This window comes from Diabrotica virgifera, chromosome 5, assembly GCF_917563875.1.
Source record: "Diabrotica virgifera virgifera chromosome 5, PGI_DIABVI_V3a".
Lineage (NCBI taxonomy): Eukaryota > Metazoa > Arthropoda > Insecta > Coleoptera > Chrysomelidae > Diabrotica > Diabrotica virgifera.
Genome location: NC_065447.1, coordinates 89,756,107 through 89,900,285, shown reverse-complemented (window position 1 = coordinate 89,900,285; position 144,179 = coordinate 89,756,107). Strand labels below are relative to the sequence as shown.

General features: G+C 32.3%; 2 protein-coding genes across 3 annotated transcripts; both read left to right on the top strand.

The window, feature by feature from the left end:
- Positions 1-10,247: 10,247 nt before the first annotated feature.
- LOC114340567 (GRIP and coiled-coil domain-containing protein 2-like) lies at positions 10,248-35,056 on the top strand. The gene is made up of 3 exons (XM_028291329.2): positions 10,248-10,340; positions 17,881-18,204; positions 29,987-35,056. The coding sequence occupies exons 2-3, from the start codon at positions 17,882-17,884 to the stop codon at positions 34,032-34,034; spliced, it is 4,371 nt and encodes a 1,456-aa protein (XP_028147130.1). The 5' UTR covers positions 10,248-10,340; position 17,881; the 3' UTR covers positions 34,035-35,056.
- Positions 35,057-69,373: 34,317 nt separating this feature from the next.
- LOC114340838 (uncharacterized) lies at positions 69,374-126,057 on the top strand. 2 transcript variants are annotated; one of them, XM_050650220.1, is made up of 3 exons: positions 69,374-69,456; positions 106,709-107,032; positions 124,383-126,057. In XM_050650220.1, exons 2-3 carry the CDS (start codon positions 106,710-106,712, stop codon positions 126,049-126,051), a joined length of 1,992 nt encoding a protein of 663 aa, XP_050506177.1. In that variant the 5' UTR covers positions 69,374-69,456; position 106,709; the 3' UTR covers positions 126,052-126,057. The 2 variants fall into 2 exon arrangements, with proteins under 2 accessions (XP_050506177.1, XP_050506178.1); XM_050650221.1 differs by having other exon boundaries at positions 69,439-69,534.
- Positions 126,058-144,179: the final 18,122 nt, after the last annotated feature.

Below are 144,179 nucleotides of genomic sequence, written 5' to 3'. Positions count from 1 at the left end.
TTCATATCAATCCAAACGGTTCTTTAAAATTTAGAGATTTTGCAATATTTTACCGTTAAAGAACGGACTAATACAGTATGTCCCTGTAAGTTGTATCCATATGGAAAACTTTTTTATGATTAATTTTACGAAAAAAAGTTATTCTTCATAAACAGCTCTGCATGGTACAAAACCTAAGATTTAACCATCAAATATAAATTTTTTTGAATATTATACGCGGTATGTCAAAAAGTTTTAATTTCACTATAGTGTAAGACACTTGTAGTGTAACTTCACTCAAGAGTAAAGTAGCTTTATTTTTCACAATATTGAAAATTGCTATTATGAAAAGTTGTTTAGAATTAAAAACTATATTCTAGTATGCAATTACATCCTTCTAATTGAAATTTTTTTTTGAAAAATTATGGATAACTAACATTATTTTCAGTTATTTCAATTCTGATTCAAACTCTTTTATTATTAATTTTACGAAAAAAGTGATTTTTAATAAAAAGTTTTGCATGGTTTAAAACCTAAAATACAACCATCTTATGTCAAATTTTATTAGGTAATTTTATACGAGGTAGGTATGTCAAAATATATGAATTTCGCTCAAGAGTAAAATACGTTTATTTTTCACAATATCGAAAACTGTTATTATGAAAAGTTATTTAGATTTAAAAACTGTGTTTCAGTATGTAATTACATCCTTCTAATTAAAATATTCTGAACTATAAAGGTACTTTACTTTTAATCTAAATTTATCTTTTTTGACATACCTCGTATAAAATTGATAACATTTGATATAAGATGGTTGTATTTTAGATTTTAGAGCATCCAGAACTTTTTATGAAGAATCACCTTTTTTCGTAAAATTAATAATAAAATCAGAATTGAAATAATTGAAAATAATGTTAGTTATCCATAATTTTCCAAAAAAAAATTTTTCAATTATAACGATGTAATTGCATATTAGAATATAGTTTTTAATTCCAAACAACTTTTCATAATAGCAATTTTTATTATTGTGAAAAATAAAGCTACTTTACTCCTGGATGAAATTCAATCTTTTTGACATACCTCGTATAACGTTCATAAAATTTGACATCTGATCGTTGAATCTTGGGCTTTGGACCATGCAGAACTTTTTATAAAGAATAGCTTTTTTTCGTAAAATTAATAATAAAAAAGTTTTCCATATGGATACAACTTACAGGGACATACTGTATAATTAAATTGAAAAATACAAATAATCTATATAAAATCTTTATATTATGTCTAACGTACTATGTACTAAGAATATAGTATAAGTCATAAAATGGACCTTTCGGGATTCTTCTATATTTTGAATTTTGAATGTTTATTAATCATTTCTGTACTAAGAGTATCAATCAATAGCCTGTTTTTCATGTACAGTCGAACCCGCTTATTAGAATCCCTGTTATAGGAATATCCCGGTTTATGTAATATAAATTCAAGTTCCCGAAACATTTCCATTTACTCCTTAATAAATTTATCTGTTTATTGGAATAGGATCTAACTAGATAATACCGCTTATTAGCATATTTTGCAGGTCAAAGAATATTTTTTTTACAATTTACTAAAAATTTAAATTATGTTTGGTATTATGGTTTGTCGTCAACGGCCTGTAGTGCTGGATTAGATATTATTAGGGTAATAAATATTTATTACTTTGTTACGAATACCAATTCGATCTTTAGCATGGCCGACAAATGCATGGGTCATAAAATAATTTTTATTTGTCTACACAAAGGCACTGTTGCCTGTTATAAAATTGTTAGAAGAAGTTTATTTAGAATTCACTCAGAGAGTACTTACTTGTTTGCAAGATGTGAATTATGGCTTTGTTAAATTCGAAAAGAAGGGAAAAGAACAAGAATGTAACAATCCATTTCTTGACGCCAATAAAACTTCTATTCAACCAATGGATTAAGGATTAAGAATGACCACACGGATTAACAACGAAAAAGCTATAATTACCAATAATTTCTCAAGAAAAAAAAAGTAATTTTGTTTTATATGCATTTTAATAAGAAAATATTTACATATCTACATATTGCATACATTTCATATTAATTACCTAATGTATTCATTCACATACATGTAATGTAATTTGGTATTTAACACATACATAGGTAAGTACTAGTTACACTACTGTATTATTGACGTAAAAAGACCTAAAACCATTTACATACACTGATTATGTAGGTACATATATGATATACATATTGGCATAGTATGTAATAAAACTACATATTGGCATAGTATGTAAAACTACACATTGGCATAGTATGTAAATAATATTATTACGTATATTCGGTAACACTTATTTCGACTAGCCACCAATGATCGGTTATTAGAATATCCCGGTTATAAGAATATTTTTGCCTTGCACAAAGGCTATTCCAATAAGCGGGTTCGACTGTATAAATATTGATTTTATTCCAACAGTGCAACTTTTAATTTCAAAAGTCTGCTTTGTAAGGTACAGGTCAACTTATACTGTTAGTACCTTCTGCTTTCTGACTTAACTTTTAGTACACACCACATCTTAGGAGATTCTGGAGGGTTTCTATTGAAAAAATGTAGATAATCCAAATTTGACCATAAAATTTCAAGGAATTAATATGCTTAAAAAGGGGTTGGTACGAAAACAGATTTTTGAGGTTCTTTGTTTTCTTCCTTTTTAACTTTCCTAAACCTTTTTTTATGACTTTCGTTCTGTCGTTGAAGACGGTGCCGGTGTTTATTGTTATCGGTTATAAAAGCAGAAAATTATAAAAATAGCTAGATCCCATTTAAACCAAAAACTGTTCATTTAGTATTTTTTTATTTAATTTTGTTGTGCGTGCTAAAAAATAGTTCACTGTGAAAGTGTCAGTGTTCTATTGTAGATGATTTTTAAAAATGAGTAGAGGGAAACAAATACTAAAATTATTGGAACAAAAGGATGATTTATATGGCACTCAGTGTATTATTAAATTTCTTATCTTAATTGGCAACTGACATGTCTATCTCAACAAAAAAGTATATAAAAAATTTAAAAAAAAATAAAATACAGGATCCTTTGTAAAAGATATATTTAAAAGACCCTAATAATGGTTACATCACAAAACAAAACGTTTTCGGATTAACAAGTAATCCATCATCAGTGTTAAGCCAATAACATGCATGCGTGAGCCACAAAAAAGTTATGGGTAAAAACCCTTTAAATGATATAGTTAACACTCAATTTTCAATATGTGAGGTTCATCCTCTCATATCACATCCACGTGGGTTAGAGTCCTGAGATAATATAAGATCTTATACATTTTAAAGAGTTTTTACCCATAACTTTTTGGTGGTTCACGCATGCATGTTATTGGCTTAACACTGATGATGGATTACTTGTTAATCCGAAAACGTTTTGTTTTGTGATGCAACCCTTATTAGGGTCTTTTAAATATACCTTTTACGAAGGATCCTCTATTTTTTGTGATTTATGGTATACACTATACAGCCAGCTATAGGAATTTTATTTTCCTCGTGGATTGTTAAAAAAGTATATCTACGAAATAAATTCTTTTTCAAACTCTTTCAAACTAGTTTGACAAACAGTTTGAATTTTCAAACCTGTACGATTGACCAGTTTGACTTGACTTGAATTATTTGTCAGAAGGATTGACTTGAGTTTGACTTGAAATTAAGTCAAACTCAAGTCAAGTTCAAACATTCAAGTCAAACTTGTGCAACTCTAGGTGTTTAGCCACTATGTATGTATGTATACAACTGTACGTAATTTAGATGAATTGTGCATATGTATTTCTTGTTTTTGCAATTATAATGTGTATTTGTTTATTATTTATATATGTTTTATTAATTTTTACTATATTCTCCGGCTAATCCGGATTTTCGATAACCCGGATCGGCCGCAGTCCCGATTAATCCGACTTATCGCGGTTCCACTACTATAAAGTTAATAAATACAGGGTTGGGATAGGGTATGGAACAAACTACAGTGGAACCCCGGTAAGTCGGCCCCCGATAACCCGAAAGTCCGGCTAACCCGGACCGATTTTCATCAGACAAACATTTCAACAATAAAAATGTACTCTCCGTTGCAACATAATTCGGATGAAATTCTCCAGATTATTTTGTGCTTGATATTGGCCCAGTCTCTTAATCTGGGGAATTCAATCCGAATTATCTTGCAAGGAATAACTAGTATGTAATATAATATTTAATATTATAAGGCGGCATTAGGGTGAGATCAAGTAAATCAGGGAGAAAACAGGTAAATCGCTACGTCGACGTTGGCAAACCGCCCTATACGAACAAGGCCTTACGGCTTGTCCATATACGGGTTGTTTGATATCGTCGACTGCGCGGTTTACCTGTTTTACTTGATCTCACCCTAATGCCGCCTTTGAAGTTTCACCCTAATACCAAAAAATAGGGGTAAAACAGGTAAACAGCGCAGTCGACGTTGGCAAACCACCCGCATATGGACAAGCCCCAAGCGTTAGTATCTTTGTATTCGATCTTGTATTCGATCGGATTATTAGCATCTAAAGCCAATCTTTGTCCACGCGAGGATAATTATCGTCCTCATCTTTTCTTTTTAGCGTTTATGACTTTTCTGCAATTCTAAATAATTCTGCAATTCTCTTGCCAAGATAAATATCTAAATCCTAATAAACCTACAAATAAAATTATGGTTTCCGTTCCTGCTTTGTTTATACTGTCTATTACGAATAGTCAAATATATTCATAATACTAATAATCCCAATCTAACCCCTGTTTAACTATGAAAACTTCCTAGACGTTACGTTTAATAAATGCCCACTTTAACAAGGTTAGGTCTACGTGAAATTAAAATATACACGATTCCTGACTGGCACATGGGACCCTACCCTTTTGCATGCAAATGTGTGGTGAAAAGAGGCTCGAGGGAATCCTTATTATTCGGTTTCGCCCCATTTTCCATTCATCTCTCTCCCATTTTGCGTTTTCCTTATAACAAATCCAGAATTACGCTGTTTGAAAACATCGTTTACACCAATTATTCGATCCTAATGGCTGGTTACGACAAATTTGTGCAGTGATAAGGGCACATAAACTTTTATTGCCAATATTCAGGTATTTAAAGTATTAAGCTCTATTATTAGGAGTATTAGAAAAAGGATTCACTGCAGTACTAGTCCTGTCGACAGTGGCGGTACAACGGCCTCCTTAATTCAGATGGACTTACTTAAGTTTTTTTTTTGTGTATTTTGACCCGTAGAACACGAATTATTTGGTAACAGTCGATCCGAATGTCGATAAGATTGTTATAAACAAAGAACTTGAGGAATCACATAACAGCGATTTTTCGCAAAACAAAACGTTTTTTGTATTTTTGAGTCATTCTAAGCAAAACATGTTTTTACAAGTTTTTTTCGTAAGATGCATAGTTTTCGACATAAACGCGGTTGAACTTTCAAAAAATCGAAAAATTGCAATTTTTGAATCCGAATAACTTTTGATTGAAAAATAAAATAGCAATTCTGCTTACCGCATTTGAAAGTTCAAGTCAAATTCTATCGGTTTTGATTACTTTCATTGCTAAAAATTAATTTTTTTATTGTTAAAAAATCTATAAACACATGGTGATTAAATGATGTTTTCAATGCATTTCTCATTTGAAGTCGAACGAGTAGGCGCGCATACAGACAATTTTTACGTAGATTACGTACATTAAAACGCATGCATTGGGCATGAGAAACACTATTGTGTTTATGGCTTTGTTTAACAAATAAAAACTTAATTTTTAGCAATGCAAATAATCAAAACGGATAGAATTTGACTTGAACTTTCAAATGCAGTAAGCAGAATTGCTATTTTATTTTTTAATCAAAAGTTATTCGGGTTCAAAAATTGCACTTTTTCGATTTTTTTAAAGTTTAACGTAATTTATCTCGAAAACTATGCATCTTACGAAAAAACTTGTAAGACTATTTTTTGCTGAGAATCACCCACAAAATACAAAAAAATGTTTTGTTTTGCGAAAAATCGCTGTTATGTAATTCCTCAAGTTCTTTGTTTATAACAATCTTATCGACATCCGGATCAACTGTTACTCAATTAATTCGTATTCTACGGGTCAAAATACATAAAAAAAAACTTGGGTAAGTCCATCTGAATTAAGGAGGCCGTTGTACCCCCTGGCGACAGGACTATACCACATAATCGACAAATAATGTCAAATTAAAGCAAATAAATAAACTGGGAATTAGTAATAATAGTAACTGATAAAAAAATACATAGATATAAGAAACAACATTAATAAATGAAGGTTTAGTCCTGGATTCCACGTACCAAAAAAAAAACGTTTATAATAGCGAGCTGAAAATTTGTTAATAGCTTAATGGTGTCTAGTCGGACAAACTTTGATGTTAAGGAACACTGGAACAGGGGAAGTTTATTTGTGGAACATAATTTTAATTGTGGAACGTGTCATCCTGACAAGTTTATGATTGTGAAAACTAGCAGGTTGTTTTTTAAGTTTATTCAATAGCAAACTTTATGTAGTAAATGAAAAAATGTTGGTCATTTTAATAAGTCCGACACGTAAAACATGTCAAATAGCAGGAATTATGTTGGTGGTAAATAGGAATAGGAAGATTTTGAAACTTTTTGAACAGGAAGTTTTATGGTGGATACTCACAGGCCCGGCCCCAGGGGTGGGCGAACTGGGCGGCTGCCCAGTGCGGCAAATTTTAGAAGACTTTTTGAAATCAGCAAAGTATTATAGCATAATTTTAGATTGTACACCTGATATTTCTGGGGTAAACCAAATGACTATTGTTGTACGTTTTGTCGATTTAGGTTCCTGTTCACAAAGTGTTAAAATTGCAGAACATTTTCTTGGATTTGTGCCTGTACTGGAACCACTGGCTTAGGACTTACAGCAGTTATTTTGCACAAACTGAATGAACTGGGAATACGTTTGGAAGATATGACAGGACAAGGGTATTATAATGGGGAAACATGAAAGGGAAGAACTTGGGAGTTAAAAAGCAGAATTTTGAAAATGAATCCTAGATCAGTTTTGTCCCATATTCTAGTGATTCACTCAACTTAGTCGTGAAGGATGCTGCTAAAGCCTCACAGTATGCAGCTTCTTTCTTTTCCCTAGTGACAAAAATTTACGACTTTTTCTCAGCATATATTCATCGTTGGGCTATAGTGAAAAATAATATTTCTGGCCTAACATTGAAACCTTTGCCCTAAACTAGATGGGAAAGTAGAATTGGTGAAATTACTCCCATCAGATACCAAATTGAAGAAATCTACGATACTCTTGTAGAAATTACTGTCAATAAAAACAACGATAAAATCGTTGCTCATGGTCATGAGGCAAGCTGTTTGGCAAATCAATGCCGTGATTTCACTTCACATCAATGAAGTCAATAAATCACTGCATATAATAGTATTAATATGGGGTGTATCAAGCTGAGATTTTATGAGAAAAAACCGAAATCCATTTTAAGTCTCTCAGAAGTGATTTAAAATTCCAGGGCTATTGAACAGACGCAAAAGAAAACCATCAAGAAAACCATCAAAATTAGAAATTGAGAACCCGAAAATCGGGGGCACGGTAACAGCAATAAAGAGGAAAGGTTAAAGACAATTTGGCTATGAGGCTGAAGATGTAAATATGGACGTATTAATTATTATATTAACGCTATATTTAAACATTATAGACACAACCGTTAATACGTTAAATGATAGATTTTAGCAAATTAAGAGACAGGGTAAAATTTTTGAGCTTTTGTACGACATAAGCCAAATTAAGGATATGACTGCTAGTGATTTATCAGATAGATGTTTTAGGCTATGTGTTGCTTTAACTTTTGATGAGTCAAAAGATTTAAATTATGCTGATCTAAAACATGAACTCAAAGTATGTACTTTCCACGATTGTGAAGCCCAAGAGTACACCTGTAAAAACCCTGAAAATGATTAGAGAGTGTGATTTTGATTTCGTACTCAATCTTAGTGTTGCTTTGAGGATTTTATTAGCCCTACCAGTGACAGTGGTTTCTGAAGGAAGAAGCTTTTTAAAGCTAAATGTAATAAAAAATTACTTAAGATCAACTCAGGAACTTTTGAGTGCTCTAGCGACAATCTCTATTGAACACGAAATAGCTGAGTCACTGGTTGCGTTCGGACGACCACAGCGACTGACTGTCAGCAGAAATCGGCTGAGTGGTTGTATCCAGCCGTGATAGGGAAAGCTTAGTAAATCTCTCAGCGGCTGGCTTCCAGCTTCCAGCAGTGTCGTCTAAACGCCACCACCTCTGACTCAGTTGTCCAGCCGCTGTGGTCGTCCGAATGCACCCACTGGATCTTGGAGAATTATTATTAAAAGACTTTTTCCGTGCCAAGGCAAGACGAGTGCTACTTACTTAGCATTTAATTTAATTTAGCACAAAGCACATATGAATAAAAATACAATTTTGATTAAAGTTGGCGATTGCTGAAAGAAGGTGGTAAATCAAGGGGGCGGCGATCGCCAAGCTTGCCCAGGGCGGCAAAACCCCTAGGGCCGGGCCTGGATGCTTAATAGCGCTTTTCAAACTCTATACGAAAAACCGCATACAAAAGGAGTCTACGATGGGTAATTGAAGATTGTCACAGATATGCATGATGGAGTAACAACTAGTATTAAGACAGAATGATGTAAGAGAGACTGATAAATTGAGAGACTGTTCAAATCTTATAATTTTTCATTTTTTGTAAATTATGATCCTAAAGTTAGGTTGTAGTGAATGGCATCTAAATAGAATAAATTAATTTAAGGACAGTATATTTTATAAACAAGTTTTATGATTTTCATTTTCTTGCGACAGGAAGAGAATATTTGTTATATAATCAACTACTCCTGTTTGTGGTCTTTTGCAAACCACAATATTTTTTTATTTAAAAATATTCCCATAAAAATTTTCACCAATTTACTGTTATCGTCTCAGTTAAGATATATTTAATTTATTCAGTTAAGATACATTAGGTCTGGATCCCGCGTATGAAACAAAATTTGATTAATAGCAAGCTGAAAATTTGTTAATAGCTTAAGGTGATACAGTAGCCATCAATAGGTAGCCAAAACTCGTTCCAAGATTGCGGCTGTAATTTTGAATATTTTTTCGAGATATTTGGCACACGTATTCGTAATATAATAAAGAATGGCGGTACAGAGCCCAATTTGAAAAATATAATGATATGTGGAAATTACTCTGTAATTAAATACAATATTAAAAAAAGGAGCTTGTACCGCCATTAAGAAAAACAAAAAAATACACTTTCTTCAAATAAACTTTTTTATCCGATGCCTAGATTTTGTCTCATTTTGGAACTACTAATGAAATAAAAATTTTTAGTAGTTCCAAAATGACACAAAATCTAGGCATCGGATAAAAAAGTTTATTTGAAGAAAGTGTATTTTTTTGTTCTTCTTAATGGCGGTACATTCTCGTTTTTTTAATATTGTATTTAATTACAGAGTAATTTCCACATATTAATATATTTTTCAAATTGGGCTCTGTACCGCCATTCTTTATTATATTACGAATAAGTGTGCCAAATATCTCGAAAAAATATTGAAAATTACAGCCACAATCTTGGAAGGCGTTTTCGCTACCTGTTGATCGCTACTGTTTCCTCTTAAGAGTGTCTAGTCGGATAAACTTTAATATATGGGAACATTGGAACAGTGGCAGTTTTTATTGTGGAACAGGTTAAAAATTTGGAACGGTCAGACCACGAAAACGGCACATTTATTTTGTCCGACAGAATAGACTTAAACTCTCCGAACAGAGATTAAACTCTCATGCAAAAATCAGACTGCTATTTATCACCTGTCATAATTCCTGTCATTTGACATATTCTACATTTTCCACTCATTAAAACGCCCATTTGGTGGTAAATAGCAGTCTGATTTTTTGCATGAGAGTTTAATCTCTGTTCAGAGAGTTTAAGTCTGTTCTGTCGGACAAAATACATGTGCCGTTTTCGTGGTCTGACCGTTCCAAATTTTTAATCTGTTCCACAATTAAAACTTCCCCTGTTCCAGTGTTCCCATATATCAAAGTTTGTCCGACTAGACACCCTTAAGCTATTAACAAATTTTCAGCTTGCTATTAATCAACTTTTTTTTTCATACGCGGGATCCAGACCTATATTTAACCACCGGAATTACAGAAAACCAAATATGATAAAAGGACTATTTATTAAATTGGGAGGTGATTATCCAAACCAAAATATATGCAATATTTAGTTCAAAAATTTAGTTAATGTGCTAAGGAAAGAAGACAAGCAAGGTAAGCAATATGTGCCGTAAAAATTCTCCTAAATAAATTATTTATCCAGATGGGCGATTATTATGATGTAATTTGCTCCATTTTATGCTTCATTTAACACCTCGAATTTAATTACAAAATGCAGTGATTTTTTTTGTTTTGAAAAAATGATTTCATTTTGATTTTTGATTGATTTTTTCAAATAATATTATTTCGTTGTTTTTAATTATGTAAAATTATAACTTCATACATCTGTAATTGTAACATTATTTTTTAAGTGCCGTCTCTCAATTAGAGGTTGGATATCATCATCACTATCTTTACTCTATCTACCACTGCTCTAAAGAGTTCTATAGAATTGCATTTAAGCCAGTTGCTTAAATTCTTCAACCATGACACTTTCCTTCTTCCTATACTCCTTCCACCTCTTATCTTCCCTGTATTATCAGTCTTAGCATTTCATATCGCGTATCCCAGATATTGTATGTATTAACTTTCTTATTTTGATTGGGTTTATTATTTCATAATCTTTGCTCATTTCTCGCAATACTTCCCTGGAGGATCCGAGATATTTGTATTTATCAACCCTTTCTATCGATACATTTTCCAAATAAATGCTTTTTTGTATATTTTTCTTAGTTATTATCCTGTATTAGGTCTTTTATATATATAGTTTTAGTCCATATTCTTCACAGAAATTGTTTGTTTTGTTTAGCAATACTTGAAGTTGTTCAGCAGAGCTTGCAATAATCCCGGTATCATCTGTATGTCTTATGTTGTTAATAGATTTTCCGTTAAGAGCAAACAGTAGCGATCAACAGGTAGCAACAAACGCGTTCCAAGATTGCGGCTCTAATTTTGAATATTTTTTCGAGATATTTGGCACACATATTCGTAATATAATAAAGAATGGCGGTACAGAGCCCAATTTCAGAAATATGTAAGTATGTGGAAATTACTCTATAACTAAATAAAATATTGAAAAAAAGGAGACAGTACCGCCATTAAGAAAGACAAAATACACTTTCTTCAAATAAACTTTTTTATCCCGTGCCTAGATTTTGTGTCACATTGGAACTACTAAAAATCGATTTTATTGTAACAAGAAATCGAACGTCACTGACTTGGCAATATTTCGCGCCTATGTGTATAAAAATTATTGTTTTTGATAGTATAAATGTCACTGTCAGTGTCAAATTACCGACGCACTGTTGCCTCACTTTTGAAAGTTCGCAGAACTTTTGCAATCTTGGACCGCGTTTGTTTGCTACCTGTTAATCGCTACTGTGTGCTCTTAATTATTATTCCTTCACTCTGAGATAGTAATGCTTCCTCAAAGTGGTTTCACTATAATATACATTAAATAGTTATGGAGACATTATACATCGTTGCCTAACACTTCTGCTGATTGCTATTTCTGGACTGAGTTCGTTATCTATTACAATTTGTGCTCTTTGATTCCAAGTAAATGTTTGCTATTATTCGTAGGTCCCTGTTGTCTATGTTTTTGTCTTTAGAATTTGGGCTAATTTTTCATGTCTTACTTTGTCAAATGCTTTTTCAAAATCAACGTAACAAACATAGACATCCACATTCATATCCATTCATCTTTGAGCTATCACATTAAAATCAAATTACGTCTCTCTCGTTCCTAGTGCGTTTCTTAACCCAAGCTGACTATCATATATTCCTTCTTCCAGTTTTTTATTTAAACAACCATGTATTATTTTTAAGAATAACTTGAAAACATGACTTATTAATGATATTGTCCTGTATTCACTGCAATTCTTAGCGTTTGTATGTTTAGGGATAGCACAAAAGGTGGAGAGTAACCATTGTCTCGGCTGGTTTCCTGTTTTGTACACACTGTGTTAAATAAGTCTACTATACTGTCTAAGGTTTCGTCATTTTTATGCATTGTTAGTGTAAGCTTTCTATTTTGGGATTTGGTCAGGACCTACTGCTTTACCATTTTTGCTGTTTTTGCCGTTTTAATTTCTTCTTTTAATACCTTTAAAACCATATAATCTTCTACTTCTACATCCATCTTCTCGGTCTTTGTATACTTCATTTACGTGTTCTGTTAATCCCTTTAATTTTTCGTTAGTATTTAACACATTAATATCAGGTTTAATTAATTAAAGTTGTCGGTCAAACGGCCCAGATGGCTAGGGCGCAGTCGATCGACAAGTTTAGTGGACTTACGATCGAGTTTCGAGCCCCAGCCCGGTCATTTGAAATTAGTAAAAAAGACCAAGCGTCGTAGTATAAAATTCAATAGAATCTACGACTTGGTCTGGAATAAACTAGTGTCTGATTGGCCTATGGAGGAGCGGTACGGCAAGGTATAAGAGCTTGCGGGTTGGTGATACTCCTCCATAGATCCCTACCGAAGGGCGTTGACGCCTAATAACGGTGTATATATAGGGTGAGGCAGATAAAGGGCCTATTAGAAATATCTCGAGAACTAAAGAGGTTTTAATGAAATGATTTAATGAAAATGTTTTCATCTATTTCCTACTTTCGGTAATACCAGAAGTTGCTTATAACTTCGTTTTATTTTTAATGGGACACCCTGTATATTTTTACATTTTTGTATTCTCCTCGATGTCTTTTTTCTTAAAATATGAGGTTTTGTAATGTTATATAGGGTGTTTTAAAAGATAAATCCGTTTTTTTATTAATTTCGTAGCAATTTTCACACCCTGTTGAATTGTAGAAGGGGGTGGGCAGTAAAAAAATGTCATGGCTCCTTAATGTCAAATAATGGACAGGACTAAGAAACATAGGAGACCTAAAACATACTGCAAGGGATAGAGAAAAATGGTCAAACGTGATCTCGAACATCCATTAGTGAATTGAATAGGAAGAAGAAGAAGTTAAATTGTAGTAGTTTGACATCAAGAACTCTATTTATGTTCAAATGATTTTTAATGTAGTCAACTATTGTTAAAAATTATTAGTGTAGCTAAATGTTGAATTTTAGTATACAGGGTTGGAATACAAATTTTCTGAATTTTCTTAAATGGAACACCCTGTATTTTAGTAGTGTAATGAAATGATATTTTATGGTACCTACTTTTTTATTTCTTGAGCATTCCCTATACCTAACTGCTTTAATTTGCGCTTAGTTGTTAATCGCACCAACAGTATTAACTACGAATTAACAATATTAACTACCTTAAAAATGGGACATTTTTGATGTCTCGTATTTCCTAAACCTGTTCTCCGATGTTAGTGATTTATTTAATATGTTATAGCTCAATTCTTCAAGAATATAGATGTATATATTGTTTCAAAAACAGGTAAGTGTCATTGTATACCGGGTGTAACAATGATAGTGTGTTTTTTCCTCAAAGTTTGGAACACCCTGTGTAATATTCTAGCGTATATAAAATATTGGAATTATAACTCAACTATAGCCTTAGGCTATCTTAACATTTTGCTTTTTGATTTATTCGCCTATGTTGGATAATAAAAAGTTAGGTACTTTAACAACTAGCAGCGTTCTTCACCAATACAGGGTATTTCTAAATAAGTGCGACAAACTTGAAGGGGTAATGTTTTCTTACAAACTGACGATTTATTTATTGCTCTAAAACCGCTTGAGATATGCAAATAAAATTTAGTAGGTTTTAACAGATAGTTATTGAGCATTTTTTGACATACAATAAAGAATTTTATATTCACCATTGTATGCCAAAAAATGCGCAATAACTACCTCTTAAAACCTACCAAATTTCATGTGCATATCTCAACCAGTTTTAGAGTAATAAATAAATCGTCAGTTTGTAAGAAAAAATTCAACATCCCGTATCTCGGAAACGAAGCATTTGCGGACATATGTTTATAAAGCAAAAGGTCATTATTTTTCATGCAGAGTTAGCCCTTAAATTTTGTCGCACTTATTTAGAAAGACCCTGTATTTGTATTGATGAAGAACGTTGCTAGTTGTTAAAATACCCAACTTTATTATTGTCCAACATAAGCGAATGAATCAAAAAGCAAAATATTAAGAAAGCCTAAGGCTACAGCTTAGTTATAATTTCAATATTTTATAAACGCTAGAATATTCGACAGGGTGTTTCAAACTTTGAATAAAAAACACACTATCATTGTTACATCCGGTATGCAATGACACTTATCTGTTTAGCAACAATATTATTACATCGATATTCTTGAATAATAAAGCTATAACATATTAAAAAAATCACTAAAATCTGACAAAAAGTTTAGGAAATCTCTCTCTTCAATCCTGACCCCCCGAAGGGCGTGTAGTGGTCGACGTGATGTCGTATATTGTCCGTCTCCAAAGATCTCTGTCTCTGATCATTTCTTTTAGCTCATGCATAGGTATTTTGCATATTCCTGTAATTTGATCGATCCATTTTGTTGGGGATCTTTCTCGTGATCTTCGGCCTTCCATCTTTCCTTGTATAATGAGTCTTTCAATGTTTTCTGTGTTTGCTCTCATAACATGTCCAAAGTATTTTAATTGTTGGAGATGGACTTTACTGGAGAGTCCTTGGTTAACTTTTAGCTCTCTTAAAATTGAATTATTTGTCCTATGGTCGGTCCAAGGAATTCGTAGAATTCGTCTCCAACAGAACATTTCACTTGCGTCTATCTTTCTTCTTTCCGATTTTCTCAGGGTCCAAGATTCACATCCGTAGTTCAGTGTTGGGAATATTAAGCAGTTGATCAACCTCATCTTTAACGCTTTTGAAATTTGACAGTCCTTCCATATTTTGGTCATTTTTGCTGTGGCGACTTTTGCTAGATCACATCTACGTTTTATTTCTTCCTGTAGTGACCCTGTGTTTGTGATTAATGATCCCAGGTATAAGTATGAGCTCACAACCTCAAACCGATCAATTGTGTTTATGTGTGGATTATTGTTATGTAGTCTATCCACTATTATGATCTTTGTCTTTGATACGTTTAATTGCAGACCAAATATTTGAGTTTCGTTTTTAACCAGTCGTATAAGATCAATCAGCTCTGCTTGACTATTTGCAAGAAGGTGTCATCTGTGTCATCTGCGAAACGTAGGTTGTTTATTTTATGACCATTTGTTGAGATGCCTTTTTCCCATCCTTCAAGTAATATGCTCCCAATAAATATTGAATAATTGTGGAGATAGTATACATCCCTGTCTGACACCCCGTTCTTGATGAATTCGTTTGAAAGTATGTCAAACACAACTGATCCAGTAGTTTGTTCGTATAGTTCAGTTATAAGCGAAATAAGGTGTTACGCCTACTTCTTTTAGTATTTGCCATAAGTGTCTCCACTTGACCCTGTCGAACGCCTTACGATAATCTATAAAGCATATTTATGTACAGAGGAATATTAAATTCCCTAGATTTTTCGATTATCTGTCTTATATTCAACAGGTGTTCTCGAGTACCTCTACCTTTGATAAATCCAGTTTGCTCTTGTGGAATTGCTCTTTGAAGGAATGATTTTAATCTCTCATTGATTATATATGTAGCATTATTTTACTGGCATGTGATATAAGAGACATAGTTCTATAATTGTGGCATTTATGGAAGCTGCCTTTTTTATGAATTGTCGTTATTGTGGATTTTGTCCAGTCTTCAGGCCATTGTTTAGAATGCCATATTTGGTTACAGAGTAAATGAAGTAATTTTACTCCAGTTTCTTCTGTGGCTTTGACCATTTCTGCTGTTATCATATCTGGACCTGGTGCTTTATTATATTTGAGCTTACTGATCGCCAGTCTTACTTCATTTTCAAGTATATCAGGTTCTTCTTCCACCTTGTCAGGGATTTGGTTAACAGGTTCTTGAAGTTGATCATCTTTATAAAGGTCTCTGCTATACGATCTTCATGTCTCTGCTATATCTTCTCTGTTTGTTCTCAGAGTTCCAGTGTTGTCTTCAATGGCCCAAGTTCTTGCTTTAAAGTGTCTTGCTAAGTAGTTTAGGAAATGCGAGACATCAAAATGTCCCATTTTTAAGGTGTGCGTTAATTTTGATGCATAGTGTATTCTGCTAACTCAACCATTATTGGTAATTTTAAGGATCAGTCTAGATTAATATGTATCAATTTATTTCCGAAAAATTATTTGTGATTGAATATTTTCACGACCAACCTAATAAAATTTCTGGTATTTTTTGTTGCAAGTAATGTTTGGTTTTTATCACCAAAAACTCACAAATTAAAGCAGTTAGGTATAGGGAATGCTTAAGAAATAAAAAAGTACCATAAAATATCCTTTCATTACAATACTAAAATACAGGGTGTTTCATTTAAGAAAACTGAGAAATGACTCATTCCGAGTTTCGACCAACCCTGTATACTAAAATTAAAAATTTAGTTATATTAACTATTTTTTACAATAGTAGACTATATTCAAATCATTTGAAAATAAATAGAGTTTTTGATGTCAAACTACTACAATTCTACAAGGTGTGAATATTGCTACAATATTAAGAATAAAAACGTAATTATCTTTTAAACTACCCTGTATAACATTACAAAATCTTCTATTTTAAGAATAAAGAATCGAGGAGAATCCAAAAATGGAAAAATATACAGGGTGTTCTATTAAAAAAAAATGTGTGTGTACTTTATACGCACGTAAGAAGTTATACTTCTATTATATAATTTCAACGAAATAAATATACTTAACAGTTACAATACAAAAAATTAACAATAATTACCAAAAATTTACCAAAAATTAACCAAAACTTAACAATGCCAAATATTAAAAAAAAAAAAGTATGAATCGTCCGGGATTTGACCCCGCAATCTCGCGATTTCTCGATCTCTGGTCCAATGCTCTACCAACCAGGCCATCAAGGCGCATGTTACTGACATTTCACATATACATAATTACACATCACGGTGACAAGTGAAATATAAAAATAGATGTTTTATTATTTTACGCCCAAGGAAGACAAATCCAAAGACACAAAATTATAATAAATTATACATTAACTAAAAAACACTAATATATTATTTTAATGGCTTATTTGCGCTGATACATAATTTGGAAGATTAGCAACTAAATGTCATACTGTCTGTGTGCGCATGCGCGCAGATTTATGAAAAATTTTACTCTCAATCGCGCCTAAAGAAGTATAACTTCAAAAACGAAGTTATAAGCAACTTCCGGTATAACCGGAAGTAGCAAATTGATGAAAATATCTTCATTAAATAGATCAAAACCCCTCCACTCCAATTTTCATGATTCTATTACCTTTAGTTCTCCAGATATTTCTAATGGGCCATTTATCTGTCTCACCCGGTAGGTATATATTAATTAATTAACACAGTTAGGTAAATCCCACGAAATCCTTGCATAATACTCCCGTGAAATAAGTACAATTGAACCGTAATCAGAGCATATCAATGGCCAGTTATTTGATGAGTTTTTCCGACAACAGATTCTTCTAATAAGCAAACGTATACGTTTTCTGCAGAATTTTCGCTACGTTTTTGCATTTTTGGTCGCAGAATATGTGATCTAATTTATGACCTGTTTTTACTACACCCTGTAGATAATAATAAACATTTAGTTCTTCTTTTCTAGAATGAAAATTTTACTGGTATTACTTTTGTTTACCTGCAACCTAATTGACATATCTGGCCAGCGATGTTCCAGACCAGAAGTGGTGAGACGCCGTGCAACCATTTACAAGGCACCTATGGTAAAAGTAGAAGTTTTAAGATGTCTCTTTAATGATACCAAAAAGGCTTATTCCGATATTACTACCAATTGTTTGACTGCACGAAAAAAGGGAATTTTTAAGGATAAGTACGATGATGTATTTAATCTTAAAAGTCCCAAAACGCCCATTGTGTTGGAAAGTTATGTAACTGACGCAGACCCGTTACAAAATAAATTAATTTTAAGGTAAATTTAATAGGTAGTCTATTTTATCTTACCATAGGTTTGTTCTAGCATCAGTTTCAAACGGTTTGAAGTTATCAGAAGCATGCGCATTTGTTTGATAGCGTTCAAGCACACAAATTACTAGTTTGAAACTACTAGCCCAGCGTTCTAACGAAAGTAAAGTTTGATTAGGAAACTGGCTGGAGACTAGGGATGGCGGTTGTTGACAAAACACCGGTTTTTGGTTATAACGGTTTTTGGTTATACCGATTTTTCTACCTACCTATTAACCTGGCGGTTATAACCGGTCAAAAAACCGGTTATTTCATAAACCGGTGTTCGTTTTTTTATTCAATACCAATATCCAATAGGTTAGGAACATTTACAGTACGCTTTAGTTTGCAATACTCCATTCGAATCGATATCAGTCTATATCAGTATAGAAATCAGTGTTGTGAAATCCGGTTTCAGTCTGCTGAAAATTTCTCATTTACGCGCGATGAGCGAAAATTTTTCCCATTTTTTCTCAAAATTCAGTATTTTTTTCACTTATTCGGTTTTTCACCGGTTATTACTTTAAAAAGAATAAACCGGTTATAACCGGGAGAAAAACAACCGGAAAACCCGATTATTGTTGAGGAAAAAACCGGTTGTAGGTTATAACCGGTAGGTTTCCCCCATCTCTACTCGAGACGGTCAAAAGAATTTGCGGGTTTTGTTCGCATTTGAAGGGTTTGTGACCTGCTCGCCAACGGAGCTAGGTTTATAAATTAAAAAAATATATATATTTTAATTATTACTTATCATTATTTAAATTTATAACATTCAATTTCAATATTTAGAATAAATCCTGAAAATGTAAATACCTACTAAGAAAAATGTATTTCTAATAATAACCTCAAAATTATAAACCAAAACAAACATGAACCAGTCACATTTAACGTTAGTATTTTCTCCGATAAAAAAAAGCGTTCTAGCAAAAAATAGTTTGCTACCAGTTTGGGGATTGAACATGCGCAGTAAATTAGTACAATATCTGGTGTCAAACCATAAAAAACTACATGCTAGAACAAACCTAATAATTATTAATAGCCCAGTCAATGAACGTAAAATGCGGCGATACCGTGTAATGTTCCTTGCCATCACCGAATTTCATAAAAATTTGTAGGTTCTACTTACCCTCCACTTCAAAGTTGGGCTTTGTGCTGTTGGTTGCTTTTACTTGGGGGTGAAATCTTCGCGCGGGGTAGACAAACATACATTGGTACATTTAAAATAAGTGCGGAAATGGATAAATTAACTAATTCCAAGATACTTTAATTCTACAAAATATTTTAACCAAGTCAATACTTTTAGAGTTATTTACAAGTGAAAATGTTAATTTTTCAACAAAAAACTACTTAAAAAATGAATAACCAATTTCAATTTCGTTGCAACACGAAACTACAGCCGCATCATTATTCCAGTTCAATCAGAGAGTGCAGCAAGTACCTCAACCGGTTTCGAAACTTATTAGTCTCTCATTAGGAGGCATATATGCTGCTCTCACTGACCCAACTAGGACAAACCCCGGCGTGGAGTCACGGATTGCAACTAACGAAATGGTAGGGATCCCTAGCGGCAACTGCTAGCAAAAAAAAACTAAGTTTTCAATCTAATAGCACATAAAATAACATCCAAAAATGTTACTCTACATTCTACCAGATTGAAAACAAAGGGAGCCAAACAAAGTAAGTTATTAATCGAAGTAGCACAGAAAACGACAATAAATATCGTCTCCATACCACCAGATTGACAACAGATGGACTGCTTTCTTTGGTTACACCTCCTGAGATTTTCAAAATTTATAAATCATACAGGATGCCGAGGAAATTAAGATGAGAGAATTTTAAATAATTCACAACTCATCTGCTCAGCGTGGTAAAAGCTCCAATAAGAAAGATTCCTTAATACTCAAACAAAAGAGTAAATGAATTAAAAAAATGTATAAACATTCTCAATTTCTTTGCAACACGAAAATGCAGCAGCTGCATAATACTATGTCAAATCTGAGAGTGCAGGAAGAGTCTATACCGGTTTCGGGGGTTGTTTCTCCCTCATCAGTAGTCCCATATTGTCTTCTCTCAGATTCTTCCACGTACCACACTTTGGGCCTTTCCGAATTGCAAAGAAAGAAATGCCACGGATGAACTAGGGCCACCTATCGAAGAACAAAGTAAGTTATCAATCGAAGTAGCACAGAAACGACAATAAATCTGGTGGTATGGAGACGATATTTATTGTCGTTTTCTGTGCTATTTCGATTGATAACTTACTTTGTTTTTCTGTAGATGGCCCTAGTTCATCCGTGACATTTCTTTCTTTGCAATTCGGAAAGGCCCAAAGTGTGGTACGTGGAAGAATCTGAGAGAAGAGGATATGGGACTACTGATGAGGGGGAAACAACCACCGAAACCGGTAAAGACTCTTCCTGCACTCTCAGATTTGACCATAGTATTATGCAGCTGCTGCATTTTCGTGTAGCAAAGAAATTGAGAATGTTTATACATTTTTAATTCATTTACTCTTTTGTTTGAGTATTAAGGAATCTTTCTTGTTGGAGCTTTTACCACGCTGAGGAGATGAGTTGTGAATTATTTAAAATTCTCTCATCTTAATTTCCTCGGCATCCTGTATGGTTTATAAATTTTGAAAATCTCAGGAGGTGTAACAAAAGAAAGTATTAAACCTGTTGTCAATCTGGTGGTATGGAAACGATATTTATTGTCATTTTCTGTGCTACTTTGATTGATAACTTACTTTGTTTTTCGGTAGATGGCCCTAGTTCATCCGTGACATTTCTTTCTTTGCAATTCGGAAAGGCCCAAAATGTGGTGCGTGAAAGAATCTGAGAGAAGAGGATATGGGACTACTGATGAGGGGGAAACAACCCTCGAAACCGGTATAGACTCTTCCTGCACTCTCAGATTTGACCATAGTATTATGCAGCTGCTGCATTTTCGTGTTGCAAAGAAATTGAGAATGTTTATACATTTTTACAATGGGAACCTTCTCTGGTAACATCTCCGAGGCTTCTACAATTTGCAAGCCATAACAATTGCTGAAACTAAGGAAGATGAGGAAATTTTACAATTTATAATTCACGTCCCATCTGCTCAGCGCGGTAAAGTTCCAACGAGAATGGTTCCCTTCGTACTACAATCAGAGTAAACATGTAAATAAAAAATGAATAACCATTTTAAATTTCGTTGCAACACGAAACTACAGCCGAATTATATTCTAATTCAATCAGAGAGTGCAGCAAGCACCTCTATCGGTTTCGAAACTTATTAGTCTCTCATCAAGAGGCACATATCGACCGTTAAGTACCAATACCTCCTATCTACATTTTTTTCAAAAATAAGTTTATCGCGCCATCTAACTGCAAAGCTTGTTACGCATCTTCTAACAAAATATCCTAACTGTATCTATTCTCAAAGTATTTAAAATAACATCATGGAAATATATCCTACCTTAATCAGCGTTTTTTATGCCGGAAATACCTTCTAACTGAATAGCAGAAATACCTTCTATCTACTCATTTGTGGTTGTTGTTTGTTAGTTGTACCGCCTATCAACAGTTTCCCGGTATTATTCGTTTTTTGTATCTTATTTAGTTCTTCTGCCGTACAATATTGTATTTACGTGTGTGTCTGGTGTTATCAAAAGGTAAGGAGTGTTTTACAACTAAAATTAACAGCCTAAGTAAGACTTTGTACAAAAAATAAATACCTAACCTCAATTTAACTCATGTTTTTGTGTGTTAAAGTTCTTATAAATTAATTTTAAGTTAAGATGATAGTTACATATTCAAGGCTTATAATACAGTTATAGTTAAAAATGTACACACAACCACCAAAGGGAGTTTTAGTAAATTGAAATGTAGATAGCAGATCTTTCCACAAAAATAATTAAAATTACTTAAGGTGTTCGTAGTACATAGGCGGCGCAAAAAACGGGCATATCGGATATTTTGTCATAATGAAAAGCTGTTTAAGAACAGAAAAATGCAGCTATTAATATTAAAGTACGTTTTAACTAACATTGGAAACAAAACATTTTGCTTTTATATGATAAATTATAATAAAGATTATTTTCGATCCCCTAATAGTTATATTTACGTAACAAGCAATGTTTAAAGCATTGAATTTTCAAGTAAAATCTCAAAGTAGTACCTAAATGCAAATTTTTTTACAGATGAATATCAATCAAGATCGACGTAGGAAAACACGGGCAGCTGAAATATTAGGATTGGCTTTGAAACTTGATGAAAACATTCCTTATGGCTGCACAAGTGAGTCTACTACTAGCGTTATTATTTCTGAAGGTTTAGAGCCCACAAGATCACAATCTAAAAATCTGAGCCAAGACGAACACTGTGTAAACTTAATTCATGAAACTACGACATTGATCCACAGTGTACTGTTACCAGATGGAAGTTCCTACATTCCGGAGACAAATGAAAATATTACTCCTCCTATTAGTACAAGCCAACAAGTTGGTAGTCTTGCCTTGTCTGACAATCAAGAAAGTAATCGTTCCTATCAAAATGTGTTTTCCTCCAACAATTTAGAAGACTCCCACTTCCAACAGTTAAACGAGGAACTTCATACTGAAAATGTAATTACAGAGAGAGCATCGACTCCAAGTACATCTTCAGCTCACGATTTTTCACCCAGTGAAAGTTCCTATAACCCAGAGTCTGATTCATCGGAGACTGAGAGCGAAGATAGGGTGTCTGAAGAAAATAGTGTGCCGGATTCTGAGCTGGTGCCAAGACAGGTTTATTTCGGAGAAATCAATGAAGAACGAAAAAGAAAAATTAAACCAGATAGTAAGACTTGGAAAAAAAATCGTAACAAAGAGTTAAGAATGCTTGGCAAAGATTACTTAGGTTATACAAATCCGAAAGAGGGAAAAATGTTACACAATACTCCCCGAAGCGCTCGCAAACTGGGTGAAGCATGCAAGTCTAAAAAATGTACAACAAGTAAAGTCAGGAATTGTGAAAAACTGACCGTGGAGATGCGACAAGATATATTTAATAATTTTTGGACAAACTTAAATTGGGAACAAAGGAAGATTTATATAAATGGATTAGTCTCCCGACAAACTACTGCTAGAAAAACTGTAGGGTGTGAGACAAGACGGGAAGGTACTTTCCAGTATTTTTTGCCTACAGCTGAGGGTAATTTGCGAGTTTGCAAGACATCCTTTTTAAATACATTTTCCCTAGGTTCTTTTACTGTACAATCTTGGGTCAAGAAGTCAGTTCATAAAACACTTCCATGTAATGAAGTCACCAATAGCAATCGAAAACGAGTTGTGCCAAGAGGAACGGCGACAAGAATCCAGATGCTACGTGAATTTTTTAAAAATATCCCAACACTTCCCTCTCATTATAATAGAAAAAATTCGAGAAAATTATTCATCGAGCCATATTACCGAAATAAAACAGAACTCTATAATTCCTATAAAATATGGTGCTCAAATAATAACGAAGAGAGTGCAAGCAGACATACTTTTGACAAGATATTTAAAGATTCAAATCTTTCTATTTATACCTTAAAAAAGGATATGTGTGACATCTGTGTCAGTTATAAAGAAGGAAATATTTCAGACGAAAAATATAAAGATCATATTCAACGTAAATCAAGAGCAAGAGCCGAGAAAGAACATGACAAGGAAAAAGCACAAGCTGGTGAATTTAATCTTCTTACAATGGATCTTGAAGCTGTCAAAGTGTGTCCTTATCTGACTGCAAGTGCCCTCTACTTCAAAACGAAGTTAAGTTGTCACAACTATACGGTCTACAATTTGGTCACTCATCATGCAACATGCTATTGGTTTGACGAAACTGCCAGTGACTTGACAGCAAGCACATTTGTTAACTTCCTTTTAGATTACTTGTCACAACACTGTCTCGCCAACAGGTTACCTATAGTAATATTTTCAGATGGCTGCACATACCAAAATCGGAATAACATTTTGTCTAACGCATTATCTGCCTTTTCTGTAAAATATCAGATAGTTATAACCCAAAAGTTTTTAGAACCGGGTCACACTCAAATGGAGTGTGACTCGGTCCACAGCGCTATCGAGACTAAATTGAAGCATCGTGAGATTCATCTTCCGAGCGATTATGCTTCTGCTACTAAGGAAGCAAGAAGTAAGCCATTTCCGTATGAAGTGAAATTGGTTGACTATCAATTTTTTAAAAATTACGCAAATGAGGACACATGGCGATACACTTCCATTAGGCCAGGTCGTAAAGTAGGAGATCCTGTTGTAACAGATCTGAGGGCTTTACTGTATACCATAGATGGAAAAATACAATATAAACTAAACTTTGATGATGAGTGGAGTGAGTTGCCCATAAGACCTAAAATTATTCCTGAACCGATTTATACTCCCTTGCATGACAAAGTGCTACCTATTAGTTCTACGAAGTACTCTCATTTACAACAATTGAAAACTGTGTTACCGCAAGACTGTCATACATTCTATGACTCGCTATCTCAGAAGTCTTAATGTGTTGATATCATTAATAATAATAATAAAGTTTTTTGAGTTTAATTCATTTTTTAATTACATTTAAGACCTCCTATCTTCCATTAAACACATATATTTCAAGTAACAGAGAAAAACAATACCTCCTAACTGACAAACTGTCTTTTTCAAAAGCTCTTTCAAAATCAAATATGTGAGGTACGATAATCTTATACATAAAAAAGTAGAAAGTCCATATATTAAATTATTCTGATTGGCAGAGCAAAATTAAATAAGTTTTTTGCTTCTCCTGTAAAATTTACTTGTCGTTAGATAGAAGGTATTGGTACTTAACGGTCGATATGCTGCTCTCTCTGACCCAACTAGGACAAACCCCGGCGTGCAGTTACGGATTGCAACGAACGAAATGGCAGGGATGCCCTAGCGGCAACTGCTAGCAAAAAAACTAAGTTTTCAATCTAATAGCACATAAAACAACATCCAAAAATGCTACTCTACATCCTACCAGATTGAAAACAATGGGAACCTTCTCTGGTAACACCTCCGAGGCTTCTACAATTTGCAAGCCATAACGGATGCTGCGACTAAGGAAAATGAGGGAAATTTACAATTTATAATTCACGTCCCATCTGCTCAGCGCGGTAAAGTTCCGACGAGAATGATTCCCTTCTCGTTAGTTTTTTTAACTACGTTTTCAGGCGGCTTTTTGCAAATAACTTAAAAAGTATTTTATCGAAAAAAGTACTCTTAGCAAAAATAGAGCTTATAAATGACGAACAAATTATTGTTATTCTGAAATTTATAGACCCAGTAAAAGCAAAGTTCTAGTTTATGAAAAATATCATCTTATTCGTCAAATTCCAAATCAAACATTTCAACATGAAATCACCAAAAAATAAAGCCCTTTTCGGGGAAAACTAATCAAAACTTTTTTAAGTGTTTAAAAAAAGCTTTATTTTTATTTTTTATGAAAGTTTGTAGCATCAAAACTACTAAGTGAGTTACGCTCAAAATAAAATTGGAGGCTTTTTTGAAAATCTCTCCCTATTTAGCACCCATGAAATTAATCATTAGTGCTTCACAATTTACTTTATTTATGTATTTTTTATTATGATCTGTAAGTTTCACCGGATATAGTGCTAATTTTTGAAGGGAATGTAGTTAAAACGTTTTGAACGAGTCACTAATCACTAGTGTTTGTAAATTTTGAACAGCCATATCTTAACCAATTTTCGTCTTGCATAAAAACAAAATAAAACCAAAATATTTATATAAGCAAAACCTACATTTTTTTACCCATTGAGATTTCTCGTATCACTAAAATTGTGATTTTGAAAAATGGGAATTTTTTCCAAGATTAAAAAAAAATTATTACTATAAAACCAATTTTTTTTAAATAAGGACTTGTTTTAACTATAAGATCAAATTAATAAACAATACATATACAATGTGGCAAGGCCAAGTGGAATAAATCCATTATTTCGTAAACCGGCGAATTTAAGGAAAAATCCCGAAATAATATTCCTATCAAAAACTTCAGTTTTCAGTTTATTGAATTTATTAATCTGTGTTCTTTTATGAAAACGTGTGTTATATACCTAATTCTTTGTCTGCGATTAAATTCATTGAAAGTGTGAAAATTAAAAACATTATAAGCTTTAGACCGTAATTCATTTAACTGTTTTTCAAAAAAGTAAATATCAGCAAAAGTGATTTTAATCTCCAAATTAATAATATTCTTTGAAAACCTGTTACATAATCTTTGGGCATCATGGTGAATATTCCCAATACGATGATGTAGGATGGAATTGACATTAACAAGGCTATCTGTAACGTGTCTAGGGAAACATCCATTGGATTTACATTTCAACAAAAAAATCCTTTGATTGTGTAAAGCAGCAATTTTGATGGTAATTCTGGTCCACTCCTTCAGAACTCTGACTGTAGATTGCCCATAATCGTTTCGGATGTCAGATGTCATCGAAAAAACCCATATTCTTTTACTCAAAGTAAATAAAAAGGAAGTATGCACTGTATTGATTTGTTTGAAAAAAACAATTTTAAGTTTCTGTGGATTGTAGTCAATAAAAGGCTGTTAAATGGCTATTTTATATCTCTCAAGTTTTCGAATGATAATTACATTATTTTTCAAGAGCTGCATTAGCTGCAATAATAGAGTGGAAACAAAAATGATGTCCAAAATATAACTCACCAAATAAATCTAGGTTGGTTATTTTATACCTACTAACCTAAGTAACATCAAATATAGATTGTTAGCAAAATGTATTAGTTTCCCAATCATATAATATCATATTATTTAATTCTGTTTAGCCATTCTTCTAAAACTACGACTGGTGTTAGCTGTGCTGTCACAACTAAACATGAACTTGTAAGATATTCTCGGTGACCCTCAAGATGTAGCGTTTACACAGGTGAACTGTATAGTATTTCAATGCATTAATGCATTCAATAGTATTCTGTTGGCATTTAAATGCATCTTCCATCAAAACAGACATATTGCCATTTGTACGGATTCCCCTTCATATATCCATTTAATCAATAAACTTTTCACTGACCACCCATTTGTTCGAAACATTTATGACATTTACCAAAATCTCTCTACTCAATATGCAACAGTCTCTCTCATATGGGTACTTTTTCATATTGGAATTACTGTTAATAAAACAGCAGATCATTTTGTCAAAGAAGCTACCAACCACAATACTGGAATAACCACAATTCAACTAGCTAGCGATCTCAAACTCGTTTCCAAAAAGGTTAGTAAATGATGCATGGCAAAACTTATGCCTACAGAATAAAACAACTCTACATGAACTCCAACCATTTATTGATCATTTCTCCCCGGTCTTTCTAACTAGAAGAGAAACATCGATTATTTTGATGGCCCCGAATTAATCACACTACTCTAACTCATAGTTTCTTGATGTCCTCAGAAACTCGTCCAACTTGCCTCCATTGCAATGTTTACCTGACTGAAACACATCCTCACCGACTGTATTTCATTCACTGACCTACATACTTCACTGGATATGAAACCTAATGTTAAGGAAATGCTCAACCACCCTACATACAGAGATCATGAAAACTATATTGTTTTTAAAAACCGCTGAGCTATACAACGAGATTTACTCTACTGGTATGGATATAAAAACATTACTTGACAATGTCATCATTAACTTTAAGGAGATTGCTTTTGAATGTTCTTGGATAACTGTTATTTGTATAATTGCTTAAATTATTAATTCAGTTAATTAATATGATAAATTTTTCACTAACTATGTATTCAGTGATTGTAATGATTTATATACTGTACAACAAAAACTAATACTCAATCGAGAAAAGAATAAAAGTGATTAAGTGATTTTTTAATAATATATTGTTACTATGGAACGCATAAAATTTTGAACATCTCTAACAACAAAATACATGGATCACAGAATATTTCCTGGTGAATTCTCTTCTTGGATCTTCCATAAATAATAAACAATAAATAACTTTTTAATAAGTTCGCGACTTAAATCAAATATTTATCAAATACACTATCAATATTACTTAATCAACAACTCAAAATATTCCCGATGCTATGTCAAATATTTAAAATTGTCACTGTCTGGTCACCATACTCTATTCGACTCAGTGCGTTGTATGACAAATATAGCGAATGTTCGATTTGGAAAATATCACAACGGACATGGTGTCCATTTTTTTCGAATGCTGAAAAAACTAATAAATATTTTTAACAAATTTAAACGCAGAATGAAAGACTAAATTATTATCGAGGGCCGAAAGTCCCTTAGAATAAATAAAACGTTTCTTTTGAATGAGATATTTAAAATTAAAAATTACACTACATTTTCTCTTAGTTTTTCACCCCTGTGACTCGTTAAAATAAACGTTTTACAAGTTTTCAGGGACTTTCGGCCCTCGGTAAGAACGTAATCTTTCATTCTGCATTTGAATTTTTAAAAATACTTATTAGTTTTCTCAGGATTCGAAAAAAATGAAACCCATTTAAATAGCATTGGAGCCGAAACTTTGTACCGATCCCCTTAAAACGTATTATTATCTTTCAAACAGTATATTCCTTTTTTGGTACAAGTAATTAGTTTCAGAAATAAATATAGTTTAAGCCTAAAGCTTAAAGTTGGCCGATTTCTATGCAGGCAAAGACGTCTATATATCAAAAGAATTTTTGCTTATACAGGGTCAGTCAGAATAACGGAATAAACCAAAGTTGTGTTTTTTTAATTGGAATTGCCTGTTTTTGTATCTAGTCATATTGAAGAAAATTTGTTATACTTTAATAAAATAAGGACCAACGGCCCATGATCCCAAACAAATGACTTATTTTCATTACAACTGTATCGAGTCATGTTTTTGTGCATGTTATTTTTGGTCCTTCACTGGCTTTATAAATTCTTGACTTCATCTTAGTGTTGATATGTCGGTTTCGTCATATAGTGTTATTAACTAATCCTGTCAGTCTATTTGCTTTTTGTACTTGATTTCTCACTTCTTCTGTTCATGTCTCCATAGCTGGACAATGTAATCCCAAGGCACTTTATTTCCACTACATGTTCGATACTGATGCCATAAATTTCTATTTTGCATCTGATTGGTTCTTTACTGATTACTATTGTTTTAGTTTTCTGATATGAAAACTTTAGCTCTTATGTTAAATCTATGGACTAACCTTTGCACACTATCTTCATCGTGGTCTATCAATATTCTGTCGTTTGTGTAACAGCGTATTTTTACTACTTTTTTCCCATCCTGTATCCTCCTCCTTTGTTGATGCTTTTGATGATTTCATCCATGATTAAATTGAAGAGCATATGGCTCAATGAGTCTCCTTGTCTTATTCTGCTGCATATGTATATAGGTTTTGTAAGTTGTCCATCTATTCTGCCTTCCATTTTGCTGTTTTTGTAAAAGTTTTTAATAGTTTTTATGATCTCTAGGGAAGCTTCTCTATTATACAGAAGATTTTTTTTAACTCCTTTATTCTGCAATCTATCAGTAATGAGAAGGAGCGTCTTTGTTGATAAATGATTATGACATGTACAGGATGCTTCATTAAGCAGCCTGTTTTATACAGAAGATGGATTACATCTTGGAGTCTGAATCTGTCAATTGCTTTGTTCAAGTTAATCAAACATAGAAATGCCTATCTATTAGACGCTAGTGATTTCTCTGTAATTTGCTTTTTTAAACTTGTTACGTTTATTTTTAGATCCAAGACAATATGTAACTACAACAGAGGGTTTTGTTTTGATCCGAAGGAAAGTCCAACGTATGCAGCTGTATGGAATGTGGTACCACCAATCAAAGAAAAATGTCCTGCAAAATTAGAACCAGTAATATCTGCTGCAGTGGATATTTGGAAATTTGTTCCAGAAAAACTACAGTACTTGTTTTATTACTCTCCAAAGTTAGACGAGGCATTTTCTCTCAGACTTACTACTACCTCGAAATGTAATAACAAACCTATTTGGTTCACAGAAGAAGTGCGATATATAGTCCAGGTAGAAAATATTAATATAAATCCTGCAATGCGAGACATTCTGTCTAAAATGACTTTACCATCAAAGAGTGTGGTCAGCGAAAAAATTTTAAAAGATTGTGATTTAAAGTCTCTTACTTTAGATTTTGATGCTCAATTTCTGTCAAATTATTTTGCTGACTCTGAGAATGTAAAGACAGTTTTTAGCGTATATCGGAATTATATAAATAAGAATAAACTGGCTATAGATGATGTGAAAATAAAAGTGTTAAACAATGATGCTTATTTAAAGAGACAGGCATCAGTGTTTGGAGCAGAATTTAGAAAGAACAATGTTACGATAAATTCTTTGATAGCAAATGTTGAAACTTTAAAAAACTCAAACAAAAATTTTGAAAAACTATCGCAGAGGATCAACTCTGAAATGATTTTTGTCAAAGTTGGAGGTGTGGAGAAAAATTTTAAAGACTTAGAAAACACAATCAAATCGATCGAGAATAACGTTGATAAACTTAATAAAATCTCTTTTTATTCAAGAAATGATGTAGACCAGAAATTTCTTAATTTTTATAAAAACGTTTCAAGCAATATTAAAACTCAAGTTATTAATGTAGGTACTGCAAACGTGGCTCTAGAGAAAAGTATTTTGAATAAGCTAAAACCGGTTATCGAATCTGCTAAGAAAAACTATGATACTTATGCAAATAAAGTGGAAGCACAGTTTAACAAATTTAAAAATGAATTTGATGCAAATAACATTGCATATGATACGAGAATTAAAAAAAGCATGTTAGAATCCAGCGCCGCTTGCCTCTTAAACATTAGTATCGTTGATACGAAGGTTAAAAAAATTGAAAATGATTTACAAAGCTACAAAAGTAGTAGCCATATTAAACATGAAAATCTCTATAATGCTTTAAATAAATTAAGACAGGATTTGAAAACAGAGATCAATAAAGCAGAACATATTAGCAACATAACTTTTAACCCTCTTATAAATGATTTAAAAAGTAAAACTGAAGCTTGTTTTACAAACATTAATACCTTAAAATCAAGCTCTACAGCTTTATTGGGAAGCCTACAAAGAGAAATCAAATCAAATTTATTATTACGTGATGATCATATTAAAGCGTCTGGAAAAGACCACGATAATTTCAATAAAAGGTTAGGATCGCTTGAAGAAAATATCAAACAGCTACAAGAAAATCACAATGTACGTAAAAATATCCATGATAAATTTTTTATTTCTACCAATAACACTTTTAAAGAACTTACTCTAAAACTCACAAATGTCAGTAAAATCATTAAAGATTCGCAACTGCAGAGTGACGCCAACATTTTCAAAAGACTTGATGGCTTATTTGTACCTGTAAATTCAAAGATCAAGACTTGTTTGGATGAAATACAAACTGTGAAGAAAAACGGAGAGAATTCTTACAACGATTTAAAAAAGACAATAAACCAAGAATTGGAAAAAAATTCTGTGGTACATAAAGCGGATATTAAGGATCTCGATACAAAGTTGAAACAATACAAAAACAACAGTGATAATAGTAACAAACGTGTGAAGGATGATATTAATAATCTCGAAAAAACACTTAAGTCTATGGACAAATCGCTAGATAACCGTCTGTTATCTTTAGAAACTGAAATTTCTGTCAAAATTAATCCTGACCTGAAATTGGCTGTAAACAAAATTGATAACTGCCAAAATGATGTAGACGAATTTAAACAAGATTATTCCAAACTATTGGATGATGTCAAGAAAACAACACTTAAAAATATAACCATTACATCTGAAAGGCTAGAAAAAAATATGAAATCTTTCGAAAACTCTTGGGTAAATCAACTAAAGATTTCTGAAAATAAAATGAAGGATATTCAAACGAATTTGGGGCTCTTTAATACAGTTTTTGAAAAAGCAACTCATACTAATAGTGAAGAAATAGTAAAATTAAAAAATAATTTAATCAGTGTTGATAACATGTGGCAAGATTTTTCACAAAATTTTAAAAAGAATGTTTTGAACGTCACAAATAAAACAGTTGAAAAACTGTATGCAAAGAACGCTGAATGTGAAAAAGATATCAACGATGCTGTCCAATCTTTAGGTCATTTAAAAAAGACAGTTGATGAGTATTTGCGAGAACACAAACTTTTAGAACACAACATATTAAGAATAAATACAACACTTTTGACTTCTAGTGATAATCTTAATAAAAGATTTGAATTTTTAAACCAAAGTAAACAAACGTCCGAAGAGGCTAAGAATTTATCTGAAAATCTTAATAGATACAAAAAAGAAAGTGAACAGTTTTACAGTAAAACAGGATCTCAATTAACAGAATTGTTTAAGAACATTACCAATCTTGATCAAGTTACAAAAGATATTACTAAAAATTTGGAAAAGGATTTTAATCCTGAGTTAAAGTTATTAAAGAACGAAAATAAAAATTACTTAAAACGATTCACAAATCTTGAAAAATACATAAATAACTCAGTCGATTATCTAAGAGACCTAATATCTAATGAAATTAATTCGAGCAACAATGCTTTCGCAGAAATTGAAAAATTTAAGAAAAATTTTGGAGAACAAGTAAATAATGTTATAACAGAAAACAAAAGATTTGAAAGAGAATTAAATAGTAGTCACTTACTTTTCACAGATACAACAAATCAAGTAAAAAACATTAAAGATACTATTAAAATTCTCTCCCAAAATATATATAACAATATGAATGCCAGCACAATAAGTATTAATAAACAGCTAAGTATCTTAAATGAATCAGTTTCCTTGGGAGCAAATTCTTCAAAAAAAATATTATTTCTCGAAAATACTCTTCAAGATATACAAAAATTAACTCTGGATAATATAACCACAGTTCAAAATGAACTGAAATTATTTAAAAATAATTTCATTAACAGTAAAGAAGTTATTAACAAAATTCAAAAAATATTCAAGAACGAAATGAATGTGGCGCTAGTACCATATTTGAAGGATATAAATAATTCTATTAGTGATAGCAATAAAGATATACAAAAAATAATTTTAAACTTAAAAACAAATTATTCTCTAAGTAACCAAAATATTTTGGAAAAGTTTAATAGTTTAAATGAAACCTGTACAACAGACATAGCAATCATTTTATCCAAAGCAAATGATTTAAATAAAAGAATCGATAAAATAAAGCAGAATCTTTCTGTAAAACTTGAATCTTATGTTCAAATAATAAATAATAACACAGACGATATTTTAAAACTTAAAAAATCTTTAAAAGATGTTTCTTCTAAATGTAGACAATCTTTAGAAGATCTAAGAACACACATAAAAGATGCGAATATAAAAATTGAGCTAAATAGGAATCAGACAGAAATTATCAAAAAAGACTTACACGAACTTACTGAAACTGCTAATAATACAACAAAAGATGTAAATAATCTACGTACGGAAATTGTAGCACTAAAACACAACTACAATGCTACACAAAGTAGATTGGATAAATGCGAAGCAACGATTAAAGACCTTATTGCAAATTTTACTGCGTGTAATTGTAATAGTCAAAATAAATCTGATAGTGAATTGGAAAAGTTGCTGGACAATAGAGACCGTCAAATAACTAAAAAGTTTGAAGATTTGCTAAAGCAGAAGGATGATGAGATAGCCAAACTTAAAGAAGAGTTTAATAACACTATTTCGGAGTTCGCAGGTGGACAACGAAAACTACAAAAACAGTATGACTCATGTTGTAACGCAATTCCGGATGGTCTAGTCGTGTGATGGGCAAAGTACGGCCCGCGGACCAACTCCGGCCAGCGAAAGCATTTAATCCGGCAATCCGAGTGTACCCGCTTTAAAACTGAATGCATTTTTTTCTGGCTCTCCTCTAGAATTTCTTAATCTATGTGGCCCCCCATTAAAAAAGTTTGCCAACCACTGATTCCAGCCTGTTGGGTATATCTTGTTTATGATCTAAAATTATTTTTATGATCCAAAACCGCAGGTTTTTAAAAAGCAATATCTAAGGTTTTATTGCTGAATATGACTAATGTCCAGTTGCACCAACAGATAACAAACGATTAATTTTTTATTTGGATTGCCCGTTTATTTTAAAATATAATAATTATCGAAAAACTATCAATTTAAAAAAGAAATTTTAACGATTCTCCCGAAAAATATTAAATTTTTTACTATCAAATATAATAACAGAACACTTCTCTTTTCTTTATTAGAAAAAGGTTAAAATTTAATATCTTTTAGAAGAATCGTTAAAATTTCTGTCTTTAATTTGACAGTTTTTTGACAACTATATTTTAGAATCAATGGACAATCCAAATAAATCGTTTATTTTTTTTTGCACCGGACATAAGACAATAATAAAGAAGCCGATATTTTATCCGTAAGATATCGCCGCGAGAGAGTAAAAATACATTAATTTGTGATTTGTCTATTTTTTCTGAAGCTATTTTCTTGCAGTCTTTTATAGTGCAATCACTGAAGGTTTTCATAGATTTTCATATAAATTGGTGTGAAGTTAGAAGATACCTCAAGAAACAAAAGTGACATGGTGCCTACCTACGCTTTTACCCTGGAGGTGGATGTCGCCACTTCTTGTAGGATGAAAATTATTTTGTTAAAAATAACCCCATAAATCTATAGAGGGACTAATTTTAAAGAAATTTTTTACATGAAGTTACCAAAATAAATACTTTTTGAGTTATTAAAGATCAAAGGTTTTAATTTCTCGTGGAAAAAATGCATGTTAAAGCTGTTTTTCATAAATAACTCAAAAGCTGTAATAAAAAAGTTGTATTTACCAAAATTAAAGCTAATAAAAAATCAAATAAATTTCTTAATTGAAAAACCTTTTAATATTAATTCAAAATGGGTTACAGTTAATTGGATTTATATTTTTTTGTGAATACGCAAATCTAAAAATATTAATAGGATAATAATAGGAATTATAAATATTAACAGAAATACCTATCAAATCAAAATGAAGCAAGTTATGATGAAAATAAGAGAACCCTTTCGAAAGTTTTAGGAAAAATTAAAAACAAAAACAACCTCATTTCCCCAAAAATTAAAATTTATAGTAATCCCTGTTAACAGTTTCTTGATTTTATTAAAAAATTTGACCAGTTTAGAAAGCATAGTTTCGAAATAAGAATATGAATAAAACAAATCAGAATTTTTCAAATTTTTGTAAATCTCATTTTCTTCTGACAATAACCCCAAAAATAGTCGATATACGTAAAAAATTATACCGAACAAAAATTTCTTTTTTTATTAGCAAAGATTTTACTTTGTGTATTATTTTTATTCTTCTTTTTCTTTTTGTATAGATATGACTGTGCCTGTTTTTTCAATGTGCCTCTAGTAAGTTGTCGTTCAATCGTTTCCGTGGTCTTCCCACTAATCGTCTTCCTATTGGGGAACCGCCTCTCGCTGTCCTTACTACTCTGTTTCTTATCATTCGGCTTATGTGGTGGTTCCATTCTATTCTTTTGTTTCTTGCATTATTAATGTTGTCCACCTTACATCTCCGTCGTATATCTGTACTTCTAGCTCTGTTCCATAGAGTCGTATCATCGATTTTTCGGAGGGTTTTCATCTCAGCTGTTTCGAGCAATCTTTTGTCCTCTTTGTATCTGGTCGGCACAAATCAAGCGAGGGAGGAATATGTCATTTTCTCATGTGTTGTACACTGTACTTTTTCTATGGATGCGGTTTTGTCAAGAGTTCAAATTTCAAAATTAAATAATTCAGGTGCTTTGAGGTATATTATATGCATAAATTGAAATAAAATAAATATACTTGTAGGTTTTTAATATTCTTAAAATCTATATAGGTACGTTATTTATTTAAAATTCTAATTAACCGTTATTTTTGAAAAGTTTTGAAAGGGTATTCCTGGTAAATTTTACTTCAACACATATTATTTGACATTAATTATTGTGTTTGTATTGTGCATGTTGCCATGGAAACGGCGATCATATGTATTGAAACCGGCGGAGAACCCGTGAGAAAAAATATTTCTCACTGCAATGGCCGACTTTTCTCACTGCCTGAGAAATTGTTCGTTTTGAATGTATGTAAGTAGTGAGAGAAGTTGCACATTGTACAGCATCTGTAGAAAAATGTATATTTGTGTTCATCTTTGTGGTCAAAAAATGTATTGTTTATTCTAAGTTCGTTATTCGTGCAGAAGTTTATCATCAGTTCTTTATTTTTATTTTCAATATTTTCATTATATTTTTGCTTAATTCCGGGTATTATTTGGTTACCTATGTGAGCGTTAAAATCCCTTAGTATTATCATCTTCCCTCTAACTTGATCTACTTCTTGTTGTAATTCGTCATAAAAGATTTCCCTTGTTGTTTGAGGCTTGTTATTTTCTGGGCCGTATACTCAGATGATATTTAGGTCTTCCTTTTCCATTCTAATTTTTGCTGTGACAATTCTTTCCCATATATTATTGACACTCTTTGATGTAATTTTGGTATTTTTGATGTACTAATAAAGCTACACCTTCTTTGGCCCTGTTTTCTTTTGCTACTCCACTGTAGATTGGTATATATTCACCTAATCTTGATTGTCCTTTTCCTTTCTTTTTTGTTTCCTGTAGAGGTAGAGTGCATATATTTATTTGTTTCTGTTTCTGTTTCTGTTGATCTCTAGTGTTGAGTGATCTGATGTTCCATGTGGTAATTCTCAATGTTTTTCTTTTGCCCTTATTTCTCACCATGGTCTTCTTCATATGATCAATCCGGTTCCGAGCTCCATTGTTTCTTTGAGGAGCAGTATTTGTTTTTCCGATTGGTAGGTTGCTAACCTTGCCAATCACCCTCCACATTTTATATCAAAAAATAAGGGATATAAGAGATGAAATTTATTAAGATTTTATAGACTCTGAAATTACCTTTAAAACCATGTTTAGATGAACCTGATATCATTAAAATTAAAGAAGGTATTTAAAAAAACAATAACATTTGTTTGGAAAAATTTTTGGAGCAAAAATTTTGTTGTTATCAACTTCTTGTGGAGCTCATTTAATAGGTATTTCTGAGTACTCAAACAAGTGTTTAGTAAGTACCTATATGTTATAGAATACATCGATGTTCCGTTATTTAAGCCTGAATAATAAAATTTTGAGACAATTTTGGGGAATCAATTTTGATGCTATTAACTTATTACTGTTATTTGAGGGGACAGGCGCAAAATGTCGCCTGTCAAAATTTTCAATGTATTTTAAACGTATTCATTTTTTTCGAATGCTTAGAAAACTAATAAGTATTTTTGAAAAATTTAAACGCAGAATGAAAGATTACGTTATTACCGAGGGCCGAAAGTTCGTTAGAGTGAATAGAAAGTTTATTTTGAATGAAATATTTGCCACTAAAAATCACACTAAATTTTCTCTTTTATTTTCACCCTGTAACTTACTAAAATAAGCATTATAGAAATTTTCAAGGACTTTCGGCCCTCAGAAATAACGTAATCTTTCATTCTGCATTTAAATTTTAAAAAAACACTTATTAGTTTTCTCAGTATTCGAAAAAAAAGAATCCATTTAAAACGTTAAAAAATGAATATACATTTAAATTTCATATCAAATATTTTCCATTAAATAGATGGATGCAGTTCGTCCCTATATCGGATCGTAGACTACAAAACCAGCCACTCACGGTACTGCGGAGTCTTTCAAATTTGTCGAAGTCGACTAAATGTCAAAAATTTTGATCGTTGTGCGACCGTGCATCCAACAAAATCGTACAATTTGACCACAGAGAGACTGGCCTGTCTGCTGCAGTACTGCAGAATTAATATCGTCGAGGATTTTGTCGAACAACACCGCAGTACCGTGAGTGGCCGGCTTTAGACGATACGTATATTTTCTTTTTTAATTAATACACCGTATTTCTCGCTTATAATATTTATTTCATACAATTTTGAAAACGACTTGCGGGTACATACGAGTATTCTATTTCTATACCAAACAAAACAATACCCCCCAGAAATATGGTATTATTTTGTTTTGTATCGCTCGATATAGTAGGCTTGTATTGTTGTTTCTTCCTTTTTCTTTCTTCATCAAGTTTTCTTCTCTTATTTCGAGGGTTTGGTATCAAACAACGTTAACTACAAAAACATAAAGTGGCAGAAAATGCGAAAAACTGTTTTGAAACGTAATATCGGCCAACAAATTTGTGATTACGGAGGCAAAATACATTACAATAGAAATCTGTAAATTTATATAGTATTATTAGACCAGGGCGCATCTGTAAAAATATTAGTACATTTGGACGTTGAGAGGTGACTCAAATTTTTTTGCATAAATTGCTTGAAAATAAATCAAATAATAATATTTGAGTTATCCTCCCTCTCAAAAAGGTCCGGAACATTGTTTAAATAATCAAAATGTCAAAAAATTAAGGAAAAATTCGATTTTTTTCTTGGTTTTTTGATTATAACTTTAAAAGTATTCATTTCCGAGAAAAGTTGTACTGACATAAAACTTGCGTAATTAAATTTCCTACAATATAGAATTGGTTAAAAATTTAAGAAATAGTCACCCTTGTTGCAAAATAGCAATAATTGTGAAAAAAACATACAAAAACAAGTATTCGCATTTTACGTTTTTCAACCATTTATGCTACACTTAGGACCTTCATATTTCACCCTGAAAAATTTTATAATACAGTAAAACAATACTGTAAATTTCATTAAGATCGGTTCAATAGATTTTGCAAAATAAATTTTGCAATCCAGCTTTCGTAAAAAAAATTCATTTTTTCAAAATGTTACAGGACTGAAAATAAAGCAGATAGCAAGTTGAAAATTTTTTTGCACATAGAAGTGTACTGTACCTTTCATTTGCAATTTTGCAAAATTAAAATCGCTTGACACCACGGCGTCAGGAATTTTTTTAAATAAACATTAATTATTGGTGCTACGCGCAGGACAGCGGATAGGTTGCTCTGATTGGGCATTCCAATGACCTTTGATAATGATTGATACACTTTAATTTTTATGACATTTCGATATAAATAAATAAATTTGTTTATTGCAAAATAAAAACACATACTCTATCCTTTGAAATAACACTTTTATTAGCAAAAATTTTCTTTGTTCATATATTTTAACTTAAATAATAAAAGTTTATTATTTTTAAACATATGCAATTGTTTAAACATTATTTCACAAACAATAATAAAATTAGTTTGATTTTTGTGGAATTAAAAAATTAAAATACAACAAAATATAGAGTAAGAAAATAATATATTAGATAAAGATTGGAAGAAATTTTGGTGGAAATCAACCTGTGTGAATCGAACACCGCTGTCCTGCGCGTAGCACCAAAAATTATGGTTTATTTCAAAAATTTTCTGACGCCGTGGTATTTAATTGATTTTAATTTTGAAAATTTGCAAATGAAAGGTACAGTACACTTCTATAAGCAAAAAAAATTCAACTTGCTATCTGCTTTATTTTCAGTCCTGTAACATTTTGAAAAAATTAATTTTTTTTGCGAAAGCTGTCTTGCAAAATTTATTTTGCAAAATCTGTTGAACCGATCTTAATGAAATTTACAGCATTGTTTTATTGTATCATAAAGTTTTTCTGGGTAAAATATGAAGGTCCTAAGTGTAGCATAAATGGTTGAAAAATGTAAAATGCGAATACTTGTTTTTGTATGGTTTTTTCGCAATTATTGCTATTTTGCAACTAGGGTGACTATTTTTTAAATTTTTAACCCATTTTATATTGTAGTAAATTGAATTATGCAAATTTTATGTTAGTACAACTTTTCTCGAAAATGAATACTTTTAAAGTTATAATCAAAAAACGAAGAAAAAAATCGAATTTTTCCTTCAATTCTTGACATTTTGATTATTTAAACAATGTTCCGGACCTTTTTGAGAGGGAGGATAACTCAAATATTATTATTTGATTTATTTTCAAGCAATTTCTGCAAAAAAATTTGAGTCACCTCTCAACGTCCATCTCAAAACAGATCCGCCCTGGACATATTATGGTTTCTTTGACATATGGTAAAAATTATTATAGGTTATTGTTATTCGACAGAGAAAAACATAGAATTTTTTCTAATAATGACCTGATAACGCTTTTTGATATTACCGATATATATTTTTTGTAACCGTTAACGTCACACCTGATAATAATAGTTTTACTACAGGGTTAGCACTGCTGGGTGAAAATGTAAAAATGTAATTTCCCTAAAATGTTGAGAAAATTTCACTGATATTTCCCCTTTTTTCAGGATATCCTTTAACTTAAATTCGTTGATATTTTCAAAATTTTCAGGATATCCAATGAAGTGTATTTAAATAAAAAACTTTGTTTTTCTAATAAAATACAAATATTAAATTTATGAGATGTCTAAATACTTATAGGTACCATCTTTAAACGTCTTCGTCTTCTGAAACATTTTCATTATGATCATTCCTTGAAGATTCTAGTAAAAGAAGTGATACTGGTGTTTAATTTTTGCTCACAGAGTTCTACTAAACCTTTTAACTTTTTATTATTAATCGTTAACGGTTTGTCATATTTTCTTCTTGGCACAAGTTTGTTAATTGAAAATGTTCGAAATTGCCTTCTCTGTATTTTTAATTTCGTAAAGTTGTCTGATTTAAAATTATATTTGAAATAACTGTGTGCAGTGAGTTACATGGTACGAAAGTCCGGACCTGGCAGAATCCCAACCAACACCTGCAGCTTACTCTGCAGTTTCCACCAGAAGTTTGTTAGATTGTTTCATTATATTTGCATTGTAAAATTCATTATTATTCTTGGTCTTGTCGAGTTCAGTCATATTTAAAATTGTAGTTTAGAAATAAAAATATTTTTTAAAAACCGATTTCATTTTTCGAAATCCAAAATTGGCGCAGTCAGTAGGATTTGTGCGAGTCGCGAAACTGTGAATTTCGTATTTATCGGAAAACAGAACTTTTCGGGACTTTGGCGTTTTAACACCTTAAGTGCAAATCCAAACGAACATTCCGTTTTGTGGAAAGCAGCCCCAGTGGAAAGCAGCCCTTCAGTGACAGCAGACCTTCATTTGGGTAGACGAATTTGGAGAAGTAGTTGGCAAAGACTATCGAGGTGAGTGCCAAGTTTCCTTCTTGCCTTCCTTATTTATTTTTCATAAATTCGGAAGATAGATTCCTTGGTAGAATCTCTTAAGAATTTAAAAGTAAGCTTTAAAAGTAAAAAGAGTAAAGATAAGAAAAATATTAAAATGGCAACTAGTCAAGCTGAACGTCGTCCTATTAATTGGGAATTATTTAAATCAAAAATTTCAAATATTAGACCTTATGATGGCGATACTAATACCTTAAACAAATTTATTTCTCTTTGCGATAATTTAGTTATTACATATAGAGCATATAATGACCAAGAATTAAATAATCACATTTTTGAATGTATTCAAAATAAACTTGTAGGAAAGGCTGAGCTTATGGTAGGAAATAGGGTAGAATTAAATGATTGGACACTTTTAAAAGCCGCGCTTATACAATGTTTTTCTGATAAACGTAACTTAGAATGTTTAACACAAGAACTGACTAGAACTAGGCCACAAAGAAATGAAAATTTAATAGAATTTGGAAATAGATTACAATTATTGAGAAGTAGTATAGTACAAAGAATTAGCAATGATACTAATCTTGATGCAAATCAAAAAGTTGTTTTCATACAATTTTGCGAAAATACAGCACTAAATACTTTTATTACGGGTTGTACCGGCACATTAAGAAATAATATGCATTTAAAAGCACCAGCTTCTTTAGAACACGCCATAGCTTATGTAAATGAATTCGAGAACTTCGAAAAACTCTATTCCGATATTATTGACAATAAATCACACCAAAATAGAAACAATTTCAGAAAGCAGAATTTCCCTAATCCAAACAGGCAATTTTATAATCCTATGAGCAATCAATATTTTCAACCAAACTCTTCTATTCCCCCAAATCCAAACTTTAATACAAATAATAATTATTTTCAAAATCCCCCATGGCCTCGCCAACCTATTAACGTACAGCCTCAACAGTTACCCCCTAAAAATCTCCCAACGAACTCAGAAGTCTTCGGACCTTCCCGAAATACGAATATTTTCAGACCAAATCAAATTCCCCAGCATCGCCTTCCGAAGCCGGAACCGATGAATATGTCTACAAATTCTAGATTCCCGTCAACGTTCAATAGAAGAACAAATAATTTTAGGAGAAACTATTTTCAAAATAATGGGCAAAAGCCAAATATAATAGCTGAAGAATTATATAATAATGATTACGATGGACAGGAATGCGAACAGACGCATAGCGACGTCGACGCAGATATCCATTCCAGTGAGCAAGTAGATTTAGATTATTTTTCTCAGAATTTTCAGGAAGCCGCCTCAGAAAACCAAATAACTTAATCGAATTGAATTTAACCTCTAATAACCCTTTACCTTATATTACTATTTCTAATCCTCCATTAAAATTATTGGTAGATACCGGTAGTACTAAGTCAATCTTAAAACCAAGTATTGCTGAACAATTTTATTCAGATTGTATATTTCATTCCAACGTTCCAATTTCCACGTCTCTCGGTACGAAAAATATCAAATACCAAGCTGCGATACCAGCGTTTCAAGAATTTAACCGCGACAATATCTTAAATTTCATATTATACGACTTCCACGAATTTTTCGACGGCGTGGTCGGTATAAATGACCTATTATCAATGAGGTTTAATATTGACCTTAATAATAAATGTCTTGTTAGCACTAACGCAATAATCCCTATTAAATTTAGAAAACCATCAGACATAAAGTTTGAAATATCTGTTGGCCCTTATGAAAAGATTTTAAAGGAAGTGCCTGTGACCGTACCAAACGGTGAAATATTAATTGATAAGATAATTTTAGGTGATATGTATGTACCAGAAATGCTAACTGTAGCAAATAATGGTTTAGCTTTAGTAGAATTTGTCAATGAAACAAATAAAAATTTATCTATAACTTTATTAAAACCCCTATACGCTTATCCATATAATTCTAATGTTTATCAATGTTATAAATTTGAATTTTCTAATAGACAAAATAAACATAAAATAGATAAAATGCAAATACAAAATCTTGTTAGAACGGATCATATGAACGCAGAAGAAAAATCCGAAATTATCAAATTATGCTCTCAATATAAAGATATATTTTTGAAACCCGGTGACCCACTTACATTTACGTCAAAAGTAAAACATGTTATTAAAACAACCGACGAAGAACCTGTACATGTAAAGTCGTACAGATATCCGTATGTCCACAAGGAAGAAATTAAAAAGCAAATTGACAAAATGTTAGACGACGGGATTATTAGACCCAGCAGCAGTCCTTGGGGATCGCCGCTTTGGATCGTAAAGAAGAAACTCGATTCTTCCAATCAACAAAAATTTCGTTGCGTTATAGATTATAGGAAACTTAACGATAAAACCATTAGTGATCGATATCCGATACCCAATATTACCGAAATATTGGACAAATTAGGACGAGCACAATATTTTACTACTCTTGATTTAGCTAGCGGTTTTCATCAAATCGAGATGAGCCCCTGCTCCATAGAAAAAACAGCATTCAGCGTTAATAATGGACACTACGAATTTTTAAGAATGCCTTTTGGCTTAAAAAACGCACCATCCACCTTCCAAAGGGTAATGGATGAAATATTAAAGGATTTACAAAATAAAATCTGTATGGTATATATGGACGATATAATTATTTTTAGCACAAGTCTCCAAGAGCACATTCAAAATTTAAAATTAGTGTTTGCAAAACTAAAAGATGCACAATTAAAAATACAAATTGATAAATGCGAATTCCTCAGAAAGGAAGTTGAATTTTTAGGGCATATAGTGACCCCAGACGGAGTTAAGCCTAATCCAAAAAAGATTAAAGCTATTAAAAATTTTCCTATCCCTCGTACACAGAAGGAAATAAAATCATTTTTAGGTTTGTTAGGATACTATAGAAAATTTATTAAAAACTTTGCAGCTATAACTAAACCTATGACCATGTGTTTGAAAAAGGATCAGAAAGTTATCCACAATAAAGAATTCTTAGACTGTTTTAATATTTGTAAAAATCTTTTAACTTCAGAACCTATTTTAGCTTATCCTGACTTTAATAAAACTTTTCAATTAATAACAGATGCCTCTAATTTCGCAATAGGCTCTGTTCTAATGCAAGATAACCATCCTATATGTTACGCCTCACGTACTTTGAATTCAGCCGAAATTAATTATTCAACCATAGAAAAAGAGTTATTAGCGATTGTATATGGTTGCAAATATTTTCGACCTTATCTCTTCGGTCGCAGATTCCAAATTTTAACTGATCATAAACCCCTTCAGTGGTTGTTCTCACTTAAAGAGCCAAACTCTCGCTTAGTAAGGTGGAGACTTAAGCTCGAAGAATTTGATTATAATATTCAATATTTAAAAGGAAAAAATAATAAAGTAGCCGACGCACTTTCTAGAATTAAAATAGATTCCGACTTGAATGCTATCGAGACAGAATCGATGGATGTTAATTTAGGCGACATAAATGAAATAATAGATAATGAACTAAGCAACTTAGACGATTTACCGCAACTTTCAGAAGGAGACCTTGACTCCTTACTAAATGATGGATCAACAAATAAAATAAATATTATTTCGGACATACAAGTTCGACCCCCTTTCGAAAATCCAGAAACAGAAGACTCAGATTTAGAAACGTGTCATACTTCTTTAGAAAATCCAATTCTAGGTATACCCATAACCGAAAGAGCTTTAAATACTTATAAAAATCAAATTATAATAATAGGTGGAGAAATAAATAAAATAAAATGCAAAAATGAAAAAATATTTGATAATAATAGATTTTATGTTACTTTACCCCAAAGAAATATTGAAGAAAGTATTTTTAAATTTGTAAAAGAATATATAGACCCCAAAAAGATTTATGCATTGTATTTTAGAGAAAATATTTTACCAGAAACATTTGTAGTAATAGTTCAGAATTATTTTAAAAATTCTGCTTTTAAATTTGTACATTCCACAAAATTTTTAACTGACATAATAAATACGCAGGAACAAAAAGAAAAATTAGAATATTATCATGTACACAAAAAAGGACATCGTGGTATAAACGAAGTAAAAATGTCTTTAGGATCACGTTACTATTGGCCAAAAATGGCAGAAGATATCGAACAATTTATAAATAATTGCGAAACCTGTCTTAAAAATAAATACGATAGAAATCCTCCAATTATAAAATTTAGTTTAACTCCCACTGCATCAAAACCCTTTGAACATATTCATGTAGATGTCTTTAAAATTTCTAATCAATCATATTTAACGATCATAGATTCATTTTCGAGATATGCCCAAGCATACCCTTTACCTAGTGTCAATGGCACCTCTGTAGTGGAAAATTTACTTCTCTTTGTAAGCCACCATGGTTTACCATATAAAATTACCGCCGATTGTGGCACAGAATTCAAAAATAATGACCTTAAAGATTTTTGTAAACTTCACCATATAGAACTACATTTCACAACTTCTAAAAATAGTAATTCCAACTCTCCCGTAGAAAGGTTTCATTCTACATTAATAGAATGCTTTCGCTGTCTTAGAGAGGAAAATAAAGAATTAACCCCTAATCAATTAATAAAACATGCTATTCTAAGTTATAATAATTCAATTCATTCCATCACTAAATTTACCCCATTTGAAATCATAAAAGGACATATTAATAGTCCAGATCCTTTTGACTTGGACGATAACCTTATATTATCTTACTATGTACAAAATCATAAAAAAGCAAGTAAACAGTTATATGAAATAATAAAAACTAGAAACGAAGAGACAAAAGAAAAAATAATTAATAAATTAAATGAAAATCGAAATGACCCTCCAGATTTTTCTAACCAAGACGTTGCATACGTCAAAACAAAATTGCGCGATAAAAAGGCACCCAAATTTAAAAAGACTGAAATTGTTCAAGATTCAGGTCTTATATTACAAACTAATAAAGGAAATTTCCATAAAAATATAATCAGAAAACCCAAAATAAAACCAAAAATATCTTTTCAGGAAAATGAAAATCCGGACAACGTGTTTGCTCCTGATATTCCTGGCACTTCAACATAGATGTGAAGGAGAAGATGTAAAAATTACTCCTATATCGAACCCTTTGTTACCCATATTGTTAGGACCCTGTAAAATTATTTACACTAAGCATACTTTTATACACTATCTAGATTTAAGAGAAGTAACTAAACAGATAACTAGTTTAACTAAACATTTTTATAGCCTTAAGAATAGTCTAATAGTAAGTAATGCTTCTAACCCTATATCTTTTCATAACTTAGCTGAACAAATGACAAAAAGAACCGAATTCTTAATAAAAATTCTTGAAAGAAAATTTGAAAATTTGAATCCACATATTCGCTCTAAAAGAGGTTTAATAGATGGAATAGGCAAAATTAATAAATGGGCTTTTGGAACTTTAGATGCCGACGATGGAGAACGATACGATAAAGCAATCAATATTTTACAATTAAATCAGAAAAATGTAATTCATGAACTTAACCTTCAGTCAACTTTGTACAAAAAGCTTGTTAATCATTATAATCAGTCTTTATCAACCTTGTGGCAAAATCAACAAAAATTGCAAGACAATATTGAAAAATTTAAATATTCATTAGAAACCAAAATAATTACTTTGGGTAACTACATAACTTATCAAAGTATCCTTTACCAAATTAATCTCGATTGCCAAAATTTAATAACATTTATTGACAATATTGAAAATTCGATCGTTTTCTCTAAATTAAATACTCTTCACAATTCAATAATATCTACCCAAGAAATCTCAGAAATGATGTCATATTTATCACATATATACAAAGAAGAACAAATCGCAAAATTTAACAATGTGCTAACATACTATCTCTTTCTCAGTACCCAAGTAACCTTTTATGAATCCAAGCTTATATTCGCTATCCATGTTCCTATATTCAAATCAGAAAATTACGACTTCTTCCATGTTTACCCCGTAATACAAAATCATCAAACATATATTCCTTTATATCCCTACTTGGCAAAAGGAGAAAAATCACTATCGATAAAAGAAGAATGTCCCATCCTCGAAACCAGATACTACTGTCAACAGGACTACACCCAAATAGATACCTGCACCTATAAATTGATTGATGGACGTAATCCAGAGAAATGCTACGCCACTGAAATAAATCTACAAGAACCCATTATTGAACACGTTATGGATAACCAAATCTTGATAATTCCGTCCAGTACTGTCAAATTCATCTCAAAATGTGTGTCCAATTCGTTTTTGGAAATAAAAGAACCTTCGTTAATAGAAATCCCACCAAAATGTGAAATAGAGGTTGGAACCTTAAAATTTTCAAACAACCCACGTATCCAATCTGGAAAAATCATTATATTACCAAAATTAGAACATTTTTCGACTGAAAAGGTAAATTATCAAGTAACCAATTTAAGCAAAATCGATGTGGAAGGACTATACGAAATTAACAGAATCACCAGAAATCTTTCACCTGTAGAAGAAATTGGCTTTCCTTCTACACCCATTATCAGCACTGGTTCAGTCATCCTAACTATATTAATACTAATCGTTACAATTTATGTCATTACTAGATGCCGAAAATATTACAAAAATAAGAAGGTTCCTGACGAAATCCCATTGGAAGAAAGATGTCCCCAAAATTTGGAATCCAAAAATACCTCCGTTATTTTTTCCTCTTAAGGACGGAGGAGTTACATGGTACGAAAGTCCGGACCTGGCAGAATCCCAACCAACACCTGCAGCTTACTCTGCAGTTTCCACCAGAAGTTTGTTAGATTGTTTCATTATATTTGCATTGTAAAATTCATTATTATTCTTAATCTTGTCGAGTTCAGTCATATTTAAAATTGTAGTTTAGAAATAAAAATATTTTTTAAAAACCGATTTCATTTTTCGAAATCCAAAATTAGTGTCTTCTTTTATATGTTCAACCATTTGACAACATTTCCTTCAATGTCAGTTTTTTTATTTTTAATCATTTGAATTTGAAGTTCTTTAAAATTAAAAATGTCTTCCTGATCTATTTCAGCTACTTCGTATTTTGATTTCTTTAAAGCCATTTTAATCACTGTACATATACCATCCCGATGGATCATAAATTTCCAAGCCTTTACTCACGTTTTCGATGTGGGCATGGACCATATCACGTTCCATTTGGGAATATCCGGGTTCAAAAAATAACTGGTCGATTTTTGAAATATTTAGTGTTTCAACAGCAAACAGAAACATTTTGGCCCGAACAACTTTCAGACATAAAAGCGAAGTCTTTCCCAGTAACTTCACTTTTCATTGTATTTGTAAGGCAAGAGGCTACCTCAGAAGATCCACGACCCGCTAGTGCTTCGTGTCATACAAAGTTTTGTGCTACGACTGGACATTTTTCTGTTAAACACTGACCAAATCAAAATATTAAATATTTACGACAAATATATACGTAACCGGCAATAAAAAAATAACATATATGTTTTCTTTTAACTTCCGAAAAACTAAAAAATGTAATGAGTAATCAGATTATTGTAATCATGTAATAATGTAATGAGTAATCAGGTGGTAGAATCGAACAATATCGAAAATAAACAAATGTATTTAGCTATCCAGTATCAAAATGACGTTGCTGTCTACAATTACAGCTTAAAATATTAGTGCCAATAAACGTTAACAGTCGATAACTGTTTTTGATGTATCACGAAACTCACTGTGAAATAACGTTATCACCTCTTAGATGTTTTTGACATGAACAATTTTTTCACAATTGGTAGTTAACGTTTAATATATTTTGTAATCTGCTGCAGATAGAGATTAGAGATACAGGTTTTTGTTACTAAATGAAGTCGAAAACGGTGAACTCGATTATAGATATATCTCAATTTCACAAAAAATGTAGATAACGTTGTTTGACACTAAACCCTCGATTTATATTAGGTTATTCAGCTACGGTCACTAAATAGTGTACACCTTTTTTAGATGATAACACTGTAAAATCGCAATGTCGTGCGGATTTGCTGAATGCCAAAGTGCTTTTCAAAAATTTCGCGTGTATTGAAAAGCAACATAAAAAGTTGTTAAACGCGTCCAAAATGCCTAGAATCCATTTGAGTGACACGCAAAAAACCAGAGCAGTTGCCAAACTCGAAGAAGGTTGGTCACTAAGGCAACTTGATGCAGATTTCAACGTGATCTATATGTGTATATGGAAAATCGAACAAAGATGGGATCATTTTCACTGTATAGCACGATTAGGTGGTATAAGAAGCCAGAAGATTTCCACAGATAAAACAAGATAAGGTGTTAGTAGATTATCTGAGATAAGCTTCTTTTGCCACAGCTCAAAAAAACTAGCGAAGAGACAGCTTTTCTGGGCCGCATTCGTACTGCCGTAGAAGGATTAAATCAAATGAACTGATAAATTGTGCAGCTGCAAGGAAACCTTTCTTCACTGAGGATCGCAAGAGGAGACGAGTTGCATTGTGTAATGAATTCATAAACAGTAAAAACAACTTGTTGTCTAACGTTGCATTTTCCGATGGAAAAGGGTTGATTGGAATATAATTATTATTAGAAGAAACTCATGTTAATAATTTTTCGTATCTTTCCCGGAGGCCAGAAATTGACTCCATCGAAAATTTGTAAACAGAGTTGATAAAGAAATTAAAAAGAAGAAACTTTAGGCCACGGAATAGGACTGTACTATAGGAGGCAATTGAGCAGGTATGGGAGGAGCTTGTTGTATAACATGGGGAGATTGGTGGATCTATGAACAGCATATTTCAAAGTTGCATTGACAATAATGGGGCTTTCACCAAATATTAATAGGGAACTTACATACAATTTTAAATTCGAAAAAAATGTTATAAATCACAACAGAACATAATTTAAAACATGTATCAAAGATGGAAAAGTTGTTTTTGTGTTCCGTTTGGTCCCTAAACACGATTCTAAATTCAAATTAATGTAGCTAGCCCAAAACGCGTCGTGACGTCATATGGTTAATGTTTAAATTCTGCACCAACAAAGTAAACAAAATTGTACGTAATTTTAAATAAGACATTATAAACGTCAGTAGAAAATACGTCAAAGTGTTTTTGATCGTTTGAACTATTCATAGAACACTGTACTTTTACAAAATGGTTTTATTTTCCATAGTAAACCTTCTTCTGCAATAATTGAGTGGTTAGAAAATTATTTAGAACATCGCAAACAGAAAGTACGTTTTAAAGACCAATTATCATCTGAAATGGATAGTAATTAATACAGGTATTCCTCAAGGCAGTGTATTAGGCCCTCTTTTATTTATTCTGTACATTAACAATATCGATATTTTTGTAAATTGTGAGTTTATTAACCTTTTTGCCGATGATACTCTAATCTGTTGTAGTGATGAAAATTTTGATATAGCCTTCAAAAAATTAATACTATTTTAGATATGGTTAACAAATACTTTATGATTAATATACCTAAGTTAAATGTTAACAAAAACAAATGCAATGGTTTTCACTACTAAACATAAATATAGCTTGCTCGATTCTGAGAACATAAATTTAAATATTAATAATGAAAAAATTGAAGTGGTTACAACAGCTAAATATTTGGGATTCCAACTTGACAATATTCTGAATTTTGACAGACAAAAAAACTAAACTTTCTGAGCAGAATATCTCAAAATTTGTCAATGGATTCAAAAATTACAGTATATAACAGAATTATTCAACCTCATTTTGACTATTGCTCATCAATCTTATATTTAAAAATCCACGAGGAAACATTTCCTGTAGTTGGCTGTATACCATTACAAAAACATAAAATCCTTTATAAAAGGTATATTTGTTAAAATCCCTATACAGGGCTACATCAAAGACAGAACTAGTTTTCGATCGGTTGACCGATCATCATCAGTGCAATCCTAAAATGTGTACAACCAGATAAAATGATGCAAAGTATTTAAAATGTTGACTAAGGTTATAAAAAGTTATAGGTTATACTCACTTAGAATCTACATGCAAGCCACCAAAGTAAAAATAACAGGGTAAAAACCCTTTACAATTGATCCGTCATCGGAACATATGACAAAGATGTGAATTATAACATGGATGATTAAGATATCCAATGTTTTTCGCCCGAGGTACCAATGAGCTCTATCTGACAAGTTCACATCATGACTGTGCGGAAGCAAGTGATTTTGATAACGGAACTTCTGAATGGTGACATGACAGGGATGACAGTTCCACAGGAAGTTATAATTTCCCTGTTGTTTTGTGGTATTTATTGTAAAATTTGTTAAATTAATAACAATAAAAACAGTTGTTCCCACTGTGGTAGATAGTCTGTAAAAATGGAAATAGACTTGATGTAAATGTTAAAATATTGTAATGGAGGAAGTAGGCAAACCACATTACACATAATACAGAAAACTTAATAAACATTATCAAACCCTTTATATGTGATATCTAGGGCTTAGAAAAGCAGTTGTGTGTTTATTTAAAAGTTATCAATTATATTAGAATAATTGGAAGTTGTTATAGTATGTGGAAGTACCATAAAAATCACTGTGTGGGTGACAAAGGTATAGAACTGTTTTCTGATCTGGGAGGGATATATAATACAAGCTAAGATACATGCCACCATTTCTCAAGATCCCTACATATCGCCTGGAACTCTAAGAGTTCGACAAAACAGACCAATATATGAGATAGCTAAAATAGGGGAGAGGGGTGGTGTTATAAATTTATGAGAATATAATTAAAATGTAATATGAACGAGACCCAGAAAGAGTAGTGAGACTATTAAATTTAGTTGCAGTATGATTATATGGGGTGGATATAATTAAATTATTGATGAAAATTTAGAGATGAAACGGTATGTATGTGGGTGATGATAGCAGCTATTGGATTGTGTGTGTATAATTGGATAGTGATAGTGGTTGATGGATAGAGATGAATAAGGAAAGAAAATCATTATGAATTGTGTCAAATCAACTGTAAATGTGACTATGTGAAAGCGATAGAGTAATAAAGAGGTGAAAATACTATTGTAATTAAAAAGAAGTTAAGAAAAAAGTTGTCGATGAAGTGGATGGAAGTCCCGGTTAAACGAAACATGACGGTTGACACAATTTGGGCTTTTCTGTTTTTCTCTGACTATTTCCAGGTCCTCGTACAAGTCCAACTTCAGAAAGTCTCTTTGGGGGATATTGTGTAGAAGAGAAACATCATCTGGGATGTTCAGAGTATGATTTTTCTCTTTGAGATGTTGTGAGAAGGTAGAGGTATTCTCTCTTCTGATGTGTTCAAGAGAGCGAGAAGCAAGTGATCTACAAGTTCTTCCTATGTAGGTGGCATCACAGTCAGAACATTGTAGTTTGTAAACACCACTACGATTCATATAGTTGATAATATCTTTGGTGTTAGATAGAGACTGTCCTATGTTGTTGGATACCTTAAAAGAAATTTGGACGTTATCTACTGATCCTTTTATGATATTTGAAATATCCCCAGATAGTCGATCTTCGTGAAAAGGTATGGAAGCATAAGTAGGTTTGGTTGTCAAACCCATAGGGAACGCGGCATGTCGTAAGACCCTGAGCTGTCTTTTATGTATGAGCTTGCTTATGATGTGTGGATCGTATCCGTTGTTAAAAGCAATTTGACGTATTATATTTACTTCTTTACTGTAGTTGGATTGTGATAAGGGGATGGTTTCAAGACGATGTATGTAACTATGAAAAGCAGCAAGTTTGTGTGACATTGGGTGGTTGGAAGATGCTGGGAAATCTTTCTGTCCCTTTAAATCAAAAAACTTCTATTAGAAACTCTTGTTTTAATACTATAAATAAATTCAAACATAAACACATATCTTCTACACTTTCTAATAATTCCATCACTACTTTATCTTCAAATACTTCAAACAATGCCTCTTCCATCAATGTACCTGCCTTTTCTCAGAACACACTTCTGAATTCCAGTTTTCCTCAATTTTCTGACAATAAACGTCAAAACCATCTTAAAACCCTATAATCTATTAAAAATAAAGTCAAATCTAATAATCTAATAATTAGCAAGGCAGACAAAGGCAATTGTCTGGTAATTCTAGACCAAACTATTTATAATGATAAAGTCACTACCTTTCTTTCTAATAATAATTTCTTGTCACTTCCAGAAGATCCTTCCAAAAAATTCATTAACAAACTCAAAGATAACCTTAAACCTTTTACAGAATTTTTTCTGAACAATTTGCACCTTACTACAAAATTCCCAGTAATCCTTTAACTCCCAGACTGTACGGTTTACCTAAGATACATAAAGAGGGAATTCCCATTCGTCCAGTTGTTAGCTTCATAAACACTCCTGTTTCCATTCTTTCAAAATTTATTCTTAATCTCATTAACAACATGACGAACTTCACCCCTCGATTCTCAGTCAAAAACACAAGTCACCTTGTCAACAATCTCCAACAAATTCAGCTTCGTCCAAACATTACCATGCTATCTTTTGATGTTAGCAATCTTTTTACTTCAGTCCCAAAACAAGAAACTATTAATCTGGTACATTCTCTTCTAAGAGCAAATTCCATTACCATGTCTACCACCAATTCAATTATTCAATTACTACAATTTTGTCTAGCTCAAAACTTCTTTGTATTCAACAATAAATATTACAGACAACCTGATGGCTTAGCCATGGGTAGTTGCCTATCTCCTCTCCTAGCTGACATTTTTATGGATCATTTAGAATCCGTACATATCATGAAAAATCCTGAAATTCTCCATTGGTTTCGCTATGTCGATGATTGTTTTCTGATCATCTCAGATAACTCAAATACAGCTGACTCATTACTTTCTAGAATCAACCAAATCCACCCCAACATTAAATTTACCATGGAATTAGAGTCTTCTCAATCAATCAATTTTCTCGACCTTACTATTACCAGATTAAATGACCACTTCGAATTCAGTATCTACAGGAAACCAACACAGACCGACCATGTTATCCCAGCATCTTCCAACCACCCAATGTCACACAAACTTGCTGCTTTTCATAGTTACATACATCGTCTTGAAACCATCCCCTTATCACAATCCAACTACAGTAAAGAATTAAATATAATACGTCAAATTGCTTTCAACAACGGATACGATCCACACATCATAATCAAGCTCACACATAAAAGACAGCTCAGGGTCTTACGACATGCCGCGTTCCCTATGGGTTTGACAACCAAACCTACTTATGCTTCCATACCTTTTCACGAAGATCGACTATCTGGGGATATTTCAAATATCATAAAAGGATCAGTAGATAACGTCCAAATTTCTTTTAAGGTAACCAACAACATAGGACAGTCTCTATCTAACACCAAAGATATTATCAACTATATGAATCGTAGTGGTGTTTACAAACTACAATGTTCTGACTGTGATGCCACCTACATAGGAAGAACTTGTAGATCACTTGCTTCTCGCTCTCTTGAACACATCAGAAGAGAGAATACCTCTACCTTCTCACAACATCTCAAAGAGAAAAATCATACTCTGAACATCCCAGATGATGTTTCTCTTCTACACAATATCCCCCAAAGAGACTTTCTGAAGTTGGACTTGTACGAGGACCTGGAAATAGTCAGAGAAAAACAAAAAAGCCCAAATTGTGTCAACCGCCATGTTTCGTTTAACCGGGACTTCCATCCACTTCATCGACAACTTTTTTCTTAACTTCTTTTTAATTACAATAGTATTTTCACCTCTTTATTACTCTATCGCTTTCACATAGCCACATTTACAGTTGATTTGACACAATTCATAATGATTTTCTTTCCTTATTCATCTCTATCCATCAACCACTATCACTATCCAATTATACACACACAAACCAATAGCTGCTATCATCACCCACCTACATACCGTTTCATCTCTAAATTTTCATCAATAATTTAATTATATCCACCCCATATAATCATACTGCAACTAAATTTAATAGTCTCACTACTCTTTCTGGGTCTCGTTCATGTTACATTTTAATTATATTCTCATAAATTTATAACACCACCCCTCTCCCCTATGTTAGCTATCTCATATATTGGTCTGTTTTGTCGAACCCTTAGAGTTCCAGGCGATATGTAGGGGTCTTGAGAAATGGTGGCATGTATCTTAGCTTGTATTATATATCCCTCCCAGATCAGAAAACAGTTCTACACCTTTGTCACCCACACAGTGATTTTTATGGTACTTCCACATACTATAACAACTTCCAATTATTCTAATATAATTGATAACTTTTAAATAAACACAAAACTGCTTTTCTAAGCCCTAGATATCACATATAAAGGGTTTGATAATGTTTATTTTTTTCTGTATTATGTGTAATGTGGTTTGCCTACTTCCTCCATTACAATATTTTAACATTTACATCAAGTCTATTTCCATTTTTACAGACTATCTACCACAGTGGGAACAACTGTTTTTATTGTTATTAATTTAACAAATTTTACAATAAATAACACAAAACAACAGGGAAATTATAACTTCCTGTGGAACTGTCATCCCTGTCATGTCACCATTCAGAAGTTCCGTTATCAAAATCACTTGCTTCCGCACAGTCATGATGTGAACTTGTCAGATAGAGCTCATTGGTACCTCGGGCGAAAAACATTGGATATCTTAATCATCCATGTTATAATTCACATCTTTGTCATATGTTCCGATGACGGATCAATTGTAAAGGGTTTTTACCCTGTTATTTTTACTTTGGTGGCTTGCATGTAGATTCTAAGTGAGTATAACCTATAACTTTGTATAACCTTAGTCAACATTTTAAATACTTTGCATCATTTTATCTGGTTGTACACATTTTAGGATTGCACTGATGATGATCGGTCAACCGATCGAAAACTAGTTCTGTCTTTGATGTAGCCCTGTATAGGGATTTTAACAAATATACCTTTTATAAAGGATTTTATGAATCTTATATTTATTTAATCTTAATAAACTTAACATGCTACAAAAATTACAAAACCTTGGAATGAGAATAATTCTTAAAACAAATCGTCGTACTCCAATTAGGACGATGTTAAATACTCTAAACTGGTTCTCTGTTGAAAATAGATTGTTTTATTTCACCATGATTTTGGTCTGCAAAATAGTAAATGGCTTATCACCTGAATATTTTCAAGAATTCATTTCTTTTAACAAAAATATTCATTCTTATAATACCAGAGGTTTAGATGACATATACATATACCTAGAACTATGTGTAAAAGTACGATGAATTCGCTCTTTTTTAAAAGCTTTCTTAAGTTTAATCAGTTACCTGCAGCTGTAAAAAAATGTACTAGTCTCAATAATTTCAAAATATTGCTTAAACAACATATCAAAAATTTATAGTGTACTTTCTTTTCTTTATATTGTATGTATATTAGGTTTTTTTCTATTTAAATAGAGATCTATCTATCTATATTTTCCTTTCCTTCAAAGACTCTATCAAACTCCAATCTCAACAAACTGGTATATTATTACAATGACATACGATAAATTTAATTAGAATATAAATATTTTTCCCTTATTCCGCTACGATGAGCTGTCCAAGTACCCAAGTAGGTGGAGGCCAATAAACTAAAGGACGAGAAGAAGAATATACCTAAATATAACCATAAACATAACTATATAATAAAACTATGTGACGTCACGGGTCGTTTGAACTATTTTATATTACAGAAGATATTAAATTTGTATTTCTAAGTTATTGAGTTTTTAAAGCGTGAAATTTTGGAAATCTCATTTTTAAACAAAATTGAACATTATTATGTAATGTAAAAAATGTGCAAATTCCCTATTGTGTTAATGTACAGGGTGTAACAAAAATACAGGTCATAAATTTAATCACATATTCGGGGACCAAAAATAGTTCGATTGAACCTAACTTACCTTAGTACAAATGTGCACGTAAAAAAAGTTACAGCCCTTTGAAGTTACAAAATGAAAATCTTTTTTTGCAATATATCAAAAACTATTAAAGATTTTTTATTGAAAATGGGCATGTTGCATTCTTATAGCAGTATTATTTAAAAAAAAAAATATACTGAAATTTGGACACCCCATAAAAATTTTATGGGGGTTTGGTTCCTTTAAACCCCCCAAACTTTTGTGTACGTTCCAATTTAATTATTATTGTAGTGCCATTAGTTAAGCACAATGTTTAAAATACTTTTTTATCTCTTAGTACTTTTTCGAAAAGTCAGTTTTTATCGAGATATTTTAAATATTTGTCAAATCCACCACATATTTGTATATGGTTAAGTACGATTATGGAGACTTTGTAATAATGTGACTATTTCACTCATCTTAAAATTTTCACATAATCTGACCAATCACAAACCAAAGACAGCATGTGTTATCGCGAAAACACCAACTGTCTTTCAATTCTGATTGGTCTATCAGCTTCGTGTTTTCAAAGACGTAACCATGGATACCGATCGCAAAGCAAAGTTTGACATTTGCCAAAAAAATTATTGTAGCTGTATACGTCAAAATGAGTCGTTTCGGTGGTACTTCAAACGAAGTTATAAACCAAAACATTGAAGAAAATATACCGAGTAACACAAGAAAATCTAAATCTTATATATGGAGACAATTTATGATGTTCTGTGTGGATCGCAACTACAAATTAGATGCAGAAAATAACAACGAAAGACTAGCATTCAGTCTAAAAGACTGGGCCTTCAACTATTTATTGTTATAGGTAAAAAATAATTATAACAAATTATTTATAGTTATAATAAATATTTCATGATTATGACTAATTGTGAATTATTCAAAAAATGGGTAGATTTGGGTTACCTAGATCAAATGTATTATTATTAAATTCCTTCCTCTCATTCTACTGAATTTTTGACCTATCACTTTGTTCGTGAAATAGTCTAATAAAATACCACTCGTGATTTAATTTATCTTATAAGTCTGTCTTTTATTTCTAAACTCAACTGAGTTGCTTAAAGAAAACACCACTCGTCCTACGGACTCGTGGTGTTTTCAAGTAACTCAGTTTCGTTTAGAAGTAAATCGACAGACTTATCGCGAAAATTGAATCACTAGTGGTATTACTATTGATAATTTATTTATGATTTACATTTTTAGGTATATTTTGAACCATATTAAAAATGAAGCCACATCTCAATAACAGGTGCCTTATCTAAAAAATACAAAGAGGCAGAAAAGTTTTAAAAACACTGTGTTTAACTAATGGTACCGCAGTAATAGTTTAATTGGAACGTACACAAACATTTGGGGGGTTTAAAGGAACCAAACCCTCATAAAATTTTTATGTAAACATAACATATTAAAAAAGAAGCTGCAACTCGTTAAAAACTGCCTTATCGAAAAAATAATAAGAGGCAAAAATGTTTTAAAAATATTGAATTTACCTAATGGTACCACAATAATAATTTATTTGGAACGTACAAAAAAGTTTGGGCGGGTTTAAGGGAACAAAACACCCATAAAATTTTTATGGGGTGTACAAATGTCACTATATTTTTTCTTTAAGATGGTCCCACCATAAGAAGGCCACATGTCCATTTTCAATAAAAAATCTCTAATAGTTTTCGATATATTGGAAAAAAACAATTTTCATTTTGTAACTTCAAAGGGCTGTAACTATTTTTATGTACACATTTGTACTAAAGTAAGTTAAGTTCAATCGAACTATTTTTGGTCCCAGAATATGTGATTTAATTTATGACCTGTATTTTTGCTACACCCTGTATATCATTAAATAATATTTTATTTTTAACCCAGACTTCCTTATTTCCGTTATTAAGGACATAATCCACTTTATTCAAAATATCTTCTTTCTATAATTTCCGCTTTGATACATTCTGTAAAATAGATTTATTTTATTTTTATTTTTAAATTTTAATTATTTTATTCTGGGTCTCCCACTGGTACTTTGATGTAAAAATATGCATTTAAAGGAGTAAAAATTCAAAAATCGGTTTCTATTTTTTATAGATATGTAAGGCAGTAATCTATTCAATGGCCGCAGCTGTATATGTTCATATTATGTTTTTCATTATCGTGGTTAATGTATTGTTTATTTTATTTAGAATATATATTAAATATAAGTAAAAATAAATGTTTCTATTTTTTTCTTTTTTTTTCATATCTAGTTGTTTTTAATTTAAAAAAATCTGACAAATGGCTGCCAATTGTTTATTTATTTTCTAATTCCTTTACAAGCTCACGCATAAAATAGTTATCACATCAGTAAAAAAACGATATATGACATAATATACTGCTCTAAGCAATGAAAGCATTGAAAAGCGTTGAAACTATGAATGTGCTCGAAACTTACGTTTTATGTTGTATTCGTATTTTACGTAAGTCGTGAGTTAAGTCCAAAAGTTAAAATATCTAGAACACATAATAAAAAAACGAAAACTTTACTTCGTTCATTACTTTAGCCAAGATAAGATCACTAACAAAAGATAACCGGGGATAGGCAGTATAAGAAGAAGATATCCCGATGAAGTGGATTATCAGTTACCTCGCTTTTAACCCCTTCGGTACGGTGATGCACCCGTGTGCATCATGCTCGACTGGCCGCTCAGTACGGTGATGCACACGGGTGCATCATGAGTTTTCGTTCGCCATAAGGCGGTGACACGATCTGCATCATATTTCAGGTATTTTTGTTCCGTCCGAATTACCTTATTCAAATCTAAAAGTGGGGAAACCACGCCCGAAAGTGGGTGATGTCCAGAAGGATATTAGATTTAGTTAATTTGATTGGTGATAAGGTTGTTTGGATGTTTGACTGATGGGATTGTGTGGGAGGTGAAGTTACTGTGCTGCTGCTTACAACTTACCTTACTATCCCTTGCAAGATAATTCGGATGAAATTTCCCAGATTAGGAGACTGGGACGATATCAAGCACAAAATAATCTGGGGAATTCGATCCGAATTATCTTGTTTTTTTTTTAATCATTTTTGTTTAAGGCTGTTTTATCAGTTGAAGCACATTGCAATGTTAAGTGGGCGTATCACTTACTTTCGTAGACTGGTTACGTCAGACACACGTGACTCCCTACTTGAAATTGATTGGAAGTAGGGAGTGCGACCGACAATTCGATCTTTACTCAGTGGCGCCGGCGGACAAGTATTTTAATGACAACAAAATGCATTATTCTCCATTCAAATTAGTTTTGTCGGGAATACCTTGTTAGATTGATTTTATCGTGGATAATATTTTAAAAAGAATTATCACATTTTTGTCACATAGTTTGGCCTAGGTCAAACTAGTTTATCCTGATATAATAAAGATTCACACTTCAGGATAAACTAGTACGGCCTTCTTCTTCTTCTTGTAGTGCCTATCCGTTTCGGATGTTGGCGGCCATCATGGCAATCTCTACTTTTCACACTGCTGCTCTGAAAAGATTTGTAGTGGTTGTGTTGAACCACGTACGTAGATTTTTCAGCCAGGAAATCCTTCGCCTAGTACGGCCTAGCCTACACTAATTTAGCCGGGTCGAAAGTAATTTGACGAACATGTAAGGACTTTTACATGCGGGGAATTCCCAAATTACGTCCTTTATAATCCAAGGATGGTACTAAAAGTGAGAAATTTGACCTAGACTGTCTGTCCGTCGGTCCGTCCGACCGCGAATATAACTGCTCCGTCACTATACTAGGTAGAATGACAAATAAGGTGTCAAATGAAAGCTTATAATCCAAGGATGGTACCAAAGGTGAGAAATTTGAGCTAGGCTGTCGGTCCGTCCGACCGCGAAAATAACTGCTCCGTCACTATACCAGGTAGAATGAAAAATGAGGTGTCAAATAAATGCTTTTAATCCGAAGATGTTATTAAAGGTGAGAAATCTTAGCGAGGCTGTCTGTCCGTCTTTCCGTCCGATCGCGAATGTAATTCTTCCGTCAATATACCAGATATAATGACAAATGAGGTGTCAAATGAAAGCTTAGAATCCAAGGCTGGTACTAAAGGTGAGAAAGGACCCCGCAGAAACCTTATGGGAAATGGCTCTCTGTCAAATGCTCTGATACTTTGGATTCTGGTAGTCCTTGATATGTAGAACAAAAGACTTCATGGGCGCGTAGCTCCAAAAAATTATAGTTCTGAGATATAAGCCTCTGAAGTTATAGGTACAGTGAGGACGTTTGAGTTGAAATAAATTCATTTTCTCGAGAATGGGAGACTCTGGAGATAAATTACGAATCAGCTTGATTTTTATTTTTAAATAATAATTTTCTGGCGTATATATCATACTAGTGACGTCATCTATCTGGGCGTGATGACGCAATCGGTGATTTTTTTAAATAGGAATAGGGGTCGTGTGATAGCTCATTTCAAAGGTAATTTAATTCTCTATTCACTAATGTAAACATTAACATAATTATTTATACAGGGTGGCCAAAACTTTTTTTTAATTAAATTAATTGAGACAAAAAGAAGAATGTATATAATTGATTTATTTCGAAATACATTTTACTGCTGTCAGAAAACAGAAAAAAATGTTAATTTGAAAAATAAACATTGCCTTTCGCTTAAATTAAATGTCCAAACTGCTAAGAGGTAGGTGGGTGGCAGCTTTAATATTGAATTTAAGCAAAAAACAATATTTATTTATCAAATAAACATTTTTTCTGTTTCCTGACAGCAGTAAAATGTATTTCGAATTAAATAAATTATATACATTCTTCTTTTTGTCTCAATTAATTTAATTTAAAAAAATTGGGCACCCTGTATAAATGATTATGTTGATGTTTATATTAGTGAATAGAGAATTAAATAGCCTTTCAAATGAACTATCACACGACCCCTATTCCTATTTAAAAATATCATCGATTGCGTGATCACGCCCAGATGGATGACGTCACTAGTATGATATATATGTCAAAAATTATAATTTAAAAATAAAAATTGACCTGATTCGTAATTCATCTCCAGAGTCGCCCATTCTCGAGAAAATGAATTTATTCCAACTCAAACGTCCTCTCTATACCTATATCTTCAGAGGCTTATATCTTAGAACTATGATTTTTTGGAGCTACGCGTCCATGGAGTCTTTTGTTCTACACATCAAAAATTACCACAATCCTAAGTTTCAGAGCATTTGACAGAGAGCCATTTCCCATAAAGTTTCTGCGGGGTCCTTTGTTCTAGGACTTCCGGTTCTAGACGCTCACTTCAGGCCAAACTAGTTTGGGCTTTAGTAACATTCTTGGATTATAAGCTTTTATTTGACACCTCATTTTTCATTCTACCTGGTATAGTGACAGAGCAGTTATATTCGCGGTCGGACGGACCGACAGACAGACAGCATAGGTCAATTTTGTCACTTTTAGTACCATCCTTGGATTATAAGCTTTCATTTGACACCTCATTTGTCATTCTACCTGGTATAGTGACGGAGCAGTTATATTCGCGGTCGGACAGACCGACAGACAGACAGCCTAGGTCAAATTCCTAACTTTTAGTACCATCCTTGGATTATAAGCTTTCATTTAACACCTTGCTGAAAAATCTACGTACGTGGTTCAACACAACCACTAAAAGTCTTTTCAGAGCAGCAGTGAGAAAAGTAGAGATTGCCATGATGATCGCCAATATCCGAAACGGATAGGCACTAGAAGAAGAATAAGAAGAAGACCGTACTAGTTTATCCTGAAGTGTGAATCTTTATTATATCAGGATAAACTAGTTTGGCCTAGGCTAAACTAGTTTGGCCTGAAGTGTGTTTATTTATATCAGGATAAACTAGTTTAGCCTACGCGTGATATGATAAACTAGTTTGACCTAGGTCATACTAGTTTATCCTAGGCGGTTAGGACAAAGTAGTTTGGCCTAGGCCAAACTAGTTTGTCCCGAAATCGGGTTTGGCCGGTAACATATACATTATTTTAATATATTTATAGGTTGCAGTTACATAAAAAAAGTATCCAATTGATGAATAAAACACAAATCGTGGATAGTAGTATAATTTTCTGTCTTATTTTAAAACACCCTGGGACTCATTTCTTATCTTGTCAACTTATATCCCTAAACTAATGTAATACTTAAAAATACGCGTAAACTAAAGAACTTGTAACTTATACCACTAAACTAATAATATATTATGTACTTAAATTACCCGTAAACTAAATAAGTTTAATGTTTTCAAAATAACTAAGAATACTGTAAACTGTAAACACTAAGCAAGTTGATGAAGACAATACAAGAATGAATAACTGGAAATGGATTCTAATAATTCAAGCGAACTGACCGTACGTTCATGAGATTTGTCGTCACGAAGGCGATAACGATGAAACTAAGCGCCAATGCTGCGTAACTCGTTTCATTATTAGATTTCAATATTTTTAGCAAATTTTCTTCAAAGTTGGAACACGCTTTTCTCGATTATTACTGGACACAGAAAGGTGAAAAAAAAATCAACGATTACAGAAAAAAAAACTCTTTCAAGTGATGGGAGTAAAAAGTTTGGTTATAATAGAACGTTAAACATTATAATCTAATTTTTCAACAGAATTTTCAAAAAAATAAAAAAAGTAAAACCATCATTTTAAAGGCAACATAATTTCGAACAACGTGTCCAAATTTCGAGACATTCTGTCGGTAAATAACAGAGAAAACACTGTCCCTAGGTTTTGGTGCACCGATAAAACAGCCTTAAAATGGTATTTTATGGATAAAATTTAATTTAACTCACATACTATGTAGAATAATAAATTTAATAAAAATAGTTTTATTTCTAAAATTAGTGTTATACTGTATTTTAACCGACCGCGCGAAGCCGCTCGGTATGCTCTCGAATCCGTATAATATAGGTATAGGAGCCGACTTACCGAATGACGGTCCGGCACGAAGGGATTAATGTCAAAAATCAACTATTGATAAAGAATTATTGTCAAAAAGGTGTATACTTACGTCGTGCTCACACTATGGGCTTAATAGGAATACAAACAAAACTTAAATTCCTGTATTTGCCAAAATGCCAATGAAAAGCCATGGTCACCTATGAATCCATTGAGCATGTTTACAGGATATTAGAGCGGCATTTATTTCTATTGTTTTGAGAGCTGTTAGACATACCTATTTGAGCAGGTATTTGAGGTAATCTTAAAATTTTTAGTTAACTTCTCCATGATAGCCTAATACCAAAATGCCGATCTGGCTGGAGGTTAGCCGACATTTTGCCCAAAAATGCCCCTTAAATTAAAAAAGTTCTTCTTTTTTTGTATAGACATGACGCTGTCTGTTTTTTCAATGTGCCTCTAGTAAGTTGTCGTTCAATCGTTTTCGTGGTCTTCCCACTGATCGTCTTCGTATTGGGGAACCGTCTCTCGCTGTCCTTACTACTCTATTTGTTTCTATTCGGATTGTGTGGTCATTCCATTCTATTCTTCTGTTTCTTACCCAGCTATTAATGCTGATGTCCACCTTGCATCTCCGTCGTATATCTGTACTCTAGCTCTGTCTCATCTCCGCTGTTTCGAGCAGTCATTTCGTCCTCGCTGTGTCAGGTCGCGTTTCTGCCGCGTATGTCATTCTTGGTCAGATGACTCTTTTGTAAATTGTGGCTTTCATTTTAATGATAGTGCATGTTCAAAATACAGGTAAAAATTGTTATTCCAAAAAATATCTTTGAGGTGGATTTAAAGTAAATTTAACTATTCAAATATACATAAATAAAATAAACAAGCCAGGTGATTTGCGAGGTTTTTTAACTCTGCAATATGCTGTCATGGGCACCCCCAAGATTATTTTCAGGAGTTGCATCTGAATTTAAACATACTATTAATCAATATAAAATATACAACTATAACATGTACAACTATGTACTTTCTTTCCTGACAGGGAGTGCAATTGCTATTTTGACAAGGTATTTTACAATATTAAAAATAGATATTCTAAAAAACAGTTTTTTGTGTTTTTTGTGTTTTTTGCATATGAATGACAAGCGCTATAGGTAAGTTGCATTGTGAAAAAGAGCGTATATCGATAGCTGTTTGAGTTCTTGATCGCAGCAATTCCATTCACTTGAGCAAAATTACTTGACCTGATGATACAATTTTTTAAAAAATGTTGAAAAGTCTGATCCAGTATATTATTTACTTCGTTTAATTGATAAAAAAATATCTAAGAAATCTAAAATATATACCTAATATATATCTATCTATCTATCAGCGAGGTTCCTACAGCCTCTGCCGCTTCTCGCATTTCGACCGCCATCGTTTTCTGTCCATCCATTCGTCTTCTTTGATGGCTCTATCTTTCATGATGTGCCGTACATTTTCTTCCCAGGCAACTGAAGGTCTTCCCCTTCTTCTTCTTTGGTGTGGTATGTAATTTAAAGCTTTCTTTGGCCATCTATCTTCATTCATTCGTTTCACGTGACCATACCACACTAGTTGTCTAGTTTCAATTTTATCTACACTGGAATATACAGTATGTGTCCTCCTTCTAATATCTTCATTCCTGATGTGATCTTTTTTAGATATACCACACGCTCTCCTTAGATAATCCATTTCTACTACTTCTATTCTTTTCCTATCTTTTTTTTGTCATATACCTAATTTTGTTATATACCTAATAACAACTCCAAAATTTTGAGGCACAACAACATGGATATCGTCAGGTCATGTGAATTTTGCTCAAGCGAATGGAATCGCTGCGATCGAGGAGTCAAACAGCCATGGATAGCCCTCTTTATCACATTGTAGCTTACCTATGTGGTGTTTAAGAAGGATGCTTAGAATAACATGGACACAGAAGAAAACGAACAGGGAAGTATTGCGAGAAATAGGTAAAAAATGCGAAATAATAAACACAATGAAAATAAGGAAGTTGACCTGATAACACAAAAGTTGAAAGACTGATAATAAAGGGAAAGATTAGAAGCGGAAAAAGTATAGGAAGAAGGAGAGTGTCATGGTTGAAGAATTTAAGGGACTGGTTTAAATGCAGTTCCATAGAACTCTTTAGAGCAGCGGTAGATAGGGTAAAGATAGTGACGATGATATCCAACCTCTGATTAGGAGACGGCACTTAAAGAAGAAGAAGCTTACCTATGGCGCTATGCATTCACATACACGCGTAATTTGTTTGATCACCTGTCAGGTAGTAAATCTCAACAAAAAACGTGTCTTTTTTAGAACAATTATTTTTAATATTAGCAAATACCCTGTCAAAATATCAATTGCATCCCCCCCGCCTATAATGAACGTACATAGATGCACATTTATAGCTTCAGCCAAACCACTGCAGTTCAGATGCAAATTCCCGCGAAAATCGCCTGGCTTGTTTATTTTCTGTACAGGGTGATTGATTAGTGGGGTAAAGCTCAATAGATCCGCTATAGTAATAGATAGCAATAAAAGTTAATAACCAAAATTGTAGCCAACTTTGAGCATCACATTACAAAATTAGTTAATTATTTATATGGGAAATAAGCCCCAATTAAAATGAAAAAAATAATTTTATTAACGTTTCGACGCCCAAATCGGGTGCCGTTGTCAAAATACAAAATATTACTAAATAAACAAAAATGTTGTTGCTAAGCAAAAAAATTCTTCTAATAATTTATTTAATCTGACTCATTTATATTGGCAATTTAGACATATATTATACATTTTAAAGTAGAAGACTTTAAAATGATATTGCCAATATTTATGAGTTGCGTTCCTGGGACGACTTACTGAAAGATAGTTCATTCGATTACATGAAATCAACCCCAACTCAAGAATATCCGTCACAAAAAAAATTATAGCATGTGATCTGTCTTTAAAAAGAACAAAATTTTCAGAACAACACAAAATTAGTTAGAATGTTACAGGTTGTTCGATAACAGTGGCAGACCAAACTTATGTATTTTCAAATGGAACACCCTATATTTTATTTTAAATTCGAAATCCTGCTAACTTCTCCATCACAAAAATATAAAGGTTTGTTATGTTATACAGGGTATTTACAAAGTTATAACCAATTTTATATGAAAATCGTAACAAGTTCAACTCCCTGTATAAATAAAAATAAGCACAACTGCAATGGTTTATTAATGCCATATTTTTCTATTTATTGTCAAAATTTTCAAGAATTATTGACATTGCTAATTTTCTTTATATCAAATACAGGGTGAGTCAAAACGCAAGTACATTATTTTCTCAGTAATGTTAAATGGAATACCCTGTATTTTATATCATTATTGAAAAGTAACATTACCGTTCTTTAATTTTTATATAACATTCCCTATGTCCAAATTGATTGGTTTTCGAGATATTTTTATTTTTCAGAGCAAATTATTTTAGGTGAGTAAATTTACCTAAATTTTAAGTAAGCCATGACTGAATTGACAATTGACGATTACTGATTATCAATCCGGTAATCAATGTAACAATGTAGCAAATAAATAAATAAAAATAATTTATTAGTAATACCTTTTACAAAAATAATCACAACCACAACATGCAACATTTTTGAAACAATTAAAAACTACTTTTTTATGTAAATGTAACAAATAAAGAAAGAAAATTAGTAATAAATTTTACAAAAAAATCACACAAACGCAAAATACAACATTTTGTGAAGACAATTAAACACTACTTTTGTATGTAAATGTAACAATGTAACAAATAAAGAACGAACAATAATTTATCAGTAATACATTTTGGCAAAAAAACATTAGAAGCTACTTTTAATAAAATATTTTTAATATTTAATTACATAAGGTGTTCAAAATTACCTCCTAACACATTTATGCACGTCTAAAAACGATCATTGAATGAACTACTTACTCTACGAAGCATTTGTAAAATTAACACATCGAAATACACTTTGTATTCTAATTTTCATATTATCTCTTGCTGGTATTTTATAAATTTCATTATTAACGTAATCCCAAAAAAATCAGTACAGTTTATTAAATTCTGGTGATTTGGGCCACACTACTGGTCCATTGAAAAATGAAAATATCTCGAAAAATAATAAATTTAGACATAGGGAATGTTATCTAAAAATTTAATTACGGTAATGGTACTTTTCAATAGTGATATAAAATACAGGGTGTTCCATTTAAAATTACTGAGAAAATAATGTACTTGCGTTTTGACTCACCCTGTATTTGATATAAAAAAAATTAACAATATCAATCATTCTTGAAAATTTTGACAATACGTAAAATAATATGGCATTAATAAACCATTGCTGTTTTGCTTATTTTTATTTATACAGGGAGTTGAACTTGTTACGATTTTAATATAAAATTGGTTATAACTTTGTGAATACCCTGTGTAACATAACAAACCTTTATATTTTTGTGATAAAGAAGTTAACAGGACTTCGAATTTAAAATAAAATATAGGGTGTTCCATTTAAACAAACATAAGTTTGGTCTGCCACTGTGTTATCGAACACCCTGTAACATTCTAACTAATTTTTTTAATGTGAAGCTTAAAGGTGGCTAAAATTTTTGTTATTAACTTTTATTGCTATCTATTACTATAGCGGATCTATTGAGCTTTACCCCACTAATGAATCACCCTGTATATATAACCTCAAAGATATATTTTATAAAAACAATTTTTACCTTTTTTTTAACTTTACGGGGCATTTTTGGTGAAAGATATATCTTATAAGAACAATTTTTACCGTTTTTTAACTTTACGGGGCATTTTTGGTGAAAATGGCCGCTACACTCTAGCCAGACCGGCATTTTTGTATTAGGCTATCATAGAAGAGTTACCTAAAAAAATTTCAGATTACCTCAAATACCTGTACAAAATGTCTAACAGCTCTCGGACCATATATTTTACTAGCAAGTTTCGCGACTTTCGTTTTTTTGCCACAGGAAGAGGTTTGTTATATAATCAACTACTTCTGTTTGTGGTTTTTTGCAAACCATAATATTTTTTTATTTAAAAATATTCCTGTGAAAATATTCAATAATTTACTGTTATCGTGTAGTTATGCAGTTGTGCAGATATATTTAACCACAGGAATTGCAGGAAACCAAGTATGATAAAAGGGCCATTTATTCAAAAGGTAGGTGATTATGCAAACAAAATATGCATTATTTAGTTCTAACATTTAGTTGAAGTGCATCATTGGAAGAAGACATAGGTAAGCAATAACTATGTGCTATAAACATTCTCCTAAATACTGAATGACAGGGAAAGAAGAGTACTTTTGAAGTGAGTAAAAAATTTTATTCCTAGCTGAGCGCTTTCGGCTTATAAAGCCATTTTCAGAGCTATGGTCAATAATAATTTCAAAATGCCACTATTAGTGCAGTCACTGAAGATGGATATGAGCTATTACCTCCGATTTCGTTGAACCTCCATCGATTTTCATGAAAATTGGTGAGTTGTTAGAGAATAAATCAAGGAACAAAGGTGACATGATGCCAACTTGCGCTTTTACCCTGAGGGTGGATGCCACCCCTTCTCGGGGGTGAAAATTATTTTATTAAAAATAATACCATAAATCGATAGAGGGACAAATTTTAAGTAAAATTTGTTATATAAAGTTATTAAAATAAATCAAAACTTTTTGAGTTATTAAACATCAAAAATTTTAATTTTTCATGAGAAAAATCCATGTTTTTAACCGATTTTTCATAAATAACTCAAAAACTATAAGTTTTTACAAAAAAGTTGTAATCATCAGAATTGAAGCTAATAAAAAATAATAAACTAAAAAGTGAGTTATAGGTAATTGAATGTATATTTTTTTCGGCGAGTACCCAAATCTAAATATTCAATCTTAAATAACAGGAGAATTATGCAATTTATAAAATAAAGTCTTAAACATTTGTCAAAGTACTTAAAAATATCTATCAAATGAGTCCCCGAACAGGTTGATAGCGTTAAAAGTTTATGCAATTATGCACCACAAATTTTTAAAAATTTATCGTTTAAAAATTTTTCCAAAAAATGGTGTGGTTTTTTTTTAATTACTCCGTTAATTTTGAGGATATCAGGTTGACCTAAAAACCATTGGAAAGCTAATTTCAAGGAATAATAAACCAAGTCAAATTTATCCTTTCATACCTCTTACTTTTTTAAAAATAAAAGTTAAAATAGTCCCGGTTACATGGTTGTCACAGCAAAATTTAAGTTTAAAACGTTTCTATCTCAGTTATTTTTCACCCTAGGGAAATAGTAAAACGGTAGAATATTTAGTACAGACAAAAATAAAATTTGGTTATATATCATTTTTTACGTATATTAAGTATTTTTGGAGTTATTATCAAAAGAAAATGAAAATTACAATAATTTTAAAAATTCTGATTTTCTTAAATTATATATTTTTTCCAAAAATATGCATTCTAAACCGGTCAAAATTATTGAAATCATTACTTATACTAATATAAGGAAATTCTGGTAAGGATTACTATAAATATTCATTTTTGTGGAAATAGCGTATGTTTTATTTTTCACTTTTTCCTAAAAAATTCGAAAGCGCTCTATTATTTTTATCATAACTTGCTTAATTTTCATGTTATTAACTTCTACTGGAGCTTATTTGATACGTATTCTAAAGTACTTTGATAAGTGCATTGCACGTATATTTTATAAAATGCATCGTTTTCCCGTTATTTAAGCTTGAATACTTAGATTTGAGTACTCGTCTAAAAAGTATACATTCAATTACCCCTAAGTCACTTTCAATTAACATTAGTTTAGTTTTTTAAGCGAGTAGTTTATTTCGTTTTTTATTAGCTTCAATTTTGGTAATTAGAACTTTTTTGTAAAAACTTATAGTTTTCTAGGTATTTATGAAAAATCGGTGAAAAACATGGATTTTTCTCACGAAAAATTAAAATCGTTGATGTTTAATAACTCAAAAAGTTTTGATTTGTTTTAATAACTTTATATAATAAATTTTGCTTAGAATTTGACCCTCTATCGATTTATGGTATTATTTTTAATAAAATAATTTTCACCCCCGAGAAGGGGTGGAATCGACCCCCAGGATAAAAGCGCAAGTTGGCATTATGTCGCCTTTGTTCCTTGAGGTATTCTCTAACTACTCACCAATTTTCATGAAAATCAATGGAGGTTCAACGAAATCGGAGGCGAAAACCTTCAGTGACTGTACTATATGAAGAGAGAGGGATCCCATGTAATATTGAAAAAACTTTGTTCGACGTTTGGAAAAAAAATATTGTCAATTATTGTGAAATTGTAGTTAGTACATTGAAAAGCATCTAATACAGGCACGAAGGACTCTCGCAAAAAACACATTACAAAAATTTGCTCATGGTAAGGTCAAAAAAACTTTACCATCAAAAGCGGACGTTGAGAATGTTTCTGATGAATGATTCTGCATGCTGCCAACGTCCATTTTAGGTGGTAAGGATTTTGTGACTTTATGTATATAGGGTGAGGCAGATAAAGGGCCTATTAGAAATATCTCGAGAACTAAACGTAAGAGAATAATGAAAATTGGAATGCGGGGGTTTTGAGGTATGAACTATTTAATGAAAATATTTTGGGCTCTTTCCTACTTTCGGTTATACCGGAAGTTGCTTGTAACTTCGTTTTTTCAAATGGGACACCCTGTATATTTTTATATTTTTGGATTCTGTCCGATGTCTTCTTTTCTTTCTTAAAATATGAGGTTTTGTAATATTATACAGAGTATTTTAAAAGATAATTACGGTTTTTTATAAATTTGTAGCAAACTTCACACCCTGTAGAATTGTACTGATTTGATATCAAAAACTCCATTTATGTGATTTTTATGTGATAAGTGATTTTTAATATAGTCTATTATTATTAAAAATTATTAATATAGCGAAATGTTTAATTTTAGTATACAGGGTTGGTCGAAACTCGGAATGAGTATTATCTGAGTTTTCTTAAATGGAACACCCTGTATTTTAGTATTGTAATGAAATGATATTTTATAGTACTTTTTTATTTCTTAAGCATTCCCTATACCTAACTGCTTTAATTTGTAAGGTACTTGTAGTTCTTTAAGCGAAACATTAATTTCAACAAAAAATACGTGAAACTTTATAGGTTTGCCGTGTAAATATTCAATCATAAATAATTTTTTGAAAATAAATACATGTTAATCTAGACTGATCCTTAATTTATAAATATTGGATGAGATACCAAAATGCCTACGTTGTTAAGATTGTTGGTGCATAAAATATTAATAAAAACAAACCATATTCTACCCAGTTGGCTATGGCTTTGACACTAAACTTGATTAAACATTAGACATTATATTATTTTTATAGTTCCAGTTGCTTTGTTACCATTACTAATACAAATTTTTGTAATGGGGAACTGATTAGTAAAGTTTTTGTTCTAGGAAAGTAAGTATAACAAAAATGTACTACTAGCAATAAGAATTTATCATCTGCAACTCCCTGATAGACGACAGCCAAGAAGAAAAACATTTCAAAGTTTAGAAGAGAAACTTTTCAAAGTTTACTAGAATAGTTTGTACGTATTAGACACTTAGATTACGAGAACGTTCATACTAATATGCAGATTCTCAGTGACACTAACATTTAATTCATTTTAATCATTTAAAATAATTTTTCTTCGATCAGATTTCTCGTAATCTAAATTTCCAGTTCGTTGAAACCGCTCTAGTAAATTTTGAAAAGTTTCTCTTTTTTTTGGTTGTCATCTATCATGGAATTGCTGATGATAAACTCTTATTGCTAGTAGCACATTTTTATTTGTTATGCTCTCCTAGAACAAAAAAACATCTAAATCAGTTCCTCATTAGAAAAATTCATATTAGCAATGGTAGCAAAGCAACTGGAACTTCAAAAATGGTAGAATGTTTAAGCAAAGCAAATGTTTAAGCATATTTTAGTGTCAGTCATAGCCAACTATACCTCGTCCAATTTACTTACCGTTGCACGTCATCCGCGCCATAGCCTGTGACACGATACCAACACGAAGTATCTAGGCGGTAGGTGTGTTCCCCTCCCCTTTAGAATCATTTTGATTCTAAAAAAGAACACACCCACCGCCTAAATATTTCGTGTTGGTATCGTGTCACAGGCTATGGCGCGGATGACGTGCAACGGTAAGTAAATTGGACGAGGTATAGATAGAATATTGTATGTTTTTATTAATATTAATATTAAACACACCAACAATCTTAACTACGTAGGTATTTTGATATATTAACCAGTATTAATAAATTAAGGGTCAGTCGAGATTAATATGTGTTTATTTTCGAAAAATTATTTGTGATTGAATATTTTCACGACAAACCTAATAAAATTTCACGTAATTTTTGTTGCAATTAATGTTAGGCTTAAAGAACTACGAATAACTTACAAATTAAAGCAGTTAGGTATAGGGAATGCTTAGGAAATAAAAAAGTACTGTAAAATATCATTTCATTGTAATACTAAAATACAGGGTGTTCCATTTAAGAAAACTCAGATAATACTCATTCCGACTTTCGACCAACCCTGTATACTAAAATGAAACATTTTGCTATATTAATCATTTTTAATAATAATTTTTAATAATAATTTAAAAATCATTTGAATATAAATGGAGTTTTTGATATGAAATGAGTACAATTCTACAGGATGTGAAGTTTGCTTCAAAATTTATAAAAAACCTTAATTATCTTTTAAACTACCCTGTATAATGTTACAAAACCTCATATTTTAAGAAAGAAGACATTGAGCAGAATCCAAAAATGTAAAAATATACAGGGTGTCCCATTTGAAAAAACGAAGTTACAATCAACTTCCAGTATAACCGGAAGTAGCAAAAAGACTAAAATATTTTCATTAAATAGTTCATACCTCAAAACCCCTGTATTCCAATTTTCATGATTCTCTTACCTTTAGTTCTCGAGATATTTCTAATAGGCCCTTTATCTGCCTCACCCTGTATATAGGTTGTCGGTTTATAACGTCCTACGACGTTGTTTGATGCCTAAGCGCCAGTTCCCTCGGTTGTTCCAGTCCTCATCGGATAATCCTCTATCGCTCATAGATCTTCGTATACCACCAATCCAAGATTTTTTCGGTCTTCCTCTTTTTCGTTTTTCTCTTGGTACCCATCTCATTGTCTTTCCTCGCTCATCCTTTGAGCGTGCCCGTACCAGGTTAATTGTTTTTTCTATAATATGTAGTCAGTAATTGATTTTGTTACGCACATGTTCTCTCTTATTATTTCATTTCAAATCCTCTCCAACTTTGATGTTCTGTTTGATCAACGTATTATAAATTGTTACTTTTCGTTGTTTTCCTATGTCTTTGCTCCGAAATATTCCATTTAACGATTTTATTATTCTTCTGGCTTTATTTATTCTGTTTGTAATGTCATCATCATCTGTTCCTTCTTTGTTAAACAGCACTCCTAGGTAATTATAACTTCCGCATATTTTTATTGTTTCAATTTTCTCAATAATCAAATCGGTTGTTTCTTCACCAATACATAAATATTGTGTTTTGTCCATATTCATGTGTAGACCCCATTTTTCATACTCATCTTTTAATTTGCGCTCCTTATATTCCAAGTCTTCCTTATCATTTCCACAAATTACTTGTTCATCCGCGAACTGAAGGGTATATAAGAAAGTATCTTCATCAATTTGTATACCCATTCCGTTGCATTTCCTTTTCCATTTCATCAGCGATTTTGCTACATACATTTTAAATAGTGTTGGGGAAATGCCACAACCCTAGCGTAAACCTTTGTTCACCTTGAATGGTTCTGACAGTTTATTTCCCATCTTTATGGCACATGTCATATTCTGGTAAGTATTTTGAACAGCCGTTATAGGCAGGCCCGCCGAGAGGACGGTACAGCCGGTACATTTTAACGGGGCCCGGAGATATAAGGGGCCCGGCGTCGAACAGACCAAAGACGTAATTTTTCCGTAAAATCAGAAATTCATGGTCTTCTATTGTTGAACTATCTAAATTAGTTGCCAGAATTTATGGACTAAATCCAGAATTACATCAAATAAAGGAAAGCGGCGCAAGAAGCCTCGAGATTTTTTGATGATTTGCTTGTACTCTGGGCTAATTAGCAAAATACAAGGAAAAGTTATTTACCAGCAATTAATAATATAGGTATGCAAAGTCCGAAGATAGTGTGCTACTTTTTTAATAAACAAAAGTTTTTTTCAATTTTTGCTCTATAACTCCAAATATTTTAACTTTACACCAAAAATACTCCAATAAAAATTTACCGTAATTAAATTGTGCATAGACACGTGTTTTCCTAATTTAATACGATAAAAATTTTCCCCGGAAAATGCGGGTTTTTCCAACAAAATCTTTAATTTTCAACTAAAATTTTAGATAAGTAATTGTTTATCCACAATTAAATAACTTGGTAATATAAATGATTTTTCCGTATAGATAACAATTCCAGAAGCCAATGGAAATTGAATGAACAGTTTAGCAACAATTGAATTGTTAATTCAAAATTTACGGTCGCTATAATAACCACAATAATTATAATACATAAGAATAACTATGATTTTTGTATAAAATGTATAAAAAGACACTGTACCTATCTAATTTACTTTACAGAATTAAAATTGGACTATTTAAGCGGCCTCGGAAATACTTTAAAATTATAAACAATGTTTTGCCTTATAAACAAATAGAATATCTCGCGAAATATTAAATTAAATGAAATCATGGAAACGGTATTGGAATAACAGCAGCAGGGCGCCTCTTTTATAGAAAAGACGTTTAATTGTGATGAGTGGTTCCTGAGATACAACCGGTCAAAATTGACCGGCATTTACGGCAAAGATATAAACAATTGGATCATAATTTTTGAACCATCACCTTTTAATTTTGGTCCTCTTTCTCCACACCAATTTTCATATCTTTAAAATACTCATAACATATATTATTATAATAAAAACTATCGATTTTACGAGTGAAAATTGCCAAAAATAGCAAAATTCCAATCAAAAATTAGGTTGGAGAAAATGTAATCTCAAAGTTCAAAATCGGTATACGTTAAAAAATGCATATTCTCGGCTTCCCATGGAGCAATTTTCTTCATTCTTTTTTTTTGTTCCCAAATAACTCGAGTAGAGCCATTTAACTAATGCATTATTAAATGTTAATGTTGTTCTGAAGCTATTTCCTTGTGGTATTTTTTATGATTAACTATTTATATGGGAAATAAACCACAATTAAATTGAAAAAAAATTATTAAAGTTTCGAAGCCCAAATCGGGTTTCCTTGTCAAAATACAAAATACTATTAAAATAAACAAAAATGTTGTTGTAAAAAAAAATTCTTCTAATAATTTATTTAATGTGACCCATTTATATTGGCAATTCGGACGTATATTATACATTTTAAAGTAGAAGACTTTAAAATGATATCGCCAATATTTATGAGTTGCGTTCCTGGGACGACTTTACTAAAAGATAGTTCATTCGATTACATGAAACCAATCCAAAATCAAGAATATCCGTCACAAAAAAATCATAGCATGTGATATGTCTTTAAAAATAAGTGAACATCAGTCTTATATTAAAAATAGAGAATTTGATAGATCTCAAATATGTCAACACGCATGGGATAATGAACATAGAGTTCAGTGGAGAGATTTAAGTATAGTCCTGAAAGAATCAGATAGTAAAAAGAGAAAAATCAAAGAAGCGGCTCTAATTATGCTAAATGAAACCAATTGTGTCGCAAATTCTTCGGTAGAATGCAGTAGGATGAGGTTACCCATACTGAAAGAGGAAGTCAATAGAAAGAAAATACCACGATTAGTATGTCAATAACATATCGAGTTAGTACAAATTTTATATTTTAGTAATACTTTTTGTATATCTATGTATTATTAATATTATTTATAATTTAAACATATTAAAATCAGAATTTGGTATTAGTTTTTTTTTTTAAAGTAAATTAAATTTAAGACCAAATACTTACGATGTCGGGATACTATCACGAGGTTTTTTCCTGGTCTTTTTATAGACAGATCACATGCTATGATTTTTTTGTGACGGATATTCTTGATTTTGGATTGACTTCATGTAATCGAATGAACTATCTTTTAGTAAAGTCGTCCCAGGAACGCAACTTATAAATATTGGCGATATCATTTTAAAGTCTTCTACTTTAAAATGTATAATATACGTCTGAATTGCCAATATAAATGAGTCAGATTAAATAAATTATTAGAAGAATTTTTTTGCTTAGCAACAACATTTTTGTTTATTTTAATAGTATTTTGTATTTTGACAACGAAACCCGATTTGGGCTTCGAAAGGTTAATAATTTTTTTTTTCAATTTATTTGTGGTTTATTTCCCATCTAAATAGTTAATCATTAAATGTTAAACTTGCTTTTATTTTTTTATAATATATTAATTTATTTATAAGAAAAGAAGACTACATATTTTTTCCAGTTGTAGACTTTCTTTAGATAAACTTACTACAAGTGTACCTTTTAACGTTAAAAATACAGATATTCCCATTTGAAAGCTATATAATTATTTAAACAATGTTTATTTAAACAAATTAAAAATTTTTGTTATAATAAATAAATTAATTTATTATAACAAAACAAAAGCAACTTTCACATTTAATAATACGCTAGTTAGATGGCTCTACTCGAATTACTTGGAAACAAAAAAAGAATGAAGAAAAGTGCTCCATGGGAAGCCAAGAAAATGTATTTTTTAACGTATACCGATTTTGAACTTTGAGATTACATTTTCTCCAACCTAATTTTTGATTGGAATTTTGCTATATTTGGCAATTTTCACTCGTAAAATCGATAGTTTTTATTATAATAATATATGTTATGAGTTTTTTAAAGATATGAAAATTGGTGTGGAGAAAGAGGACCAAAATAAAAGGTGATGGTTCGAAACTTATGATCCTATTGTTTATATCTTTGCCGTAAATGGCTAACTTTAACCGGATATATCTCAGGAACCACTCTTCACAATTATACGTTTTTACTTTTAAAAGAAGCGTCCTGCTGCTTTCATTCCAATACCGTTTCCATGATTTAATTTCATTTAATATTTCCCGAGATATTTTATTTGTTTATAAGGCAAAAAATTATTTATAATTTTAAAGTATTCCCGAGGCCGCTTAAATAGTCCAATTTCAATTCTGTATAGTACATTAGATAGGTACAGTGTCTTTTTATACAAAAATCATAGTTATTCTTATGTATCATAATTATTGTGGTTATTATAGCGACGGTAATTTTTTTTAACAATTCAATTGTTGCTAAACTTTTCATTTAATTTCCATCGGCTTCTCTAATTTTAATCTATAAGAAAAGAGCTTTTATATTACCAAGTTATTTGATTATTGATAAACAATTACTTATCTAAAATTTTATTTGAAAATTAAAGATTTTGTTGGAAAAGCACGTCTCTATGCAGAATTTAATTACGGTGAATTTTTATTTGGGTGTTTTTGGTGTAAACTTAAAATATTTTGAGTTATAGAGCAAAAATTGAAAAAACACGATTTTCGGGCGCCATTTTGTTTATAAAAAAAGTAGCACACTATCTGCGAACTTTGCATACCTATATTATTAATATCATAAGATTCGATTCCAGCAATAAAATTCATCATCACGTAGCGCTACAACCCTGGGTGGGTCCTGGCTGACTGTATAACTTTCTTCCAATTTGTTCGGTCTTCCATCAACCTAGGGTCAAATGGAATGTTAAGTTTGCGGAGATCTGCTTGGATGATATCTTTCCATCGCATTTTGGGACGTCCGAGTGGTCTTTTGCCTGTAGGAATCTCATCCCATGCCAGTCTTACAAGTCTCTCGTTATGAAGTCTGTGCACGTGGCAAGTGCAATAAAATTGCTGGTAAATAACTTTTCCCAAAAATGGCCTATTCTCCGATAATCTTAGGCCAGGAACCGAAGCTTTTCACCTCGCAATTTTTACAGAATGGATCGATTTGCTTGAAAATTTGAGAATAAGTAGTGAATAGTCCAAGGATCAAAATCTATATGATTCCGATGGGCGCTTTTACCATGGGGGTGGTTGCCACCCCATCTCAGGGGTGAAAGCTTTTTATTATATTTTGACCGCAAAAGTTGATAAAATCATTCATTCTAAGCAAAAAATGTTCCATACATTTTTTTGATAAAATTAATAGTTTTCGATTTATTCGCTATCGAAAGTGTTAGTTTTGTATAGAAAAAATCAATGTTTTCCGATATACCTACAGTCGGAAAAATGAAAGAATACCCATGAACGAACATATAAAACACGCTGTATTTTCCTGTCACCGTGTCACAAAGAAAATTGTCGAGTGCAAGTACATGTAACAATAATTATTACATGTAGTTGCGCTGGCCAATTTTTTGTGTGACACGGTGACAGGAAAATACAGCATGTTTTATATGTTCGTTCATGGGTATTCTTTCATTTTTCCTACTGTACTCATTTACGATTCACTCAATTTTTGCCGTAGAAAAAATTTTTTCAACCATGCTCTCGGGTATTAAATAACCTACAATTTTATAGTAAAACATTTCTTCGTATCTCTGATGCTAATCTTTCTATGCTGAAAATGAAGAAAATGGCATTTTTTACCAAACTACAAAAATTCGTTATTCGCTTTTAACTCCAGTTTTTTAAAAACTAATCATTCTAAGCCAGTCAAACTTCTAGAATCTATTAATAATACATAAATTAATAAGAATGAATAAGGCCAATGACTAAAAACACCGCTAACTTACATTATCATGCTTCCAATTGGATTTCTCCTTTCTTTTTCAAAAAAATATATTGATTTTTTAACCCTAACTTTTTTATTTTTTATCTTTGGAAGTTTGGTAAATAATAAGTTTGTAGGTTTTTATAAGATCTATAAGACTATTAATATTAAATCTTTTTAAAATCCTCAGTCGCAAAAAGAGGTGATTTTGAAAGGGTTGGTAAAGGTGGTTTTTGCATGTTATTATAAGTTTTAATTGTCCATAGCTCACTCAATTTTTGCCGTAGAAAATATTTTTGAAAACCGTTTTCTTGGGAATGAAATGAGCTACAATTTCATGTTTAAACATTTTTTCGTATCTCCGATGCTAATCTTGCTATCCTGAAGAAAATGCCATTTTTTTCCAAACTACAAAAATTCGTTATTCGTTTTGAACTCCATTTTTTTTTTAAACTAATCATTCTAAGCCGGTCAAACTTCTAGAACCTATTACTAATACATAAATAAAAAAATCCAAATAAGGTTAATGACTAAGTTTAATTAGGGTGGTTATTATGGGGTCGCTTGCGATCACTTTTTCGGTGAAAAAAATGGGGCTGACATTCTTTTCATTAGAAGTCACTTAATTGTTGAGCTAGTAACTTTTTTTTTTATTTCTGGAGATAAATATTTTTAAGTACTTTAAATTAGTTTGAACAAGTTGCCCTCGAAAAATGCATAGTTTTCCCGTCTTTTGACTTTGAAACTACAATATTTAGTATTTGACGAAGAAGGGCCAACATATAATAAAGTATAGCTCGATTACTATTGGTCTTAAAGAAAATTTAAAAAAATGGTTTTGTTTATTTTTTTAAAGGGTTCATTTTTCTTAAGGAAAGTTGTTTTGATAAAACGAAAACTTTTGGAGTTATTAGCAGAAAACTTATTAAAAATATGGATTTTTTCGATATAAAACAAACACTTTCGATAGCGAATAAATCGAAAACTGTCAATTTTATCAAAAAAATGTATAGAACGTTTTTTGTTTAGAATGAACGTTTTTATCAACTTTTGTGATTAAAATATAATAAAAATTTCCACCCCAGAGATGGGGTGGCAACCACCCCCATGGTAAAAGCGCCTTTCGGCATGATATAGATTGTGATCCTTGGACTATCCACTGCTTATTCTCAAATTTTCAAGCAAATCGATCGATTCTGTAAAAATTGCGAGGTTTTATTTTAATTTAAGCTTCATTACTTGGACTATCTGCCCAGACTATTGAGCCTAGTAGTAACTGTGCTGCGCTAATAAATGGATGCGAAACGTAGACCATAACCAAATCAAACGAAGAAAATCTCAGACGTTTTGAACGAAAAATACTTAGAAAATATTTCGGACCTCACCACGACATTAACACAAACCAGTGTAGGATCAGAACCAACATTGAATTAAAAGCACTCTACAATGACACCGATATTGTCCAAGAAATTAAATCACAGCGACTAAGATGGGCAGGCCACGTGCACAGACTTCATAACGAGAAACTTATAAGACTTGTATGTGAGCAAATTCCTACAGGCAAAAGACCACTCGGACGTCCCAGAATGCGATGTTGAAATGCGAAGCAGATCTCCGAAAAATGAACATCCCATTTGACCCTAGGTTGATGGAAGACCGAACAAATTTGAAGAAAGTTGTACAGTCAGCCAGGACCCACCCAGGGTTGTAGCGCTACGTGATGATGATGATGATGATGATGATGATGATGATGATGATGATGATGATGATAATAATGAGTAGTGACTGATAATTTTGAGCCCAACGCAATAGTTTGCTGTGACATATTTGACATCGTCATTGATTATATAACAAGAAATTTTACTAGAAGATTTAATGCAGCAATGGAATTTATTCGCTATTTAAGATTTTATGGTCATTCCCAGATGAAGATGACGACAATATTAAGAAAAAAAATTAATATATTGCGCGAGTTTTATAATGCAGGCATCAGTGAAGAATTGACAGATGAAATTTTTCATTTGAGAGCGATATGCAAGGATAATATTAGTGAATCTCAAATTTCTCCAATAGATTTACTTAATAGAAGTGAACATCTCAAATCGTATTCATTATATTCTAAGCGTCGATGTCGTTATTGCGTTAAAATAATATTTTGAACATTTCCGTTACAGTCGCAGAAGCAAAAAGATGCTTTTGTTGTCTTTCTCGTTAAGATCTACAATGAAACAGGATCGTTTAACTGGCCTAGCAACTTGTGCATTGAGAATGATTTGGTAGAATCATGCCATTTTTCGAAACTTATAGTCATCTTTGGCAATTATAAAACTCGAAAAGCACCTGTATTATAAATATTTGCACTATTATAAATATAATTAAAACTTAATAAATTTTATATTTGTAATTTTTCTTTTTATTATTGATATTTTTTTAAACCGCATCAACCCCTAGGGTTATTAGCGGGGTGGTTTATTTTATTTTAGAAATCCACAGAGAACGGCAGTTCTCACCAGTGGCGCACAACACCCCTACAAGCGGCACTATATATGTATATACACGAAATTTACGATTTTCTAAACCAGACTGAATTGAAAATTGGGCCAAACCCCATCTTAAAGTATAGGAAAAGACTCGTTTATCCATATATTACATCTCCATTTTGGTCCAAGGGTGTGGATTTTACGGCCCTTCCCATTTAGAGTCTGTTTTTCGTTCTCGTTCCCAAAACTCCCAAAAATTTTAAAAACTTAAGCCCGACCTTTACGGCTTCTGATAGCACAGATCATTACCTTTCCAACGCATGTTTAATTTTGAAAATCAGTTATACCATTCAAAAGTTATCGAGCTCAGAAATATGACTCAATTTTTAGTTAAAAAATGGAAAATATTTGTATGCATGTATGTATGTATGTATGTACTATGTATGTATGTATGTATGTATGTATGTATGTATGTATGTATGTGTGTGGAAAAGTTACACCGATCTGAATTTTTTTTTCTATGTTTCAAGAGGGTGTGAGGGCCGATTTAGATCCGGTCTAATTTTTGACTTCTGACTATCCGTAAGCCAGCTAGAGGACTAGTTAGATACAAAATAGCATATTTTTGGGCGTATATATCTTAGGTTCAAGGAGAGACAGGAAAACCGCAAATACACCAAATCAATAGGGTTGAGTTAAGCTTTCAAATGGTGCTTAAACGATCAACCTGAGACATACACACTGCTCACCATAGCCAAAAAACTGAAAAATTAAACTTTGGAAATTTTGATTTTTCGACAATTACTCAAAATTTCAACCTACCAAGTTCGCCAATAACTAAGCGTTTGTAGGATGACTCAGGACGCATCTAACGGTGTATATCTCATATCTGGGAAAATTCGAATTTTTTAGTTATAGGTTTCATAAGTATGATCAAATCTATTTCTTATGGGAAAAACCGTTTTTCAAGCTCAATAATTCCTGTAATACGTTCAGTTATCATACTTGATCTTGGATGCATCAGATACTACTTGTCAATACGTTTTAAATTCATATTTAGTGATCAACATCAGTTCAGCCGTTCAGAAGTTATAGAGCTCCAAAAGTATAATTAGTCCAGGAACTGAAACTTTTCACTTCGCAATTTTTACAGAATGGATCGATTTGCTTGAAAATTTGACAATAAGTAGTGGATAGTCCAAGGATCAAAATCTATATGATGCTGAAAGGCGCTTTTACCATGGGGTGGTTGCCACCCCATCTCCAGGGTGGAAATTTTTTATTATATTTTGACCGCAAACGTTGGTAAAAACATTAATTATAAGCAAAAAATGTTTTATATTTTTTGATAAAATTAATAATTTTCGATTTATTGGTTATCGAAACTTAGTTTATATCGAAAATATCAATGTTATTAATCAATCATGGTTTATGTACTTGTAGTGGTTACAATTCTAAGTTTGATTGGGCAATCCGAGTTCATTTGCCGGCCATAATTACATGTTTATTAGGATGGCTGGGATATGAACTCGGATTGTCTTATCACTGGTGTCGTAAGTACTAGATCATTTGGGAGAGAATGCGACCAAGGCGACCCCAGAAAACGGCAATTCTCGCTAGTGGCGCACAACCCCTCTACATGCGACACTATATATACACAAAATTTTCGATTTTCTAAATCTGACTGAATTAAAAAATTAAATTTAGGAAAAGACTCGCCCATCCATATGTGAACATTTCATTTTGGTCATAGGATGTGGATTTTACGTCTATTCGTATTTGGGCTCTCTTTTTCTTTCTCGTTCTCAAAACTACCAAAAATTTCAAAAATATAAGTTTGACCTTTGCGGCTTCTCATAGTACTGATCATTACCTTTCTAACGCACATCTAATTTTGAAAATTACCAGAGAACGGCAGTTCTCGTCAGTGGCGCACAACACCTCTACATGCGACACTATATGTATATACATGAAATTTTTGATTTTCTAAACCTGACTGAATTAAAAATTGAGCCAAATCCCATCTTAAAATTTAGGAAAATACTCGTCCATCCATATATTACTTCTCTATTTTGGTCCAAGGCTGTGGATTTTACGGCCCTTCCCATTTAGGTTCTGTTTTTCGTTCTCGTCCTCAAAACTCCCAAAAATTTCAAAAACTTAAGTTCGACCTTTGCAGCTTCTGATAGCACAGATCATTACCTTTCCAACGCATGTTTAATTTTGAAAATCGGTGGTACCGTTCAAAAGTTACCGAGCTCAGAATTAGAACTCAATTTTTTTTTAAAGGTGAAAAATGTTTGTGGATATGTATGTATGTATGTATGTAAGTTTGTATGTATTGTTATATTTCTATTTGATAGGAAAATTAAATTTTGATAATTATAAACAAAATTCAATTAAACATAAAATATTTTCAATTTCCTCAACCACGGGCATATAAATTTAAAACAACCTGTATACAACAAATTGTTATATGTAATTTTAAGAAGTGATTAGAATAAGCGTACGAAACTCGGAACAATGTGCTTAGAATAAACAAAGTGAATGACGCATACCATTATCGTTTCTTCGCGGAAGGTCGATCATTAGCCTATGCTAAATAAAACTCAGTGAAATAGATGATAGTTCATTATCGTTTTTCGCGGAAGGTTTCGATCATTAGCCTATGCTAAATAAGACTCATTTGAAAGAGAGAATAGGTCATTAAAATTTGTAAATAGTTAGAAAGTATTTTAGAATGGGAGTTAAATATTTTCTTTTGAAATCCATTAAGCATATTTAGAAAGATTAAACATTGGTTTTGAGGAATATTACGAATGAGAGTTGGTGGTGGAAGATTGATTTGTGAATTTGGAAGGGATATTTAGAAAGTAGGGGAATGAATGACAAAGTGAGATCAGAATGTTTTGAGCTGTCGAGAAGTGAAGTCGAGTAGTAGACGGTAGTGTTCGAGGAGTGAGAAAGCCGGTGTAGTTCCGTGAGTGTGGAGTATCTATCGTGGAACGAGAAGTAGGCCAGGTCGAGAGTAAAAGAACCTCCTTGAGCCAAGAGTGTCCCGGTAGCTGATAGCAGTTTCGAAAAAGGTAGAACACAGCATCACGACAAAAGCAGGAACGAGAGCTATTCGAGCTAGTTTTTCAAAGGAGAACATCACTGGAAGCCAGGACGAGGTTTGATCGCAGCCAAGGATAGCAGGAAAGGGTTTTGTGTGAGGACATTTTCAGTTCACCAGGAAAAGGTCAGTCTCATTTGTTTGGACATGAATGTATGGGATTTTCGTATTAAATTCCACATAAAAAATTGAATAACATAATCAATAATATCAGAAAAGCTTCATCAAACTTAAATAGAGTTGTTCCTAATAACTCCTAATAGTTAAATGTTAATAAAAACTTTCAATTGAAAACCAAAAGGAAATAAGATTCCCATTTGTAAATGTTATGTTTAAGAATAATAAGAAATAGCAAATATTAAGCATTGGTTGCCTTTTAAATAAAATAAAAAATATTTTGATTATAATTGTAACCCATATGTGTATTTTTTTTACTCTTTTCTTTTCTATCCCGATTAGGAACCATTAAGAAATATTTAGAAGCCACGGAAGTAAGTAATTAATTTATAATTCGCCCTGAGATTGAAAACATATTGATATGTGATCTGGTTAATTAATTGGATTAGTATTAATACATTGATTAAATTAAGTAACATATAAGAATATTATCTCATATCAATAATCAAGATCACATCAACTGTCGTCCAACGTGGAAAGCATTGTAAAGTATTTCTAGTGGCAAATTTGAAGGATAGAAAGAGTAAAGCCGGTATTTGAAAATTTATATGCCTGTGGTAAAAAGTGAGATACTTACATTTGATAACATAAAATTTTAGATCTCTTTAGGTACAAATTTTACATAACTGATTTAATATTTTATTTTTACGATATTTACATTTGATATATTTATTGACAATTTATAATATTTGGGTGAGAAAAAGTCGTCTTGGTAACATACTAGTAAAATTTCATATTTGGCGGGGACAGTACTTCTTAAAAACAAATGTCTGTGACAAGAAGCCAAAGCAAAGACAACAAAAAACAAAAAGAACATTCAGACCAAGAAGATATTTTAGACACGACAATCATGGCATCAGAACAGCAAGAATTATCAGGAATAGATAAACTATTACAACTGATGCAACTCCAGTCACAAAAAATGGATAAAATGCAAGAAAATCAGGAAGAAACATCAAAAAAAATGGATGAATCACAACAAAAAATGGAACAGAAAATGGATAAAGTGGAGAAAAAAATGGATGACAATCAACAGGAAACAAAACAAGCGATAGAAGAGAACAATAAGAAAATAGAGGAACGCATAGAAAAGTATGAAATGAAAATTAAAGATCACATGCAAAAACAAGAAATGAGAATGAAGGACCACATGAAAGAACAAGAAATGAAAATTCAAAATAAAATGAAGGAGTTAACGAATTGCCAAAAAAAAGAAATGGAAAGTTTGGAAAACAAGTTGCAAAACGCTATTCAAGCAGACATAGAAGAAGTGGAAAGAAAGATTGCGGAAATCAATACTCAACAGAATGTCGGAGAAAGAAGAGAAATGGTTATACATAGCACAGATGACGTGAAGATAAGGTTTGGCGGGGATGTAAGAAGATTACACCCAGTGCCGTTCATAAATAGCCTAAAAAAGAAAATACAGCACATCGGAAATTTCGAAACAGCAAAAGAAACTATCAGAAACCATCTCAAATATGAAGCAAGCCTATGGTTCGATAGTAAAGAAGAAGAATTCGGCAATTGGCAACAATTTGAACAAAAATTTTTGAATTATTTCTGGGGAAAAGTCCAACAATTGGAAATTAACAAGGAATTGCAAAATGGGAAATACAATGATAGGATGGGGGTATCAGAAAGTACATATGCTTTACAAATTTACAATAATGCAAAACATTTACAATATAATTACTCATCGGAACAATTAGTCGAACTGATTGCAAGACATTTCGAAGAAACGCTGGAAGACCATATCACATTGCAAAACTACAAAGACATAGATAGTCTATGCCAATTCTTACAAATAAGAGAATCACGTCTAAGAGAAAGAAAATCAAGAAGGTCGCGAGAAGATTACAGGCCCCGAGAAACACAAGATTACAGAGATAGAAATCAAAATAGGAGGGACTATACAAGACGAGATTTTAATCCCAGAAGGGAAAACGAAAATAGAGACAACGGAAGAGGAAATTATGAACAAAGAAATAGGCAATGGAATGAGGACAGAAATCGAGAATACCAGAATAGAAACACCACACGCTCAAATCAAGAAAACAGAAATAATGGTAGACAAAATGAACAGGGATATCGAGAAAACCGAAACAGATCCGACAGACCAAGAGAAAATAGAAGAGAAGTAAATAATACCCAGACAGATGAATATGACGGAGAGAGACATTATGACGAAAATATAAACAACGATGAGCAACCGGCGTCTTTTCACGACGGCGCTCACTAAAAACCAAAAATCAAACAGGAATCTTTTGTCACCCCAAGGAGTTTATTAAATTGGCAGGAAACAACGAAAAGAAAAATGGAGTTAATTTAAAATTTGTGGATGGATTTATCAACGAGAAACCAATTAAAATTATGATAGACACTGGATCTGAAATAACATTGGTCAACAGAAAACTAATAGAAGAAGTTAACTTAACAAATTTAATTTATAAAATACCTAGGGTAAATTTAGTGGGCGCAAACAAACGGACATTGGCAACTATAAATGAAGGCATACGAGTAATGGTACGACTGGGCAAGAATATGTATGCACTACAATGTGTAATAATGCCAAACATGTCACATGACATGATAGTAGGAGTGGACGAATTGGCAGAAAAACATGTAGTGATAGATTTTAAAAATAATACGATGAAACTAACAGAAGAAAAAGAAAAAGAACAGGACAAGGAACATGAGAAACAAAATACGGACGAATCAGGTAAAGAACAAACAGTGGAAATGAATTTGGCAGCGAAGCAAGGACAAAGAAAAAAAAGGAGAAAAGGTCAGAAAAAGATAAAAGAAAATGAAACCTGTGGCTCCTCAAAAGAAGAGTTGAGCCCAGAAGAAGAAAATTTGAGAGTATCAGAAACAAAGGAAACCTGGGATTCCTCAAAAGAAGAGACGGGCTCAGGAGAAGAAGAAATAAAGCTAAAAAATGAAAGTGAAAAGAATATGATTGAAACAGTGGTATTTGAAGAGGAGGTATATGCAAACGAGGATGCAGAATGCACGGTAAACATGTGTGAAGAATCTGAGAAAAAAGACAGAAAATTGATATGTGGAGAAGGGAAAGAAAAAGAATTGCGGATGATGTTAAGAAACTATGAAAATTTGATCAATGAGGAAAACAGAGTGGCTAAAAAGTACGAACATTCATTTGAGGTGAAAAACTTGGGAAATTTTCGATCAAAGACTTACCCGATTCCATACAAGTATCGACAAGAGGTGAAAGAAGAAATAAATAAAATGTTGGAAGATCAAATCATCGAAAGATGTGATTCACCGTATGTTAACCCGATTGTGATAGTAAAGAAAAGCAGTGGAGAATTGAGATTATGTTTAGATGCCAGGAATATCAACCAGCACACTGTATCACAATATGAATCACCTCTAAACATCGAGGCCATTTTTGGAAGAATCACGGGGTCACACATATTTTCGAAAATTGACTTAAAACACAGTTTTTGGTTGATACCGTTAGCTGAAAAGTGTAGAAACTACACCGCTTTTTCTATTGATGGTATTGTCTACCGGTTTAAGGTAGTGCCGTTTGGATTGCAAAGTGCTTGTGCTGCACTCGTCCGAGCTCTACATACCATTTTGAATCGCCACGAAGATTTCATAGTTCATTATATCGATGATTTATTAATTTTTTCACAAGATACTCAGAGTCATCTGAAACACATAGAAATAATTCTGGAAGAATTGGACACAGCGGGATTGAAATTAAACATTGAAAAATGTCAATTTTTTCAAAAAGAAGTCATTTATTTGGGTTTTCAATTGGACACCAAAACAGTAAGATTAGCCGAAGACAGAGTCAAGCTCATAGATGAATACCCAAGACCAACGAATTTGAAAACATTGAGAGGTTTTCTTGGCACGATTAATTATTTTAAAAAACTGATTCCCGATTTGAGCCAAAAGGAAATCCCTCTGATAAAGTTGCTTAAAAAAGGAATAAAATGGAATTGGAAAGAAGAACAGGAGGAAGCTTTCAAAACATTAAAACGAGAATTCGCAAAAGGAACGAAAATATACCACCCCATTTACAATTTACCTTTTATACTCCGAACTGATGCGTCCATACAAAAATTTGCAGGAGTTTTGTCTCAAATACAAAACGACCAAGAAGTGCCGATATGTTTTATATCTCGAGTGACTAAAACACATGAGAGAAAATATAGTGTTACAGAATTGGAGTTTGCCAGTGTACTATATTGCGTAAACAAATTGAGGTTTTACTTATTGGGAGCAAAATTCACAATCGAAACAGACCATGCAGCTTTAGTACATACCATGAAGAATAGATTAGTAAATAATAGAATACATAGAGGCATTCTATTATTACAGGAGTATGATTTTGAGTTCCGGTATATAAAAGGAAAAGACAACATAATAGCCGACGCTCTAACACGGGATGAGGATACGGGAAAAAAGGAAACAATTACTCTACAGGTGGGACTAAATAGATTAATACAAGAAGAAGGGATATATTCGTTAAATGAGATAAGGACAAACCAAGAAGACCTAGAGGAAAGAGAGAAAAGAAGAGCGGAAGTAGAAAATGACATATATTTTAAGAGAATAGACGGAAAGGAACTATATTTAGTGACACAGACATTGGCCGAAAAGATAATAAAGAAATTACATGAGGACAATGGGCATATCGGTAGCAGAAAAGTTTGGCTCGTTTTTAGGGAAAATTACATCAGCCGACAGGATTACCGCATTGCAAAGGAAATTACCCAGAAGTGCGATGTATGTCAAAAATATAAGAGTCGGAATTTCAAAAACGAAAATGTTGCCAAAAATATTGAAGCCCGAAACAAACTAGACATTGTAGCAATAGATATGTTAAGCGATCTAATTATGACCACTAAAAGGAACAAACATATTCTGGTAATGGTGGATGTGTTTTCAAAATACGTAAAATTATATAGTTGCCGCACCACAAAGGGGGAGGAAATATTAAGAAAAATCGACAATTTTATAGCCATAGTAGGAACACCAAAAAAGATCCTACTGGACAATGCAACGTATTTCCGAAATGATCGTTTCAAGGGACAACTTCGAGAACGAGGAATAGAGACAAATTTTGTCAGCATCAGGCATCCACAGAGTAATCCTTCGGAACGATTCATACAGGAAGTGACGAAATTTCTTCGCATTGCAACAGATGGTCAACATCGCCACTGGGACAGGAAAATGGCGGAAATAGAAAGGTATCTAAATACAATTCCGAGCACAGTAACAAAAGAGACCCCAGAATACATCATGAAGGGTGTACTGCCGATAAGGCCATGGGAAGACCAAGAGCCAAAAGAATATCAACAGGTGATTGAAACCGTACAGAGAAGATTACGGCGAAGCAACGAAAAATATATCCAAAGACAGGAACAAAATAGAAAAAGAAGACCAGTGACTTTCCAAAAGGGTGAAAAAGTACTCGTGAGGGCATTACGAGTATCAAATCTTCCTGGGGGCATTTGCGCAAAGTTGATGCCTGTTTTCGAAGGCCCTTACATCGTGAATAATGAAAATGGGATAAATAGTTATGAGTTGAGGCACAGGAACTCGGAAAAGATCCGAGGAATTTATAATATTCACGATGTATACAAATATCACGAATAAAAGACAGAATTACATGAAGTAGATAGTAAGTTAGGATATAAGACGTAGATTAAAGTAAGGAAATATACAGGGAGTTGGTTTTGCCTCGAGAAAATTTATTTAAAAATGCAGATAAATTTTATCGAATACAAGGCGGGGATTTGTTATATTTCTATTTGATAGGAAAATTAAATTTTGATAATTATAAACAAAATTCAATTAAATATAAAATATTTTCAATTTTCTCAACCACGGGCATATAAATTTAAAACAACCTGTATACAACAAATTGTTATATGTAATTTTAAGAAGTGATTAGAATAAGCGTACGAAACTCGGAACAATGTGCTTAGAATAAACAAAGTGAATGACGCATACCATTATCGTTTCTTCGCGGAAGGTCGATCATTAGCCTATGCTAAATAAAACTCAGTGAAATAGATGATAGTTCATTATCGTTTTTCGCGGAAGGTTTCGATCATTAGCCTATGCTAAATAAGATTCATTTGAAAGAGAGAATAGGTCATTAAAATTTGTAAATAGTTAGAAAGTATTTTAGAATGGGAATTAAATATTTTCTTTTGAAATCCATTAAGCATATTTAGAAAGATTAAAAATTGGTTTTGAGGAATATTACGAATGAGAGTTGGTGGTGGAAGATTGATTTGTGAATTTGGAAGGGATATTTAGAAAGTAGGGGAATGAATGACAAAGTGAGATCAGAATGTTTTGAGCTGTCGAGAAGTGAAGTCGAGTAGTAGACGGTAGTGTTCGAGGAGTGAGAAAGCCGGTGTAGTTCCGTGAGTGTGGAGTATCTATCGTGGAACGAGAAGTAGGCCAGGTCGAGAGTAAAAGAACCTCCTTGAGCCCAGAGTGTCCCGGTAGCTGATAGCAGTTTCGAAAAAGGTAGAACACAGCATCACGACAAAAGCAGGAACGAGAGCTATTCGAGCTAGTTTTTCAAAGGAGAACATCACTGGAAGCCAGGACGAGGTTTGATCGCAGCCAAGGATAGCAGGAAAGGGTTTTGTGTGAGGACATTTTCAGTTCACCAGGAAAAGGTCAGTCTCATTTGTTTGGACATGAATGTATGGGTTTTTCGTATTAAATTCCACATAAAAAATTGAATAACATAATCAATAATATCAGAAAAGCTTCATCAAACTTAAATAGAGTTGTTCCTAATAACTCCTAATAGTTAAATGTTAATAAAAACTTTCAATTGAAAACCAAAAGGAAATAAGATTCCCATTTGTAAATGTTATGTTTAAGAATAATAAGAAATAGCAAATATTAAGCATTGGTTGCCTTTTAAATAAAATAAAAAATATTTTGATTATAATTGTAACCCATATGTGTATTTTTTTACTCTTTTCTTTTCTATCCCGATTAGGAACCATTAAGAAATATTTAGAAGCCACGGAAGTAAGTAATTAATTTATAATTCGCCCTGAGATTGAAAACATATTGATATGTGATCTGGTTAATTAATTGGATTAGTATTAATACATTGATTAAATTAAGTAACATATAAGAATATTATCTCATATCAATAATCAAGATCACATCAGTATGTATGTATGTGGAAAAGTTACACCGATCTGAATTTTTTTTCTGTGTTTCAAGAGGGTGTGAGGGCCGATTCAGAACCGGTGTAATTTTTGACTTCTGACTACCCGTAAGCCAGCTATAGGGCTAGGTAGATACAAAATGGCAAATTTTTTGGGCGTATATGTCTTAGGTTGAAGGAGAGACAGGAAAATCGCAAATACACCACATCAATAGGGTTGAGTTAAGCTTTCAAATGGTGTTTAAGCGATCAAGCTCAGACATACATACGGCTCAGTATAGCCTAAAAATTGAAAAACTAAACTTTGGAAATTTTGGTTTTTCGACAATTACTCAAAATTTCAACCTACGAATTGCGCAAATAACTGAGCGTTTGTAGAAGGACTCTAGGCGAATCTAACGTTGTTTACCTCATATCCGGGAAAATTCGAAATTTTAAGTTATACGCTTCATAAGTATGATCAAATCTATTTCCTATGGGGAAAAACGGTTTTTCCAGCTCAATAATTTCTGTAACAGCTTTAGTTTTCATACTTGACCTCAGATGCATCAGATACTACTTGTCAATACGTTTCAAATTCATGTTTAGTAATCAAAATCGGTTAAGCCGTTTAGAAGTTATTAAGCTACAAAAGTATAATCCAATTAACGATTATTTCCGAAATGGTTTATGTAGTTGTAGTGGTTACGACGCTAAATTTGATCTGCAACGGGCAATCCGAGTTCATTTACCGGCCATCCCAATATTTTTATTAAATCTATTTTGACTAGAAAAAAAATCTAGTGTACATTCGATGGACACTAGATCATTTGGGAGATAAGGCGACAAAGGTGACCATTTATAAAACTTAACGTGTAATTGAGAAAAATTGCATTCAACTTCATACATTTAATTTGTATATAACTTGAAAAAACTCCTGATACAAGAATAAAAAACCGCTAAATGCCGTAAAAATGAGTGGCGCATACAATATTCCAGCTACAAAAGGTCTGATATGAAAATTACGTGGCGCGAAAATGTATTTTCATTTTGATGCAAAACAAGATTATAGTTTTATTTTAAAAGATTTTTCCGTAATATTTGCTAAATTTGAAGTAAACGCGCCACAAAAGAGTTTCAAAATTCAAACTGTATCAAATTTACTCTTTTGTCGCGCGTTTACTGCAAATTTAGCAAATATTATGGAAAAATCTTTTAAAATTAAACTAGAATTTTGTTTTGCATCAAAATGAAAATACATTTTCGCGCTACGTAATTTTCATATCATATCTTTTGTAGCTGGAATATTGTATGCGCCACTCATTTTTACGGCGTTTAGCGGTTTTTTATGCTTGTAGTTTTTATACATGGCATATTTAAATAGCAATTTTGAAAAATACATATTGTGAAATCTTACAGTTTGTTAAGTTTACAATTTTTAAGATAGTTTATTGTTTCACTAATGTCTTCTGTTAAAGCTTCTTTCAGGTTGGGTTGTATTTTCGCTGTGGATCTTGCTGTTGAATACACTGGACAGTCTATCATTATATTAATATGTTGTACTGAAGTTGGTTTTTGGTAGTTGTGGCACCTCGGCTGAGGGATTGATAATTTTATTTCTATAAAAATAAACAATTATTTTCGCTCTTCACTTCTTCCCGGGGGCCCGCTCTTTACTTCTTATTACCGGGGCCCGCTCATTCTTCTCTGCGGCCCTGGTTATAGGTAAGTGTGTGTTTTTTGACTTTACCATAAACGAATTTTTGTAATGTGTTTTTTGTGAGAGTCCTTTGTGCCTGTATTAGATGTTTTTCAATGTATCAACTACAATTTCACAACTGACAACAAATTTTTTTCCAAAACGCTGGTCAAAGTTTTTTTTATTAATAAAACACTGCATAAGAAAAAGCTTTTTTCAATCTTACATGGGATCCCTCTCTCTTCTAGTGGTATTTTGAAACTATTGACCATAGCTCTGAAGATGGCTTTATATGCCGAAAGCGCTCGGCTAGAAAATAAATATTTTACACACTTCAAAAGTACTCTTCTCTCCCTGTCATTCAGTAGTTATAAATGTGTACAAAAACCATTTCAGTCTTACAATTCTCCTAATAGGGCAGTCAATGAGGGTATGTGGCTCCGAATTATAACCTACTTTATCGATTTACGTGATATTTTCACAGTAAGTAGGTAATAGACCGAGAAACAAAGTCTACCCTATGCCGATGTGTGCTTTTGTCTTGGGGCGGTTCCCACCCCTTCTCGGAGGTGGAAAATTTTTTGCTTAAATAACTACGGAAGTTGCTAAAGAACCTAATATTAAGCAAAAACTGTTCCATAATTTTTTTTTCGAAAACTCAATACTTTTTGAGTTATTCCTGGTTGAAAATTGGCCATTTTCATTGAAACATAACACCTTTTTAAACGGTTTTTTGCGAATACCTTAAAAACTATGCATTTAACTAAAAAAACTATATAAGACATTTTTGTAGCCTATAAAATAACAAAGAGATTATTTCCTTTATGAATCTTCTAGTTGTAACAAAAAAAGAGATATGGTAAGTGAAAAAAACTTGTTTTCTTGGTGCATGCTCAAATCAATGTATTTAACTTGAAATAACAGAGAAACGGTCGATTTGAGGTGTATAATGCTACAAATAACTTTTGTTGTGCTTGAACATACCTTTAAAATAAGCAATATTAAATGTCGGTTACATTCAAACTATGCGAGATAAGCTGTAAAAAATTTTACGACTAACGTATTTTAAGAAAAAAATGAGAAGTATATTTAACGCGTCATCCACAAGAATTTAAATGCATCGTTTTCCTTCTACAATACATTTTACTATAGTGTTCTTTTTATGTTCAAAAAGTTGAGCGGGTTTAAAATGAATGGTTTTTGAAAAAAATAAGATCAAATTATTGAGCGCATTTTTAAATTTTCTTAAAAATCTTTCTTTTTCTCCATATAACTCGAAAATGATAAGAGATGCCAAAAAAAGATGCCATACAAAAATGAAGGATTCTTCTAGATAAACATTTTGATTTTATTTTTTTTAACATTATCTCTTATAATTTTCAAGTTACATGGAGAGAAAGAAGATTTTTAAGAAAATTTAAATATGCGCTCTAAAAGTTGATCTTTTTTTTTCAAAAACCATTCATTTTAAACCCGCTCAACTTTTTAAACATAAAAATGACACTATAGTAAAATGTATTGTAGAAGGAAAACGATGCATTTAAATTCTTGTGGATGAGGGGTTAAATATACTTCTCAATTTTTTTCTTAAAATTCGTTAGTCATCAATTTTTTGCAGCATATCTCGCTTAGTTTGAATGTAATCGACGTTTAATATTGCTTATTTGAAAGGACTTTTCAAGCACAATAAAAGGTATTGGTAGCATTATATACATAAAATCGACCGTTTCTCTGTTATTTCAAGTTGAATACACTGCTTTGAGCATGTACCAAAAAAAACAATTCTTTTTACCTACCATATCTCTTTTTGTGTTATAACTAGAAGATTGAGGAAGGAACTAATCTCTTTGTTTCTTTATGAGCTACAAAAATGTTTTATATAATTTTTTTAGTAAGATGATTTGTTTTTAAGGTATTTGCAAAAAACCGTTTGAAAGGGTGTTATATTTCAATGAAAATGGCCAATTTTCAACCACGAATAACTCAAAAAGTATCGAGTTTTCGAAAAAAAATTATGGAACAGTTTTTGCTTAGAATTGGGTTCTCTAGCAATTTCGGTAGTTGTTTAACCAAAGAATTTTCCATCCCCAAAAAGGGGTGGGAACCGCCCCCAAGACAAAAGCACACATCGGCATATGGTAGACTTTGAATAGGGAAATATTTTCAGGCTATTCCTAAAATTTCATTAAAATCCATGCAGTAGGATAGAATTCGGAGATAATAACCTGTTCTTGCTCTCATTGACTGCCCTATAACTACTTTATCTATCCAGGCTGACGATTACCATGATATTATAATTTGCTCTATACAGGGTGAGCCAAACCTCTGGTCTTCTTTGATTACGGCTAAACTATAAGATATACAAAAAAATGTTTATAACAAAACTAATGTGTATCAAAGAGGTCTATAATTTAAAATTATTTTCAATTATACAGGGTGAGTCAGAACGACGGTATGAACCAAAGTTGTATTTTTTTAAATGGAACACCCTGTATTTTAAATCATTTTTGAATATATTATTTAAAAATATGAAAAATTTGTATAAGGTCTTATAGGCCTAAAGTTAATAATTTTCAAAATATTTACATTTTTATTGAGAAAAATGGTAATATTTATAGGGTTGTGGATTATGTTTCCAAGGAAATAAAAATTTAGGTGATAGGTCAAAGTTTTTAAAATATAGTGTTATTTTTAAATAATTTAATATTTTTTACTTTTAGCTATAAAATATACAGTGTGATCACTATTTGCAAATACAAAATTTTCTCATTTTTTTTAAGTGGGACACCCTGTATATTAGTTTTGCGTTTGGTAGTAATTATTACAACCTTTCTTTTGGTATAAGGTTGTATGTACCTAGCATGTTTCGTTTTGTAGATATTTTAAAAAATCTATAGATTTTACGTTTTTGCGGATTTTTTATATAAAAATTTTTTTGCAAAAAAAATAATTATAATCTGGTTCTAGAAACATACACTAAAATATAAAATATGAAAATAAAAACGTAATTAAAGATTAAAATAAATCATATGCTAGTACAATTCAATTGAATTTAATAACTTTAAATTATTTTACAAAAAATATTTTACCTTATTAATGAATACATAACTTAGTTACTAAATTAAATAAACAACCAAATTTTAAATCAATCGTAGTAATTCTTCTACCGCAGCAACTTTCCTGTACCAAATTAATTGTTAGTTATATTGTATTTACGAGTAAGATCAGTTAATAACTTTTTAATTTACCTACATCTTGAGAACGTATAAAGTATGCTTTGAAACAAATGAACGTTATGGAAGTATATTAAGAAGTAAATAGTATCTATGTACCTACTCGTGTCACAAAAGCTGGTAATAATTTCTAATGGTTTCGCCCAAAACAAATGTCATATCCAAACATTTTTCGGTTAAAAAATTAAAATTTAAAATATAAAAAATTGTTACAAAAATTTCAACTACAAAAGTATTACCAGTTTTTGTGACACCAGTAAATACTATTTATATTAATAAATAATTTGGATGATACATTTAACATTCATTTGTTTCAAAGCATACTTTATAATAATTTTTATATTCTCAAGATGTATGTAAGTAAATTTAAAAGTTTAACTAAATACAATTTAACTAACAATTAATTTGGTACAGGAAAGTTGCTGTAGTAGAAAAATTACTATGGTTGATTTAAAATTTGGTTGTTTATTTAATTTATTAACTATTTTATGCATTCATTAATATGGTAAAATATTTTTTGTAAAATAATTTAAAGTTATTAAATTCAATTGAGTTGTACTAGCATACGATTTATTTTAATCTTTAATTACGTTTTTATTTTCATATTTTATATTTTAGTGTATGTTTCTAAAACCAGATTATAATTATTTTTTTTTCAAAAAAAATTTTAAATAAAAAATCCGCAAACACGTAAAATCTATAGTTTTTTTTAAAATATCTACAAAACGAAACATGCTAGGTACATACAACCTTATACCAAAAGAAAGGTTGTAATATTTACTACAAAACGCAAAACTAATATACAGGGTGTCCCATTTAAAAAGAATGAGAAAATTTTGTATTTGCAAATAGTGATCACACTGTATATTTTATGGCTAAAAGTAAAAAATATGAAATTATTTAAAAATAACACTATATTTTAAAAACTTTGACTTATCACCTAAATTTTTATTTCCTTGGAAACATAATCCACAACCCTATAAATATTACCATTTTTCTCAATAAAAATGTAAATATTTCGAAAATTATTAACTTTAGGCCTATAAGACCTTATACAAATTTTTCATATTTTTAAATAATATATTCAAAAATGATTTAATATACAGGGTGTTCCATTTAAAAAAATAAAACTTTGGTTCATACCGTCGTTCTGACTCACCCTGTATAATTAAAAATAATTTTAAATTATAGACCTCTTTGATACACATTAGTTTTGTTATAAACATTTTTTTGTATATCTCATAGTTTAGCCGTAATCAAAGAAGACCAGAGGTTTGGCGCACCCTGTATGTAGTATGCTTCATTTAACACCTCAAATTTAATTAGCAAATGTTGTCGTTTTTTTACCTTTGAAAAAATCATTTATTTGCGAAAAGTGATGCAATAGATGCCTATCTTATTTAGTCCATGAGGTGAGACCTTTGTCTGAAAAAAATTCCGAATTTTTTTTTAGAATTTTTGGGTCATTTTAAACAAGAAAGGTTTATTTTAATTTTTCTCAAAAATTGATAGTTTTCGAGTTATAGTCCTGTCGCCAGGGGGGTACAACGGCCTCCTTTATTTAGATGGAGTTGCCCAAATTTTTTTATGTATTTTGACAACTAGAACATGAATTTTTTGGGTAACAGTTGATGCGGATGTCGATAAGATTGTTATAAACAAAGAACTTGAGGAATTATATAGCAGCGATTTTTCGCAAAACAAAACAGTTATTTTGTATTTTTTGGGCCATTCTAATCCAAAAATGTTCATACAAGTTTTTTGGTAGGATGTATAGTTTTCGAGATAAACGCGGTTAAACTTTAAAAAAATCGAAAAATTGCAATTTCCGAAACCGAATAACTTTTGATTAAAAAATAAAATAGCAGTTCTGCTTACCGCATTTGAAATTTCAAGTCAAATTAGACCAAAATGAAGATTTGACATATGGATGGGCGAGTCTTTTCCTAACTTTTAAGATGGGATTGTGCGCCACTGACGAGAACTGCCGTTCTGTGGTAATTATATTTATTTTTATAGTTCCTTTAAGCTTTACAGCTTTCTTGATTAATTTAACAAAAATTAAGGACAGACTGATATTTTCTTGATTACTTACAAACAAATTTTATTTTTAATCATTTTATTAAATAGACGGTTGAAGACAACATCCAAAATTATAAAAAAAATGTACAGGATGCTACTAAAAAATTTGAAATTAGTAGTTGCAACTGAGGGATGAACATTTAGAAGTGATTTTTTCTATGCCATGATAAAGTTTATTATAAATGGAATAGAGCACTTTTTGTCCCATTCGAATATCTCCATTCGTTTATATAGGGTGTCCAGAAACTCTACCGACAAACGAAAACAGGAGATTCCTCAGATAATTTTAAGACAATTTAACCAAATTCATCTAGTCCGAAAATGTTTCCTAAAGGAGCTAGTGCTCTTTAAAGATGGCGTCATTTAATTAGTTTTTCTTAAATACCTCCAGAATGCTTCTATTTAGAAAAACGAAAATTGGTATGCATATTTACTTTCCAGAAATGAATCGATTTCATCCGTTGTGAATTTCTAGTATCGGTCATGGGCGTCCGTTTTGGGTAGGGCAACGGTTATTTTATCGCATAACTTTTTTGTCTTTAACTTTTAAGCATTTTTGACACTGGATTATTAAATTGTGAGGTATTCTAGTACTGAAAGCTACTCTTGCTTTAAGTCGGTAGGATACACCGTTTTCTAGAAAAATCGATTTGAAAGTTTTTAGTTTTTGGAATTTGAAAAAAAAATTTTCAAACAAAATCATGTATTTTACTAACTTAAAGCAAGAGTAACTTTTGGTACTCGAATACCTAATAATTTACTCGATTCATCTCTCGGTACTCGATTCATCTCTGGAATATAAATAAATGTACCAATTTTAGTCTTTCTAAACAGGTTTTTTTTTTAATTTTTTTTTTTGAAATTCAAAGAACGAAAAATTTTCAAATCGATTTTTCTAGAAAACGATATATCCTATCGACTTAAAGCAAGAGTAACTTTTAGTACTATAATATCTCACAATTTAATTATTCAGAGTCAAAATGCTCAACAATTAAAGACAAAAAAGTTATGCGATAAAATAACCGTTACCCTACCCAAAACGGACGCCTATGATCGGTACTAAAAATTCGCAATGGATGGAATAGATTTATTTCTGAAAGATAAATACTCGTACCAATTTTTTTTTGTTTTTCTAAACATAAGCGTTCTGGAGGTATTTAAGAAAAACACTTCATCGTTCCAGGTTTTCTTTGATCTCCCTTTTTTTCTCTTGTTTTGTACTTTTGCCTCCCATACGCGTTTTACCTGTCTGCCATCGTTCATTCTACACAAATGTCCAAACCATTTAAGCTTGTTCTTATCTAGTATTTGTGTTATTGGTTCGACTTGTAGTTCTTCTCTCACAATGCTGTTTCTTATTCTATCGCGTCTTGTAATTCCTTTTACTTTTCTTAGGTACTTCATGTCCATGGAGTTTATTCTGCTTTTCGATAATTGTGTTAGCACCCAGCTCTCACTACCATAGGTAAGGATTGGCCTGAAAATCGTTTTATATACCATCATCTTTGTCCGGTGAGCGGCCGTGGAGTAACGGCATAATCGCTGGCATCATACGCCAGTGCATGTGGGTTCGAGCCCTGCCAAAGACAAACCATTTTCATTTTCAATAATGACACGAGCAGTCTCACCGTGCCTCGGAGAGCACGTTAAGCCGTCGGTCCCCCTGGGCTAGTGTACATTGGCAATAGTTACTTGAAACAGGGTTAAAGATGTAAATGGCGCCGAAACTGTCCGAAAGGATCTCCGCGACAAAAATGCCATACGATATTATTATTATTATCTTTGTCCTGCTGCTTACTTCTCTCTTTCCAATGAGTGTTCTGTTTAAGCTATGGTACATTCTGGACGCCATGGTTATCCTTTCGTTGACTTCTTCTTCTGATCTTCCTCCATTCTCTATTTTCACACCCAGGTATTTATATGTTGTTACTTGTTCTAATTTCTTGTTATTTATTTCTATATTTACTTGTTTAACCTCATTCCCCATGACCATTATATTTGTTTTCTCCATGTTTATTTTCATATTTCTTTTTTCCATCTCCTTTTCCCACATTAGTAGGTTCCTTTTGAGGTCATCTTCGCTGTGTGCTAATAACATCAGGTCGTCTGCAAATGCACATACTGAAATTCCTATGGGTTCTAGTCTGTAGTAACCAATGTGTTTCCATTACTTTTATGATGTAATCCATGAGTACGATGAATAGTGTGGGGCTCAGTGCTCCTCCCTGATTCAGTCCATCATTTATCTCAAAAGTTTCAGAATGGTTATTATCTTTCCTGATGTAGCATTTGTTATGTTTATATAAGCTTTGTATAGCCTGTCTCAGTTTGGGTTCAATATTTCTTCGTTCGAGACTTTCCCAAATTTTGCATTGTGAAGCTTTATCGAATGCTTTTTCTAAATCTATAATTGCTGCATATACTTGTTTTAGTAGTTCTCGTTTTTTCTGTTACCTGCTTGATCGTAAAGATGTGGTCTTGGGTACTCCGGCCTTTTCTGAACCCACTTTGTGGTTCTGCGAGGTTGTGTTCAACTATTGAACTAAGTTTTTTGTTTAATATGTATTCGTACGATTTTGACACCACACTTAATAACTCTGTAGTTGTTGCAATTTCTTGTGTCCCCTTTCTTAAAAATAGGCAATATAATTCCAGTTTTCCAATCTTCTGGTACAGTGCCCAAGTGCCAGGCTTTGTTGAGAATTTCTGTTAACATCTCTAACCCTGACACCCCTAGATTTTTCAGCATTTCTGGTGTGACCTTATCATGGTCTGCTGATTTTCCTACTTATAGATGCGAGATGGCTTCCAGTACTTCATTCTTATCGATATTTTTGTCTTCGTCGTCGTGTTCTACGTTGGGGGTGGTCGTTTGTTTATGTGAGTCATTATTGGTAGTTGTTTAATTTAGTAGCTATATTCAACTATTTTCAATGGGAAATAAGCCACAATTTTACTAAAAAAATGATTTTATTAATGTTTCGACACCCAAGTCGGATGTCGTTGTCAAAATACAAAATAATACTAGATTAAACAAAAATATTTTTGCTTAGCAAAAAAAAATTCTTCTAATTTATTTAATCTGACTCATTTATATCGGCAATTCAGACATGTATTAAAAGTACATTTTAAAGTAGAAGACTTTAAAATGATATTGCCAATATTGATGAGTTGCGTTCCTGGGACGACTTTGCTAAAAGATAGTTCATTCGATTACATGACATCAACTTCAACTCAAGAATATCCGCCACAAAAATCATAGCATTTGAGCTGTCTTTAAAAACACAACCAAATGCAACGGTGGCAATAAAATTCTCGCGCTAGAGATTCCAGAGTAAATCACGAGGATTTTTCCTGGTTTTCCCTCGTGATTTACTATGGAATCTCTAGCGCGAGAATTTTACTGCCACCATTGCATTTGGTTGTCTTGTTAAAGACAGATCACATGCTATGATTTTTTGTGGCAGATATTCTTGAGTTGAGGTTGATTTCATGTAACTGAATGAACTATCCTTTAGTAAAGTCGTCCCAGGAACGCAACTCGTCAATATTGGCAATATCATTTTAAAGTCTTCTACTTTAAAATGTACAATACATAATACACAAGATGTCTGAATTGCCGCTATAAATGAGTCGGACTAAATAAATTAGAAGAATTTTTTTGCTAAGCAACAACATTTTTTTTAATCTAGTATTATTTTGTATTTTGACAACGACACCCGACTTGGGCGTTGAAACGTTAATAAAATCATTTTTTGGTAAAATTGTGGCTTATTTCCCATTGAAAATAGTTGATTATAAAAATGCCACAAGAAAATAGCTTCAGAACAATATTTAGTAGCTCTTGGAAATGCTCCGTCCATCTTTTCATAATTTAGTCTTCATCTGTCAGTAGTACATTATCTTTTGATTTGATTTGTCGTATGTTTGGTTGTTTGTCCTTTCGTAGGTTCTTCAAAACTCTGTAGAATTGCTTCTGATTTCCTTGGCTATTTTCTTCTAATTTTGTTCCAAATTCTTCCCAGGATCTCTGTTTGGCTCGGGTTACTAGTTCTTTGACATTAGTACGTTGTGCTTTATATAGCGTGTAATTACGGTCTGTTCTGTCTCCGAGGTATTGTTTTCATAAACATTTCTTTCTTTTCACTTCTTGATCTTTAATTTCTTCGTTGCACCACCTTTACTAAATTAATTTACAGAAAAAGAAGAATGTAAGCAATTTATTTAATTCAACATACATTTTACTGCTCTCAGAAAAACAGTTAATAATGTTTATTTCACAAATAAATATTACTTTTCGCTTAAATCCAATGTTCACACTGCTAAGACACAGGTGGGTGGCAGTTTTAACATTGAATTTAAGCGAAAAGCAATGTTTATTTGTCAAATAAACATTTCTTTCTGTTTTCTGACAGCACTCAAATGCATTTTGAAATATAAAAAATGAATTACATAGATTCTTCTTTTTGTATCAATTAATTAAAAATAAAATTTGACACCCTGTATAAATAATTATGTTAACGTTTATACTACTGAATAGAGAATTAAATAGCCTTTCAAATGAACTATCACACTACTCTCATTTAAAAAAATCATCAACTACGTCATCACGCACAGATAGATGACGTCAGTAGTATGATATAATATACAGGGTGATTGATTAGTAGGGTAAAGCTCAATAGCTCCGCTATAGTAATAGATAGCAATAAAAGTTAATAACAAAAATTTTAGCCACCATTGAGCTTCACATTACAAAATTAGTTAGAATGTTACAGGGTGTTCGATAACACAGTGGCAGACCTAACTTATGTTTTTCTTAAATGGAACACCCTATATTTTATTTTATATTCGAAATCCTGTTAACTTCTCCATCACAAAAATATAAAGGTTTGTAATGTTATACAGGGTATTTACAAAGTTATTTATACATTTTTTATATAAATCGTAACAAGTTCAACTCCCTGTATAAATAAAAATCAGCACAAGAGCAATGGTTTATTATTGCCATATTTTTTATTTATTGTCAAAATTTTTAAGAATTATTGATATTGCTAATTTTCTTTATATCAAATAAAGGGTGAGTCAAAACGCAAGTACATTATTTTCTCAGTAATGTTAAGTGGAACCCCCTGTATTTTATATCATTATTGAAAAGTAACATTAACGTACTTTAATTTTTATATAACATTCCCTATGCCCAAATTTATTAGTTTTCGAGATATTTTCATTTTTCAGAGCAAATTATTTTAGGTGTTTAAATTTATCTAAATTTTAAGTAAGCCATGACTGAATTGACAATTGAAGATTACCGATTATTAATCCGGTAATCAATGTAACACTGTAGCAAATAAAGAAATAAAAATAATTTGTTAGTACTTAATACATTTTACAAACAAAAACACAACCACTATATGCAATATTTTGAAACAATTAAAAACTATCTTTTTCTGTAAATGCAACAAATAAACAAAGAAAATTAGTAATAAATTTTACAAAAAAAACACACAAACACAAAATACACTATTTTGTGAAGACAATTAAACACTACTTTTGTATGTAAATGTAACAATGTAACAAATAAAGAACGAAACATAATTTATCAGTAATACATTTTGCAAAAAAACATGTTTGAAAAAATTAGAAGCTACTTTTAATAAAATATTTTTAATATTTAATTACATAAGGTGTTCAAAATTATCCCCTAACACATTTATGTACGCCTAAAACGGTCATTGAATGAGCTTCTTACTCTACTGAGCATTTGTAAATTAACACATCGAAATACACTTTGTATTCTATTTTTCATCTCATCCCTTGTTGTTGGAGGTATTTTATGAACTTCATTATTAACGTAACCCCAAAAAAATCAGTCCAGTTTAATAAATTCTGGTGATTTGGGTGGCCACGCTACTGGTCCATTGAAAAATGAAAATATCTCGAAAACTAATAAATTTAGACATAGGGAATGTTATCTAAAAATTAAAGTACGGTAATGGTACTTTTCAATAGTGATATAAAATACAGGGTGTTCCATTTAAAATTACTGAGAAAATACTGTACTTGCGTTTTGACTCACCCTGTATTTGATATAAAGAAAATTAGCAATATCGATCATTCTTGAAAATTTTGAAAATACGTTAAAAAATACGGCATTCATAAACCATTGTTGTTTTGCTTATCTTTATTTATACAGGGAGTTAAACTTGTTACGATTTTCATATAAAATTGGTTATAACTTTGTAAATACCCTGTATAACATAACAAACCTTTATATTTTTGTGATGGAGAAGTTAACAGGATTACGAATTTAGAATAAAATATAGGTTGTTCCATTTAAGAAAAACATAAGTTTGGTCTGCCACTGTGTTATTGAACACCCTGTAACATTCTAACTAATTTTGTAATGTGAAGCTCAAAGGTGGCTAAAATTTTTGTTATTAACTTTTATTGCTATCTATTACTATAGCGGAGCTATTGAGCTTTACTCTACTAATCAATCACCCTGTATACCAATAAGTCATAATTTAAAAATAAAAATCGACCTGTCTCAGTATCTGTCTCGAAATTCGCCCCTTCTCGAGATAATGAATTTATTCCAACTCAAACGTCCTCACTGTATATATTGATATTATAAACATTTAGCTCTTCTTTTGTAGAATGAAAATTTTACTGGTATTACTTTTGTTTGCCTGCAAACTAATTGACATCTCTGGCCAGCGATGTTCCAGACCAGAAGTGGCGAGACGCCGTGCAACCATTTACAAGGCACCTACAGTAAAAGTACAAGTTCTAAGATGTCTCTTTAATGATACAAAAAATGCTTATTCCGATATTACTACCAATTGTCTGACTGCATTTAAATCAGGAACTTTTAAGGATAAGTACAATGATGTATTTAATCTTCATGGACCCAAAACGCCCATTGTGTTGGAAAGTTATTGGACTAAAGCAGATCCCGTGCAAAATAAAATAATATTAAGGTAAATTTAATAGTCTATATTATTATCTTACAATAGTTATTAAAATATGTGTTAATATGGTTTGGATGTAGTTCTAGTCAACTCTTTAGAGCAGCTGTTTAATAGTCAAAATAGCCGTGATAATAGCCAATAACCAACCGTCGCGCGTAGTAGCGAAGATAATAACTGAAGATGCTGGACCACTTGTTTTGAATTAACTATTTCTATTGGTACATGAGAAAAATAAAGAGCAAAAATATAAACAAATGTGTCAAGAAAAATGACACCAAAAATGAAAAGATTAATAAAGATACAAAAGCCCTCATAGAAATATGACGAAACCTAAGCGAAAAAGAACAAGTAAACAAAAAAGAATATAGAAGACTAAATAACAGAGTTTTAGCAGAAATTAAAAAAATATTTAAAAAGATATAATACTAATTTAATTACTCAAACGGGGGACATGAAAGGAGCATCCACGTAGATTGCGATCACTTGTGAATACAATCGGGCGTCCCCTGAAAACGAGTAATATCCGCTAATCCTTTCAACACCGGTGCACCAACGACACAGATGCAATCAGAATCAAAACGGTCTTTATCAAGCCATTTTTGATGACGACCTCAATTAATATTGAAGGATTATCAGCAGATAAAGAAGACCTATTGTCTAATATGTGCAGAGAATATGGTGTCGATGTTCTACTGGTTCAAGAAACCCATAAAGGTACTGTAAGCCGCAGACCAAGGATTGTAAGCCACAGACCAAGGATTCGGGGTATAAAGCTTATACTGGAGAGACCACACGACCAATATGGTAGCGCAGTCTTCGTCAGACCAAATATCGACGTAGCTTCCACATCTCTAACAGATCAAAATGACATCGAGATCCTCACAGTGGAGATAAACTCCTGTACAGTAACATCAATCTACAAACCACCAAACGCTGACTTTGCTTTTGAGGAGCCGAGTAACTTTCAATCACAGCAAATCTAATTCGTACTGGGTGACTTCAACGGTCACAGTGTCGCGTGGGGTTATAACGAAACAGATTCCAATGACGAAGAACTAGAAAAATGGGCTAAAAGCATTAACCTAAAACTTATTCACGATCCAAAGCAGCCTGCGTCGTTCAACAGCTGAAGATGGCGCAGAGGTTACAACCCAGACAATATATTTGTCAGCGACAGAATTGGAGACCAGGTGACAAAAATCCTTGGAAGCGCCCTCCCAAAGACACAGCACAGACCAATAATTTGTCTTTCCAACGCGGTAATCAGATACGAAATTATTTTTTTCAAGAGAAAGTTTAACTTTACTAAAGCAAAATGGTAAAAATTCTCTGAATTATTGGATCAAGAAGTTTCCCAGCTAGAACCTTGCCCTGATTCATACGATAAATTTGTAGAAATCGTAAAACAAGTATCACGGAAATTTATCCCTAGAGGGTGTCGAACTGAGTACATAGCGGGGCTCAATGAAGAATCTAAACCCCTACTTAAAAGATGCGAACAGCTATATGAAGAAAACCCATTCTCGGAGGCAACAATACAGGCTGGGGAGGAAATGTTACATGCGATATCCGCCAACAGAACGGAAAGGTGGTGCAAGCTGGTCACGAGTCTGGACATAAAACAAAACAGCAGACGTGCCTGGAAGCTGATTCGGAATCTTGGTAACGATCCCACTGCTCCGGCAGTCAACACGGCAGAAGTCACACCCGATCAGATAGCCCATCGTCTTCTAATGAACGGTAAGACGACATCAAGGAAGAACAAGATGAGAGCTCAACGGAATATCGACGAAGAAAGAGATGTTCTAGGTACATATTTTTGTCTAGAGGAGATGAGAGGTGCGATCCACCAATTGAAAGATAGTAAAGCGGCTGGCCTGGACGACAAACGAACAGAACAAATAAAGAACTTTGGACTAAAAACCAGAGAGTGGCTCATAAAAATAATGAATTGCTGCATCCGTATATTACAAATCCCCAAAATCTGGAGGAAAGCTAGAGTGGTAGCCCTCTTAAAACCAGGGAAGGATCCGGCAGATACAAAGAGTTTTAGACCTGTCTCTCTTTTGTGTCACTTTTTCAAGGCTTTTGAAAAAATGTTAGGTACTGAACCGGATCGCTGAATATGTGGAGACTAAAATTATTCCAGAAGAAGCAGGATTCAGACCCGGAAAGTGCTGCTGCAGTCAAATTCTTAATCTCACTCAACATATTGAAGATGGTTTTGAACAGAAAGAAATAACAGGAGTAGCCTTCATAGACCTAACTGCCGCCTATGACACAGTAAACCATTAACGGCTACTCGCAAAACTCTACGAAACTACAAACGATTTCCGACTAACAAGGTTAGTGAAATGTCTCTTCCAGAATAGACGCTTCTACGTAACGCTCTAGTCCAAGAACAGTCGGTGGAGGGACCAAAAAAATGGACTACCACAGGGAAGTGTACTCGCGCCGATTCTATACAACATATACACCAACGACCAGCCCATACACCAACAAACAAGGCAATTTATTTACGCTGATGATACAGCTGTGTCATCAGCGAAGTCGAAGTGAAACTGGCAGATGACCTTGGGAGACTTAGCTCTATACTACGATGAAAACCATCTGAAACCCAATCCCACAAAAACCCTGGTATGTGCTTTCCACCTTAGAAACAAGCATGCCCGAAGGCCGCTGGAGGTCGAATGGCGTGGTCAGATGCTGGAACACAACAAGACGCCAAAATACCTTGGCGTCCGTCTGGATAGAACTCTGTCTTACCGATACCACTGTCAAGATGTCAAGAAGAAAGTAAGTGCCAGAAATAATATCATCCGCAAGCTAACTAATTAGTCCAGTCGGGTTAGACGATTAACAGGCCTAACCTTGCATTAGGGGGGTATCTTTAGGGGGGTCAATAGTAGTGTAAATTTAAAATCTCGACTGAATTCCGCCGTTGCGTTAGCTGTCATCTTGATGTTAAACGAGAACTGTTTTTGCTCAATATCTCCGTCATTTTCAACTTTTCGACTAAAAGTATAACAACCAAAATTGTTGAAAATGTAATTAGGTAAGTAGGCAAATAGTAAAAAGTGGTGGGGGGAGATAATTACTGAATTTAATCTTTTTTCCGAGCTGCCCCAAATTTCATAATTATATCCTTTAGGGGAGATCAATAGTAGTGTAAATTTAAAATCTCGACTGAATTCCGCGGTTGCATTAGCTGCCATATTGATTTTAAAGGAGAACCGTTGTTGCTTAATATCTCCGCCATTTTCAACTTTTCGACAAAAACGGTAGGAACTAAAATTGTTGGAAACGCAATTTACTACAATTCCTTTTCCACAATTTTTTATGCGATCAATATTCTCCGAGTTAAGGAGGAAAATAGTGGAAGCGGAGGGGGAACATAATTATTGAATTGTCTCAATTATTATTAACTTTACGACAATTATAATACATAAACAAAAATAAAGAGAATTACCTATATTTTATACAATTTTTGAAATTTCCAATGAAACATCAACCAAACTAAGTACATAAAAGACATAAATAATAACTTATATGCATTAAGTTAACTTAATTTTATTAACTAGCGAGTTTTATTGGTTGAATTTGTCTGTCGATAATTAAGTTTCATGTCAGCTAGCATATTTTAATATTTAAACAATTTTTTTTTAATTTTGGACCCTGTTGGGGGGAATTTTCCCATCCCCCCCCTCTTAGACCTGCCACTAGTTCTCTTGAAAAATTGTAGTAAATCGTAATTGCAACAATTTCAGTCCTTGCACTTTTTGTCAAAAAATTGAAAATGGCGAAGATATTGAACAAAAACAATTGCTATAAAATCAATCGGGTCTTACGCTCGCGCCTTTACCGCATACGTACTACCTTAAATATTGATTTTATTAAAAAAATGAAAGAGATCAAAATTGTACAAAATTTTATTCTCTTCATTTTTGTATAGGTCAAATTTTTTTGAAAACTAATAATAAACGAGATAATTCAATAAATCACTAATTATGCTCTAACTGTCACTATTTTTTCCCCATAACTCGGAAAATATTGACCGCACGAAAAAAATTATAATAAACGAAATTATATAAAATCGCATTTTAAACAATTTCAGTTTATAAATTTTTTGTCGAAAAGTTGAAAATGGCGGAGAATTGAGCAAAAACCGTTCTCGTTTAAAATCAAGATGGCGGCTAACGTAACGGTCAAATTCAGTCGAGATTTTAAATTTATACCACTATTAACCCCCTTAAAGATTAGAAAAATAAAATTTGGGGCAGCTCCTAATGCAAGGTCTAATGGTATCCCGACTGGGCTAAATACAAAATGGGGAGCACAGTCACACACTCTCCGCACTTCTGCCTTAGCATTATGTTTTTCGGCCGCGGAGTTTGGAGCACCAGTATGGGCAAACTCTGCTCATGCAAACACCGTCGACGTGGCTCTAAATGAAACGGTTCGTATAATATCGGGTTGCCTGAAACCGACACCTATCGAAGATCAGGAGGAAGGTCACGTCAGAGGTAGAAGGAAAAAAGCAGGAGACGGACCGAAGACACCCCTTATATGACCACAAAACTTAGCCAAGCAGACTCAGATCTCGGAAAAGCTTCCTGAAAACATCAAGATCCATTCCCGAAGCGCCAAAGACGCGCCGAATATACCTATGGCAAGCGTCAGCTACAGCGACACATTTTCCTCTCTCAGAGGAAATGGCTGCTGGACGCAGTTTACCGTATCCGACTTGGAAAGCGCTAGACGGATTAAGAACCGGCGTTTCACGTTGTGTCACAGAGATGAGAGAGACCTGCACAGAAGAAGACTTAATTATAGCAAATGGCAGGGCCATCTATGTGGCCAACCATTGGAAACACAGAATTTAAAGTTGTTGGTGTTCCGGACACGAAAAGTAAGTAAGTAATTACTCAAACAGTAGAAGAGCACAACAATTTAAAGATAATGAAAGGAGAACGCACACCAAGTAAAACAGAAATACACAAGCTGAAACACAAAGATGGAAATGCAACGAGAGATAAACTGAACATTCTGAAAATAACTAAAGAGTTTTATAAAAACCTCTATACCAGCCAAAGACTACAAGACAATTTTCCGAAACGAGTAAGGACTCTCATAAATCGGGGATCTGAAGTACTTTTACCCATTACAGTGTCAGAAGTAAGAGCAGCTTTAAAGGAAAGGAAGAACCATCGATCGCCTGGTGGTGATGGGACTCGTTATTCAGGCAATAAAAGCAGGAAGCAAAATTCTATTAAAATCAGTAAGCTAACTGTTTAATAATAATGTTTTTCTACGAGCGTTTAATAATATGATCATTATTCGCTATTTTTTCATAGATAATAGCACTCATTACTGTAGCCGTGAGTAATAATTCATTACTCACGGGCTGAAGTTACTCACGGGTCATTACTCACGGGCTGAAGTTAGATTCAAGTGGCGCATGCCATTTTTAATATTAATCGTATATAAACTGCAAATAAAAGTACTTAAAACTTGTTTATTTAATACAACAATTATTGTAATTTATATCAATAATTAACTTCTAAATATTTTTAAATGAATTTTAGCTGTAACAATGTCAGTATATGTTTTTCGTTTATAGCTTGTTTACTAAAAATGTTGACGTTTATCATTTATTTTAGTGACAGTGACATTAACGCATTTTATTTGTGTTAATTGGAATTTATAACTAATATTGTGTTTACTTTTCAAGTTATATTGTGTTAAATATGTTATATTACATAGGGTGAGGCAGATAAAGGGCCTATTAGAAATATATCGAGAACTAAAGTAAAGAAAATTATGAACATTGGAATATGGGGGTTTTGAGGTGTGAACTATTTAACGAAAATATTTTGGTCTCTTTGCTACTTCCGGTTATACCGGAAGTTGATTGTAACTTCGTTTTTTTAAATAGGACACCCTATATATTTTTACGTTTTTGGATTCTCCTCGATTTCTTCTTTCTTAAAATATAAGGTTTTGTAATATTATACAGGATAGATTAAAAGATAATTACGTTTTTTTATTAATTTCGAAGCAAAATTCACACCCTGTAGAATTGTAGTAGTTTTACATCAAAACTCCTTTATATGTTCAAATGATTTTTAATATGGTCTACTATTGTTACCAATTATTAGTATAGCTAAATTTTGAATTTTAGTATACAGGGTGGGTCGAAACTCGGAATGTTTCTGAGTTTTCTTAAATGGAACACACTATATTTTAGTATTGTAGTGAAATGGTATTTTATGGTACTTTTTAATTTCTTTAAGCATTCCCTATACCCAACTGCTTTAATTTGTGCTTAATTGTTAATCACACCAACAATCTTAACTACGTAGATATTTTGATAGATCAACCATTATTGGCAATTTTAAGTATCAGTCTCGATTAGTATGTATTTATTTTCGAAAAATTATTTGTGATTGAATATTTTTACGGCCAACCTAATAAAATTTCAGGTATTTTGTGTTGCAATTAATGTTTGGTTTGAATCACCAATAACTCACAAATTGAAGCAGTTAGGTATAGGGATTGCTTAAGAACTTAAAAAGTATCCTAAAATAATATTTGATTACAATACTAAAATACAGGGTGTTCCATTTAAGAAAACTCAGAAAATGCTCATTCTGCGTTTCGACCAACCCTGTATACAAAAGAGGAAAAATTTAACTATACCAATAATTATTAACATAGTAGACTATATTAAAAATCATTTGAACATAAACAGAGTTTATTATGTCAAACTACAACAATTCTACAGGGTGTGAATTTTGCCACGAAATTAATAAAAAAAAACGTAATTATCTTTTAACCTACCCTGTATAATATTACAAAAACTTATATTTTAAGAAAGAAGAGATCAAGAAGAATCCAAAAATGTAAAAATATACAGGGTGTCCCATTAACAAAAACGAAGTTACAACCAACTTCCGGTATAACCGGAAGTAGCAAAGAGACCAAAATATGTTCATTAAATAGTTTACAGCTCAAAACCCCTGTATTCCGATTTTCATAATTTTCTTACCTTGAGTTGTCGAAATATTTCTAATAGGCCCTTTATCTGCCTCACCCTGTATATAGTTATATTATTATATTAAATATAGTTACATGTAAATACCTACACATTATAACTATATGAAATATGTCCACTGACAATAGCCATTTTCTATTTATTAGATTCACTGACAGTAGGTACAAAGGGTACCCCCCGTTAAGTTAGGCAAAATGCCCTCACTCCCAGAATTCAATATATTTATTTTTTTTACGTTCTATGCAATTAAAAAATGAGATAACGCGGATTTTTAAGTCGCCACCACCCTTACCCCTCCCCCCACAGCCAAAAAGGTAGATTTTTAGATTTAATTTTTTTTAGTTGGGTTGCAATTGATTTAAAAATTTCAAAAAATTCACACATGTACCTGAGACTTTTAAAAAACATGTCTATTTTTTATGGACCCCTAGGTCGAGTGTACATAACCTCAAAAATTTTTTAAAGCTTATAACTTTTTCTTGGAGGTGGATGCAGGTCAAATTTTTTTTGCATTTTGTGTATTTTATCAAAAGCTATCTCTCTGATTTTTTCAGATTTTTCCGTTACCTGCTCCATCTTGAAAAATCCGGAAAACTGTTTTTTTAAGGGGTTTTTGGGGATTTTCTCCATTTTATAGACTGCAACATAGATCAACTCAAGGTTTTGTTAATAGATTATGTAGAATTTGAAATAACTGAGTATTTTAGGACTATCAAAAATTGGGCAAAACACGCCAAGCCCCACAAAAACCATGTTTTTTTAAGTTACATAAGGGTTTTTGTTGGCTTAATGATATTTTTTGAGGTCGATACAGCCTAAAAATTTTGAATTTTTTTCATTTTTTTACTTTATATGTGATTAAAAAATAAGACTCATCGCATTTTTAGCCCACCACCCCCTCCCCCTGCCCCCACAAAAACGACAATTCTTCCATTTTTTTATTTAGTTAAGTTGCAATTAATTTAAACATTTTATGAGGCTTCTAAAAAATATATCTATTTTTTATAGACCCGTAGGTCAAGTGTACACATAACCTCAAAATTCCTTTTTTATTTTTTTAAAACGTATTTTTGACTTCGATACTTGTTTTATCGATATTTTTTAGAACGTCCAATGAATTGTACATCTCTCTCGCGGACGACCGCCTCAACACGTGCTTAGCGCTCATTTTTAATTATTAAAATTAATAGTTAGTAATAAAATAATGACAAAAATTTCTTCAGGCTCTTGTAGGGGGGGGGGCTTTAAACTTTGATTTGGTTACTTTCTGACTTTCCTAATAATAATTTTTAATCGAGTTATTAAGCCTTGAAAATGGCCATTTTCGCGTTTTTCAAATTTTTAATCGCGTGTAACTCGACAACAGTCAATTTTAGAGCAAGATCACAAGAGACCTTTTTTGTTCAGGTTGATCCAGATAATCTAAAACAGATTTGTCCGAAGTGAAAAAATTGATTTTTTTGAATTCGTTTAAAAAATTGTTTAAACAATTTTCCGACCGCGGTACAGGTGAATTTGTTTAAAGGACCTGTTTTTGAGTAAGTTTGTGCAAAAAAACGAATCGGAATAATTTACCTAACAGGGACAAGCATACGTCGTGGACTATTTGCATTATGAGCCAAATGTAGATGGTTTGGAAAACATTAAACGATAGATATCTATGTCTTGTATATATCTTGTAGATGCGAGTTGCGCAATCGGCAACATAACCATAGGCTGTTCTGTTGTTCCCATGTAGCTGCCATAGTATAATATTTATGGCATGGAAGATATTCTACAAAAATCATCATGCCAGCAGAATATCTTGCAAAACTGTTTGACAATACAGATGTTATACCTGTAATAGACGAAGACAGCGATGAAGACTTTAGAACTGTTAAGTGTAATACCAACGAATATACCTCTCCGAATACTCTATGAATATACCTATACGGAGCTATATATTCTTTGGTAATACTTTCCTCATTATTTTTATGGTGTTTTATGTGGCAGTAAACGTGAAGCAAAGTGTCATTATAGGCAGAGATACATATAGGTTATGTAGATGGTACAAGCAGATGTTTGAATAATTAGAATATGTATAATGTAAGGTAATATTAGGGTACCTACTAAATACAAACTAATGAACAAAGGACAAAATGTTTTGATTCACAAAACTACAAGAAGTATGATATATTAAAATGTACTTTTTGTAATTTATAATTTAATAATTATTAACTATTCTAAATGGGAAATAAGCCACAATTTAACTAAAAAATGATTTTATTAAGGTTTCGACGTCCACCACGTTGTAAAAATACAAAATATTAATAAATTAAACAAAAATGTAGCTTGGTAAAAAATCTTATCTTAAAAATATCTAATAATTTAATTTAATCTGACTTATTTATATAGATCGCCCCGAACCCTTTTTTCAGTGCGTCACAGATTATCGGATTCTCTCTAACGCATTACAGATGGAAAATAAAATCATTGTTTAGTTAAATTGTGGCTTATTTCCCGTTTAGAATAGTTAATTACAAAAATGCCACAAAGAAATAGCTTTAGAACAACATTTTCGATTTAATTGCAAGCCAACTTAAAAAAATAAAATCGAAAAATTTACGTTTTTGGATGTGGGGAGGGGTAATAGGGGAAGTGGGCTAAAATTGCGGTGAGTCATAATTTTTTAATCACATAGAACGTAAAAAAATAAAAAAAAATATTCAGGCTGTGTCGACCTCAAAAAATATTATTAGACCCGCAAAACCCTTACAAAACTTTAACTAAATAAAAAAATAAAAGAAATAACGTTTTTGTGGGGGCAGGGGGAGGGGTTGGTGGGCTAAAAATGCGATGAGTCTTATTTTTTAATCACATAAAGTAAAAAAATGAAAAAAATTCAAAATTTTTAGGCTGTATCAATCTCAAAAAATATCATTAAGCCAACAAAAACCCTTATATAACTTAAAAAAACATTGTTTTTGGGGGGCTTGGGGTATTTTGCCTAATTTTTGATAGTCGTGAAATACTCAGTTATTTCAAATTCTACATAATCTATTAACAAAACCTTGAGTTGATCTATGTTGCAGTCTATAAAATGGAGAAAATCCCCAAAAACCCCCTAAAAAACAGTTTTCCGGATTTTTCAAGATGGCGCAGGTAACGGAAAAATCTGAAAAAAATCAGAGAGATAGCTTTTAATAAAATTTACAAAATGCAAAAAAAAATTGAACTACATCCACCTCCAAGAAAAAGTTATAAGCTTTAAAAAAGTTAAAAAAAAATTTGAGGTTATGTACACTTGACCTACGGGTCCATAAAAAATAGACATGTTTTGTAAAAGTATCAGATACATGTGTGAATTTTTTGAAATTTTTAAATCAATTGCAACCCAACTAAAAAAAATTAAATCTAAAAATCTACCTTTTTGGCTGCGGGGGGAGGGGTAAGGGGGGTGGCGATCTAAAAATCCGCGTAATCTCATTTTGTAATTGAATAGAACGTAAAAAAATAAATATATTGAATTCTGGGAGTGAGGGCATTTTGCCTATCTTAACGGGGGGTACCATTTATGCTTATAATTTTTCAGAAACGAATAGAACTTGGATTGACTATTTCTTGTTATAGTGCGGCCGATATGTGAAACAATTGCACATTTAATGATACAAGCATATAATTTGGACCACATATACTACACCTATAAAGGTTTAAATTTAGATATGAGGCCATTTCAGATTTTGGCTTTTACAAAAATGGCGGGCATTCAAAATTGCGACTATACATATGTGTTTAATAGTATCATAACTTTTGAACGAAAAGTCCGATTTCAACCAAATTTGGTATATAGGTTCTCTTTTTGATTTATAAGATGGATGTGGTGAACCGGAAGAATCGGTTTACCAGAAGTTGTGTTTTTACTGGTTGTTTATGTAAAAATATGTTTTTTTTTTCAATTTTTTCAATTTTTTCCCTCTGTATATATTAATTTTTCAAAAAGGTAATACCGCAATTGAAAAGAGCGTAAAAATATTTTGTAGAAAATATTTTGATCTTTTTAGTTATGTTAATTACCATTTAATAAATGCATAACGTATCTTCACATGTACCTGTGTGTGGCAGATTGGTGCAAATATTATAAGAAATATTGTGCATTTAATGGTAGAAGCATATAATTTGGACCACATGTACTAAGCACATCAAGGTTCAAATTAAGATATAAGGCCATTTCAGATTCTACCTTTTACAAAAATGGCGGGCATTCAAAATGGCGACTATACATATGTGACTAATAGCACGATAACTTTTGAACGAAATTTCCGATTTTACCAAAATTTGGTATATATGTTCTTCTTTTGATGTGTAAGACCAAGGTCTTGAACCGGAAGAATCGATTTACCAGAAGTTGTTTTTCACCGATTTTTATATAAAAGCATGTTGGTTTTTACCAGTTCTTTCACCCTGTATATATTAATTTTTCCAAAAAGTTAATACCGACGTTAAAAAGGGCGTAAAAATATTTTTTAGGAAATATTTTGAACTCTTTAGTTATGTTAATTACCAATAAATAAATACATAACGTATTTTCACATGTACCTATTCACCCATGTGCGGCCGATTCGTGCAAATAATATAAGAATTATTGTGCATTTAATGATAAAATCATTATAATTTGGACCACACACACTACACACACAAAGATTCAAATTTAGATATGAGGCCATCTCAGATTTTGTTTTTTTTTACAAAAATGGCGGGCATTCAAAATGAATCTGCCGCACATAGGTAATAGGTACATGTGAAGATACGTTATGCATTTATTAAATGGTAATTAACATAATTAAAAATTTCAAAATCTTTTCTAAAAAAATATTTTTACACTTTTTCAATGGCGGTATTACCTTTTTGAAAAATTAATATATACAGGGTGAAAAAATTGAAAACAAAACCAACATATTTTTACATAAGAAATAGTAAAAACACAATTTCTGGTAAACCGATTCTTCCGGTTCAGGACTTCAATCTTATGCATAAAAAAAAAGAACCTGGATGCCAAATTTGGCTGAAATCGGACTTTTCGTTCAAAATTTATCGTGCTATTAGTCACATATGTATAGTCGCAATTTTGAATGCCCGCCATTTTTGTAAAAGGCAAAATCTGAGATCGTCTCATATCTAAATTTAAACTTTTGTATGTGTAGTATATGTGGTCCAAACTATATGCTTCTACTATTAAATTCACAATAATTCTTATAATATTTGCACGCATCTGCCACACATAGGTACATGTGCAGATACGTTATGCATTTATTAAATGGTAATTCACATAACTAAAAAGTTCAAAATATTTCCTAAAACATATTCTTACGCTCTTTTCAATGGTGGTATTACAATTTTGAAAAAATACTATATACAGGGTGAAAAAATTGGAAATAAATTATTTACATAATATAAAATAGTTTTACATAAAAACCAGGAAAACACAACTTCTAGTAAACCGATTCTTCCAGTTCACGACAACGATCTTGTAAATCACAAAAAGAACCTATATACCAAATTTGGTTAAAATCGGACTTGCCATTCAAAAGACATCGTGCTATTAGTCACATATGTATAGTCGCCCATTTTGAATGACCGCCATTTTTGTAAAAGGCAAAATCTGAGATGAACCTCTATATGTGCAGTATATGTGGACCAAATTATATGCTTGTATCATTAAATGTGCAATTCTTAATAATATTTGCACGAATCTGCCGCACTATTATATTTTTACAATAAATAAGAATTTGGTAGTAGTAGGCAACCAATTATTCAGCCTAGGAGTACACTACACAGCATTTAGGTATTTTTGTAAATTATTATAATTTAAATCTCGAGAAGTTGATAATTATATTTTTTACTCATTAAAATAAAAAAGGTCGTAGAAAAAGTATAGTCTTCTACTTGCATGTAATGGATATTACTCACTCTGATGAATTACGACACTCGCCTACGGCTCGTGTCGCAAACTTCATCATCGTGAGTAATAGCCATCATTACATGCTCGTAGAATAATATACTATTACATGTGGGTATGGTTCCAAAAGACTGGAACAATGCAGTGATAGTATTGTTACACAAAAAAGGTGATATTACTAAATTAGAAAATTATTGCTCCATCAGCCTCTTGACACATATGTACAAACTTTTATAAAAAATCTTAACGAATAGACTAACACCTAAACTTCATTTCATCAGCCCAGAGAACAGGCAGGCTTCAGGGCAGGATATGGTACAAATGACCATTTGCATACCATAAAGATTTTAATTTTAATTTTAATTTAAAAATACATCGAGTACAACATACCACTGGTTCTTGCATTTGTCGATTACGAGAAGGCCTTCGATTCTGTAGAGTTTGAAACAGTACTGGAAGCCCTGAAGCAAAGCCGAATAGACTACAGGTACACGTCACCAATCAAAAATCTATCTGAGAACGCTACATCAAGAATACGACTAAACGAAGAAACAGAAAAATTCAGCTTCGGTAGAGAAGTAGGACAAGGAGACAATATTTCACCAAAATTGTTCACGGCAGCTCTTCTTCTTCTTCTTCTTCTTGTAATAGGACTATGTCCTGTTTCTTCTGTTACAGTCTTTGCTGCGATCCGGAGCTCCAACTCTCGTACCATCGTTTTTTGGGTCTTCCTATGGGTCGCTTGGTGTTGGGCTTCTGTGTTTTCGCCCAATGCGCCATACGTTCAGGGTCCATCCGATCTACGTGGTCTCTCCACATGCGTGGTCGCGCTCTTGTCCATCTCACTACGTCTTGAACGCCTAGCTCTCTCAATGTGTCTTCGTTTCGTATTCTATCTCTGAGTGTGATACCTCTTATATATCTTAGGGTCTTCATCTCTGTTGTTCTCATTATTTGTTTGGTCTTTGTTTGTTCTTGTTGTCTCGGCCCTTGTCTCAGCTGCGTAAGTCAGTACGGGTCTAACACATGTCTTATAAATGCGGACTTTGCTTTCGGTGCTCATATATTTGTTCCGCCAGATTATATCCCTCAGAAAACCAGATATTCTCGCTGCTTTCGTTGCCTGCTGTTTTGATTCTTGCCACAGATGCCTGTCGCTAGATATTTCCACACCTAAGTATCTACACTCCAGTACCTGTTCGATTATATGGTCGTCCACTACTAATTTACATCTAATTGGGTTCCTGGATATTACCATCGATTGGGTTTTCTCTTTGGATAGTGTCAGGTTATACTTTTCGGTGGTTGTCTTGAATTTTTGTAGTAGGCGTTGTAAGTCATCTTCGTTTTCGGCGATTAAGATTGCATCATCTGCGTAGCAAAGTATTCTCATGGTTCGGTTACCCATTTTGTATCTCTGATTCATTATGTTAACACTACCTATAACTTCATCCATTATTAAATTAAATAGGCATGGACTGAGGCTGTCCCCTTGTCTAATGCCTGCATTGATTTTGATTTCTTCCGTGAGCCCGTGTGTGATTTTAATTCGTGTTATGTTGGATCTATTGAGCGCTTTGATTATGTTTCTCTACCTCTGACCTATGTTTTTCTTTTTAAGGATAGTGAGCACGTCCTTTAATCGTACTCTGATGAATGCTTGTTTCAGATCTAGAAATCATATGAACATGGGCTTGTCGAATTCTATTGATTTCTCAACTAATTGTCGCATTATGAAAATAGCGTCTATTGTTGTAGATCTGTTTGGGCGAAAACCCTGTTGTTCTTCCGATACACCGGCTTTCTTATATATTTTTTGGGATATAATTTTTGTCAATAGTTTTGATGTAGAATTGAATAGTGTAATTCCTCGGTAGTTCGTAGGATCTGTCTTTACGCCTTTCTTGTAGATGGGTATTGTTAAACTCTCTCTCCATTCCTCTGGTACTGTCATGTTGTTTACAATTTTTTGGAATAATGTTGTTATCTCTTCTATTATTGTTGTACCTCCGTATTTAATTAATTCATTTGGTATATTATCCGGACCTGGTGATTTTCTATTTTTTGATATTTTGATTGCTTCGTTTACTTCTTCTTGGGTGATGTTGTCATTCTCTGTTCCTTCTTGGTGAATGTTTTGTAGGTAATTTCTTTGTACTTCATTATTATCGTCGTTATCGTCTTTGTATAGATTCTTGAAATGAGTTACCCATTCTTCTGGTTTTATTGCGTTAATTTGTAATTCTTCGGTAACCGGCTTCTTCCTGTTCCTCAACATGTTCCATACCTTCCTTTGACCTCCTCGTAAATCATGTTCCATGTCATTTGAGAATTTTTCCCAATATATTTGTTTTAGATCTTTGATTCTGTTAGTTGTTCTATTTTTTTGATTTATATTTTTGATACTCTTCTGGGGTCCTATTGTTAATATATCTTACGTATGCATCTTTCTTCTCTTTGCTAAATCTTTGACTTCCTATGTGAACCATGGTTTTTGGTTTCTGTCGCTGTTTAAGTCAATTGTTCTTTCTCCAATTGCTTCTTTTGCACTACTAGTTATATGATTTTTTATTTTTTCCCATGCTTCGTTTATATTGTCTGTGATTTCAATAGGACTAAGATTGATCTTTTCCTCAAGTCTTTTTTGGTAGAGATCCTTAGTACTTTCGTCTTGTAGGGATTTTATGTTGAACTTGGTGATGTAGTTAGGTGGTTTCTTTCTCTCTATTATATACGCGTGACGGTACTTCTATATGACCATTCCGTGTTGCGTTCCCACATTCGCAGACGTCATTGTGCGTACGTCAAGTACTTCCCGTGGGTGAACTTTTCTGTTGGTTATCACATAGTCAATCATCGATCTGTGGCTCCTTGTGTTAGTGAATATATATTTATGTTGTTCTTTGTGGTCAAAGTATGTATTGTTGATACGCAACTCGTTGTGTGCACATATCTCTATTAGTGAATATCCGTTATCATTTGTTGGTGCTTCGTTGAACTTGTGCATTATTCCTTGGATGGGTGTATTTCCTATTCTTGAGTTGAAATCTCCCAACAAGAATATTTTTTCTGATTGTGGCAATCTATCTAGGGTCTCTTGAAGTTTAAAAATTCGTCTCTCTCGTTCTTTGGTTTGTTTACATCTGGTGCATAAATGCTAACAATATGGATTTTTTCATTAGCTAACTTCATTGAAATATCCATTATATGCTGGTTGGTGTAATTAACCTCTTCGATGTTATTTTCAAATTTCCTGTTTACTAATATGCCAACACCTGCTTGTGCTCTAATTTATACGGCAGTCAAGAGTCAATATTTTAAAAACACCCAATACTAAGATATAACGCGATTGGCTTATGGATGATGATAATGATAATGAATGGTAAATTAAAGGGAAAGTCCCAGTGGATGGCTTTATTCGAGATTCGATCTGTATCAGTCAACCTGTTTGTTCGAGTAGGGAAGCCATGTTGCTCTTTAAGTATGAAAACCTGTTAAATATCATCGATCTAGTGTCGCTTTACATTTAAGAACAAGAATAATCTCGTGATTTTTTAAATGACATATAAAGCATATACATATAAACGTCCCCCAAATCGCGAGAGAGTATCACGTGATCTATAATCATTGTTACACTCCTAACAGATATATCGTAGACTCAACATTTGCGATATATCGTCGACCAAGAAATAGAAGGCTTTCTGTAATAAACTTGTTAGTAATAAACTGTACTAACGGAACCAATGGAAACTATCCTCCGGTTGTTCTTCTTCTTTACGTGCCATCTCCGCGACGAAGGTTGGCAATTATCATTGCTATTTTAACTTTTGACACTACATCCCGAAAGAGTTCAGTTGAGCCGTATCCAAACCATTCTCTGAGATTTCTCAGGCAGTACATTTTTCTTATGCCTATGCTGCGCCTTTCTTGAATCTTTCCCTGTATTTTTAATTTTAGGAATTTATATCTGTCGCCATGTGTTATATTGCCCAGATATTGTAGTTTTTTTTATTTTGATGGAATTCAGTGTCTCTCTGCTGTTCTCTATTCTTCGTTGTACTTCTTCATTGATTATTCTGTCTGTCCAGGACATTCTTAGCATTTTTCGATATGTCTACATTTCAAATACTTCCAATCTGTTGAGACATTGTTTATTAAGAGTTCATGTCTACACACGATATGTACAAGAAAACAAAAAATACATAACACTTTAGTATTCGTTTTCTAAGATTTTGGCTGAGGTATCTTATCTGGTTTTTGGTGTAGGTACAGTAAAATCTTCAACTAGCCTAGGAGGTAGTTTTGACTTATTTGTTCACATATGTTTACATGTACATATCACTGTTTAAACCTGTTATGTTTATTTTTAGAACCAATACAATATGTAACTACAACAGAGGCTTTTGTTTTGATCCCAAGATAAGTCCAACGTATGCAGTTGTATGGAAGGTGGAACAGATCAAAGAAAAATGTCCTACAAATTTAGAACGAGTATTATCTGCTGCAGTAGATATTTGGAAATTTGTTCCACAGAATCTTCAGTACTTGTTTTATTACTCCCCAAAGTTAGACGAGGCATTTTCTCTCAGACTTACTACGACCTCGCAATGTCATAACAAACGTATGTGGTTAACCGAAGATATGCGGTATATAGTAGAAGTAGAAGATATTAACAAATCTACCGTAGTGCCAGAATTTAGTATTGTACCTAAAATGACTTTACCATCGAAGAGTGTGGTCAGCGAAAAAATTTTAAAAGATTGTGATTTAAAGTCTCTTACTTTAGATTTTGATACACAATTTCTATCAAACTATTTTGCGGACTCTGAGAATGTAAAGACAGTCTTTAGCGTATATCGAAATTATATAAATAAAAACAAACTGGCTATAGATGATGTGAAAACAAAAGTTTCGAACAATGATGCTTATTTAAAAAAACAAGCAACAGTGTTTGGAGCAGAATTTAGAAAGACCAAAGTTACGATAAATTCTTTGATAGCAAATGTCGACACTTTAAAAAACACAAACAAAAATTTTGAAAAACTATCTCAGAGGATCGACTCTGAAGAAATCTTTGTCAAAGTTGGAGGTGTGGAAAAACATTTTAAAGATTTAGAAAACGCAATTAAAGAGATTGAGAATAACGTTGTTAAACTTAATAAGATCTCTTTTTATTCGCAAAATGATGTAGACCAAAAATTTCTTAATTTTTATAAAAACGTTTCAAGCAATATTAAAACTCACGTTATTAATGTAGATAATGCAAACGTGGCTCTAGAGAAAAGTATTTTGAATAAGCTGAAACCGGTAGTTGAATCTGCTAATAAAAACTATAATACTTCTGTAAGTAAAGTGGAAGCACAGTTTAACAAACTTAAAAATGAGTTTGCTGCAAATAAAGTTGCATATGATACGAGAATTAAAAAAAGCCTTTTAGAATCTAGCACCGCTTGCCTCTTAAACATTAGTATCGTTGATACCAAGGTTAAAAAAATGGAAAATGATTTACAAAATTACAAAACTAGTAGCAATATTAAACACGAGAATCTCTTTAATGCTTTAAATAAATTAAGCCAAGATTTGAAAACAGAAATAAATAAACCAGAATATACTAGCAACACAACTTTTAACCCTGTTATAAATGATTTAAAAAGTAAAACTAAAGCTTGTTGTGCAAACATTGATAGCTTAAAATCAAGCACTACAGCTTTAGTGGGGAGCCTACAAAAAGAAATGAAAACAAATATATTAAGACAAGATGATTATATTAAAATATCTAGAAAAAACGACGATAATTTAAATAAAAGGATAAGATCACTTGAAGAAAATATCAAACAGCTACAAGAGACTCATAATGTGCGCAAAGAAATCCATGATTATTTTTTTACTTCTACCAATAAAACCTTTAAAGAATTTACTGTAAAACTCGCTAATACGAGTAAAATCATTAAAGATTTGCAATTGCAGAGTGAAGCCAATATTTCTAAAAAAGTGGATTTCTTATTTGTACCTGTAAATTCGAAGATCAAGACTTGTTAGGATGAAATAAAAAATGTGGGGAAAAACGGAGAGAATTCTTATAAGGATTTAAAAAATACAATAAACCAAGAATTGGATAAAATTTCCGTGGTACATAAAGCGGATATTAAGGATCTGGATACAAAGTTGAAACAACACAAAAACAACAGTGATAATAGTAACAGAAGTGTGAAGGTTGATGTTGATAACCTCGAGAAAACACTTATTTCTATAGACAAATTGCTAGGCAAACGTCTGTCATCTTTAGAAACCGAAATTTCTCTCAACATTAGCCCTATAATAAAATCTGCTGTAAACAAAATTGATAAGTGCAAAAATGATGTAGACGAATTTAAACACGATTATTCCAAACTATTGGATGATGTGAAGAAAACTACACTTAAGAATATAACAATTATATCTGAAAAGCTAGAAAAAGAGATGAAATCTTTCAAAAACTCCTGGGTAAATCAACTAAAGACATCTGAAAATAAAATGAAGGATATTGAAACGAAGTTGGGTTTGTTCAATACAGCTTATGAAAAACCAACCCATACCAACAGTGAAGAAATAGCAAAATTAAAAAAGAATGTAATCAATGTTGATAACATATTACAAGATTTTTTACAAAACTTTAAAAACAATGTTTTGAACGTCACAAATAAAACAGTTGAAATACTATCTACAAAGAACGCTGAATGTAAAAAAGATATCAACGATGTTGTCCAATCTTTAGGCCATTTGAAAAAGATAGTTGATGATTATTTGCGGGAACAGATGGTCATAGAAAACAATTTATTAAGAATTAATACAACACTTTTGACTTCCAGTGATAATCTTAATAAAAAATTTGAATTGTTAAACCAAAGTAAACAAACGTCTGAGGAAGCTAAAAATTTATCTGAAAATCTTAATAGATACAAAAAAGAAAGTGAACAGTTTTATAATAATACAGGATCTCAATTAACAGAATTGTTGAAAAACATTACCAATCTTCATCAAGTTACAGAAGATATCACTAAAAATTTGGAAAAGGATTTAAACCCTGAGCTAAAATTATTAAAGGACGAAAATAAAAATTACTTTAAACGATTCGCAAGTCTTGAAAAATACATAAATAAGTCAGTTGTTGATATAAGAGACCTAATATTATCTAATGAAATGACTTCGAATAAAAATACTTTCGCGGAAATTGAAAAATTTAAGAAAAATTTTGAAGAAAATATAAATAATATTGTAATAGAAAACAAAAGATTTGACGAAGAATTAAATAGTACTTATTTATTTTTCAAAAATACAAAAAATCAAGTAGAAAACCTTAAAGATACTATTAAAGCTCTCTCCCAAAATATATATAACAATATGAATGCCAGCACAATAAGTATTAATAAACAGTTAAGTACCTTAAATGAATCAATTTCATCAGAATCAAATTCTTCTTCGAAAAGAATATTACTTCTAGAAAGTACTCTTAAATATTTAGAAAAATTAACTCAGAATAATATAACCACAATTCAAAATGAATTGAAATTATTTAAAAATAATTTCACTAACAATGAAGAAGTTATTAACAATATTCAAAAAACATTCAAGGATAGAATGATTATAGCGCTAGATCCATTTTTGAAGGATGTAAATAAATCTATTACTGATACCAATGAAGATATACAAAAAATAATTTTAGACACTTTAGATTTAAGAAAGAATTATGATCTAAGTAACCAAAATATTTTGAAAAAATTTAATAGTTTAAACGAAACCTGTACAACAGAACTGACGTACATTTCATCTAAAGCAGATGATTCAAATAAAAGAATTGATAAAATAGATGTGAAGAGCAGCAACGTGGATTTAATCCTTAAGAATCTTTCTATAAAACTTGAATCTAATGTCCAACTAATTAGCAATAACAAAAACCGTATAATAAATCTTGAAAAATCTTTAGATGGTGTTTCTTCTGAATGTAACCAATCTTTAGGACGTCTAGGGACAGACATGAAAGATGCGAATATAAAAATAGATCTAAATAGGAAACAGACAGAAAATTTCAAAAAAGACTTACTTGAACTTACTGAAACTGCTAAGGATACAATAAAAAATGTAAAAGATCTACATACGGAGATTGTAGATGTAAAACACAACTACAATGCTACACAAAGTAGATTGGATAAATGCGAAGCAACGATTAAAGACCTTATTGCAAATTTTACCGCGTGCAACTGTAATAGTCAAAATAAATATGATAGTGAACTAGAAAAGTTGCTGGATAGTAGAGATCGTCAAATAACTAAAAAGTTTGAAGATTTGCTAAAGCAGAAGGATGATGAGATTGCCAAACTTAAAGATGAGTTTAATATAACTATTTCGGTTTTAGCAGCTGAACAAAAAGAACAAAAAAAGCAAATAGATTCGTGCTGTAGCGCAGGTGACTATGTCTAGTAATTAATGATTATATTTTTTATATTCTTAAATTTCTATAGTGTTCCAAAAACTGCGGGTTTTAAAAAGCAATTAATTCATATCTAAGGTTATATTGCTGAATATGACTAATAGGCGAGCGGCACGCACCACCAAAATGACCAGGTACTGACTACGGTGAGGTGAATGGCTAACTTTGGTCATACTTTATGTTTTTGATGGTGCTGAAAGCAAAAATGAGGTTTATTTTAAATTTTATGTGGGGGAACACTGGCAAAATCGCAATTTTACCCTAATAATAAAAATTATCATCAAATTATCAGGCATTATCATAACGAAAACTTTGTTTATTTTCGTATTTTAATTCATAATAAGGAAAATTGCTATTACAAAAAATTGTTTAGAATTGAAAATTATGTTTTAATGTGCAGTTATATCATTCTAATTTAAGTATTTTGAACTATAAAGGTACTTTACTCTTGATCGAAATTCATATTTTTATATACCTCGTATAAAATTAATAAAATTTGATATTATGATGGTTGCATCATAAATCTTAGACCATGAAGAGCTTTTTATGAGGAATAACTTTTCTTCGTCAAATTACAAATAAAAGAGTTATAAATGAAAATGTTGTTGGTATCCATAATAATTTGAGAAAAATTTTCAAATATTTTTTTCATTAGAAGGATGCACATATTAGACCATAATTTTTTATTCCAAACAACATTTCACATAGTCGGTTCGCTAAACTCAGACACAACTGGCTAGTGATTTTAGTCAGTAATTTTGCCAATTTGGCAAAAAAAATAATTACTAAATAGTTAATAATTACTTAATAATTAGTAATTTTGCCAATTTTGGGAAAATTGGCAAAAAAACTAAAAATTACCTACTAAAATCACTAGACAGTTGTGTCTGAGTTTAGCGAACCGACTATAATAATAATTTTCATTTCATATCAAATGGAACAGTCCATTTATCATTAGGTACTCTCAAGGGGAGGCCGTATACTCGTATAAACCTTTTTAAAGTTTTTAATAAATTATTGCTTTTAAAATATACTCAAATTGTATCTTATTTACTTTATATAATAATTAAATTCACTATCAAATGTGGTTGATATTTTATTAAGAGGATCGGTACGTATTTTCGGCTGCAATGCAATTCAAATGGGGATTCATTTTTTTCGAATCCTGAGAAAACTAATAAGTATTTTTGAAAAATTTAAACGTAGAATGAAAGATCACGTTATTAGCGAGGGCCGAAAGTCCCTGAGAACTTCTATAATGTTTATTTTAATAAGTTACAGGGGTGAAAAACTAAGAGAAAATTTAGTGTGATTTTTAATTTCAAATATATCATTCAAAATAAACTTTTTATTTATTCTAAGGGACTTTCGGCCCTCGGTAATAATTTAGTCTTTCATTCTGCGTTTAAATTTTTCAAAAATATTTATTGGTTTTTTCAGGATTCGAAAAAAATAAACACAATGCCGTGGTAATATTTTCCAAATCTATCTTTGTCTTACAACGCACTCAGCCGAATATAATATTGTCAGCATATATTGTCAGTCAGACACTGACAATCAGTGACAATTTTAAATATTTGACATTGCATCGGGAATATGTTGAGTTATTGATTAAATATTATTGAAATATAGTGTATTTGATAAATAATTGATTTAAGACGTGAACTTAATAAAAAGTTATTTATTGTGTATTTTTTGTGGAAGATCCAAGCAGAGAATACATCAGGATAATATATTCTGTGATCCAAGTATTTTGTTGTTAAAGATGTTCAAAATTGTAAGCGTTCCATAACAATATATTATTAAAAAATCACTTTAACACTTTTTCTCTTTTCTCGATTGAGTATTAGTCTTTGTTGTACAAATAAATTATTACGATCACTGAATACATAGTTAGTGAAAAAATTATCACATTTATTAACTGAATTAATAATTTCCAATTATAAAAATAACAGTTATCCAAGAACATTCAAAACCCATCTCTTGAAATTAATAATGACATTTTCAAGTAGAATGACATTCTAGTAATGTTTACATATCCATACCAGTGTGAATTTTACTACGCGTAATTTGCCGTGTAAAGACAGAAAAAGTAGGGATACACGTAAAATATTTGCGAATTATGTACCCATAGCCTTAATACTTTATTTAAAATTTAGTTTGACATTCAGGAAGTGTCAAACTCAAATGTAAATAACCTATGCTTTGCCTGACAAATTCAGATTAAAAAACTAGCCTAGGCTTAAATATCTCGAAGACGGTTAAAAATATCGAAATGCCGTTTTTAGATTTGGATTGTGAAGACAAAGCTACATAAGAAACCATCGATAAATCTGCTCTATGTATTGCAGGAGCGGCAACGCAATAACACACAGACTTTGAGAATATATAAAGGAAAAGTTTTCGTTGAAAATGAAATCACGTTTTTTGCGTTAAGCTCGCTACAACTCTGTTCTATTTTAATATTTTTTTCCGAATGTTTTATATCATTATATTTGTCACCCTTCTGAAAACAATGAGATCTGTTTCAAGGTTACAGTTATTTACAATTATTGTACAGTTACAGTTCAAGGTTACTTTTTTTATTTGGTTTCTTATTTCATAAATTTAATTCCTACAACTTTTGTAGTTTTTGGTCTGTAATTAAATATAAATATCCCAGAGAACGGTAGTACTCGCCAGTGGCGCACCCTACTACATGTTTACATTTTACTTTATAATATGTATGTATATTTTAAAACTATACTTCTTCTTCTTCTTCTTCATGTGCCATCTCCTCTAAGAAGGTTGGCAACCATCACGGCAATTCGCACTTTCGATACCGCTGCTCTAAAGAGATCAGCAGAAGTGCAATTAAACCAAGCTCTCAAATTGTTTAACCAGGAGATGCGTCTTCTTCCGCGACTCCTTCTACCCTGTATTCTTCCTTGCATTATCAATTGTAACAAGTTATAACGCTCGCCCCTCATAACATGTCCCAGATATTGCAGTTTTCTGACTTTAATTGTATTTAAAACCTCTTTATCTTTTCCCATTCTTCTCAACACCTCGATATTCGTGACTCTATCCACCCAACTTATTCTTAATATTCTTCTGTAGGCCCATAACTCGAAGGCTTCTAATCTGTCCGAAACATCCTTCTTTAATGTCCAAGCCTCCAACCCATAGAATAATACGGAGAACACGTAGCATCTCAGAAGTCTTATCTTTAAAGAAATTGTAATGTCCCTGCTACAGAGTACTTTTTTTAGTTTGTTGAAAGCATTTCTTGCCTGTCCTATTCTTGCTTTAATCTCTTCTGTGTACTCATTAGTTTCATTAATTATTGTACCCAAATATTTATATTTTTCAACCTTTTTAATTTGTTCTCCATGTATTGTTATGCTTTCTTGGCGCTGTTGAACTTTTGTGATTACCATAAATTGTGTCTTTTTTGTGTTTAGGGACAGTCCGTTTTCTTGGCTGACTTCTACCACTCTGTCAACCATTTGTTGTAAATCCTCAAGACATTCGGCTAATAAAATAGTGTCGTCGGCAAACCGTATATTATTGATTGGTCGACCATTTACTTTTATTCCCGTGGTTAGGTCTTCTAGTGCTTCCTGGATTATTTCCTCTGAATACAAATTAAACAAAGTAGGAGACAGGACACAGCCCTGTCTGACGCCCCTCTCAATACGTATTTCATTTGAAAAGGCGTTGTTCTCTTTTACCACAGCGATCTGATTATAATAGATAGCACTAATGATCCTGATGTCCCTCATATCTAAGTTTTTCTTTTCAAGTAATTCGATAAGGCGGTTATGTCTGACCTTATCGAAGGCTTTGTTGTAATCCAAGAAACACATATATACTGGCTGATTAACATCCATGCACCTTTGCACAAGTACATTTACAGCGAACAGGGCTTCCCTCGTTCCCATTGCATTTCTAAATCCAAATTGCGTGTCGCTTATGTCCTGCTCAAGTTTGTTATGTATTCTCCGGTGTATAATTTTTAAAAATATTTTGAGTGTATGACTCATTAAACTTATTATCCGGTGGTCTTGGCATTCTTTTGCATTTGGTTTTTTTGGCAGTGTTATGAACGTTGACAGCAGCCAATCTCTGGGAATGATTCCGTACTGTATATTGTATTAAATAAGTCGACCAATATTCCAATTTGCTGGTCCTCTATTAACCGTATTATGTCTACAGGTATTTGGTCAGGACCTGTTGCCTTGTTGTTCTTTGTTCGCTTTATCGCCTCTAGTACCTCATCTTCTGTTATGTCTGGGCCGTTGTCGAACTTTTCCTGCTCTAGTACTATTTCAGTCCGTTCGTCTTTAAATAGCTCTTGAATATATTCCTGCCATCTTTTAAGCCTTTCACCTACGTCTATAATTATTTTTCCGTTTTTATCCAGCAGTATGTTTGATTTTTTCTTAATATTAGTGCCTGTTATTTCACTAATTTTCTTATGAAGGTTTAAGTTATCATGTTTCTCTACCAACTGTTCAATCTCTGCGCATCTGTCACTATACCATCTTTCCTTTGCCTCTCTGATCTTTCTCCTTATTTCTGTGTGTATAATATTATACATGTTTTTGTCTTTGGTTTTATAAGATCGCCTTGCTTCCATGAGATCTAGAATCTCCTCGGTCATCCATTCATTTTTATTCTTAATTAGTTTAGGTGTAAGTGTTGTCTCACATGTGCGGATAAGAGCATCTTTTAACATGTGCCATTTCCTGTTCGCATCTTCAGTAGGAATAATTTCTATTTTGGTGAGCTCTTCTTTAATTTTTAGTGTGACTTGCTCTTTTGTTGATGGATCTCTCAAACGAGATACTTGTATCGTCTCTACTTTAGTTTTAACCACAGGCTTCTTTAGATTAATTCTAAACCTTCCTACAACTGGGTTGTGATCTGATCTCACATCAGCTCCAGGGTATGATTTTACTGATTTTATGGAATTTCGGTATCGTTTGCAGATGAGAAGGTAGTCAATTTGGTTTCTGATGACGTTATGTTGGTTGTCTGCTGGTGATTTCCATGTATAAAGTCTCCTGGTCGGCAGATCATAATAAGTATTCGTGACAATAAAATCGGTCTCTTGGCAGAATTGAGCCAATCTTTCTCCTCTCTCGTTACGAGTGCCCAGTCCAAAGTTTCCAATAAAATCACCTTGACTTCCTCTACCGATTTTTGCATTTAGATCTCCCATTACTATTGTAACGTCTCTAGACTTGGTTACTTCTAAAGCTTGTTGTAATTCGTTATAAAACTGTTCGAGCTCTTCATCCGATTTATCTGCTGTGGGAGCATATACTTGAATTATATTGACTCTAGACTGGGCTGTTTTGAGTGTTACCATCATAACTCTATCCGAGATGGGTAAGAAGCCAGTTACAAATTTCTGGGTGGTTTTATCAACTAATATCGCTACTCCGTTTCAGTGATTTGGGTCATTGTCATTACCAGAGTAGTATATCTTTGTTTGGCCTACTAATATGTCACCTGAATTGGGCCATCTGGTCTCACTTAATCCTAATATTTTTATGTTAAGTCTTTCCATTTCCTGAATGACATTATGGACTTTACCTGCTTGGTATATTGACTTAACATTCCACGTGCCTACCTTCATGCACTTTTTGTCGATTTTAGTCTTCTTTTTGGACTATACTTATATTTTCTTATTTATTGCAACGTTCGTTTCTTTCTCGCTTATAATATTTTTTTTTTCATACAATTTTGAAATCTTTCTATCTATCAAGATTTGCGGGACTTTATTGATTCAGTGAATTTGTACTCTACGAGCTCCCTAGTGGGAAAGTTTTGGGGTAGTTCTGATTTCTTCCATTATATATGGATTTGGGGCTGCTGAATCCGAATATGAGGTTTGCGGACAAAATTTCTTGCCGGAACATTGAAAAATCGCGAGAAAATCGAAAAATTTGAGCTTTTTTCCGCTTTTTTGCTCAAATCTCGAAAACTATTAACTTTTAGTAAATGATCTGTTAACACAAATTAAAGTACTTAAAATTATCTACAAATATCGCTCTATACTTTTTTCTAGGCAAAACCCACTTTTTACATTCCAAAACTTTAGTTTTTATTAGAATGCTGTCATTTGATAAATTTCTCCTAGTTTTCTGTACAAATAATAAATGTTAGTTCAGAATATGAATATGGTATGTCTCTTCTCACAGCTTCCATGAATCCACTCCATCCTAAAATACCGAGAATGTATCTGCTTTTCCCTTAGAGCCACAGAAGATCAGGCACAGATGGAGTCACAGTTTCAGTTGGTGTGAACATTCCCTTCGGATCTTGATTTCTGATAAACCTTGAGATTTTGTCCTTCAAAGATGTATTAGTTGAACAGCTCTCTGACTTCCATAAACCTTAGGTGCGGGTTTAGTTTTTAGTCGAGGAATGGATTGGTTAGGAGCTATTGCATGTTTTGGTGCAATACAATAAATGCCACCCATGACGTGAATAGTGTGGTATCCGTCGATTGTATGTACGTTAACCCTTTCTGTCCCAACGCTACATATATATGTTTTTGAAAAAGTGGGTCAGTATTCCCAGCCGCCGTATATATACGTTCAAGGTGTTATGGTCTCAATTTACCAAAGCCGAAAATATGCGTTGCTTATAAAATTTTAGACTCATTGGTGTCCCGATGCCGTAGAAATATGTCCGAAAATGTTAGATTATTGTTCCCAAAGCCTCAAAATGTTGGCACCTAAGACAGGTCATGCGGCCCCTTTGTCGTATATATTTGTTCACATATTTTAGATATACCTATGCTATATTGTAGCACTGGTGCAACGCTTATAGGTAGCTGCTAGAGGGTGAAGCGTTTGTAGCCACAGAAAAGACCAGAAAAAAAAAAGAAGCGAATCGAGATACATGTGTGCAAGATGCGGAGTCGGCCTTTTCGTAGTGTCGTGTTTTGAGGAGTACCACACAAAAGAAAACTTTTAATGTTAATTTACATTACATCATTTTTTTAAGTTAGTTACAGTTTTTCAAGTTGGGTTTGGTCTCTGATGAGTACTTTTGAAAAGAAAACGTTTAAGATGGTTAAAAAAAACTCATTAAAAAACATGTTTTGGTCATTTATTTGTTTATTTATATGAGACGTATATATAAGGCAATGGGACTCTAAGCATGAAAAAACCTTTGGGATTGAGGGACCAACATGCAAAAGGCCTGGCATAAAAAGGGTTAAAATCAGCGTTTTCTTACACCTGTTGTGCAGAGCACAACTGGTCAATTTTCTGCGGATCGCCTGCTATTGCTGACACTTCCAGATAAGTAACGCGCTTGCTCAAAGTCTTGTAGCTGCAGTAAGGCCCAAATAGTTGGTCTCACCAATAATGTACATACAATCGACGAATACCACACTTTTCACGTCATGTTTTTTATTGTATTTATTGTATGCATTTATTGTATTGCACTAAAATATGCAGTAGCTCCTAAGCGATCCATTCCTCGGATAAAAAAGAAACCCGCGCCTGAGGTTTATGGAAGTCAGGGAGGAGCTGTTCAACTAATTAATTTTAAAAGGACAAAACCTCAAGGTTTATCAGAAATCAAGATAACAGATCCGAAGTTAATGTTCACACCAACTGAAACTGTGACTCCATCTATGCCTGATCTTCTGTGGCTCTAAGGGAAAAGCAGAGACATTACCGGCCTCTTAGGACGGAATGGACTCATGGAAGCTGTCACAAGAGACATGCCATACATATGAACTAACATTTATTTGTACAGAAAACTAGGAGAAATTTATCAAATGACAGCATTCTAATAAAAAATAAAGTTTTGGAATGTAAAAAGTGGGTTTTGCCGAGACCGCTAAAAATTGGCAATTTTCAACTTGTACTTTAGATCGAACGGTTGGTCTGAAAAAAAAAGTAAATATTGATATTTGTAGATAATTTTAAGCACTTTAATTTCTGTTAACAGACCATTTACTAAAAGTTAATAATTTTCGAGATTTGAGCAAAAAAAGCGGAAAAAAGCTGAAATTTTTCGCTTTTTTCGCGATTTTTTCAATGTTCCGGCAAGAAATTTTGTCCGCAAACCTCATATTCGGATTCAGCAGCCCAAAATCCATATATAATGAAAGAAATCAAAACTACCCCAAAACTTTCCTAGCCAAAACACAATTTTATTGAATCATATGTTCTATTTATTGCTAAGTATATATACCAAACAAAATAATACCCCCCAGAAATATAGTATTGTTTTGTTTTGTACAGCTCGATATAGTAGACTTGGCTTGTTTTTTCTTTCTTCATTAAGTTTTCTTCTTTTATTTATCGCTAGTTTTAAGTCTTTTTGTATTAGTAATGTACAGCTGCGGTCACTGAATAGTTTAGCAGCGTTTCCTGGCCGCACTCGTACTGCACGTAGAAGGATTAGATCAAATAAATTGATAAATTGTGCAGCTGCAAGGAAACCTTTTTTGACTGAGGATCACAAGAGAAGATGAGTTGCATTTTGTAATGAATTCATAAACCGTAAAAACAACTTTTAATCTAACGTTGCATTTTTCGATCAACAAGTGTTTCAATCATATAGCAATGGTCGAAGAAGAATTTGTAGGCTGAGAAATCATGGGTTTGACAAACGGTATACTTATCATTTAAGAAACAGTGGAGGTTTCTCAGTCAACGTATGTTGATGGATAAGTGCAGAAGACCCGGCGTGTTCTCATATATTGTAGAAGAAAAATTAACATGATTACAGTGCTACAGTGCATTAATGTTGCTATTAGTGATCCAAAGATTCCCTAATAACAACTTCGTCTTCAAACATAACAATTGCCGGTGCATACCAATAGAATTGTTTGAGAATGATTGGAAGAGACTCATGTTAATGATCTTTTGTATCCTTTCCGGAGTCCAGACCTTCACTCCATAAAAAATATGTATGTAGAGTATAAAAAGTATGTAACAAAGAAATTAAATTGAAGAAACCAGAGGCCAGAAAATGGAATTGAATTATGGGAAGCAATTGAGCAGGATTGGGAGGAGCTTGTTGTACAAAATGAGTAGATTGGTGCTATCTATGAACAGAAGATTCAGAAAAGCATCATACCTAGGCCACATACTGAGAAATAATAAGTACCAATATGCTCAACTTATAGTGAAAGAAAAGATCGAGGGAAGGAGAGGACTAGGAAGGAAAAGGCTATGGTGGCTCAGAAACATCCGACAATGGACAGGACTGAATTTTGAATAGCTAATAAGAATAGCTGAAAACATAAAAGAGTTTTCAATTGTAGTATCCAACCTCCATTGAAGAGACAAGACTTTAAGAAGAAGAAAAAGAAGAAGAAGAAGAAGAAAAAGAAGAAGAAGAAGAAGAAGAAGAAGATTGTAAAGTTACATTGACAATAATGGGGCTTTCACCAAATATTAATTGTGTTAATATTTATCATTAATTATTATAAAATAGATTTACCTAAAATAAAATGGATATTTTTAACCCAGACTTTCTTATTTTAGTCATTAAGAACATAATTAATTTTATTCAAAATAACTTCTTTCTATAATTTCCATTTTGTATTTTATTTTGATTTTTTAATATTAATCAAGCTATTCTGGGTCTATCACTGACAATTTGACGTAAAATGTGCATTTAAAGAAGGTAAAAATTCAAAAATCTGCTACTATTTTTTATAGATATATAAGGGAGTAATATATTCGATGGCCACAGCTGTACATGTTCATATTATTATGTTTGTCATTATCGTGTTTAGTGTGTTGCTTATAATGTTTACAAATCTATTAAATATAAGTACATATAACTAAATGTTTCATTTTTTTTCTTTTTTCTAGATATTTTTAATTAAAAAGAATATCTAGCAAATTGCTACCAATTGTTTACCTATTTATTTTCTTACTCCTTCAGAAGCTGGCGCATAAAATAGTTATCAAATGATTAAAAACAAAATGACATATTATACTGCTCTACGCAAGGGCGCAACCAGAAATTGAGTTGGGGGGGGGCAAAATAATACAATAATATAAAAAGTTTATTGAACCACATTACATTACATTACATTACATATTGTTTGTACCAAAGGAGGCATATTTAACAAAATTTTAGATTACCTGGAAAAAAGAGGCACAAAATTAAAAGGAGTTGAAGCAAAGGAGACCTATGTTCAGCAGTAAAAGTCTAAAGCTTGATTACGATTATTTTATTTAAATGACAAATTCAAGTCTCCTAGGTGATTCTTTTAAGATTTTTAGAATATCCTTAAAGTCCACAGGAATCTCACGATGTCTATTAAGACTCGCTAGTCCATTCAGTCGAAGGGATGTTCGATATTCACCAAAGTATCGATACATCGTATCGATACGTATTGTTAGGTTCTGTATCGATACCCTATGATATCGTAATCAAAAGTATCGATATTGCAAGTATCGATACAAAATATCGACATCTTTATTTTGACATGTACGCATGCGCAGTATAGTGTCCGTCCTTTATTTTTGTCCTGTAATAAAATGCAGACCACCTGGCCCACTCACCTATAATATTCAAGGACAATAAAGGACAAACTTTGGAAGGAAAATAACGGACAAAGGATTCTCCAAACCGGTGTTGCAAAAGGTATTGCATAAAATAAGGGGTTGAATTTTCGATACGATATTATGATTCGGTGTATCCATACACAGTATCGATACCAACTAATGTATCGATACAAAATATCGAGTATCGAAATATAAAGTATCGATACCTCAAAGTATCGATACGTATCGAACATCCCTATAAAACGAACTTCACCTGTCGAGCTGCGAAGATAAGTTTTCAATCGACGCGCGACATAACGTTGAGAAAGCACATTGTAAGTTGTAAGTTATAAAATTTGTGTATTAAAAAGAAACTTGGCCCCCTCCTTATTGGTTGCGCCCTTGGCTCTACGGAATGAAAGCATGAATATTCACTGTGAACACTATGAGTGAACTCGAAATTTACGGTATGTGTTAGGTATAAGTCCGTCCACTATAACTTTTCCCATGCGGTACGATTCATTTTCAATCAAATTATATTTCAATCAAACGTCGATGTGTGTAGTATATAGTAAACATACAAAATGTATATACACATCGACGTTCGTTTCAATTTATGTTTTGGCTTAATTTGATTGAAAATGAATCGTACCGCATGGGAAAAGTTATAGCGGACGGACTAATTCGTATTTACGTATGTCTTGAGTTAAGTCCAAAAATTAAAATATCTAGGACACATAATAAAACAAGCTGAAAATGAGAGCATTATCATAACGAAAACTTTGTTTATTTAGGTTTTTTAATTCATAATATGGAAACTTGCTATTATGAATTAAAATTCTAAAATTTTAATTCATAATAATATGGAAACTTGCTAGTCTGTATAATGGAACGACTGCAAAAATTAAAAAAAAAATTAAAACTGGATCAAGGATGTCTGAGGGATTTAAGGTCACGAAAGGATTGAAGCAGTGTTGTTGTATTTCGCCTACCCTTTTTAAAATTTATCTGGAACAAGCACTCAAGCTGTGGAAAAGAAAATGTAATAGCATGGGAATCCCTCTCAATGACGACACAACACTATACACTTTATGTTTCGCTGATGACCAAATTCTGATTGCTCAAGATCATGACGACTTAAGTTACATGACGCGGAAGCTAATAGAAGAATATAACAAATGGGGCCTCGAAGTCAACATTAAGAAAGCTGAAGCCATGTGTATTGGAGGAACAAAGCAGTCCATTACATTAGACGATGGGGTAGAAATTAAACACTGCGATGAATACAAATACCTGGGCATGAAGATAACTCAAGATGGAACACTCGATGCTGCTATAAAAGACAGAAACATACAGGGTAGAAAAGCCATATCCATGATGAACGGCATTCTGTGGGACCAGACAATATCTAAAGCGAACAAACAGCTTATATACAATAGCATACTTAAAACTATATCATAATATGGCAGTGAAGTTTGGCCACTGAAACAAAGAGCGCAGAAAATATTACTAGTAACAGAAATGGACGTCTGGAGAAGAGCAGCAGGCAAATCAAGAAGAGATCGGATACCGAACGAGAGAATACGAGAAATGATGGGAGTAACACATACAATAATTGATGACATAAAAACAAAACAACTGGTATGGGACGGCCATGTACAGAGAATGCCAGATGACAGGATCCCTAAACAGATTTTGGCATGGACACCACAAGGGAGAAGAAAAAGAGGAAGGCCGAGAAGAAGCAGGAGGGAGCTGGAGAAGGCGTCGGAGAACGCTGTAAACCGATAGTAGTAGTAGTGGAAACTTGCTATCATGAAAATTAGTTTAGAATTAATAATTATGTTTTATTGTGCATTCTAATTTAAATGTTATGAACTATAAAGGTACTTTACTCTTGATCAAAATTCATATTTTGAGAAAAATCTTCAAATATTTTTTTCCATTAGAAGGATGTAATTGCACATATCAGACCATCATTTTTTATACCAAACAATATTATTTCATATACCGTCGGTTCGCTAAACTCAGACACCACTGGCTAGTGATTTTAGTCAATAATTTTGCCAATTTGGCAAAAAAATAATTTTACTAATTAGTTAATAATTACTAAATAATTAGTAATTTTGCCAATTTTGGCAAAATTTGCAAAAAACAAAAAAATTACCTACTAAAATCACTAGCCAGTTGTGTCGAGTTTAGCGAACCGACTATATTTTAATTTCATAGCAAATGGAACAGTCCATTTATTATAAAGAGGAGGCCGTATACTCGTATAAACCTTTTTAAAGCTGTTAATAAATTATTGCTTTTAAAATATACTGAAATTGTATTTTTGAACATCTGATTTATTTTATATAATAATTAAATTCACTATCAAATAATGTTATTGATGTTTTATTAATACTTAATTTTAAATTTAGTTTGACATTCACGAAGTGTCAAACTCAAATGTAAATAACCTGTGCTTTGCTTAACAAAACGAGATTAAAAACTAGCCTACTTAATAGCAACGATTTCAGCTGGACGTGTAGTGTGTCGGCAGAAAATAAAACGATTGTGACGTCACATTTTTGGCTTTGAGGTCGATTATCTCGAAGACGGTTAGAAATATCTAAATGCCGTTTTCAGATTTGGACTCAGAAGAAAAAAATACATAAGAATCCATCGATAAATCTGATCTGAGTATTGCAGGAGCGGCAACGCAATAACACACAGGCTTTTGCGAATTTATAAACGAAATGTTTTCGATGAAAATGGAAAACTTTACTTTCTTCTCAAATTGATTTGCCAAGATGAGATCAATAACAAAAAATTACCGGGATAGGCAGTACTTATAAGAATCAGATATCTCTATGAAGTGGTTTATCGTTTTTCTGTCTTATTAATGTCAGAAATCAACTATTTCTAAATAATTGTTGAAAAGGTGTATACATTCTTACATCGAGCTCACACCATGGACTTGATAGGAATATGCGCAAAACTAAATTTCGTGTATTCACCAAAATGCAAATAAAAGAACATGGTCACCAATAAATCCATTCAGCATGTTCACAAATGGTACCGGTACCTTTATATTAAGAGCAATAATGATTCAATAGAATTAAAATCGAGAATCGAAATTGAACGTATATATTGCACGTCCTGGCTGAGAAATCTCAGAGAATGGTTTGGATGCAGCTCAACTGAACCCTTTCGGGCTGTAGTGTCAAAAGTTAGAATAGCAATGATGATTACCAACCTTCGTCGCGGAGATGGTACGTAAAGAAGAGAAGATTGCACGTAATAAAATATTGATTTCGCAGCAAAACTCAGAAAAAAAATCGATCCTAAGATCTCAATTCGACTCGTCCAACGAAGACTGTACAACTCAATTTTTGGCGTTTTTGAGTTACACCCCTGAAAAATTAGATAACGTGATGCCTTTCAACGAACAAAGATCTAAGTTAATTTGTTCACGTTTAAGCAACCAATTTTGCACTTCGATATTGAAAACTATCCTATCTCAAAGTTAGTATAGTCTTCCTCGGCATTCCGAACAGAAGCGTCGTTGTCTCGTGAGTTAGTATAGTTTTCACCATATTCATATTTGATATAGGCAACAATGATGATTTCTGTTATGTATGGCATGAACAAATTGCAAAACGAGGTTCAAACGAAATTGCTAGTTGTTTGTGGAAGTTTATAGAGACCCAAAAACAGAAGGCAATTAAATCACTTATCTTCTATTCGGATAACTCTGGTGGGCAAAACAGAAACCACACCATATTTTCAATGTTCTCATATTCAGCTATATATTTCCAAGTTAGTATTACTTATAGATTTTTAGAGAAAGGACACACCCAAAATGAGGGAGACAGCATGCATGCTGTAATTGAAAACGCGAAAAAACGTCAGTTCATCTTGCATGTTCCTGAACAATGGATTACTTTGATAAGAATGGTCAAAACAACCGGCAAAGTATATAATGTAACAGAAATGTCACAAGAAGACTTTTTAGACTTCAAAAGTCTTGTTAACATCAAAAATTGGAAAACTGACAATGGAAAATGAATGATCAAAATCAGTCAAATAAAGGAAATCAGTACTTCACATAACACACCAAATATTGTTTTTTTTTTTAAGTATGATTTAAGTTCCGATTCTAACAGGTGTGATCTAACAAAAGCCAAAAGAGAACGTTCATCTAGTATGGATAAATTTCCAACTAAAGTATACACAAATCTTTTACCAATAGACAAGAAGAAGTTAACTGTGTTACTATGGCTTTGCGATACTGGAAAAATTCCTGCTATGTACCATGGCTTTTATAGAAATCTGCATTGTGATACATCATAAAAATATGAAAACATTGTAGGCAGTGACGACGAAGAACTGCAGTGATGTTTGTTTTTGTAGTAATATTTTGTAATTTAACTTCTATGTAGATCTATGTAATCATAAATACAGTTTCACAGAACGATGGTATGCTTTATTTATTTTTCCGATTTTTTCCAGCGAATACTGTACTAACTCATTCAAAAACCATATTGTAACAAAATAATTAATGATTGACCCTCGTATAACAGATCCCATCTCCACATACACATTCCACGTGGATCTTTCCTGATAAGACGCGATGTAGCGGGACGGAAGACGAGAAATTCTCCGAATGTCTGGGCGATAACTAGAGATGAGCGTCGACGTTCCAGAAATATCGGCTAGGTATATAAGGCATAATTTTTGTAAATAGAGTTAGTTGATAGTATAAATTCGATCTGTAACTTGTATAAATAAATCGTATAAACGAACCGAGAGTATTATTTTAACAGTAATTATAGTAATCACGCTACAATATAAAGAAAAAAAATTGACATGTTCAAAAACACAATGGATAAATATAAAAACAATTTAGTAAATAAGAACCCCTGATTTTTTGCATTAATCAAAACTTTATCTTGCTTTATTCGAAAACTTAAAAAAATGAGTTAGTACAGTCTTCGCTGGATGAGTCGAATTCATTCTACTACATTTTTGAAACTATTTAAAATGAAAATGCTCACTGTGGAGCTATCGCGAAATAGCTTAACAATCCTGTTACGTTAATAAATGAGAATATGCTACAAATGATTCTCTTGAGATATAATTTTAATGAAAAGGAAGATTTATAAAAGGCTTCGCATAGTTTCAGTGATTTCCAA

Coding starts and splice junctions, on each gene's coding strand:
- LOC114340567 (XM_028291329.2), top strand. CDS start 17,882: ATGAAAATTTTACTGGTATTACTTTTGTTTACCTGCAACCTAATTGAC. Junction 18,205..29,986: donor CAAAATAAATTAATTTTAAG/GTAAATTTAATA, acceptor GTTTATTTTTAG/ATCCAAGACAATATGTAACT.
- LOC114340838 (XM_050650220.1), top strand. CDS start 106,710: ATGAAAATTTTACTGGTATTACTTTTGTTTGCCTGCAAACTAATTGAC. Junction 107,033..124,382: donor CAAAATAAAATAATATTAAG/GTAAATTTAATA, acceptor GTTTATTTTTAG/AACCAATACAATATGTAACT.